General features: G+C 38.3%; 3 protein-coding genes, 1 long non-coding RNA gene and 1 pseudogene across 4 annotated transcripts; 4 read left to right on the top strand and 1 right to left on the bottom strand.

Annotated features, from left to right (window-relative positions):
* The first annotated feature begins 11,084 nt into the window (after window positions 1-11,084).
* Window positions 11,085-11,933, top strand: LOC125235624. Its single transcript, XM_048142221.1, has one exon. The coding sequence runs from the start codon at window positions 11,085-11,087 to the stop codon at window positions 11,931-11,933; it is 849 nt and encodes a 282-aa protein (XP_047998178.1).
* Window positions 11,934-30,676: 18,743 nt separating this feature from the next.
* On the top strand, window positions 30,677-38,889 carry LOC125235419 (gastrula zinc finger protein XlCGF42.1-like). The gene is made up of 5 exons (XM_048141977.1): window positions 30,677-30,913; window positions 31,044-31,999; window positions 32,531-32,684; window positions 37,043-37,189; window positions 38,685-38,889. The coding sequence occupies exons 2-5, from the start codon at window positions 31,573-31,575 to the stop codon at window positions 38,878-38,880; spliced, it is 924 nt and encodes a 307-aa protein (XP_047997934.1). The 5' UTR covers window positions 30,677-30,913; window positions 31,044-31,572; the 3' UTR covers window positions 38,881-38,889.
* Window positions 38,890-59,280: 20,391 nt separating this feature from the next.
* Window positions 59,281-83,073, top strand: LOC125235623 (annotated as a pseudogene).
* Window positions 83,074-91,486: 8,413 nt separating this feature from the next.
* On the bottom strand, window positions 91,487-95,259 carry LOC125235572. The gene is made up of 5 exons (XR_007178103.1): window positions 95,143-95,259; window positions 94,197-94,278; window positions 93,348-93,447; window positions 92,758-92,909; window positions 91,487-91,612 (listed from the first exon to the last, which is right to left on the bottom strand). It is a non-coding gene; the product is annotated as an uncharacterized LOC125235572 (long non-coding RNA).
* A 7,763-nt stretch (window positions 95,260-103,022) lies between these two features.
* On the top strand, window positions 103,023-108,365 carry LOC125235335. The gene is made up of 6 exons (XM_048141870.1): window positions 103,023-103,079; window positions 103,582-103,663; window positions 105,321-105,417; window positions 106,253-106,365; window positions 106,833-107,016; window positions 107,464-108,365. The coding sequence occupies exons 2-6, from the start codon at window positions 103,589-103,591 to the stop codon at window positions 107,574-107,576; spliced, it is 582 nt and encodes a 193-aa protein (XP_047997827.1). The 5' UTR covers window positions 103,023-103,079; window positions 103,582-103,588; the 3' UTR covers window positions 107,577-108,365.
* The last annotated feature ends 13,347 nt before the right edge of the window (window positions 108,366-121,712 follow it).

The raw sequence follows: 121,712 nt of genomic DNA, 5'->3' as shown, positions 1-121,712 counted from the left end.
GTTGTCAGTAGTCATCAACAAGGAGCCAAGCACAGACCAACCCCTATAGACATCCATTACAAGACGACTCGCGGTCGCCAGCCTTCCTAGTATTTGCACTGATATAAGCGCGGGCGCTCGCCGTGCCCGATCAGTAGCGACCAAGTAACAGACCCGAAAGCAGCGCGTGTTTTTCGCAGTAAAAAAATTGAAAAAGGGTATTTTGATGTCTTAAAGATGTCCACCTGTAGTGTGAAATGGTGTGGAAAGGTAACAAGAAGCTCAAATTTAAAAACAGACGTCATTACATTCCACATAAAAGTCATATTTATAATTTATTCAGAGCCGGCATAGGTCAACTTACATTGGCCACTTACGCGTCAGTAGAAGGACAGTCCCTTTCATCTGGCGCGACTGCCCACCGTCCTTGAAACGGCCAATCACAGCGCGCTTAACACATTCCCCGCCCGCTCCTCGCACCCCTGGCACTGGTGACTCGTATCGCGAACAAAATATACAAGAATGCTACTCTATAGGAGGTTCTCTGTGGAGCCAAGTCAGCCATTGGAAATGCAGAATCGTCCGATTCGAATCCGTGATAACCTAACCTAACCACAAAATTAAAATTTTGAAAAAACCCCCGACCGTGACATAGTGGACCGATTTTCATGAAACATGGCTAAGAACACTCCCGACTAATTCAGCTTTCAAGCAAAAAAAAACTAAATCAAAATCGGTTCATCCGTTCGGGAGCTTGTATTGCATTTTATTCCTTCCTACAACTCCCCAGTATCTCAAGGGGCGTTTTAGTTACCTTAATTCTGTAAGGTTGTCCCGCAGTCTACTTCTGTCTGTCCCATCTTCTTCTTAGAAATTTTACAACTCCTCTTTTACCTTCAAAGCTGTTCGACTCTGGAACTCTCTACCTCCGGGCATAAGACGGGCTCAATCTCTTTCTGTTTTTAAAAAATGCTTAAAGAACATTATCTATCTCTCCCTTAGTGATCGTATTGCTATTTTTACTCTGTGGTTGGTATGATTGCTGTATATTTTTGGTTTGATACTCTATATCTGGCTTGTTGTATATTGCTTTTTAAGTATGTTTATGTAAGTCTATTTATATTCTCTTATATATGTAGGTTTATTCAATTTGTGTGGTGGAAATTAGAATAATTATGATTTTTTATTTCGAAGCACCTAAGTACTCTTTTTGATTATGTTTTTTTATTTCCGCTACCCAAAGGTTGTCTGGTAGAGATCACTCTTTAGCGATAATACCGCCTGTTGTCTGCCTCTATTTATAATCATTTGTTTTGTCTCCACTGTATCTTTTGCTGAGGTGTGCCAATAAAGAGTATTCTACTCGTATCTATCTATCTAAGATGCCACAGACAGACAGGTCAAACTTATAACACCCCGTCATTTTTGCGTCGGGGGTTAAAAAGAGAAAATACGGTACCTATGCATATTCAAATACATTTATTTAATAAATACTAGCCATGACGTATGTTATCTTTAAACCCCATAGAAGTGATGGAAATATAGGTAGTAAATTTTCCTCTATTGAACTGTTTAATAGTATTTATCTCCAAAACACGTACCATTGATACAGTGCATGATTAGTATCATATGACGAGATGGCATGGTAGTTACAAGGTTATCGCTTTCCTATCGCTTGTACCACATAAGTAAATATAAATAGATATTTAAATATTATAGGACATTCTTACACAGATTGACTGAGGCCCACGGTAAGCTCAAGAAGGCTTGTGTTGTGGGTACTGTGGGTCTACATAGAAAACATCCATGACTCAGGAACAAATATCTGTGCTCATCACACAAATAAATGCCCCTACCGGGATTCGAACCCGGGACCGCGGCGCAGCAGGCAGGGTCACTACCGACTGCGCCAGACCGGACGTCTAATAAGTATTCCATAACTTTAGTCAAAATATTATGTAAACATTGATTGACTTAAGGGGCTTATTGACTGTCAGTACGTCGGACGGCAACGGTCTGTCAGTTATTCGGTGCCGTAACTTTTTACATCTAACTAAAAAACCGGCCAAGAGCGTGTCGGGCCACGCTCAGTGTAGGGTTCCGTAGTTTTCCGTATTTTTCTCAAAACTACTGAACCTATCAAGTTCAAAACAATTTTCCTAGAAAGTCTTTATAAAGTTCTACTTTTGTGATTTTTTTTCATATTTTTGAAACGTACGGTTCAAAAGTTAGAGTGGGGGGAGGGACACATTTTTTTTTCCTTTAGGAGCTATTATTTCCGAAAATATTAATATTATTCATTTTTAAATACCTTTCCAACAATATATCACACGTTGGGGTTGGAATGAAAAAAAAAACTGTCCCCACTTTACATGTAGGGGGGGTACCCTAACAAAACATTTTTTTACACTTTTTATTTTACCACTTTGTCGGCGTGATTGATAATACATATTAGTACCAAATTTCAGCTTTCTAGTGCTAACGGTTACTGAGATTATCCGCGGACGGACGGACGGACGGACGGACAGACAGACAGACATGGCGAAACTATAAGGGTTCCTAGTTGACTACGGAAGAGTTTAGAACTAAGAAGTTGCCCGCCGAGTTTCTTGCCGGTCCCATAGTGGATACCCCCCACCCAACTGAGGGGGGACTGAAATCTTCTCGAGGCTGAGGCGTAGGGTTAGAGCCGGCGTAGCTTTATTTGACGTTCATATGCGCATTGTAATATGCCTACTTGAAAAATAAATATTTCATTTTCATTTTCATTTCATTTCATTTTCATTTTCATTTACGGAACCCTAAAAAGTGTAAGTAAGCGTGTATATCAACTAGGTACAAATTATAACAAATAATGAAAAATATGACAATTAAAAAAAAACATATGCTTTCGTACGTAAACATGCTACGTTCTTGTTTTACGTATTTTCAAGGTTACTGTTCTTTCAAGCGGCTACGTATACATACAAGTATACACAGTAGTAATGATAATACGCCATTCGTGACTAATTAGGTCTAATTAGGAAAACATGCGCGTACAGTGAGCATTTTGGTTTGCAAATGCCTAGGATAGACTTCATAGGCCGCATACGTATCTTTTCCCCTCACTAGCTCGAAAACACGTGTTTTGTCCTTTAATACCAACGGGTAAAAACGCATTTTATCCACTAGTGGATAAAGTAATTTGAACTTGAATAGAGGCAAATTTTCTACTTTAAAATTGATAAAAGTGGGTTAATCTATAGTGATAAAGATGTTTTACCACCTGTGGAACTACTGGAAGCAGTGATAAACGCGTTTTTTTGCGTTGTACTTTCCTCGCTATAGTGAGGGGAAAAGTTTTGTGTTACACACGAGTGCAAATGTATTTTACTTCTCGTGTATTGAAAAACTCGCAAGCTCAGGATTCTATTCTCGAACCACTCGCTTCGCTCGTGGTTCAACTATAGAATCATTTCGCTTGCTCGTTTTTCAATTCCACACTCGGCATTAAAATACAACTTTGCACTCTTGTATAACAAATAACTATTTCTAGTTTTCTAGTTGATGTCTAACTAAATATGTACAAAGATGTCTTTCCTTGTTGACCACAGAACCACACGAAACTAGCCTCCGACTTGTGTGACTCTTTAATATCACTAAAACGAGAGGAATGAAATTACACTATACTGACGGATATTAGGTAAGTAACGACTCTTTTTGAACGTCTATGAAAGAAAATTATTGTAATTAGCACCAACTTAGTGAGTATTCAATTAAAGAAAACTGAAACTGTTAGGTCATATCTGTAAATTTCAATAGTTCACTCAGGCTTTAGTCTTATTTATTCAAAAAACAGAATCAAAACCATTAATCGGCGGCGGTCGAGGTGGTGTAGCGGTTTATCACAGCTGGAGACCCGGGTTCGATTCCCGGCTTCGCCACCAGTAGGCTTGATCGCTTTTTCTTTAGTGTATGGTATCTATTTCAGTTTACAAAACCATTAAGTTAAATTTCTCTTTCAATTCATGTAGGTATTTTAGTGTGTGTGTGGATTGAGTGAGCACCTTCCAAAAATAAAAAAAAATATGCTGATCATTTAGTAAAAGTTCTAAGACAATTGTAAAACGAATCTCTGAATTTGTAAAAAGATAAATCAAAAGATACAGTCATTAACATGTGCTCACTCAGTTCTCACAAACCACCAATGAAAACAATGAATGTATTCATTTAACATATAATATTTATATACTAACATTTAGTAAAAAATATGCCAACCTACCTCTATAAATTTTAGATCACCTAGTCACGTATTTATTTTTTTACAAATAGTTTTTTATGCTCACTCAATCCTCACACTTTTGAAAAGCCGAATTTTGATGAAAAACATAAGATTTAGACCGCTATTATATGTGTATAGTTTAGTAAAAGTGAAATGGGAATTTGTAAAATACAAAACGAACCACTAACGTGTCAGGTTTTTTTTATAATAAATTTTTGTAAGTGCTCACTCAGTCCACACGTTTTGAGAAAGTTAAAAATGTAAATATCTTAAGATTTATAGCACCACAGACACTCGAAAGTACTTCAACATTTAGTAAACATTTTTACTAAATATCCACCATCTAATATTTTATATTCGTTGTCTGGTTTTAAAGATATTCAGATATAACTTTTCTCATACAAATGTATCAAGTAGGGACACCACACTGTGTCGGCTCCTGATTTTCCCCGCTTTCCCATTGTCATATTGAGATTGGGGAGTTTCGTTCAATTTTGATAATAGTTTACCGGATTTGTAAGTGGGAGCGAGAAAAAAATAACTATTTCTCGCTCCCACTTACAAATCCGGTACGCTCATCTGTTAGCGCGATTATATTACCAGGTTCTGGTTTCTTACTAGTGAAGTATTATATTCTTTGTTTCTTACCAATTATTCATGTCCTTTTTAATGCGTGAATGTCGATATGGTTATTATCCTGACGTCGATAAAAATTACACAATACACATCATCACTAGGCCAAGAACATAACCAAAAAACAGTTTGCAGATGGAGAATTAATATGGTATTAGTTTAATATAAACTATTATCAAAATTGAACGAAACTCCCCAATCTCAATATGACAATGGGAAGGCGGGGAAAATCAGGAGCCGACACAGTGTGGTCACCCTACTTGATACATTTGTATGAGAAAAGTTATGTCTGAATATCTTTAAAACCAGACAACGAATATAAAATATTAGATGGTGGATATTTAGTAAAAAATTTTACTAAACGTTGAAGTACTTTCGAGTGTCTGTGGTGCTACAAATCTTAAGATATTTACATTTTTAACTTTCTCAAAACGTGTGGACTGAGTGAGCACTTACAAAAATTTATTATAAAAAAACCTGACACGTTAAAATTTATTATAAAAAAACCTGACACGTTAGTGGTTCGTTTTGCATTTTACAAATTCCCATTTCACTTTTACTAATCTATACACATATAATAGCGGTCTAAATCTTATGTTTTTCATCAAAATTCGGCTTTTCAAAAGTGTGAGGATTGAGTGAGCATAAGAAACTATTTGTAAAAAATTAAATACGTCACTAGGTAATCTAAAATTTATAGAGGTAGGTTGGCATATTTTTTACTAAATGTTAGTATATAAATATTATATGTTAAATGAATACATTCACTGTTTTCGTTGGTAGTTTGTGAGAACTGAGTGAGCACATGTTAATGACTGTATCTTTTGATTTATCTTTTTACAAATTCAGAGATTCGTTTTACAATTGTTTTAGAACTTTTACTAAATGATCAGCATATTTTATTTTTATTTTCGGAAGGTGCTCACTCAATCCACACGCACACGTATTTTATACTATCGTCCATGCACACAAGGTAAAATTATAAAGTGCAAAGTCCAACACCCAAAACCTGATATTGATAACAGAGAAAGAAGAAAAACTGGTCAAACCACATTCATATCAATATTCTGGGCATATTGACCGAATAATACCATTATACACATACAGACACACTCAAAAACAAACCCTAAAGATTCTGTAAGAGGACTGGTAGGACACCGTATAACAATTTCCCTAAACTGTACGTTATGTTACATATGTGCTTAGTGGCCCGGAGGTATTCCAAATGCTGACAGAGGTACAGTAGCGGAAAATAATCTATCATATTTTTTCGAACACATTTCATAAAATTTTAAAAAAGGGCTATTGCGATGTCGATGAAATTTACAATATAGGTGCGTATGAAAAAGACAATTTGGGCAACTTATAGTTATTTTTTATACAAGGGGGCAAAGTTGTATTTTAACGCCGAGTGTGGAACTTAAAAACGAGAAAGTGAAAGGATTCTATAGTTGAACCACTCGCTTCGCTCGTGGTTCGAGAATAGAATCCTGAACTTGCGAGTTTTTTAACACACGAGAAGTAAAATACATTTGCACCCGAGTGTAACACAAAACTTTTAACAAATAACCCTCACTATAGCGAGGAAACTACAACGCAAAAAAATGCGTTTATCACTGCTTCCAGTAGTTCCACAGGTGGTAAAACATCTTTATTACTAGATTCACCTACTTTTATCAATATTAAAGCAGTTAATTTGACTTTATTCAAGGTCAAATTACTTTACCCACTAGTGGATAAAATGCGTTTTTACCCGCTGGTATTAAAGGACAAAACACGTGTTTCCGAGCTAGTGAGGTAAGTGAGGGGAAAAGGTTTATTTTTAAAGGCGCGCATGCCTCGGCCGTCTACATAGCACGCTTGCCGCGTGAGGACGTCGCCTCAAGACGTGCCTCGCTCTGTGCGGAACCGCCTATCTTGATGGTTTCGAGGTACATATCTATAGTGAAATTAGTGACCTGCAAACTTGCACAGAGAAGTTATGAATGAATTTATTGATAAATTCGCCATGAAATTTTGCAGCTGTACGTTTTAGGGTCGGTTGCACCAAACCGTCTGTCTCCGTTAAAGCGTTTGTTAAATTTTATTGTATAGGAAGTTTCGTAGACGTCTGCTGCGTGACGATGACGATGTGTCTGTCAAAGGGGGTTGATGCAACTGGCCCTTACCCTTCGAAGTTACCGGTCTATACGGAGTTATATGTGTCTCTTTTGTAGAGGCTAAGGTCATGTTACGCTGGCAATACCTGCCGCTCGCATAAATAATACTCGTATGTGTATAACTATATATATCTCACGGTGCCTGACGTGTGTTTGGCAACAACCGGTGTTGCGAACGACGAACTCGCGTTTGTTGACATACTATTATCCAACCGGTATCGGTCAATGGTAAACTTGCCTTCCGTGGTACACAAAATTTCACGGTGAAAGGGAATTTTCAAAGATTGGTGGTCATTTTTGGCTGGTATAATTTTACGTAGGCACACGTCCATATTTGTGAGTTGTGATTGTGACTGATAATATTTTTGAAGTGCATGTTTCCTACATATGTCTATATTTTGTTGGTCTTTAAAAATATCATCGGGAGACATTGTAACATTCTTAACCACAACAACTAGTTAGTTTATTAGATAGCCATATACCAAGGCCCCCATAATCTGAACGCTGGGCGACAAAGGTGGAGGGTGAAAGGAGTGTACGTAGTGGAAATGAGAATGTTGAGATGGATGTGTGGAGTAACCAGATTGTGTGAAAGAGGATATGAGAAAGAAAGATGTGAGTGTTGAGATGACGAAAGATAGAGGAGAATGGAAGAGGAAGGCGTGTTGTACCGACCCCACATAACGTGGGATAAGGGTAGGAGGAAGAAGTTACCAAGCCCCCACACTACAACCATCAACAAGGAACTTCTGCTTCGAAGATGACATAAAAATGAAGATAGTCATAGTATTTTTATTCAATAACAATATACATTGTTTTTGAACATACATAGGTACACTACCGTCAAAAAGTTTAAAACCAAACACTGTCATTGTTATAAACCCTTCTAAAAATCATCAAACTAAATTTGTAATCAATAGAAAACAACGTAATATTATTATATTGATCGGCAACCCATTTGTTCTGCAAGAAGACAACGATCCCAAACACTCAGCAAAGATCTGTAGAAGCTACACAGTCAATAAAGAACGCCAAGGTGTGTTAAAAAATATGATTTGGCCACCGCAATCCCCAGACCTTAACCCGATCGAACTTTTATGGGATGAACTCGACCGTAGAGTCCGAAGACAATGTCCGACATCTGCAAAAGCTCTATGGGAGATACTGCAATACGAGTGGAAATCCATTAGCCAAGAAACGCTACACAAACTTATAGCAAGACTGCCAAGAAAAACCTTTAGCTTTTATTTCTTATTATTATCTCTTTTTAAAAATTGTTATACGCTTTATTTTGTCGGTAGGTACTGAAAAGTAATATTCTCATAGGAACTTCATGAAATGTTGATTATTTGCATACCTATATCGTGTTTGGTCTTAAACTTTTTGACGGTAGTGTACATGAAATGAGAGAAGAAAAAAAAACAACAACGAGGACTTATGAAACTACACAAACTGAATTCAATGAAAGAGACAAAAAAACAACACTTAAAACTAAACAAAACAGATAAATCAAATCAACACTTAGGACCTACGAAAATCAAACACTTCATCTACAGAATAGAAACACCCTCTCAATAATAAAAAAATAAATAAAACGTTTATTCAGAACGTAAAGCTTAACCCTATTACATATCTTCTGCCAAACCACTTTGTGGTTTGTTGGCAGACGAGGCTCCCATACACTTATCAAGCTAAAATACCTTGTGGCGACAGGTGTATTAAATATATTGGTAATAAATAATGAATATTTGAACAATAATATGTTTTAAAATGCTGTTACGCTTCGCGCGACGCAAGCGCGGCGTTAAGGTACTGCCTTATCGCTCGGGCCGCTCCGCCGCAGATCGGCGGGCGAGCGCGCTTTCGTGTGCGCTCGGAAATCCCAGCCAGTCGGCAATTTATCACTCTCGAGGCTGGACGCATGCGCTCGCGCCGCCCGAGCTAACGGTTAATGCTTACGCGCCGACTCGCTTGCATTATAATATTCGGTTTGCTTGTGCGCCGCTTTATGCTTTAAGCTTACGCTTTTAATGTGTGCTTTCTTTATGTACTTTTCCTATCTTCTGTGCTATTTCTGACTTCCTCTTTTTCTATACTGTGCTGTGCTTTGTACTCTTATTTTCTCTACTTGTGCTTGTGACTCTTGTGTGCCGTTATTTGACAATATAACTTATTAATGTGGAACTAGCTTGTTTTACTTATCTCGCTAGGCTAGTTCACCACATATCAATCAATCAATCAAAATATTCTTTATTCAAATAGGCTTACAATAAGCACTTTTAAATTGTCAACAGTGTACAATATTCATCTTATTCTAAATATCAGAGCAATTTATTGGTGCAATAAACAATATTGTTTTAAAACTACATTGATTTAATAAAATGATATCAATCTAAATTGTATAAAAAAATACTAGTATAAAAACTTCTAGAATAAATTCTAAATGTCAAAAAAATTGTATAAAAATACATTGAATTATCAATAATTATCATCATTAATAAGCTATATAATTAATGGTTTTCAACAATACTTGTATCCCACGGTGTTTCATCATTCATGTAGTCTTGTGTGCTGTAGTAGGCTTTAGAGATCAGTATACGCTTTACATAATGTTTAAATCGATTAAAAGACAGTTCAGTGATGGCATTAGGAAGTTTGTTATAAAATCTTACACAATTACCCATGAATGATTTTTTAATTTTATGGAGCCGAGTGAAGGGCACTGCAAGCTTATGCTTATTTCTAGTGTTTATATTATGTACATCACAGTTTTTCTTAAATTTACAAATGTTTTTATGTACATACATAATATTCTCATAAATATATTGACAATGCACTGTCATTATATTAATGTCCTTAAACTTATCTCTAAGTGAGTCTCTATGGTTCATTTTGTATATTGCTCGAATAGCCCTCTTCTGCAGAACAAATATGGTATTTATCTCTGAAGCACTGCCCCATAGTAAAATACCATATGACATAATGCTGTGAAAGTAACTAAAATAAACTAATCGAGCTGTTTCCACGTCTGTTAACTGACGGATCTTGCTCACTGCAAATGCTGCAGAGCTCAGTCTATTCGAGAGGGTAGCAATATGGGGACCCCACTGAAGTTTAGAATCTAAAGTTATGCCAAGAAAAACTGTACTATCTACCAGTTCCAATTCCTCATCCTTCACAACGACACTTGCTTGTTCATTTTTAGCATTACTCGTTACAAACTTAATACATTTAGTCTTTTTCTCATTTAACAATAAGTTATTAACACTAAACCAATTAACTACTTCGGAAATAGCATTGTTTACATTTTCACAAGTTTGTTGCTGACGTTTGACTTTGAAAATAAGGGAAGTATCATCTGCAAACAATACTATATCATGGTGGGTCTTTACAAGATATGGCAGGTCATTAATGTAGATAAGGAACAGGAAAGGCCCCAATATTGATCCCTGCGGTACACCCATAGAGACTAGTGACCCCGGTGAGCGCTGTCCATTCACGTCGACCCTTTGTATTCTATCGTGTAAGTAAGATTTGACTAAATTCAGTGCCGATCCTCGCACTCCATAGTAGTGCAATTTCCTGATCAGTGTTTCATGACAGACGCAATCGAAAGCCTTAGATAAATCACAGAAGATACCCAAGGCATCCTGTGACTCCTCCCAGGCATCGAAAATCTGTTTGATTAGCTCAACACCAGCGTCGGTTGTTGAGCGACCCCGTGTAAAACCAAATTGTTTATTGTGCATTAGATTATTGATGTTAAAATGTTGCAATAGCTGAAATAACACTAACTTTTCAAAAATTTTGCTACATAATTTGGTGACCTCTGTTGAATTGGACGGTTGTGTAACGGACGTTTTAAGATTTTACCGTATAACGGACATTTTTTAAATTTTGCCGTGTAACGGTTATTTTTCAATTTTAATTTATAACAAACGTTTGAGTTTTAAATTTTAACAGACATTTTTATCGTTTTATCTTTTAACAAGCATTTAGTATTGAGAACAGTTTTATGTTTTTATAGACGTTTTACAATTTTAAATATCAAAATGTCTGATACCGAGGTTGAGACACCTAGAAGGCCGGTGCAGGCCCCTGGGATGGGGGCCGGCGCTGGTGAAGCAGTGAGTCACATTAGCGTAAAACCGCCGCCGTTTTATCCGGATAAGCCGACTATGTGGTTCGCACAGCTCGACGGCCAGTTTAATTTGACCAAGATTACGAGTGACAGTACCAAGTTTTATCACGCCATATCGGTTTTGGAATACAAGTACGCGGTAGAGGTGGAGGATATTATTACCAACCCGCCGGCGAGTGATAAATATGGTACACTTAGAAGAGAGCTCATAGCTCGGTTGTCGAGTTCTAAGCAGGAGCGTTTGAAACAATTGATGTCGAAAGAGGAGCTCGGCGACAGGAAGCCGAGCCAGTTCCTGCGGCATATCCGGAGTTTAGCGGGTGCGGATTATCCGGATGACTTTATCCGGCACTTGTGGATGAGCCGGTTACCGACGGTGCTACAGAGTATTGTCGCTTATCAGGACAACTTGCCCTTGGATACGGTAGCCCAGATGGCGGACAAGGTGCATGAAGTTACACCGCCGGGACCCGGTTATCAGGTGGCTGCGGCTTCAGCATCTAGCGTTCCAGTTTCTGTAATCGACCAGTTGCACCTGAAAATCGACGCGTTGACGTCGAGGCTTGACGCGATGTCCACCTCTCGGGGCCGTCAAGGTCCGCCCCGGTCGAGGTCCCGCGGCAAGCCACGGAACCGTTCCCGGAGCCGTTCGCGGGCGGGCAAGCCCAGTGGCGACGGCCAGCGCCTATGCTGGTACCACTACAAATACGCGGATAAAGCAGATAAGTGCCTTTCCCCCTGTGCGTACTCAAAAAACTAGTTAGTCGGTCGCTCGTAGCGACCAGTGAAGGTGTTCCAGTGTCGAAGCGTTTATTTGTTACCGACGCAAAGTCGAAAGTGCAGTTTTTGGTGGACACCGGGTCCGATTTATGTGTTTACCCGGTTAGTTTTTTGCGTGCGCATCGTCGTCATTTACAAAAGACTGATTATGAACTTTATGCTGCTAATAACACTGCTATTAGTACTTATGGCTGGCTAACTTTAGCGCTTGATTTTAATTTACGCCGTATGTTTTGTTGGCGTTTTGTCATTGCTGATGTGAGCAAACCTATTATCGGAGTGGATTTTCTCTCGTTTTATAGTTTGCTTGTCGATGTTCGCTATGCTCGTCTAGTCGATGGAATAACTTTGCTCTCATCAGCCGCTGTAGATGCTTCAGCTTGCGAGTGTGCGCAAATCAAGGTCATTACTGGCAATGTGCCATTTCATGCCCTGCTTGAGGAATACCCGGACATTATTAGGCCTGCCGGTAATCCTCAAGAGCGTAAATGTAAACACCAGACGCAGCACTTTATTAAGACTACGCCAGGTGCGCCTGTGTTTTCAAGGCCACGGCGTTTGGCACCGGATCGCCTCAAAATTGCGAAACGGGAATTTGAGGATATGGTACGCTCGGGTATTGCGCGACGATCGGAGAGTCCTTGGTCGTCCCCGCTGCACTTGGTACCTAAAAAGGACAATGGCTGGCGTCCTTGTGGCGATTATCGCGCTCTTAACGCACGGACTGTTCCAGATAGGTACCCAGTGCGGCATATCGCTGATTTCTCGCATAACCTTTTTAAATGCAAGGTTTTTAGCAAGTTAGATTTAGTGCGCGCGTACAATCAGATTCCCGTCGCGCCTGAGGACGTTCCAAAGACGGCGATCACGACTCCCTTTGGACTTTTTGAATTCCCATTTATGAGTTTTGGTTTGCGCAACGCAGCGCAAACCTTTCAGCGGTTTATGGATGAAGTCCTTAGGGGTCTTGATTTCTGTTTTCCGTTCATCGATGACGTTTTAGTAGCCTCCGCTGATGACACTGAACATGTAGCTCATTTGAGAGCCGTTTTTGAGCGTTTCAATGAGCACGGTATTTTGTTAAACGCTAACAAATGTGTATTTGCGGTACCTGAAGTAGAGTTTTTAGGCTACTTGGTTTCGTCGGAGGGTACTAAGCCTATAGGAGCTAGGGTTAAGGCTATCCAGGACTTTCCTAGACCTAAGACGATTAAGGATCTGAGGCGTTTTCTAGGTGCGCTTAATTTCTACAGGCGGTTTATTACTGGCGCTGCTAAATTACAGGCTCCTCTCCATGCACTGTTAAGTGGTCCAGGGGTGAAGAGCAACAGCCCAGTGGTCTGGACTGCAGAGGCAGGGGAGGCTTTCGATGCTTGCAAGTCAAGCATCGCTAATGCCGCTCTCCTGGCTCATCCAGACCCTTCCGCTCCATTAGCGGTAGTTACAGATGCCTCAGATTTCGCGATTGGTTCCGTGATACAGCAGCAGGTCGAGGGTCATTGGCAACCGTTGGGATTCTTCTCTCGCAAATTGACACCTGCTCAGACGAGGTATAGCGCTTACGATCGCGAACTTTTAGCTATTTATGAGGCAGTGAAGTATTTTAGGCATATGATTGAGTTGAAGCCGTTTTTTATACTCACTGATCATAAACCTATAGTCTCTGCTTTTAAAAAGTCCCTCGATTCGTGTTCTCCGCGGCAATTCCGGTATCTAGATTTTATATCTCAATTTACGTCAGATATTAGGCATATATCGGGCGAGGAGAATGTTGTCGCGGACTCACTATCTCGGATTGATGCCATCACAGACGGGCTAGATTTGAAAGCTTTAGCTTTATCGCAAGCTACAGATACTGAGCTTCGTAGTTTACTTCGTGACGGTTCATCTCTGGATTTACAGGAAAAATCATTTGGATCTGACAAGCTGTTCTGTGATGTATCCCGGCCGATTCCACGTCCTTTCGTTACATCTGAGTTTCGGAAGCAGGTATTCGACGCTGTTCACGGACTCAGTCACCCTAGCGCTAGGAACACTATCAAATTAGTGACTGAGCGCTATGTGTGGCCTGGTATTAAAAAAGATTGTAGGATGTGGGCGCGTGCATGTATTCCATGCCAGCGGTCTAAAGTTTCACGCCACGTGCACGCCCCGGTGCATGATTTCAAACCCCCCACTGGTAGATTCTCGCACGTTCACGTCGACCTGGTTGGCCCTTTGCCTGTGTCGAATGGGTTCAGGTACTGTCTCACGGCTGTAGATAGGTTTACTCGTTGGCCTGAGGCAGTCCCTTTGTACGACATTACGGCGGAAAGTGTTGCGAAGGCCTTCATTTCGACGTGGGTAGCGCGTTTTGGTTGCCCGCAGAATATTACTACGGATCGAGGCAGGCAATTCGACTCCAATTTGTTCCGTCAGATAGCAACCATGACTGGATCGCGTCACTTGCAGACTACTGCGTATCATCCAGCAGCGAATGGGCTCGTGGAAAGGTTCCACCGTCATTTTAAGGCTGCCATAATGTGCCACGCAGATGAATGCTGGACTGAAACCCTTCCACTAGTGCTTTTGGGTATCCGTAGTGCATGGAAGGAAGACTTGTCTGCTTCGACCGCCGAGTTAGTTTACGGCGAGCCGCTAAGACTTCCCAGCGATTTGTTGCAACCGACGCCTGACCAGCTGACGGACTACACCGACTTCTTGTCGCGTTTGCGCCAACATATGAAAAAGTTGCAACCAACAAGAGTCGCTCGTCATGGTTCTGGCAAAGTTTTTATTTATAAGGATTTGGCAACTGCAACTCACGTCTTTGTGAGACAAGATTTTGTTCGTAGGTCGCTACAGCCACCGTATGCTGGCCCCTACAGGGTAGTTGATAGGTCGGATAAATATTTTAGAGTTGACATCGCCGGTAGGGAAGTTTCTATTTCCGTCGATAGGTTAAAACCTGCCTACATCTTGTCGGAATCGTCTAGCCCTACCAAAACGTCATCGACCGTGCCGCCCAGCTCAGTTGTCGTTCCTTCAGAACCTAAAGTGTCTCGCTCTGGTCGCCATATACGTTTCCCCGATTATTATCGACCTTAGGTTGTCGACCGTAAGGTCTCGGGGGGGCTGATGTGGCGACAGGTGTATTAAATATATTGGTAATAAATAATGAATATTTGAACAATAATATGTTTTAAAATGCTGTTACGCTTCGCGCGACGCAAGCGCGGCGTTAAGGTACTGCCTTATCGCTCGGGCCGCTCCGCCGCAGATCGGCGGGCGAGCGCGCTTTCGTGTGCGCTCGGAAATCCCAGCCAGTCGGCAATTTATCACTCTCGAGGCTGGACGCATGCGCTCGCGCCGCCCGAGCTAACGGTTAATGCTTACGCGCCGACTCGCTTGCATTATAATATTCGGTTTGCTTGTGCGCCGCTTTATGCTTTAAGCTTACGCTTTTAATGTGTGCTTTCTTTATGTACTTTTCCTATCTTCTGTGCTATTTCTGACTTCCTCTTTTTCTATACTGTGCTGTGCTTTGTACTCTTATTTTCTCTACTTGTGCTTGTGACTCTTGTGTGCCGTTATTTGACAATATAACTTATTAATGTGGAACTAGCTTGTTTTACTTATCTCGCTAGGCTAGTTCACCACAACCTCATAGTTTTTAGATATAAATATGTATAATATTTATATATATAAGTTTTTGCTATGCATACACACACACATGTACATATACGTATACGATGTATGTATGCGTAGCCAAAACCCAGCTTACCCTCTACTTTATGCGCTTTATGAGCGATTACCTATTAATCTAGCAATTATGCGTTTCAGCGTTTACCTTACACTTACAGCGTTTACTTTACAGTTCAAACTAAGATTTTCTTATCTATAATGACATGAAGTAGGGAGTTAATTCTCTTATTTAAGAATTGCCTTAAATTAAATAAGCTATATGTGGAAATATTTTTAGTTCCAGAGGTAATTTATTAAATAGATTAACCACCTGTTGTCTAGTACAGTGTTCTTCTATTTTTGACAAAGGACGGAAATTAACTTTGATATTTTTGGTCCGTTACAGTTTACGTACCCCGAGCTCCTCAACAGTTTCGAATCTCGACATATGTTTAACTAACAGGGGGGTTACCATGACGTACTAAAGACGTTCAGTTTAGGTTGAGAGAAAGGGACACAGCTATAGCAGTTACATAGCTCCGTCCCTCTCTCTCAACCTAAACTGAACGGCTTTAGCACGTCATGGTAACCCCCCAGATCCTACAGCCTAATACGAAATAGTTTACGAAAATAACAATATTATTAAACAATCCTTTATCGGTCAGAGATAATACTCGTTTTATTTATGTTGTCTCGCAATATCTAATCTTAGATAGCATTTCGCAATGTTTAAATAGTTTAGGAACGTGCTCAGTATTTATGGAATCAAAGACATGTAAATCCGTATACTTGGACAGATAAAGTCTAAGAAAAAAACGTACCTCAGAACCATAAAGAAAAATGTAGGTACGATGGCCTAATAGATGGCGTTACACCCTTGGGGGACGCTCGGCTGGCGCTAATATTAACATTTGACATTTGGACACATATCAAGCTAAGGCACTGGTCCCACCGCGAGCTAGTAAGCTACGAGCTATCGGCTATAAAAACGGACAAAAGATAGGCACTCCCGTGCCAATAAAAGAGACACGGCGATATTAATAGCTCACCGCCGGGCGAGTAACTATAAACATCGCCGTGTCTCTTTTATTTGCACGGGAGTGCTTATCTTTTGTTCGTTTTTATAGCCGATAGCGCATAGCTTACTAGCTCGCGGTGGGACCAGTGCCTAAGACTATGGGCCATATTGTCAAAACAGGTTCAAAAGTTTTAAGCCTGTATCGAGAGATGGCAGTCTATGTCTATGCACTGTGATTACACATTTTACTTTGACAGTAACTCTCTATAATACTAAAATTCGATCCTCTTTGATGGAATGCTGTAAAAACAAGTAGGAAATGACTGTTTTATTACTAAGACGTAACGATATACGGAAACGGTTTAAACTTTATTTTTAATACGTTTTTTATCGGTTTATTTAAAATCAGAAGTATGTTTATATCACTTTACAAGTATGGATATTGATTTAATTAGTACTGGCTACTCTTGAAAATTATAGTCCCTAACTTTATCCAACTGCCCTTCGACTACAAAGAATTAACGTAACCTCACTTCAGGCACACCTCGGGCACTAGCGATCAAATATATGAAAGAGGCGCGTTCCTAGCACACATTCTAAGCTCGCGCGCGAACGCGTACCATGCTTGTATGAGTGAAATATGACAGGTCGACTGTTCGCCTTTTTGACAGGCGGTAACTGTGAGGTAACCGAGAGGGGGTGGGCGGCGCTTTTAGCGGGGAGCGGGAGTGGCCATACTGTACGATAGTACTCTTTATTATACTGTGCTTCAGGTACCTATTTAGTGTTATTACAATAGTCATATTTTCATATAAACACTAGTAGAAACTTCATTAAAAAAATGCCAGACTCATTGCAAATTTCAATTTAAGACATTCTTGAAATACAAGACCGTAATAATGACGGTTCCAAAAGAAACTCATAAAGTGATAAATGATTAGCCTATCTGTGTTAAGCAAAAGGGGCTCATTTTTATCAAATGAGAGAGAGAGAGAGAGAGAGACAACACAACACAACACAAGACGTAATAGTCTGTCGGTAGATGGCGCTAGACGTCACCCCAAGACGTGTGTACATAAGGAAAGGCATGGAGAGATTTGCGATGTCCGGCGCGGCTTCCGTAGCTCAATTGGTTAAGAGCATTGCACGGATCAGCACGGATTGCAAAAAGGATGCGGGTTGAAGTCCCGCCGGAAGCGTAAATTTTTCCATTTTTTCCTTTAATATAAAAATGGAGAGAGAGAGAGTACACAAAAACATACGACAAGTCTGATAAAGCTAAAAAAATTGATTACATTACTTAACCGGTAAGTACCAATTATATTTGATAAAAGTGTCAAGGTGCAAGCTGTCATGACAATAGTGCTCACTCTCATGCCTCATATCCGTGACTGTATCAGAAGGTATTGTTTAACAATAAAGATAAGAGTAACACATGATAACAGTAGAATACGAGTATAGGTACTAATTGTTTAATAACTGTTCTTTACTGTCTTTGGGAGTTCACTGCCCAGACGCAGTTATTTGAGGAGATTTAAGTCAGGTAAAAAAAACTAAATCGAAATCGGTTCATCCGTTCGGGAGCTATGATGCCATAGACAGAGAGACACACACAGACAGACAGACAGACATGTCAAACTTATAACACCCCGTCCTTTTTGCGTCGGGGGTTAAAAAAACGTTCTAAAAAAGGTAAAATAATGTTAATTAATCGCGTTCGACCTGTATGTGACTTTAAATATGTGTACAAAACAAAGCCCGAGAACTTAGTGTTATAAGTAAAAAAAAATTGGGGGACACCTTACACAGATCAACCAAGCCCTAAACTCCGTAAAGCTTGTACTACGGGTACTAGGCGACGATATGACATACGTAAATAGATAAATACATTAATATTTCTAGTTCAAATGATAATAGTACCCATAGTTTATAACATGCACGAAGACGCGTGCTTTGGTTTTGTAGATTACGGTTAGCAACTAATACCTACATGATAATCAGATCGAACTCAACTTACGTAATAAGATAATGAAAGGTCATCCGATTGAGTATAAATCTACAACTCTAGCGCCATCTAGGTTAGTGTTATCAGAAATTTCTTGATGACTGAACACTTATCGGTCTAACTTGACATTGGTCCTAGTATCAGTAGAGCCAGGGCCGGATTAAGGGTAGAGCGAGTGGAGCGGCCGCTCTCGGCGCCAATTGGTAAAGGGGCGCCAAAATCGTAAAGAGAGGCGCAATTTTGTATGAGTCAAAGGAGCGTAAGCGTGACGATGAGAGAACTTCAAAGCACTTGGAAACCGAAGGGCATACCTGCAGTGATAAAACACCGAAATTAAGCCTAAGGAAAAAATTTCGCGCTCGCGATTTTTTTTCCTATACAGAAAAACTTTTACCAAGAGCGCCGAAACTCAAACTCGCTCTACTCTGATCGAGCGCACGGGCCGGCACTGAGTAGGGCAATATAGTATATCCCACGCTGGCAATATCTCAGATCTGTAATCGGATATAGGACCGAGAGGCACCATCTTTGATATTTGCCTTTGACATCCTTTCTATCGGATCGGATAATGTGAAAACACACGAAAGGGTGGGCTCCCTGTTAACATGTCAGTCAATTGCAAAAGACAGTGTTGCACATCCATATCTTTAATTATCTGTGTGCCCCTTAATAAGTCACAGGTCTGACTGAACAAGGGAACATATCAATGTCTCAGACCTTTAGAGGTCACTATCCCGCCAATGAGATTCACGGATAAGATTAAAACTGCTATTATGGTTAGTCGGTATATGAATGGTATATGGTAGAGAGAGAAAAATAGTCCATAAGTAGGTACTAATATTATAAATGGGAAAGTGTGTCTGTTTGTCCGCCTTTGACGGCAAAACGGAGCGACGAATTGTCGTGATTTTTTAAGTGGAGATAGTTGAAGGGATGGAGAGTGACATATGATACTTTTCGTCTCTTTCTAACGCGAGCGAAGCCGTGGACAAAAGCTATTAGTATATGAAGCTCGTCAGCATTATGCTGGAATGATGTCCCAACACACCAACATCACAGTATAATAAAGAGTACTATCGTACAGTATGGCCACTCCCGCTCCCCGCTGAAAGTGCTTCCCCACTCTCGGTTACCTCACAGTTACCGCCTGTCAAAAACGCGAACAGTCGACCTGTCATATCTCACTCATACCAGCATGGTACTCGTTCACCTACACGAGCTAATAGAATGTGTGTTTGGAACGCGCTCTTTCATTATATTTGATCGCTACCGTCCGAGATGTGCCAACACAATATCATGAGTGAAGTAACCATCAAAGATACAGTCACAAATGATAGTGTCCGCGTTCCCGAGGGGAGGTACAAATATTCGCGGAATGAAGTACAAGGAGGTAAAAAAATACAAACCCTCTTTGCTCGTTGAAAAAAAATTAAAATGTCAATTTCAAACCGTCATTAGGCTACTTTCCTCCTAGTCAAATCAGCTTCTTTTTAAGAACTCTCAAAACGATTATAAACGAACTAGCTAATATGGAATTAATATGAAATCGAATTGAGTGACGTCATGGTCAACTGATTTACTTTTTTTTATGGGATAGGAGGCAAACGAGCAGACAGGTCACCTGATGGTAAGCGATCACTGCCGCCCATGGACACCCATGTACTATATATTTCTATATGATTTATAAAATATTTATTGGAGTTAAAAATATCTTAGGTCCCTGTTCTTCTTATAATTATCTGATGCTTTATTTCGTGCATGGTATAAAATACTTTAAGTAATAGTTAGAGTCAAGGTGCCTATTTCTGTTATGCTCAACGATATGAATCGTTATGTGAAGACCACACTACGTTGGTAGGGACTTAGCGCTAACAGAATAACAGCGTTCAGAGTTCACGATGATGTAAAATGGTTACACACGAACAAACATAAACAGTCTTATTAACTTTTTGTCAACTCATATGGGAGATAGAGGTGACCTTATGTATTTATTTTATGAATAAATCTAATAGATAAAATAGTCACAAAATAGTCATAACTTAAAATTAGTAGCATCAGCAAACTTACTAGCCCTCAATTTAGGCACGTAGTTAATTAAGATCTGCAAGTTTTTCATCAACACAAAATATTTACAATGTCTTGCAAAACACTAAAGTGCAATATAAGTCTCAAGATACAGTATCTCAAGTTTATGTGTAATAAAAAGTAATTTAAACCCAAATCCCTGTAATAAAGACGATAAAACAGATTAAAAACGTACCTTAAAGATAGGAACGAAGCACACGTATAGACGCGGTCGCGATCGGCGCGACTGTAAACAGGTGACTGTAAACAAGGTCAAGCAGTGGAGGGTGATCCTCGTAATAATATGGAGATTATCAAAATTTGATAAAGGTTTCAATCGTGAGCTCTTTCAATCCTAATAGGAAAAAAAAAGTATCCTGGTTTCCCATTCCGTACCAATAATTTTGTATGGCGGTAACGGAATGGAAGGTTTGAAAAATTGGGGTGTAAAAAATACCCATGTTGAGGACTTTGAAAAAAAAATGGCCCAGTTGAGGAATGGTAGGCTAATAAAAGCCAATCTTTTTTTTTTTTAATTTATAAATGGACTTACTTTGGCGACAGACTATAGCCAAAGGCAAAGACGTGGCTTACGATGGAGTGAGCTCGCCCAGAAGATGCTTCACCCTAGATTTCAAGGTTGCCAGATTATATGAGCTCGGTAATATAGCCGCCGGCAAGGAATTCCACTACTTGGCAATGCGCATAAGAAAAGACGAAGCAAAGCGCTTCGTGCGAATTCACGGAATATCTACCAAGTAAGGATGGAAACCCTCGGGGTATTTAAGATGTTTCGTTTCGACCAATGGGGAATGGTGGTGGCAAAATAGTCAAGCCTTGAGAATGTAAGTTTCGGCCAATGGGGATTGGTGATGGCAAATATTAGCCAACTCTTGGAGAATTTAAGAAGTTTCGACCAATAGGGAGTGGTTGTGGCAAATATTAGTCAACTCTTGGAGAATTTAAGAAGTTTCGACGAATGGAAGGCGTGGGAACAATAGTTTTAGTGGCGGTCAAGGCCAAGACGTGATTTGAAACATCAAAATTTCAGGTGCCGTAGCTGAATGGCATTTCTGCGACGCGAAACGAAAACGAAACGCCGCGAAAGATAGTCTGGCTCTGTCGCGCCAATACGCAAGAGCGATAGAGATAGAAACTACGAGCGTTTCGTTTCGTGAGCGTTTGTGCCATACGGCTGCGTAGCCAGAATTGCTTCTCCATCGCTCTTGCAATCGAACGAGACAAACGAGATAAAACATGAAAACAAAAGTGGTTCAGAGTGGACTATCGTCCCTAGCGATAGCGATGTCGATTAGTGGAAGAAGGCGAAGATGTACAGTCGCGCGCAAATAGCTAAATGCACTAACGCTTATAACGATAATGTCGTTATCTCTAATCTCTAAATATCTATCTCTATCGCACTTCCGTATTGGCGCGACAGAGCTAGACTGCGTTTCAATCAGCGTCTAGCGATCAACGATTGTCATTTCGGCTAGGCCGACAAAGTAAAGGAACACTTTAGGCATGCGGTATTGGCTGTCGGACTAGATGCTTCAATGGGACGTCTGCCAAACCGTAATTATAATAGTCTGGCAATTTCATTTGGCACTGTCAGAGACCATTCACAACTCACGTCTCATAACAATGCGTAGTTTTTTAAATCGAGGATCGATACGATCAAAATGGCGCCAAGGTGTCACTTTCGATTAGGCGCCAATTTGACGGTTTGCGTAGGAATCTTGCCAAGTTTTTATAGCCAAAATATATTACTGTGCTTATGTTTAGTAGAGTCAAAGACCTCATAAATTCCTCAATGAAAGTGGTAGTGGCAGGCAGTATTTACGGAGATTTTTAGGGTTCCGTAGCCAAAATGGCAAAAACGGAACCCTTATAGTTTCGTCATGTCCGTCTGTCCGTCTGTCCGTCTGTCCGTCTGTCCGTCTGTCACAGCCGATTTACTCGGAAACTATAAGTACTACAGTGATGAAATTTGATGGGAATATGTGTTGTATGAACCGCTACAAAATTATGACACTAAATAGTAAAAAAAGAATTGGGGGTGGGGCCCCCCATACATGTAACTGAGGGATGAAAATTTTTTTTTCGATGTACATACCCGTGTGGGGTATCAATGGAAAGGTCTTTTAAAATGATATAAAGTTTTCTAAAAAACATTTTTCTTAAAGTGAACGGTTTTTGAGATATCAGCTCTCAAAGTCGTAAAAAGTATGTCCCCCCCCCTCTATTTTTATAACTACGGGGTATAAAATTCTAAAAAAAATAGAGGTGATGCATGCTAATTAACTCTTTCAACGATTTTTGGTTTGATCAAAGTATCTCTTATAGTTTTTGAGATAGGTTGATTTAACTGTAATTTTTATTTGCTGCTACGGAACCCTTTGTGCGCGAGCCCGACTCGCACTTGGCCGGTTTTTTTATTACTATTTATACTTATGTAGGTAAAAACATGGTCAACGTAAGGTATAAACATGGTAGACCCTTAAAATCAGCAGCAACAAGGATTTTGCATTTTGATGATTACAATAGTTTCCTAAGGAGCAGTATGGTTAGCACACGATTGCCGCGAGAGTATGTCGCCGCGAGATAGACTATCCGTCCTTATGTCATTAATGCAGATGGAAGAAGACGTGTCATCTATCTCGCGGCGACATACTCTCGCGGCAATCATGTGCTAGGCCTACAGGAGCCCATTCAAGATAAAATGCCAACCGAAACTTCAATAAGCAGTTTAACGTACATTCAAGTGATTTTTTTGCATTATCTATCATCCTAATATATTTTTAACCCCCGACGCAAAAACGACGGGGTGTTATAATTTTGACGTGTCTGTCTGTGTGTGTGTCTGTCTGTCTGTTTATCTGTCTGTCTGTGTGTGTTTGTCTGTGGCATCGTAGCTCCCGAACGGATGAACGGATTTCGATTTAGTTTTTTTGTTTGAAAGCTGAGTTAGTCGGGAGTGTTCTTAGGCATGTTTTATGAAAATCGGTCAAGTATGTCGCGGTCGGGGGTTTTTTCAAAATTTTAATTTTGTGGTTAGGTTATTCTCTACAAAGTTTGACTGTCATTTTGCCCAGGCCCCCTAGACAATGACCGCTAATATTTACTCCAAACGAATATTGAAATTCTGTCCGTACGCTTATCAAGCGTCACAATGGTACCAAAGTCCAGGTAGGTAAGTACCTAAGGAAAATAAAATTATTAAATGACGCGTCACCACTATCTAAACCGCGAAGTGAGTATTGTGTTGGGCGTGTGAAGGAAAATGGTTGAATATTCATAAGAATTTATAAAGGGCTACGCATATGTTTATTTTCCCCTCTCTAGCTCGGAAACACGTGTTTTGTCCTTTAATACCAGCGGGTAAAAACGCATTTTATCCACTAGTGGGTAAAGTAATTTGACCTTGAATAAAGTCAAATTAACTGCTTTAAAATTGATAAAAGTAGCTAAATCTAGTAATTAAGATGATTTACCACCCGTGGAACTACTGGAAGCAGTGATAAACGCATTTTCTTGCGATGTAGTTTCCTCGCTAGAAGTGAGGGGAAAAGTTTTGTGTTACACTCGGGTGCAAATGTATTTTACTTCTCGTGTGTTAAAAAACTCGCAAGTTCAGGATTCTATTCTCGAACCACTCGCTTCGCTCGTGGTTCAACAATAGAATCCTTTCACTTGCTCGTTTTTCAATTCCACACTCGGCGTTAAAATATAACTTTGCCCCCTTGTATAACAAATAACTATTCCTAAGTGTGATAAAAGAGAATAAAAGTCAAAGTAAGTGAAGTGCTATGCCCTAAGAGCAATTCCATACTACGTCCGATCCGAATCCGTGAAAATAAGATCCGTTATTAGCCGTAGAATTATTTGTATGGTACAGGGTACGTAGCCGAATGGCACAAACTAGAGATGGGCCGAATATTCGGTAAATATTCGGTATTCGACATATTCGGCATGTTTTCCAATGTTCGTATTCGGCAGAATAATTCGGTTACGTTGCCGAATATTAACCGAATAAACAAAGTAAATAACTAATGAAGATCTTACGTATTCCATTGGATAGGTACCTAATAAAATAACCTCCTGGGTTTCTAAGGAACTACTAAAAAGAGATTTACCTATGCATCAAAATATAAATACAAAGTTGAAAAAACCGTAGTTCAAGAGTTGAAAAGAGTTCAGAGTTGTTTTAACTATTAAGTTTTATTTATCAACTAAATCATGAAAACATAGTCGTAGTAACACGTGTAACCATTATCAATCATTTAATAGTTTTAATCTGAACATCCGCTTTAAAAATATGGCGTAACCGAATATTCGGCCGAATGTTCGGTTCGGTAAGAGCTGAACCGAATGTTCGGACGAATATTCGTATTCGGCAAAGTCCATATTCGACCCATCTCTAGCACAAACGCTTACGAAACGCTCACGAAACGAAACGCTCGTAGATATCTATCTCTATCGCTCTTGCGTATTGGCGCGACAGAGCCAGACTACCTTTCGCGGCATTTCGTTTTCGTTTCGCGTCGCAGATATGCCATTCAACTACGGTATCTGTACTGGGTGGCTAGCCGAATGGCACAATCGCTCACGAAACGCTCACGAAACGAAGCGCTAGTAGATATCTATCTCTATCGCGCTTGCGTATTGGCGCGACAGAGCCAGCGGCGTATCGCTTTCGTTTGGCGTCGGAGAAATGCCATTCGGCTACGGGGCCTGTACACACTACATTTGATCTCCGTCATCCGATTTCTTTCCGTCGGTCTTCGGATCTGGCGCGTAAACTATGTACCTAAGTATGTACAATACAAATGGTTCTACGGTGACGGATCTTATTGATCACGGATCGGATCGGACGTATACTCCCATTACGAATTGAACGGAATAAACGTACAAACTACTGTCACTGTCAAAATAACACGCACAGCTCAAGTCAGGGGTTCTCAAAGTAAGGGCCGACGGAAAACAAATAACTTGTAACCAGTTATTAACGATCACTCTATTAGGTACACACTTAAAATCGTGAACCGATCGAACACGATGACTGTAGTATATTATGTTATGATCCCATGCAAGTCAAAATAATCGGTTCAAAATTGACGAAGTTCTGTCATATCAGATACTTACAAAACCAATAATTGAATTTATAACCACCTAATTTTGCACCATCGTATTTGAAGTCGGTTTTAATTAGCTATTAAAATTCACTACCACCTAGTCTCGAAAGTTGCTGAAAAATAATATTTAGCGGCCCGCTACTTGGTCGCCCAGGTTCATTTAAAAACAGTGATACCAGAGCAATAAACAAAGTACCAGACAAAAACGGCTTCTTAATTTCAATAAATATACCAAAACGTTTTGTGTTGAAATTTGTTTTCGTTTAAACAGAGTCATTATTTGTGTAATGGAATATATAAAGATTTTTAATAAACTTGTAAAATATCGGCAATTTTAATACCTCGAATGGTGCAAATTTTTTATAGCACCGGCCACACCTTTGTTTACAATAATTCCGGCTAATTCAAAATAGGATGTGTGAAACAGCTCTAAGTAAATGTCAAGTGTAATACGAGTCAAAGTAAGTGATATTGATGTGCCTTAACAGGGTGTCATTTAACGAATACCTATTTTTACGTAGTATACGTAATCTACGTAAAAGCATTTTGATTTTGACCCATCTTTTACCTGATATGTGTTAAAATTATTAAATAGTCAATATATTAATCTAACCGGACATCAACTAAAGGTGTGGGTGGCGCCATAATTTTTGATGTTTCCAATTTTCGTTTTATAAGACCCTATTTATATTATAGGGAGTTATAAAATAAAATATATCTTTGGTGTAACTTGTAAACTAAAGTTCGATTTGTAAGTATGTTTAGATAGTTTTGGACAGGACATTAAACACATAAAATGATTAGGTAATTTGGATATCGGCCAAAACCTACACACGCGAGTTATGTGAAATTGTATTTTCAAATTAATCTTCAATTTGAAACTTGAATGAGAAACTTATTACTAAATTATTTTTTCACTCTAATCATTCTTAAATATTCATAACGAGCTTTTCCCGCGGCTTCGCTCGCGTTAGAAAGAGACAAAAAGTAGCCTATGTCACTCTCCATCCCTTCAACTACCTCCACTTAAAAATTCACGCTAATTCGTCGTTTCGTTTTGCCGTGAAAGACGGTCAAACAAACAGACACACACACTTTCCCATTTATAATATTAGTATGGATTCATAAACCTTATAAATGATAATAGGTTTTAGAAGTTAAGTCTAGTTCTAAAAGATTTTTATACTTTTCTTGAGAGTTCATGTTTGCGGAAAACAATAATTTTTATCTATTTTTAACCCTCCCAAAGCTGCCAGTCCACATTAAGACACCGTGTTGTTCATCTATTTTTAGTGTCACAAATGCCAAAATGCGTTATACAATTTATTTTTACACACACATGTGCAAACCTTGGCAGTAGTCAGGAGACTCAATTCATTACATACTCATTATTAAACAATAACAAATGCAATGTAAATAAGATCTTAATCCGTATAGTTATAAAGGTTTAATTCAATACTAAAGAAATGGTAGTTGTGTTAATAAATTATGCATTAGAAGTACACTGATTTATATCCTTAAGGCAAATGAGTAACTGCAATCACATACATACAATGTGTATAGCTAGAATTGATTGTATATTAAGTTTATTACAATATTCGCAATGGTTTGTGAGTGAGGCAGCACCTTTACTGTTCAATTCTACTGTAATGTTTATCCTCTAGCCGCCCAATGTACATTCGGATGCACATTTGGTTTCAATGGAATTTTAACTTTCATGTAAACAAATAACAAATTAGCATTTGCTTTGTTTCTAAACTCGACAAAATTTTATGTGTAGTAGGATCAAAACAAGGTTATCTAAAATTTTACGTTTCTAGTAAAAATGTTAGTGAGAGAAGAATAATTAATTAGTCAATTTTAAGTACATACCAGTGGGGGCTGGTAAAAATTTCTGCTAGGCAACACTGAGCAAAAAGAAACCTACCTTAACATTAGGTACTTTACTAGTAATCAATTTTAGGCGTGGGAATCGGCTTTTATGGACCAGCCGCTGCTGCTATATACCTATTATTACCTATGTGTACTGTATACATGATTAATGAAATACCTAAACAGTTTTAACTCACGTTTAGATTATGATTTGCAAAATTGTACTTCACGGAATACCAAAAAAAAAACTTCAATTAAAAAAATAGTAAACTCTATTTTTATAATAAAGCTAAGAGGAACAAATTTATTGAATTTTTGGCAACTTTTTTAAATAAGGTCCTTCTCTACTACATTTCTGATTAAATATATGGTCATTATTGTGCTCGAAACGTAATGACCCTTTAGGCTTCAAATGCCACAGCAATTGTATTGTTGTATATCTTTAACACTTTCGCTACCAAGAACCCGACCGTCGGGCACACCGCTCGTAGAAGCGTAGCCGATTACATGGGGAAACCCGTATGTAGCGAAAATGTCGTAGCGCCGCGTAGAGCCCGGTTTCGAAAGTGTTAATTAAGGTAAAGTGGGGGAGGATTGAAGGGTTTTTCTTGAAAGCTATACAGAACATATTTCATCTTACCCTTCAATAAAAACCCTTAAATAAAATAAATAATAAAAACCCCACCTTACCTTAATCATTTCTGACATTAACAACAAATCAAAATACAATACTTAAATCAGAAAATCAATAAATATTGGGGACACCTTACACAGATCAACTTAGCCTCAAACTAAGCAAAGCTTGTACTATGGGTGCTAAGCGACAATATACTGACTTAAATAGATAAATACATACTTATATACATTATCCATGACTCAGGAACAAATATGTGCTCATCACACAAATAAATGCCCTTACTGGAATTCGAACCCAGGACTGCAGCTCAGCAAACAGGGTCACTACCGACTGAGCCAGACTGGTCAATAAAGTAACAAAGTAAAAATACAGGTAAATACAAACAGTTGAACAAGTAGTGAGCCTTGATCTACTAACTCTTAATAAGTACTTTTCATAGCATTGAAAGTGAACTGTATACATATTGTATATAGGCAGGAAAAGTGATGCTTAACCAATTAAGGTTGCAGTTAAGAAAAAGTTATTATAATTATTTTCATTGTATTTCATCAGAAAGGAAAGCTTTTATAAACAAATATTTTATTCATTTATTTTAACAAATTGATAATTTTCACTTTTAAATATTTTTTTTTGTTATTATCTATAAATGACTACCTATACCTAATTACGTAAATTTGCTATGAATTATTAACCACAAATAAACAAACTAAAATAAATTTAATATTAAATAAGCAATCAAAAATATAAACAATAATACATATTTCAAGTTAACAATGTAGCATAACATTTTAATTTTTAACATTTTGATATTTGTAAACGAAAAAAAAATTATCGTCTAAGGAATGTTTAATCAGTAACTAGAATGAAACGGTTTTACGACGAGCCTGAACACAAAAATAAATAAAACAACACGACAGCGGGTGCTCACTACAGAGCAAAATAAATACGGAAATATTTAATCAGAAAACTATTTGACACTTACCGAATGGTCACTTTTCCACACCGCAAGCTATACTAACACCTTATTCTTACAAATAACTATTTAATCGTTAGTATGTCACTTTATTTTATTAATATTCCGAATGATTACTTAACACGATTTGAACTTTACAAAACGAGGTAAGCTACGCAAATGACAGTATTGAAATGTTTGAATGACATTCATGACAGATAAAATAATGTTGCCATGTGTAGACAGACCAAAGAATATAATACTCACTAGGAAAAGAACGCCAACTCCATACAAAAATGTGCCCCCTTCCCATCACACACACACTTACAAAACCTTTACACGTTTATAAACAGACTAATGTATAAAGTGTATATCACACGACAGGAAAAAATACTTCAGGGCTCTATAGATAGAGATAGTTTGGATTTAAAATAAAATACAAGTTTAATCCAAATACTCAAAAATGATGTGTTCCAGTCGATCTCGATCACTCGAATACTTTTGTATGTACTAACTACGTGTTAAGTAAAGTGTGTCACTGTCAACACATTTCATTGTCTATGGCACGGATCGCATCAAGCTAGGAACACACTACGCGGACGTCCGTCGTGAATCGACCGCGGACGGGAATCTGGACAATGGAAATACACATAGCCGTGCAAACTATCGGTCGACGGACGTGGACGTGGCCTTGAGCGCATGGACGTCCGTTCGAAATCTGGCTCGCTGGATGTTTTGTTCCGTGCACACTGATCGGTCGCGGTCGCGGTCGATTTACGACGGACGTCCGCGTAGTATGTTCCTAGCTTCAATGTTGGATACGGTATGATCGTGTATTACCGCTTTAAACAATGACAGTGACACATAACGTCACTAGGCTTGTGCCGTTTCGTTCGTTGATCGGAGCGCTCCGATCTCGTTCAATCGCTCCCATGAACTAGTTCGCTCTTTTAGGTCTTTTGCGCATTTAGTTCAGCCAGACCAGCGACCACTGCGGTCGGAAAGATCAGAACGAATGGGACCGAATAGTGTCAAAATTATACGAATAGTCCACAGATAGTAACATTCCGGGCCGAAAGGTTATAAGTAACCGAAGTTTAATATGAAAACTTGACTTTTTTTGTTGCTCTGCTAAGTAGCTCTCGCTCTCGGTCGGCGCAGTCACACATTCGTTCTCGATCCAAACCGCTCGCGCTCGCCGATCCTATACTGAACTAAATGAGCAAAGACCGATTTTCAGACCACGGAAAGATTCAGTTCATTTCGGTCATTGATGGGATTTTATTCCTAACAGTTCATAGTTCGTGAACGACACAAGCCTAAACGTCACTTTTCATGTATCACATCACATCACAATCACATCCTATTGTAATGTAATGTAGTAGTTTGTTATTAATGTTCTGAAAACTTTGTTTTGTGATACTTTACTGCTTAGTTTAATTAAAATTATATTACTGAGCCTCTGTAGTGGCTATGGACACTAAGGACGCTACAATATTTACGAAATGCTGTCGAACATGCATGGCCAATTTGGAAACTAACATGATTAATATTTTCACTGTTGAAAACTCTGTGAGTCCAGTGGATATCATAACAGCATGCACTTCAATTAAGGTAAATAAACTTAGGAGTTTTAATATACCTTCATTTTACCGAACTTTTATTTATCAAAGTAACTTACATAGTTTTGACTTTAAATCTACTTTGAAAGAGAATAATACTTAGTTACTTTCAATTATTTCAGATAAGTTATTCTGATGTGTTACCGAAGAGTATTTGTGATAATTGTTACAAAACTTTAATAGACTTTTATGAGTTTAAAAAACATGCAGAAGAAGTTGATTTTAAATTTCACACCAAAGAGATAGAACAAAGACAATTGAAATAAAATATGAAGAACCACAAGAATTGAATATTAAAGTTGAGCCTGACGAGCAGGAATATCAAGACATTCAGGACTCAACATATGAAGACAGCATCACTTCGGAATCTTTTCAAGAATTATCAAATGCGAAGTCGAAATCAAAAACTAAGAAATTACATAAATGTGACATTTGCAACAAAGAATTTCCAAAAAAGTCAAAACTAGAGAGACACAAACGCACACATGAAACCTTACCTACACATGCAACTTGTGCTCGCAAACTTTCAAACATCATTCAACTTATGTTAAACATTTAGTAGAACACAACCAAATAGATAAAGTAGAGACCATAGACCAAAATGAGAATCAAAGCTTTGATTGTAATATATGCCTTGCACATTTTAAGTCAATGCAATCATTATCAGGGCACATGCGTAAACATACTAACAAAGCCCGTATACTTAGCTGCGCAATATGCCGGAAAGTATTCAAGAAAACAAGTCACTTAAAAAGACATGAGCTTATCCATGAGACGAATAGGCCTTACAAGTGTTCTCTTTGTCCAAGGACATTTACTTCGGAGATTATTTATAAAGAACATGAAAATAAGCATGCAGGGGTTAAAAGCCATGTTTGTCCGTTCTGTTCAAAGGCGTCTTCACATTTATCAACACTGAATAGACATATAAAGATACATACGAAGGAGAAGTCATACTTATGTCCGTTCTGTGGAAAGAAGTTTGACTCTAGTACTAACCTTAATGAACATACAAAGAGGCATATAGGTTTGAAGTTATTTGCTTGCAGTTTGTGCCCTAAAAGGTTTGTCAGCAAAGGTAAGAATACTAAGAATTTATATATTTCTCTAGAAGTATTCCTTGAAACATAAACTTAAGAGGTATTGCAATCTTTATTCAAGTTGTAAGCAAGTTTTTGATTGCCAATTGCCAATTTTCTTTAGCTATGCCTGAAATCCAAAGTAGCTAAATTAAATATATTTATGAGTATGTCCCAGATTGGGTTCAAAATATATTTAGCATTCACAATGAGTTCTGAAAATCTTAGTTCAGATTGTTACTATACTTCTGGCCACACCAGATCTTCGGGGCGTTCAGACCTGGGGCGCGTCCTACGTCTTTCCTATACAAAATGTGAGGAGGCGTTTTTTGAATTACACTCAGGTGGCGTGGCGCGGACGCCCTTTGCGCGCCCCGAGACACGCGACGCATAAACTAAGGTAGAAAATGATAAAAAACTTATTATTAATATTTTAAAAGACACCATGTACTCCTGCAAAACCCATGCTCCACCCATGCATGACTCCGATATAACCTTGGCAAAATTAAACACCTTTCTTCTCATTCCAGGTGAACTCAAGTCCCACGGCACCACACATTCTGGCGAGCGAGCGTACACTTGCGAGCAGTGTGGCGGGTCCTTTACCAAACGCAGTTCACTGGCTAAACACATCCTGAGGCATCGGGGCATCAAACCTCACCAATGTGACGCCTGCCCTATGAAGTAAGTTTCTTTGTCCCTATATCTGTTTTGAGCTGGAGCTGAAGGGTTGAGCTGGAGCGAAAACACAAGGGTCGCTGAAGATAGGAAGGCGTGGCGCGAGCTCGTGAAGGCCCTTGCATCTCTGGGGTGCCTTAGGACTACAACATATCTGTTTTTATTTCTATAACTAAAGTCCCATGGCACCACACATTCTGGCGCGGGTGCGACCTTACAAAGATCTAAAATACGATCATGAGAAATGTGCAGTGTGGCGCTTCAGCGCAGTTCATTGGCTAAGCACATCCTGAGGCACCGAGGCATCAAGCCTTACCAATGTGATGCCTGCCCTATGAAGTAAATTTGTGTTCTAATATTTGATTGTTTTTCATAAAATTTTATCTTTAAATTTTCAGGCCTTGTTCAAAAAACCGGCCATGTTGGGCAAAAGTCAGGCTAAGAAAATTAGTGAGTATGAGTATGAATATGAATATGAATTAATACGTTTTAATATCGACTTCAGTTTTTGTGTGAAAGTTCCATATAAGCATGCTAATTATAAATTAATCCGACGTATTTTACAAGTATAATCAAACCCTGCCTGCCTGCCTGTGTGGTGACGGGTTAAGAATTTCACCACCCCCTTTCTTCCCGTGGGTGTCGTAGAAGGCGACTATGGGATATGGGTTAAATTGTGGCGTAGGCGAGAGGCTGGCAACCTGTCACTGCAATGTCACAGTTTCGTTTTCTTTCAACCCCTTATTTGCCAAGAGTGGCACTGAAACTTTAGTAGTTTCATGTGTTCTGCCTACCCCTATATGGGATACAGGCGTGATTGTATGTATGATTGTATGTATGTATAATCAAACTGTCCACTATGCAGCACTGTCACATTGTCTATCAATTTCCTATAAGTATTATTTTTTCCGTCGCTGGCGTGGCGCGCCGTCAGTGCAGCGCAAGGACGCACTGGCAGGGTCGCCATGTGAGGGGACTAAAGGACAAGCCGATTGTATGGAATATAGGTTTATTGTGTGAATATAGGTTATGGAATATAGGTGTTTTATGTTACACAATGGCTTCTTATAATATACATACGGTAAGGTGAAGCAGTCTGACTTAGGGGTTGCACTCACACAATTGGGTTCCGTAGTTTCCTGTATTTTTTTAAAAACTGTTCAACCTATCAAGTTCAAAATAATTTTCCTAGAAAGTCTTTATAAAGTTTTTACTTGCCCTTACTAGCTCTATCACTCTTGAGTATTACCACGTATTACTTACTACAAAGTTTTGTACTATGTCTGAAGTAAATGTATTTTTACTATATCATCATCCTCCTTGCGTTATCCCGGCATTTGCCACGGCTCATGGGAGCCTGGGGTCCGCCCTGACAACTAATTCCAAGATTTGGCGTAGGCACTAGTTTTACGAAAGCGACTGCCATCTGACCTTCCAACCCGAAGGGAGGGTAACTAAGCCTTATTGGATTTAGTCCGGTTTCCTCACGATGTTTTCCTTCACCGAAAAGCGAAGTTCGTACCCGCGACCTCCGGATCGAAAGTCGCACGCTCTTACCGCTAGGCCACCAGCGCTTCTTATTTTTACTATTTTCGCAGCGTATTTTTACTACCTATATATATGTTGGTAGTGGAAGACCTAGGCGAACTTTTCTTGATCAAATCTGGGAAATATTGCAAAAAGGCCAGGTCAGAAGTACTCGAAACCGACGAGCGTGTATGAGAAACGTTATGAAAGTGTGTGAAGCGAAAGTGATTTGTAAGGATCGTAGTAAATGGAAATCCGTGATCTCTGCCTACCCCTCTGGGAAACAGGCGTGATTGTATGTATGTGTATATCAATCAATCAATCAATCAAAATATTCTTTATTCAAATAGGCTTACAATAAGCACTTTTAAATTGTCAACAGTGTACAATATTCATCTTATTCTAAATATCAGAGCAATTTATTGGTGCAATAAACAATATTGTTTTAAAACTACATTGATTTAATAAAATGATATCAATCTAAATTGTATAAAAAAATACTAGTATAAAAACTTCTAGAATAAATTCTAAATGTCAAAAAAATTGTATAAAAATACATTGAATTATCAACAATTATCATCATTAATAAGCTATATAATTAATGGTTTTCAACAATACTTGTATCCCACGGTGTTTCATCATTCATGTAGTCTTGTGTGCTGTAGTAGGCTTTAGAGATCAGTATACGCTTTACATAATGTTTAAATCGATTAAAAGACAGTTCAGTGATGGCATTAGGAAGTTTGTTATAAAATCTTACACAATTACCCATGAATGATTTTTTAATTTTATGGAGCCGAGTGAAGGACACTGCAAGCTTATGCTTATTTCTAGTGTTTATATTATGTACATCACAGTTTTTCTTAAATTTACAAATGTTTTTATGTACATACATAATATTCTCATAAATATATTGACAATGCACTGTCATTATATTAATGTCCTTAAACTTATCTCTAAGTGAGTCTCTATGGTTCATTTTGTATATTGCTCGAATAGCCCTCTTCTGCAGAACAAATATGGTATTTATCTCTGAAGCACTGCCCCATAGTAAAATACCATATGACATAATGCTGTGAAAGTAACTAAAATAAACTAATCGAGCTGTTTCCACGTCTGTTAACTGACGGATCTTGCTCACTGCAAATGCTGCAGAGCTCAGTCTATTCGAGAGGGTAGCAATATGGGGACCCCACTGAAGTTTAGAATCTAAAGTTATGCCAAGAAAAACTGTACTATCCACCAGTTCCAATTCCTCATCCTTCACAACGACACTTGCTTGTTCATTTTTAGCATTACTCGTTACAAACTTAATACATTTAGTCTTTTTCTCATTTAACAATAAGTTATTAACACTAAACCAATTAACTACTTCGGAAATAGCATTGTTTACATTTTCACAAGTTTGTTGCTGACGTTTGACTTTGAAAATAAGGGAAGTATCATCTGCAAACAATACTATATCATGGTGGGTCTTTACAAGATATGGCAGGTCATTAATGTAGATAAGGAACAGGAAAGGCCCCAATATTGATCCCTGCGGTACACCCATAGAGACTAGTGACCCCGGTGAGCGCTGTCCATTCACGTCGACCCTTTGTATTCTATCGTGTAAGTAAGATTTGACTAAATTCAGTGCCGATCCTCGCACTCCATAGTAGTGCAATTTCCTGATCAGTGTTTCATGACAGACGCAATCGAAAGCCTTAGATAAATCACAGAAGATACCCAAGGCATCCTGTGACTCCTCCCAGGCATCGAAAATCTGTTTGATTAGCTCAACACCAGCGTCGGTTGTTGAGCGACCCCGTGTAAAACCAAATTGTTTATTGTGCATTAGATTATTGATGTTAAAATGTTGCAATAGCTGAAATAACACTAACTTTTCAAAAATTTTGCTGAATGTCGGTAACACTGATATCGGTCTAAAATTAGTGGGGTCGGATGTGCTACCAGATTTAAATAATGGAATGACTTTACTGTGTTTCATAAGATCAGGAAACTCACCACAATCAACACTGTTATTAAAGATAACTACCAAGTCAGGCGCTACAATTTCTATTAAAGATTTAACACCATGGACAGAGACTCCCCAGAGGTCACAAGTTTTTTTAACATTAATTGATTGAAATGCCTTAATTATATCTGAGGTACTAACATGTTCAAATACAAGGTCTCTACTACATTCTGTGACATTATCTTCTAACAATGTAACGGCAGATGCGGGTGATGAATTTAAGTGCCTAGTTGTGGAAACTGGTATATCAGTGAAGAACTTTTCAAATTCTGTTGCTACTTCTAAATTGGAATCTACAATTTTGCCATCAATTTTTAATTTCAGTTCATTTGTTCTTTGCTTTGACCGACCAGTCTCCACGTTAATTACTTTCCACGTTGCTTTAATTATATCGGAACTACTTTTAATTTTCTTGCTTAAATAATTACGTTTAGCGGTATGACAATCTAATTTAAACTGTTTCGAAAATTGTTATATATAGTGTAATTAACTATATTTTTTAATCCCCGACGCAAAAACGACGGGGTGTTATAAGTTTGACGTGTCTGTTTGTCTGTCTGTGTGTGTGTCTGTCTGTGGCATCGTAGCTCCCGAACGGATGAACCGATTTTGATTTAGTTTTTTTGTCTGAAAGCTGAGTTAGTCGGGAGTGTTCTTAGCCATGTTTCATGAAAATCGGTCCACTAGGTCGCGGTCGGGGGTTTTTTCAAAATTTTAATTTTGTGATTAGGTTATTTTTCTCTTGTTGTTTAACTTACGGTTTCTTTGTGATTTTGGAAAACAAGTTGCAGGAACTAACAATAAGCCCTTCTGACCCCAGGTTCACAAGCAAGGACCACCTGAAGCGCCACTACAGAATACACACCGGTGAAAAGCCATATCGCTGCGAGCTGTGCGACCGCGCGTTCACGCAGAGCAACGACCTCGCCAAACACAGGCGCACTCACCTCGGGAACATGCTCTACAAGTTAGTATAAATAAACGTTTTCATTTCATTTTCATTTTATTCCATATTATCACATTCATTGTCGATTACAAATTCTCGGGACCATGGGGTCCCGGGCATTTGGAAGGCATGCGTGGGGCCGAAGCCAACACGTAGAGGTCCCTTGTAAGTAGACAATTTACTCTAAAGGTCATGTGATATCAACCGGCGATTATCCTTGTATGCACTATGGTAGTGCACCAAAGGACAATCCCCGGTTAGTGTAGGACTATTGTAAGAAAAAAACGAACAACAATAAATTGGCTATTGGTTTGAAATGCTAATGGACTAGTAACACTTGGCTATGGAAAAATATTATGGCACCTGCACTAATAATATGTTAAATAACATGAAAAAAGTGGGCAGATGGTGACTCGCCAACTCACTATATGGGTCCCCGAAAATGATATTATTAGGTAGTTTTGATTTCACTCCTCAGCCTGATGACCTAAAACCGCGCGTTTATAAAGAGTCAACATACACCATCTTGCCAAAGAAAGCAATTAAATGTTGCTACAGGTTACATAGTAGGGAGAAATCATACAGCTGCGAACAGAGCGACCACATAATGTGTTGGTTACAATACAAGTATGTCGAAAGTGTAAGCCGCGTCTATGATAAATGTACCTAAAATTTTTTCTGGCACGAACGAAGTGACACTAGTGACTTCCTTCCGACATTTAGTCCATCGTTAACTTACACTACAATATGTGATTAATTATTATAATTATGTCATTAATTATTACCGTGTCACGGAATGTTAAGTTTCATGTGCTCTGCTTACCCCGTTTAGGGAATATAGGCTTGAATTCATGTGTTTATAACATTAATGTTTTATACAAATGTCACATTGAAAATAAATGGACAATAATAATAAAACGAACCATATTTTAATAGTTTACATTAACTATTTCTTACATGATTATTAATGATTTTAGAGATTATTATTAGGGGTAATTAATAACCTTATGTAAAAATTGGTTATTGTTTGAGCCGGAACCCAGACATTAAATAAAACAGGTTTAAAATATTACCATTTTTAATGGATTTTTAGTACAGTGAGAGGTTCTAGTCTAGGACACGTAACGGAGAGAGAATTTTGGTTAGAAAAGAAGGGTCGCTGGTGCCGTGCACCTTGCTTTTATAGTGACGCGAAAGGGGGAACTGTGGCGCTTCATTCTTCATTCTTATTGGTCCGGCAGGTCGAGGCGCTGGCCGCCGCTCATTGGATCAGCGGGGTGACCGTAGGTTGGCTGTCCTGGACAGTGTTGCCAGTCATGGCGTTAACAGTTATTTATCGATAAAAAGATTGTCGATGTTTTTATTTTGTCAAGCACTAACAACTTGACGTCCGTGCCAGAAAAACATCTAGTTATAATGATAAAGTACCTAATTTATTTAGCGTAACCATTACCAGGTACAGTACATACTTCACCTTATAATAGTCTCTATTATAGGACATCTATTTTGTTCCCAGATGCACCCAGTGCGCAGAAAGCTTCCGTCTAAAGACAGAACTACAGAACCACAGCGCGCGGCACTTCGCAACTCAACTGGCTTCTGTTGTCGGCAACTTGGACAAGGAGAAACCTGGACGTGTAGTCTTGCTGTCCGGGGAGAGTAGAGAAATGGATAACGTGAAGAAATGTGATGATTTTGTTGCTAAAGTTTAAATAAACGGACGAAGTTAAATCATATAGGTTCATTTTGTACCTATTTTGGTACGGAATCCTAAAAATAGTTATTTGGTCGAATCAACTTTTTGACTGACTCAAACTTGTCCGCACAACATCGTTGTAAAATTACACCCTTAAATAATGAATTCTATTGGTATTTTTCATTTTATGCTTTATAATAGAACAAAACCCTAACTGTTAGATCCAATAAACTGAAACTCCGTTTTCTAGAAGTTTGATTTCTTGGTAACTCCAGAGACATTTTGAGTAACGCCAGACACCAAAAATGTCGGTCAGAAAGTTGATTCGCCCATTTTCTTGTTTAAATTGTTGAGATGTTCATAATTTTTGTTCAGAAAGCTTTCGTCTAAAGACAGAACTACAGAACCACAACGCGCGGCACTTCGCAACTCAACTGGCTTCTGTTGTCGGCAACTTGGACAAGGAGAAACCTGGACGTGTAGTCTTGCTGTCCGGGGACAGTAGAGAAATGGATAACGTGAAGAAATGTGATGATTTTGTTGCTAAAGTTTAAATAAACGGACAAGCCTTTTGGCATTAAGTCCGCCATTTGTACATGTTTCTTTGTTTATGCAATAAAGTTTAAATAAATAAATAAATAATAAAGTCGCACCATAAGGGTTCATATTGTACCTTTTTGGTACGGAACCCTAAAAATAGTTATTTGGGCGAATCAACTTTTTGACTGACTCAAACTTGTCCGCACATTAACATCGTTGTAAAATTAAACCCTTAAATAGTGAATTTTATTGGTATTTTTCACATCATGGTGTATAATAGAACATAACCCTAACTGTTAGAGCCAATAAACTGAAACTCTGTTTTCTAGAAGTTCGATTTCATAGTAACTCCAGAGACATTTTGAGTAACGCCAGACACCAAAAATGTCGGTCAGAAAGTTGATTCGCCCATTTTATTGTATAAATTGTTGAGATGTTCATAATTTTGGTTCAGAAAGCTTCCGTCTAAAGACTGAACTACAGAACCACAGCGCGCGGCACTTCGCAACTCAACCTGGCTTCTGTTGTCGGCAACTTGGACAAGGAGAAACCTGGACGTGTAGTCTTGCTGTCCGGGGACAGCAGAGAAATGGATAACGTGGGGAAATGTGATGATTTTGTTGCTAAAGTTTAAAAATAGATATTTTCTTGTATAAGAGCATTTTCAGAATTTGGGACCCCCTAATTAACGTAAGTTGTTAACAAAAATTAACTCACTGTCAGTTTTGTGACGATAATTGGACGTACGCAGAAACGTTCCAATCCATCTGAAATTGTCATTGAAATGAAAGACTTTTGTTTTTCATACAAGGTCTAAAACTTAATGACAATTTCATGTGGATTGGAACGTTTCTGCGTAACTACGTCCAATTAAGCGTTAAATTTCCATAAAAATATTGTTTTTGTGTTAAGGTGGCTCGCTTAGGTTACCCGAAGCTCAGGCTGCGTTAGATGGCGTTAATCTTCAAATTACCAGTCTTATTTTTTTTGTGGAGTCGTACAGGCATTTATATACTTTCAATTATGCTTCGCGAATATTTAATATTAAAATTGACGTATTACAACAAACATTCAACTTCTCATTGTAACGTTAATCCCCTTAATGTAGATAAATTTACTATTTTACACTATTTCTAAGTACCACTCACACATACAAACAGTGTTTTTGTATTCCTTCTAGTCGATAATTTCACGCGGCGACAGCTTGTTTAAATAGCCTTGCGGTAAATACGTGCCATCGCATGATTTGCATGGAAGTACTGGGTTCGAATCCAGGACTTTTTCTTTTTTTTTTTTAATACTACGTCGGTGGCAAATAAGCATACGGTCCGCCTAATGGAAAGCGGTCACCGTAACCTATGGACGCCTGCAACTCAAAGAGTGTCGCATGCGCGTTGCCGCCCCATTAGAAACTTGTACACTCCCCTTTGCTGCGTGTGCACAGCAAAAAGGAGTGTACACAGCAAAAAGGAGTGTAGGTACAAGTTCAAAGGAGGGTTTGGGTTGCCGACGACTCAAAGGACAATAGACGGAACAAATTAGTTCCGTAAGTCCTCCCGTCGTCAGCACCCAACACCCTCGTTGAGCTCTGGCAGCCTTACTCACTGGCAGGAACACAACACTATGAGACACTATTTTTTGTTTTATTATTATACATAAATGTATCTGTACTCGTACAGTAGTTACTGAGCGTTTTCCACAAAAAAGATTAAAAACCTATTCTCTTACATGGTAATAATTTTTGGGTTCGTCGAACTCAGAATTTCTAACATAATTATCCTAAACTGATATTTTTAAAAATTCCAAAAAAGTATAGATAAATTTTAGTTTCTAAACTACGATTCGAATGATTTTTTTTTCTAATTGTTTATTTTCGATGGAGCAAGGGTATTCAAATCGCTTTTGAAATCTTAAATTAGTAAATGAAAATGCAATAGTTAACTGAGTAACGTAATGCTTTAAAAACTCAAGTGGACTTTTTTTATCTAAGGAGTAATTTCGATAAAATATTATATTTAGCGAGGGTATTAAAAGTTGTGTTTTATATCTCAACTTAATAAATAGAAAATCAAAATGACAATAAAAATATCAATAGGTTCTCTAAGATAAAATTGATACCTTCGGCTCTCCATTCTTGCTCGGTCAATAAAAAATACGAAATTAATATCCAAAAAAATACAAAAAGTTAATAGAATCCTGGGAATCGAACGCAACTTCACGGCGTGACAGACGACTGTACACCAACGACGCCATTACATAACACGCTGTTCCCGACGAAATTGGGCTATACATATATAATTAATTAAATATAAATAATAATGTCAAATCCATACTAATATTACAAATGGGAAAGGCTGTGTGTCTGTTTGTTTGTCCGTCTTTCACGGCAAAACCGGAGCGACAAATTGACGTGATTATTTAAGGGGATTTAGATGAAGGGATGGAGAGTGACATAGGCTACTTTTTGTCTCTTTCTTACGTGAGCGAAGCCGCGGTCAAAATCTAGTTTATTATAAATGGGAAAAGCTGGTTACTCTATAATCTGAAGTGGAAGAATTCGTTGTTTCACCAAAGATAATGTGTGTTTGTTTGTTTGTCCGTCTTTCACGGCCAAACGGAGCGACGGATTGACATGTTTTTTAAGTGGAGATAGTTGAAGGGATGGAGAGTGACATATGCTACTTTTGTCTCTTTCTAACGCAAGCGAAGCCGCGGGCAAAAGCTAGTACAGCACGGGTAGCATGGTCGCGCGATAGACGATAAAATATCAGGCCGTCCCTGTCGCACTATTAGTAAGTGCGATTATAGGGACGACCAGATGTTTTATCATTTATCGCGCGACCATAATTGCCTGCCAGCCGGCGTATTATGATTCCAATTTTATCATTTATCCACGTGGATAAAGCATCCGTCACGCTTTGGCAAGTATGTCAGTGTGAGAGTGACAGTTGTCTTATCCACGTGGACAAGTGATAAAATTGGAAGCATGATACGCCGGCTGGACCAGATTATATTGATAATAATTATTATTTGTAACCATTTAGTTAATATTGTCTTCAGTTACCGCGATAGTTACTCATGAAATAAAAACTATGAAAACGGATTAAATCGCGTATAATGAGTTTAAAATTCATCCCGATGTTTCAAACACTTTACAGCGTTCGTGGTCAACGGGTGACTGAGGAAAAATTACAATGTGCAAAAGCTACCCATATTCTTGTATACACCGTGTTTCACTTAACACTAAAAACCTGAAAACAGTTTGTTCAGAATCGAGAGTAGAATCGATTGAGCTATATCTTGATGGGGGTAATATTTTTATTTAATTACGTGCCCATTCTATTGTACTCGTAATACAACATTGTGTATATCGCATTGCTAGAGGTTGGTTACCTTTTTTCAGTATTTAGGGGTATTAATACTGGCCGGTTACTTGGATGATTATTTTTTCCGCTACTAGTTTGACGTTGTTTGTCAGTTTAATCTTAATGTTTATCATAAGTCATAACAAATTGAACTCGTACCTAATTACAACCTTGTCATTTTGAATATTGAGTTTATTTGCTTACTGCTATTACCTGTCCAATTTGAAGTTTACTGTGACAAAGCTTTAAAGTGTTTTACAGTGACATCTTTATTGGTAAACCTTATGTCGTTGCAGTAACGTACACAAATAAATAGTCTTATGGTTTATGATGGTAGTTAGCAATTATTTTATTGAGTGTAGAGCTAAAAGTCAAGTAGAGCTGTACAGAAAATTAAAAATTCAATCAAAAAAAAAGTAACGATCAGATTAAAAGATGAATACTCTAGATGAGTTTAAAAAAATAAAAATCAGTTGGGGTGTCTGAGGTTTTGAGTGGTACCGGAAACACCGTGTATAACCATTTAGTTGTTGAAGAAAAACATTCACACAACAATAACATAGGTCAACCAGCTCAGTAAATGCAATACTTTACTAATACTATGCCCACACTATGACCTATGTATAATGTATTATACCAGACGTGTAATATTTTATTTTATCAACAAAGGCATAATAAAGGATTGTATTGTATTTTTGTATGAAAATAAAAAATAGGAAAGCAATATAGTAATAGTCAAATATTCCATTAAAAAAATAAAAAATACTTAATAAATCCATAAAAGTTCAAATGATTAAAAAAAACTTCGGATTCGAACCCACGATCTTCTGCATCATAGTCAGTCGTTTGACCGAGACGCCATTTCGATTTACATTAGCAGTGTCGAAATACACGATATGTATCTTTGTTGACAAAATGCGTCATTATTTCTGAGTCTGCTTGAGTTAACTAAACCAATATCTTTAAATAATTACTTGTCAAGAGCCAAATGTCACTGATGACAATGTCAACTAAAAATGCGCGAAATATGACGGCTCTGTGTCTGTACACAAAATTTGGCACGCACATTTACGTAAAATTAATAAAAAATTCACAAGGATTTGTCCATGATTTCTGTATAAAACAATGTATTTCATTCACTACCGCGACGACGGATAATGTATAGTAGATGTATGCGCATATTTTTATTTAGTTGTAGTGTGCGGTGACTAAATAAATGGTAGATGTTTTTTGTATGGAAAGCGAGCCACCTTACAATGTAAAATAAATTAATAGTTTAAAAAACACTATAAAACACGCTTTTATAAATGCACGTAAAAGCCAAAAATAAATTATGGATCGTTCAAGTTGTCTCTATTTGTGAGCTGAAGTTTAAAAACTATGTGCTTTTAATTATAATATTTGATTGTAAAAGCGTGGGGCGCTGGAACAGGAAAGACTTTTTGTATAACTTGCTGATAAATCAAATTATGCTATGCTACGGGAAGGAGGTTACACAGATTGACGCGCTAACTGGAGTTGCAGCATGACTAGTAGGTTCTACATTAAACAGTCAAATCAATTAAAAGTCAGTGTTCAAAGTAGGTACCAGTTTGTCGAACTCAGACAAAATATGCGCTAGTAGCGAGGAGAGTCGACAGTCACCGACACTTAGAACGCCGCTTTTTTCCGGTAATCAAAGTACAAAAGGGGAAAGTGTCTACAGTGACAGGATGCAGAGTTCTTGTTCGTGGACGAGATATCTTTGGTTCTTTTTGGTAAACCTTAGGCGGCATATGTAAACGTTATGTTCTTATGCAACTTCATTCGCCAGGAAGTTCGGATTAGTATTTGTTTACAAGAAAGTCTTTCCTGTTCCAGCGCCCCACGCTTTTACAATCAAATATTATAATTAAAAGCACATAGTTTTTAAACTTCAGCTCACAAATAGAGACAACTTGAACGATCCATAATTTATTTTTGGCTTTTACGTGCATTTATAAAAGCGTGTTTTATAGTGTTTTTTAAACTATTAATTTATTTTATACTTTTTAGTCATTAATAATGAAATACTTTTAACATTTATACATAGATTTATTTCAAGTAGGCGGATTTTACATGCCATTTGTGGCTTAACGTGTACTTATTGCTAATTGCTACTTAATAATAACCAGCGGCTACCTTCTTATTACGGTATTATCATAAAAATGTTTATACCTACCTAGTAAGTTATCCGTAAAAGATAGACCCCTTTATTTGCTCTTAAGGGTCACAGGAAAACCATTACCCAACTTATTTTAAATACAACGTTGATCTTTTTTTTTTATGGGGGCCTCGCCCCCGAGCCCCTTTGTTTGCTCTAAAAGGTCACAAGAAAACGCTATCCCAACTTATTTTAAATACTACGATAATCTTTCTTTTATGCGGGGGCTTCGCCCCCGAGCCCCCTTTGTTTGCTCTTAAAGGTCACAAGAAAACGCTAACCCAACTTATCTTAAATACTACGTTGATCTTTCTTTCATGCGGGGGCTTCACCCCCGAGCCCCCCTTTGTTTGCTCTGAAAGGTCACAAGAAAACGCTATCCCAACTTATTTTAAATACTACGTTAATCTTTCTTTTATGCGGGGGCTTCGCCCCCGAGCCCCCCTTTGTTTGCTCTTAAAGGTCACAAAAAAACGCTAACCCAACTTATCTTAAATACTACGTTGATCTTTCTTTCATGCGGGGGCTTCACCCCCGAGCCCCCTTTGTTTGCTCTGAAAGGTCACAAGAAAACGCTATCCCAACTTATTTTAAATACTACGTTAATCTTTCTTTTATGCGGGGGCTTCGCCCCCGAGCCCCCCTTTGTTTGCTCTTAAAGGTCACAAAAAACGCTAACCCAACTTATCTTAAATACTACGTTGATCTTTCTTTCATGCGGGGGCTTCGCCCCCGAGCCCCCCTTTGTTTGCTCTTAAAGGTCACAAGAAAACGCTAACCCAACTTATCTTAAATACTACGTTGATCTTTCTTTCATGCGGGGGCTTCGCCCCCGAGCCCCCCCTTTGTTTGCTCTTAAAGGTCACAAGAAAACGCTAAACCAATTTATTCTAAATACTACGTTGATCTTTCTTTCATGCGGGGGCTTCGCCCCCGAGCCCCCTTTGTTTGCTCTTAAAGGTCACAAGAAAACCTTAACCCAACTTATTTTAAATACAACGTTGATCTTTCTTTTATGCGGGGGCTTCGCCCCCGAGCCCCCCTTTGTTTGCTCTGAAATGTCACAAGAAAACGCTATCCCAACTTATTTTAAATACTACGTTAATCTTTCTTTTATGCGGGGGCTTCGCCCCCGAGCCCCCTTTGTTTGCTCTGAAAGGTCACAAGAAAACGCTATCCCAACTTATTTTAAATACTTCGTTAATCGTTCTTTTATGCGGGGGCTTCGCCCCCGAGCCCCCCTTTGTTTGCTCTTAAAGGTCACAAGAAAACGCTAACCCAACTTATCTTAAATACTACGTTGATCTTTCTTTCATGCGGGGGGCTTCGCCCCCCGAGCCCCCCTTTGTTTGCTCTTAAAGGTCACAAGAAAACGCTAAACCAATTTATTCCAAATACTACGTTGATCTTTCTTTCATGCGGGGGGCTTCGCCCCCGAGCCCCCCTTTGTTTGCTCTTAAAGGTCACAAGAAAACCTTAACCCAACTTATTTTAAATACAACGTTGATCTTTCTTTTATGCGGGGGCTTCGCCCCCGAGCCCCCTTTGTTTGCTCTGAAAGGTCACAAGAAAACGCTATCCCAACTTATTTTAAATACTACGTTAATCTTTCTTTTATGCGGGGGGCTTCGCCCCCCGAGCCCCCCTTTGTTTGCTCTTAAAGGTCACAAGAAAACGCTAACCCAACTTATCTTAAATACTACGTTGATCTTTCTTTCATGCGGGGGGCTTCGCCCCCCGAGCCCCCCTTTGTTTGCTCTTAAAGGTCACAAGAAAACGCTAACCCAACTTATCTTAAATAGTACGTTGATCTTTCTTTCATGCGGGGGGCTTCGCCCCCAGAGCCCCCCTTTGTTTGCTCTTAAAGGTCACAAGAAAACGCTAACCCAACTTATCTTAAATACTACGTTGATCTTTCTTTCATGCGGGGGCTTCGCCCCCGAGCCCCCTTTGTTTGCTCTTAAAGGTCACAAGAAAACGCTAACCCAACTTATCTTAAATAGTACGTTGATCTTTCTTTCATGCGGGGGGCTTCGCCCCCAGAGCCCCCCTTTGTTTGCTCTGAAAGGTCACAAGAAAACGCTAACCCAATTTATCTTAAATACTACGTTGATCTTTCTTTCATGCGGGGGCTTCGCCCCCCGAGCCCCCCTTTGTTTGCTCTTAAAGGTCACAAGAAAAAACGCTAACCCAACTTATTCTAAATACTTCGTTGATCTTTCTTTCATGCGAGGGGCTTCGCCCCCCGAGGCCCACTTTTCTTTACTCTTAAGGATCACAAGAAAACCTTAACCCAACTTATTTTAAATACAACGTTGATCTTTCTTTTATGCGGGGGGCCTCGCCCCCCGAGCCCCCCTTTGTTTGCTCTGAAAGGTCACAAGAAAACGCTATCCCAACTTATTTTAAATACTACGTTAATCTTTCTTTTATGCGGGGGGCTTCGCCCCCCGAGCCCCCCTTTGTTTGCTCTTAAAGGTCACAAGAAAACGCTAACCCAACTTATATTGAATACTACTTTGATCTTTCTTTCATGCGGGGGCTTCGCCCCCCGAGCCCCCCTTTGTTTGCTCTTAAAGGTCACAAGAAAACGCTAACCCAACTTATATTAAATACTACGTTGATCTTTCTTTCATGCGGGGGCTTCGCCCCCCGAGCCCCCTTTGTTTGCTCTTAAAGGTCACAAGAAAACGCTAACCCAACTTATATTAAATACTACGTTGATCTTTCTTTCATGCAGGGGGCTTCGCCCCCCGAGCCCCCCTTTGTTTGCTCTTAAAGGTCACAAGAAAACCTTAACCCCACTTATTTTAATTACAACGTTGATCTTTCTTTTATGCGGGGGCTTCGCCCCCCGAGCCCCCCTTTGTTTGCTCTGAAATGTCACAAGAAAACGCTATCCCAACTTATTTTAAATACTACGTTAATCTTTCTTTTATGCGGGGGGCTTCGCCCCCCGAGCCCCCCTTTGTTTGCTCTTAAAGGTCACAAGAAAACGCTAAACCAATTTATTCTAAATACTACGTTGATCTTTCTTTCATGCGGGGGGCTTCGCCCCCCGAGCCCCCTTTGTTTGCTGTTTGCTCTTAAAGGTCACAAGAAAACCTTAACCCAACTTATTTTAAATACAACGTTGATCTTCCTTTTATGCGGGGGCTTCGCCCCCGAGCCCCCTTTGTTTGCTCTGAAATGTCACAAAAAAACGCTAACCCAACTTATTTTAAATACTACGTTAATCTTTCTTTTATGCGGGGGGCTTCGCCCCCCGAGCCCCCCTTTGTTTGCTCTTAAAGGTCACAAGAAAACGCTAACCCAACTGATCTTAAATACTACGTTGATCTTTCTTTCATGCGGGGGCTTCGCCCCCGAGCCCCCTTTGTTTGCTCCTAAAGGTCACAAGAAAACGCTAACCCAACTGATCTTAAATACTACGTTGATCTTTCTTTCATGCGGGGGCTTCGCCCCCGAGCCCCCTTTGTTTGCTCTTAAAGGTCAGAAGAAAACGCTAACCCAACTTATTCTAAATACTACGTTGATCTTTCTTTCATGCTTCCCCCTCGAGCCCCCCCCTTTTTCTGTTCTTATCTTCCGGCACCATCATCAGGCCTTGAAACCTAATCGTAGTCAAAGTTCATTACAAGACTTTTCTAAGAAGCCCAAAAACAGCTATGATACGATGTTCCATCATATAGTTCCAGTTCATATCTTCCGGCTCCATCATCAGACCTTGAAACCTAATCGTAGTCAAAGTTCATTACAAGACTTTTCTAAGAAGCCCAAAAACAGCTATGACACGATGTTCCATCATGAAGTTCCAGCTCATAACTTCCGGCTCCATCATCAGACCTTGAAACCTAATTGTAGTCAAAGTTCATTACAAGACTTTCCTAAGAAGCCCAAAAACAGCTATGATACGATGTTCCATCATGTAGTTCCAGTTCATATCTTCCGGCTCCATCATCAGACCTTGAAACCTAATCGTAGTCAAAGTTCATTACAAGACTTTTCTAAGAAGCCCAAAAACAGCTATGATACGATGTTCCATCATGTAGTTCCAGTTCATATCTTCCGGCTCCATCATCAGACCTTGAAACCTAATCGTAGTCAAAGTTCATTACAAGACTTTTCTAAGAAACCCAAAAACAGCTATGATACGATGTTCCATCATGTAGTTCCAGTTCATATCTTTCGGCTTCATCATCAGACCTTGAAACCTAATTGTAGTCAAAGTTCATTACAAGACTTTTCTACGAAACCCAAAAACGGCTATGATACGATGTTCCATCATGTAGTTCCAGTTCATATCTTCCGACTCCATCATCAGATCAGCTCAACAGTACCATATTATTGTATTGTCATCGGAACTACATATAGCTGCCAATTTTCATTACGCTACGATCCTTGGAAGATGGTTAAATTAGCCTCCGCAGATTCCATTACATAGTTAGTTACATACACGACGACCTAATAAAAGCGTGTTAAAAAGTAAATTTTTAGACAGATTTTATGCTTAATTGTCGTCACAAAACTGACAGCGAGTTAATTTTTGTTAACAACTTACGCTAATTGGGGTGTCCCAAATTCTGAGAATGCCCATAAATTGTTGATATAATAGATGGTTATATTGTTCATCAGAAAATATCACAAACTGCGATAGTTAAAAAAACAAATTTTGCTATTTGTTTTCGAAGAATCATGAGAACCTTTACCAGTTGGTGAGGTGGAAAATATCTTTCATTAGGTTACTTTGCAGCAAGGATGTTATATAAGATTTTCAATTTTCATACTAAAAATCGTACCTAATTTTTTTAGCGCCATCTATTAAATACTATCATAACTACACTGATGGTATTGACGTGATATCATGATATTAAAATAAAGAAGCATGTCATTTGTTTATTTTATTTTATTTGACGACGGGTGGCGCAGTCGGTAGTGACCTTGCCTGCTGCGCCGCGGTCCCGGGTTCGAATCCCGGTAAGGGCATTTATTTGTGTGATGAGCACAGATATTTGTTCCTGAGTCATGGATGTTTTCTATGTATATAAATATTTATATATTATGTATATCGTTGTCTGAGTACCCATAACGGCCACAACACAAGCCTTCTTGAGCTTACCGTGGGCCTCAGTCAATCTGTGTAAGAATGTCTTATAATATTTATTTATTTATTACAAGATCTTACAGAAACATACAAGTGAAGAATGTAACATAAAGAAATATACGTATCTAGTACAAAATAGATTAAGATGTTTCCTTGAACATAATAAAAAATAAAAACACGCAAGAATATTTGGGGAAAATATTTCGGCCACTTCCAGGCTGCGAAACAGCGCCATCTAGGTTTAAGCCTAAAAGGCCCATACATTTCAGGGGTACGCTTTTTTGTATGGACTTTGGTTGTCCCTGTATTATTATAATATGGTCCTTGCTTTCTAGTAAGAAGGTATCTTATTATTCCAATAACAAAAATGGTTCAAAAATACGTTGTCGACTGAGCATTTCTTTTTTTTGCCACTTTTATGAAATGTGATGTTCTTGAAAACAATTATGCTATTTCTGCTCAGAATCACTAGCTTTTTCAATCCCTAGAAAACGTTTTTTCTTATTTTGTTACCATTTTCCGTACATGTTGTGTGGGGTAACAAAAGAGGAAAGTAACAAAAATGTATGGAAATTCTGGGACACTTTTTGTCTCCCAGTGAGATTGAAAGTACTCGTGATTCTGAATACAATTGACCTAAAATTCCCTAAAAAAATCAAAATAAATAAAATGGCAAAAAAAAAGAAATGCTCGACTAAAAAAAGATAGTAGATAGAAGCAATTGTGAAATCCAATTTTTTAGAACCATAGTGACACTATACAAAATTGATTTTGCTTGAAAATTAACCTGTGACTGACGTAAGCACTAGTTTTTAAGAAATTTGTTATAGATATAATAGTTAAGGTGGCTCGCTTTCCATACAAAAAACATCTACCATTTATTTAGTCACTGCACACTACAACTAAATAAAAATATGCGCATACATCTACTATACATTATCCGTCGTCGCGGTAGTGAATGAAATACATTGTTTCATACAGAAATCATGGACAAATCCATGTGAATTTTTTATTAATTTTACGTAAATGTGCGTGCCAAATTTTGTGTACAGACACAGAGCCGTCATATTTCGCGCATTTTTAGTTGACATTGTCATCAGTGACATTTGGCGCTTGACAAGTAATTATTTAAAGATATTGGTTTAGTTAACTCAAGCAGACTCAGAAATAATGACGCATTTTGTCAACAAAGATACATATCGTGTATTTCGACACTGCTAATGTAAATCGAAATGGCGTCTCGGTCAAACGACCGACTATGATGCAGAAGATCGTGGGTTCGAGTCCGAAGTTTTTTTTAATCATTTGAACTTTTATGGATTTATTAAGTATTTTTTATTTTTTTAATGGAATATTTGACTATTACTATATTGCTTTCCTATTTTTTATTTTCATACAAAAATACAATACAATCCTTTATTATGCCTTTGTTGATAAAATAAAATATTACACGTCTGGTATAATACATTATACATAGGTCATAGTGTGGGCATAGTATTAGTAAAGTATTGCATTTACTGAGCTGGTTGACCTATGTTATTGTTGTGTGAATGTTTTTCTTCAACAACTAAATGGTTATATACAAGAATATGGGTAGCTTTTGCACATTGTAATTTTTCCTCAGTCACCCGTTGACCACGAACGCTGTAAAGTGTTTGAAACATCGGGATGAATTTTAAACTCACTATACGCGATTTAATCCGTTTTCATAGTTTTTATTTCATGAGTAACTATCGCGGTAACTGAAGACAATATTAACTAAATGGTTACAAATAATAATTATCATCAATATAATCTGGTCCAGGCAGGCAATTATGGTCGCGCGATAAATGATAAAACATCTGGCCGTCCCTATAATCGCACTTACTAATAGTGCGACAGGGACGGCCTGATATTTTATCGTCTATCGCGCGACCATGCTACCCGTGCTGTACTAGCTTTTGCCCGCGGCTTCGCTTGCGTTAGAAAGAGACAAAAGTAGCATATGTCACTCTCCATCCCTTCAACTATCTCCACTTAAAAAACATGTCAATCCGTCGCTCCGTTTGGCCGTGAAAGACGGACAAACAAACAAACACACATTATCTTTGGTGAAACAACGAATTCTTCCACTTCAGATTATAGAGTAACCAGCTTTTCCCATTTATAATAAACTAGCTTTTGACCGCGGCTTCGCTCGCGTAAGAAAGAGACAAAAAGTAGCCTATGTCACTCTCCATCCCTTCAACTAAATCCCCTTAAATAATCACGTCAATTCGTCGCTCCGGTTTTGCCGTGAAAGACGGACAAACAAACAGACACACACCCTTTCCCATTTGTAATATTAGTATGGATTTGACATTATTATTTATATTTAAATAATTATATATGTATAGCCCAATTTCGTCGGTAACAGCGTGTTATGTAATGGCGTCGTTTGTGAATAGTCGTCTGTCACGCCGTGAAGGTGCGTTCGATTCCCAGGATTCTATAAACTTTTTGTATTTTTTTGGATATAAATTTCGTATTTTTTATTGACCGAGCAAGAATGGAGAGCCGAAGGTATCAATTTTATCTTAGAGAACATATTGATTTTTTTATTGTCATTTCGATTTTCTATTTATTAAGTTGAGATATAAAACACAACTTTTAATACCCTCGCTAAATATAATATTTTATCGAAATTACTCCTTAGATAAAAAAAGTCCACTTGAGTTTTTAAAGCATTACGTTACTCAGTTAACTATAGCATTTTCATTTACTAATTTAAGATTTCAAAAGCGATTTGAATACCCTTGCTCCATCGAAAATAAACAATTAGAAAAAAAAATCATTCGAATCGTAGTTTAGAAACTAAAATTTATCTATACTTTTTTGGAATTTTTAAAAATATCAGATTAGGATAATTATGTTAGAAATTCTGAGTTCGACGAACCCAAAAATTATTACCATGTAAGAGAATAGGTTTTTAATCTTTTTGTGGAAAACGCTCAGTAACTACTGTACGAGTACATATACATTTATGTATAATAATAAAACAAAAAATAGTGTCTCATAGTGTTGTGTTCCTGCCGGTGAGTAAGGCTGCCAGAGCTCAACGAGGGTGTGGGGTGCTGACGACGGGAGGACTTACGGAACTAATTTGTTCCGTCTATTGTCCTTTGAGTCGTCGGCAACCCAAACCCTCCTTTGAACTTGTACACTCCTTTTTGCTGTGCACACGCAGCAAAGGGGAGTGTACAAGTTTCTAATGGGGCGGCAACGCGCATGCGACACTCTTTGAGTTGCAGGCGTCCATAGGTTACGGTGACCGCTTTCCATCAGGTGGACCCTATGCTTGTTTGCCACCGACGTAGTATTAAAAAAAAAAAAAAAAAAAAAACAGAAAAAGTCCTGGATTCGAACCCAGTACTTCCATGCAAATCATGCGATGGCACGTATTTACCGCAAGGCTATTTAAACAAGCTGTCGCCGCGTGAAATTATCGACTAGAAGGAATACAAAAACACTGTTTGTATGTGTGAGTGGTACTTAAAAATAGTGTAAAATAGTAAATTTATCTACATTAAGGGCATTAACGTTACAATGAGAAGTTGAATGTTTGTTGTAATACGTCAATCTTAATATTAAATGTTCGCGAAGCATAATTGAAAGTATATACATGCCTGTACGACTCCACAAAAAAAATAAGACCGGTAATTTGCAGATTAACGCCATCTAACGCAGCCTGAGCTTCGGGTAACCTAAGCGAGCCACCTTAAGTTAAAATAAATATAACTTCATATAGTTTTTATAAAAGATGTAATAAAACTCGGTTACCTTTATTCAGGTTTTTTTATACTTAGTCCCAAAAGCGAACAAGCGATGAGTTTTTTTGGCTAATTGTTACCAGTTTTGAATACCACACCTTTTTTTGCGCCGTAATCAATAAGGCCGTTTTTGGAAATTTTTGATGGGCTCTAGCGTTTCTAAAAGTAAGAATATCAAAAAAATCAAAACGGTCCGACACAGATAAAAATAATAATAATCAGTGTTGAAAAAATCATTGCTCTATCTTCAAAAACTAGGGAGGAAATAGTCGAGAGCGTTTGTATGGAGAATTGACCCCTCCTGTATCGTCTTAAACGAGAGAAGTCATTTTTATGTGAATAGTATGACATGTACAGACTTAATTCTGTAAATAATGAGGTTGTGTTCAACTCATAAAGTTCGCCGCACGATTCCTTTCTCATAAAGCGCTCGTGATATTCACAACTAAAGCGCTTGGAGTGTATTGTGGAATGGGAATTTCTGAAGTGATTTCATTCCAGTAGCTTTTTACACTCTGTCGTCTGTCACATACACACACCCACACACACACACACACACACACATGTGCAGGTACCTACACTCTTTCTATAGGTCCCTACTCTGTCACAGTCACATACACATTGAGGTAAAACTACCTACTCATAATCTTTTACCACTTAAGTACTTTGTAATCCATCGATTGTATGCAATTTAGCGATTTCACAGACATCTTTATAAGTCAACATACCAAAAATATATATACTGACCCCTATTCTTATAGAACTTGAAGGCGACTGATCGAATTTAAGTGCTTGAACAGTGAAACTGCGGAAAGTGTCAGCGACCGCGCATTCGCGGCCCATTCAGTGGTGACAACCTTCGCGCGGCGGAATAGAACTCAACGTCGGCTGTTTGCGAGCGGCGGTTTGTTAATCTAAGTAGGTATTAATTCAGAAAGGCGGCATTTTGTGAACATCAAAGCAGTGAGCCTTCTAGTACTTGTACTGTTTTATACCTATATCAGAATATACGGATGGTACAGTGTATTTGGATACGCTAGTACCCAGTGCCAGCGTTTACCCTCTCCCTGCAGACCAAAGACATATGTAACTCCGTATAGACAGCTACAGTCTAAGAAAAAAAACCGGCCAAGATCGTGTCGAGCCACGCTCAGTGTAGGGTTCCGTAGTTTTCCGTATTTTTCTCAAAAACTACTGAACCTATCAAGTTCAAAATAATTTTCCTAGAAAGTCTTTATAAATTTCTACTCTTGTGATTTTTTTTCATATTTTTAAACATATGGTTCAAAAGTTAGAGGGGGGGGGGGACGCACTTTTTTTTCCTTTAGGAGCGATTATTTCCGAAAATAATAATATTATCAAAAAACGATTTTAGTAAACCCTTATTCATTTTTAAATATCTATCCAACAATATATCACACGTTGGGGTTGGAATGAAAAAAAATATCAGCCCCCACTTTACATGTAGGGGAGGGTACCCTAATAAAACATTTTTTTTCCATTTTTATTTTTGCACTTTGTTGGCGTGATTAATATACATATTGGTACCAAATTTCAGCTATCTAGTGCTTACGGTTACTGAGATTATCCGCGGACGGACGGACGGACGGACAGACAGACATGGCGAAACTATAAGGGTTCCTAGTTGACTACGGAACCCTAAAAACGTACCTCAGAACCATATAGGAAAAGGTACGGTGGCCTAGATGGCGTTACACCTTTGGGGGACGCTCGGCTAAATGGCACTAATATTAATATTTGTCATTTTAACACATATCAAGCTAAGAATATTCTTAGACTCTTAGCATATGAGCCAAACTGTCAAAACTGAGGTTTAAAAGTTTTAAGCCTGTGTCGAGAGATGGCAGTCTGTCGTGCGCTGTGATTACACATTTTAATTTGACAGTAACTCTCTATAATACTTGATTCTCTTTGCTGCAGACGAATGCGTCTACGAACACTTCCCATCGAGCGCTCAATGTGTTAAATGGTGTGTAAATAAAGGCGTATGGGGTAGAAAGCTCCTTACGTTGTGGGCGTTTATAAAATATACGGCCAGTCTCCATCCTTACTTATTCCGCGAATTCGCACGAAGCGCTTTGCTTCTTCATTTCTTATGCGCACTGCCAAGGAGTGGAATTCCTTGCCGGCGGCTATATTTCCGAGCTCATATAACCCGGCAACCTTCAAGGGTGAACAGTCCTCTGGGCGAGCTCACTCCATCGTAGGCCACGTAGGCAAAGGCCTTTGGTAAGTCTGTGGCCAAGAGTAAGCCCATTTATAATAATAATAATTAAAAGACCGGCCAAGAGTGTGTCGGGCCACGCTCAGTGTAGGGTTCCGTAGCTTTCCGTATTTTTCTCAAAAACTACTAAACCTATCAAGTTCAAAACAACTTTCCTAGAAAGTTTTTATAAAGTTCTGCTTTTGTGATTTTTTTTAAACATATGGTTCAAAAGTTAGAGAGGGGGACACACTTTTTTTTCCTTTAGGAGCTATTATTTCCGAAAATATTAATATTATAAAAAAACGATTAAAGTAAAATTCATTTTTAAATACCTATCCAACAATATATCACACATTGGGGTTGGAATGAAAAAAAAAATCAGTCCCCACTTTACATGTAGGGGGGGGGGTACCCTAACAAAACATTTTTTCCCACTTTTTATTTTACCAATTTGTCGGCGTGATTGATATACATATTGGTACCAAATTTCAGCTTTCTAGTCCTAACAGTTACTGAGTTTATCTGCGGACGGACGGACGGACAGACAGACATGGCGAAACTATAAGGGTTCCTAGTTGACTACAGAACCCTAAAAACGTAATAACATAATGTAAAAGTACTAGTGCTCGACAGTGATCTCGATTGGAAGCGTACGTTCGTATCCTACCGACTGCGCCATGTTAAGTTACATAGTTTAGTCGAGCCACAGTAAATAAAGGTAACAGTTACCGCTCGTCAAAAACGCGAACAGTCGATCTGATATATTTCACTCATACAAGCATAGTACGCGTTCACCTACACGAGCTTAGACTGTGTGCTAGGAACGCGCCTCTTTCATATATTTGATCGCCAGTGTCCGAGGTGTGGTCTAGCTGAGACTGATTTATTGTATGCGAATGTTATGTTACCCACATAATGTCCAATTACACAAGTACCTACATACCTAGGTTCCTAGCAGTAGAGGCCACTATAAACTTTAAGTTACTGTAAATAATTGTGATAGAAGAGGTGTCATCTATTGGGAAAATCTTAATATTTAGCTACATCCATCCATACTAATATTATAAGTGAAAAAATGTGTGTGTCTGTTTGTTCGTCCGTCTTTCTTAGCAAAACGGAGCGACGAATTAACGTGATTTTTAAAATGGAGATATTTGAAGGGATGGAGAGTGACATAGGCTACTTTTGTATCTTTCTAACGCGAGCGAAGACGCGGGCAAAAGCTAGTATATTATAAATCTAATGCTAATTTGTAGTCAATAAGGTTTAGTACTTTCGACATAGGTACGGTACAAGGAAAGTACAGTACAAAAGAGCTCAAGGCCCGACAATAGTAATGGGACGCGAACGAGGATCCCGTCTAAGCCGAGAAGGACTGAGAATATTGGAATGCTGCGACAGAAGCGACTTCGTGTACAGAGTGGAAAAAAATGGGTGTCTAATAGGGATATTTATACGTTATAACTGGCTTGTTACGCAACTAATCGTATCAAAATCAAAATCAAAATAATTTATTCAGCTAATAGGCCACAGGGGCACTTTTACACGGCACATGTACATATTTAGAAAATATTTAAAATTGAGTTGAAATTACAATTGATACTATTATATACTAATTCTAAGTTCTAACTAAAGTTAACAATTAATTAGAGATGTAGAAGGTCTCTAAATGTCGAATTACAACCAAGAACTACACTAAATAATAATAATACACTAAATACAACTACACTAAATAGTAATAATGATGACATATGTATATAGCTGTAATATTGTTGACAACGTATGCTTAATATTAATAAAGATGAATATGAATATGAATAAATATAAAAAGTACAAATACAAAAAAAAAAGTCTAAAATTACTTTAGAGGTGCAAATGACTCTAAATGTCACAACTAAAGATAAAATGTATATTAACTTAATCTAATTCTCCTTAGAGATGTATGTCAAAATCATATATTTAATATATTCACTAAAAGAAAGGAAACAAGCGACAACCAAACAAAATGTCCTAATTTAATAAAAATTAGAATTAAAGTTACTAAGTTATAACAGCCCCAGAAAGCTTAAACAGACCGGTCTTCACAGACGTATTTGAGGACATATCTAATATGTACCTCTAGTATCGTTTCGTAACGTGTTCCGATTAGTAGTCACTAAAGTTACCCAATTACTAAAGTTATTGACAGAGTCATAAGATATGATAAGCTAAGTTATACTACTATTTAAATATATGCATCTCGCTCACATTGATACGTTATTAGTAGTAGATATCATTCATCATTATAGAAAATAAGTACATAATCTATGTTTAAAACGCCCTCGTATCTCTTCAACAAGCTCTCTTGTATCAAGCTACGCGAACGCCGTAACTGTGGGTTTCAACTGTTAACGCCGCGTCATGCTTCTGCAGCTTTTCGAGGAAGTTATCGCTATTCTGCCTCCCGCTGCTGGAATAATGTGCCACCGCCTTTGAGGAACCTATGTACTTATTTTCTATAATGATGAATGATATCTACTAATAATAACGTATCAATGTGAGCGAGATGCATATATTTAAATAGTAGTATAACTTAGCTTATCATATTTTATGACTCTATCATCTGACAGCATTATAATTATGTTAAATACATATTATATCAGACTGTTCCGATAATTAAGTACCTACCTATTTGAATTTTGTAAACCGATTAAAAAGACCTGTCTCAGTTTTTTTTTACTTTTTCCTAATTATAAAACACTAGCTTTTGCCCGCGACTTCGCTCGCGTTAGAAAGAGATAAAATGTAGCCTATGTCACTCTCCATCCGTTCAACTATCTCCATTTAAAAACTCACTACAATTCGTCGCTCCGTTTTGCCGTGAAGGACGGACAAACAAACAGACACACACACTTTCCCATTTATAATATTAGTATGGGTGATCAACGAAGTCTCTAATTGTAACACCTTGTATGACAACTTCAGCACTTCTTTCTTGTGTCAGTTATAATGGTTTTTTAACTCTTGATCAAACACCAACATTAACTATTAAATAGGTATGTAGATAAAATATCATAAAAAGTCCATTGCATAACACAAAATTAAATCCATTGATTTTATAAAAACCTCCCTGAATTTATTCATAACCGACAAGTCCATTCTCTTCTAATATTCTATGCAGGGCGGGCGGGCCTCCGACCGCCCTCTTATCAGTACGCCACCGTCCGCCCGCCCAACCGCACGCGGTGAGTTTCTACCATTTCTACTATTTTTACTACTACTATACTACTATTACTACCATCTACTTACGCTACTAGAGCGTTCAAGTCTGTGCGTTCGATTTTTAAACAGATTTCCGTTTTGTGCGATGTTATTTGATTTTATTAAAGATTTGAGCTTTAAGATTCGTCTATGGAACCTTTTAGTTCTGATATTAAACAGTATTGATGAAACTCATTATTGTTGATTGTAATTAAGATAGTTTATGTGTGGTAATAGCTTAGTGACTATATTAAAGTAGGTGAAATTATTAAACAGGCATAATGGGCAATGATAGTGCCTTGGAAGCAAATGTTCTGGGTTTGAATTCGGTAAGGACATTTATTTGAGTGACAAACATAATACATAATATTTGTGCATGGGTTTTTTTATGTATTTATGAATTTTATATTATCTTCGGTTACCGCGATAGTTACTCACGAAATAAAACTATGGAAAGCGTAAAATGAATTTACAAATAAATTTAAATTCAATTTAAAAAATAAATTCAATTAAAATTAATTAAGTAAATAGTAAATTCATTATACGCGATTTAATCCGTTTCCATAGTTTTATTTCATATTTATCAATTGTTTGTGTAACATGTCTCCCAATATTCATATCTATTTAATTATTGAAACGAATGTTGTCATAAATTATAACAACCGTATATTTAAATTAGTTGGTCAAGTACCTATTACCAAAGACCTATTATAACTTCGTATAGACAGATAAAGTCTAAGAAAAAAACGTACCCCAAAACCATACAGAAAAGGGTACGGTGAGCTAGATGGCGATACACCTTTGGGGTACGCTCGGCTAGATGGCGCTAATATTAATATTTGACATTTTAAAACATATCAAGCTAAGAATATGGGCCAAATTGTCAAAACTGAGGTTCAAAAGTTGTAAGCCTGTGTCGAGAGATGGCAGCCTATGCACTGTGATTACACATTTTACTTTGACAGTAACTCTCTTTATTACTCGATCCTCTTTGCTATTACTTATGCGGCGGATTTCTCGTAAAAAAGAAAACGTGTGCGTATCGGGCCACGCTCAGTGTAGGGTTCCATCGTAGCTTCCCGTTCGTAAGTGTCTCCACTTATGGGTTTAAAACAATTCCACCATTTAAAAGCTCATACCCGTCCCTGACCCCACCAATTTCAAGAACAATCTTAACGCGAAATTACCCAAAGTACCTACAATCTTGTAGATTCTGACTTATTTAATAGGCTAGTCTCCTACTAGTCAAATCAGCTTCTTTTTAAGAACTGTCAAAACGATTTGCTAATAGTACATTAAATTACGATACAAGTGCGTAAAAAAGGAAGTTGAAAAAGGAAGTAAAACATGACCGAAGGGAGTGTTTTAAATCGACACGAGTTACGAATTTCCTTTTCGCACGTGTATCGTACGACGTTTTTCAGTACAGATGGCCCTCCGTAAAAAAAGTTTACGACCGATACAAGTGCGTAAAAAAGGAAGTTCGAAACGAGTGGCAGTGTTTTAAATAATGAACCACTTCTCGCACTAGTGCGTAAAAAAAACACCATCTGTACTGAAAAATATTTTATTTTAAGTATAGGAAACTAGCCTATTCTATTTTAGATTATTACCTATTTATTTATAGGCAGATACAGTTAATTTTTGACCATTTTGAGCTTTTGACTGTTACTTTGAGTGTTACGGGAAACACAGCGATTTGACAGCTTTATTTTAGGGGGCCCGGTTTCTTTTAGTAGTTTTCCGAGGTGTGCGTGACTCGACGTCTTTATTGATAGGAAGCACGGAAGGTGAGACGTTGAATAGGTAACGTCCGCTTCTTCGCACATAAAAGTAAATGATAGATGCGTATAGTCACCGGCATACATAAGTGATGATTTCTGTACCTTGTCGCTTTTAATCGTGTCAATTTCGTATGACATTTAAAACACCACGTTAATGTGACAAGGTAGGTATCTTATTGTAGGTGAGAAAATCACCGTGTTTTTTTTTTGCCGTAAATTGGACAGGTTCATTATCAGGAACCAGTGTAAAATACACCGTGCATTTAGTTTTTGTTTTTACGTTAAATTGGACACGTCGTTAAGGCCTCATTATCAGGAAGTGAAAGGATTCTATAGTTGCACGATTGCATTTAGTTAAATTCGCAAAAAAACCCGCTCCGTGACGCTAATTTTCAGTAAGGACCAGGGTGGCTAGCCGAATGGCACAATCGCTCACGAAACGCTCACGAAACGAAGCGCTAGTAGATATCTATCTCTATCGCGCTTGCGTATTGGCGCGACAGAGCCAGCGGCGTATCGCTTTCGTTTGGCGTCGGAGAAATGCCATTCGGCTACGGGGCCAGGCCCCGTAGCCGAATGGCATTTCTCCGACGCCAAACGAAAACGAAACGTAGTCCGGCTCTGTCGCGCCAATACGCAAGAGCGATAGGGATAGATATCTACTAGCGTTTCGTTTCGTGAGCGTTTGTGCCATTCGGCTACGCACCCAGGAGTTGGACTAGGTGGCACTCAGTAAATGGACTATATGTATACAAATTGTTAATGAAAACTGAATACTAAATAAACCAAAGTTAGCTTAAATCTTAGTGTTTGAGTGTAATGTATGTAAATGTAAATATGTGTGAGTGTGCACGATTGCCTAAGTGTTGCATTTTTGCTTAGCCAGTATGAATTTACGAAGGTGAATTTTAAAAGTGGATATGGTTTTAGAATTGCGTACTGGTGGTGGCAAATCGTTCCAACACTTTGTGGCAGCGAAACGGAAGCTGCCACGGAGCGGTGTGGAGGAACTGTGAGTCGTATTCACTGCTTCCAGTACTTCCACAGGTGGTAAATCATCTTTATTACTAGATTCACCTACTTTTATCAATTTTATAGCAGTTAATTTGACTTTATTCAAGGTCAAATTACTTTACTCACTAGTGGATAAAATGCGTTTTTACCCGCTGGTATTAAAGGACAAAACACGTGTTTCCGAGCTAGTGAGGGGAAAAATATTTTTTATCATTTTCATACATAATAAATTAATTAATCAGTGTGAGAGACCCTTAAAAATAACATTCAAGTTAATGTCAAGTGATTGACGGCATAATGTCAAAACAAATAACATTAGGAAGTGGTAAAATGGTCATTTATTTATAAACAACATAAAAATAATATAATAAACACCTAAATTAAAACTTACAATAAAACTTATAAATAAAATATTTGGCCCAGGTCTTGCTCGTTGGGTAAGGTGCCCAGAAGGCTGGCCGCATTGCCCCGCTGGATAGCAATGCTGATCCGCTGAGCAAGGTATTGACCAGCCCTCTGGTCACCAGAAGCGTCTATAAGGCGCTTAGATAGCTCCTTGTAGAGGCAACGCGCACTTGGCCCCCACGGCCCCATGGTTTCAACCCCAAACGCCGCAAATATGTAACTACTGCCGAGGGTGACATACTTGCGACGCTTGAGGTCTTCAGCCAATGATGCAGCCACCCCAGCACCAACTTTGGTGCCTGGAACATGGGACGGCGCCAGGGTATCTACACAAGTAGCATCCCAGACAAGCGGCCGACCCATACTCCAAGGCACCAGCGTCATTCCGTCAGGCCTCTTGCCGTCAACCCTGGCCAGTCCATTGGGTTCGAGGACGGCCGGCACTTTTGCACTAACAAGGGCCCTCCGGATGACATCGTTGAGGCTGGCGTGGCGAGGAATTCTCCCAGCACTTCGGCTGCATGAAAGGCCGTGGTGGCCAAGATTATCCACCATAACTCCGCACTGACACCGATGGGGCATATTTGTTGATGCCCCTATTCTGAGGCAGGTAGCCAACCGGAATGTGGTATTGTCCAGCAATGTACCTATTGTGATGGATGGTAGTGTCTGCAGCCACAGACCCGACTCCCATTCCGCAGTAGCGAGGAGGCGAGCCCGATCTGTCGAATCAAGAGCCGTCTCTAGGAGGCGGTCCCTTGTTAGACGACAGAGAGGTTCGTCCCATTGCCTCTGCGAACATGGGTTGACAGGCGGGTCTGTGTTGGGGCATGTTAGCTGCCAAACATTCTTGGCCTCGGTACAGTGCGCAGCCTCCAGGACCCCAATGGAAGGGGCTAAAATTTTCCCGATGAGGATTTGAGCACCGTGTACCGAAGCCAAGAAAGCAGGCAGCGCCATACTAGAAATTTTTCGGATGCCCAAGCCGCCCAACCTGATGGGTAGGCTAGCCTGGGTCCATGTTATTTCGCCAAAGGATATATTGAAGATGGTGGTGAGAGTTTCCAAAACTAAGCTATCCAAATTTGAGATCAAAGAAGGGTGTTTCCAGAGGTGTGAACCACGGAGGATGTATGTAAATTTTGGTACAAATAAACAGTGTTTTATGATGCAATATGCCGAATGTATGTTAATTTGAGCCAGACGATGTGTAGATGCTTTAAAATTTTCGATTTTTGTGTCTATGAAATTATTAAATGATTGGTCCATGATGGGGCAACCAAGGAGGTGAAGCGTTTCTTTGTTAATAGTTTTTATTCCAGGAGCTACTTGTTCGAACTGTTCAAATACTTGCTCTTTGTTTGGACAAGTCTCTGAAACAAAGAGTTCGCATTTCGAAAAGTTGAGGGATAAGCCAATGTTTTTTAATGTTTCTAAATCATCAAGAACTGAAATTGCTTCACCACCGAGGGTGCCGTCATCTAGGTACCATATGTTCAATTTAGAATTTAGATTTTTAATTATGGGATGAATGGCGAGACTGAATATTGCTGGACCGAGAGGGTCGCCTTGTTGACAACCTACGGAAGAAAACAAAGGGTCAGTTTGGTAGAACAATTTAGAGGGGGAACTGTAGCACTGCCAGAGAAAGTTATAAGTAGATGGAATTTTATCCTTTATTTGTGTCAACAAGGCGCACCTGTCTACTGAATTAAAAGCATTGGAGACATCCACCTTCAGAATAACATCTCCTGCTTGGCGCTCTACATATGTCCGTACAGCGTGGACAGCAGCTTACTTTACAGTGGTAAAATGTGTCACACACGTATGCAGTAATTTTTTTAATAACTCGATAACCGTAAGAGTTATTAATGGTTGATCTAATGAAACTTCCCTTTAAGTTAACGGAATTCAATAAAAACACGGTGTATTGGTACTTATTAGATGGACATAATAAGTACATCTAGGTACTCAGTATACTCACAACTCTCATTTCAGTCCCTATCTTTATACTAAGTTACAACTCTCATTTCAGTCCCTATTTTTCAGAAAATAAGTACACCTAAGTTAAATTTATTATACATGAAGAGATCGAGCGATAAAGCTTGTTTTACCTTTAAGTTGTTGGACAGTTGTTTTTTTGAGCAAGCAACAGTATTTGTATTGTATTGTATTGTATACCAAAGACCTCGACTCCCTATGGCGAGCTAAGTTCACAGTGATTGTGATAAAAATAAGATAAGATAAGAATAATTTATTTTTCAAGTAGGCATATTACACTGTGCTTATGAACGTCAAATAAAGCTAAGTAGACGTTTTATTAAAGTAAACGTCATATTTAATAATTGACCCCTGACGCAAAAACGACGGGGTGTTATAAGTTTGATGTGTCTGTCTGTCTGTTTGTGTGTGTGTCTGTCTGTGGCATCGTAACTCCCGAACCGAAGAACCGTTTTAAATTAAGATTTTATTTCTGGGAAAGCTGAATTAGTCGGGAGTGCCATGTTTAATGAAAATTGGTCAACTATGTCGCGGTGGGAAGTTTTTTTTAATTGTGTGGTTAGGTTAGTTTGACGTAACCCTTTCGCAATCAGTGAAATCAAAATCGTTGTCAATTTATCTTGGACTGGCTCTGCCCAGATAATTCTATCAATCATACACAACCATCTCAGCCAAATTCATTACAAGAGCGGGGGGGTCCCATCAATAGGGGGGAGCCGGGATAGGGGGAGGGAGGTGATATTCTGATTAAACAGACGGCACGAACGCGATACGGCCGTGTAAATGATGATTTAGGTGAGTAAGTTAGTATAACCTGGTAACTTTATTGTATAGGAAAATAATACAGTACAAGAGTTTTCAATGATTCATTTTTTTATTATTAATCCTCTTTATTAATTTTAATTCTTAGGCTAGGTTTTATAATATGATTATAAAAGTAAAATACAAAACCACATACAAAACAATACAAAATATATAAACACATTATAAAAAACCTAACCTAGGGTGCTGTAACTAAATCTCCGCTCACCTTACTTATTTACTTACTTGACTAACCAACAGTATAGCTAACCCCCCTTTAAATATACCCCGTAAATTTGGCCTTGTGATCGTCTAGCGTAAATAAGTAGAACCCTTCGATGTGAACCGCGATAACCTAGATCCTTTAATGAGTATCAGCTGTATTTTTGACTAATTTTTAAATTTTTATTTTTTTATATTTTGAGGAAGAATAAAGATTATTGTAGCATAATAATATAGTGTTATAGAAGATTTACCTTGAAAAACTAGTTAGCAACACTAAGTGTCCCGCAGCCACACCGAAAAATCAGAAATTGCTACCACAATTATTAATTTCACTCAAATAAATTAAGTAATAAGAGTTTTTATAAATTACCAGTTTTACCACATATTTTAAGATAGTAAACACCACATTTAAAGTCCATTAAAACCATATAAATACACGCCTATCAATTATACTTCAAAACCAATCGTAAAACAGCCCTAATTTCATAGAAATAGTGTGTGACGCTACCCTAATCCTATTGTTTTCCCTACTCTAACATATCTGAAACACAGACCCTCACTTACCATAGATCTTGTGTTCAGAATATGTATAAGTGTATCCCTACTAGAACTGTACAGTTCAGCCAGCGAAGCTGAGATAGGCAACCTATAGGCTTGTGTCGGTCAGATCCCCCCCTCTGCTCTTGCCCGCGGGCTAGGGTAGCAGAGAGTAGATCGCCCTATCCGTGTATATATCCAGTATTCTAGGACACACCAGTACCAGCCACATGGGAGACCCAGCTGCGATCAAACTTTACTTAGATATGGATCAATCACAACCGAAATCCCCAGCGACCAACGCCAGCATGGACCAGAGCACCGAGTAAATAAATATATATATATATAGGACCCCAGCCTCAAATACTGCCGACTTCAGTGAGCAAGGATTACTCCTAATGTCTTTCGTCAATCGTGAAAGTCCTCACTTCCATCTAACAGTTGGACTCTTTGAGACCGGTGAGAAAGTACGCCTTTTGTAAGTAAATAAAGACGCCCAAGCCCTCCACTTGGAACAAAAAGACCCCTAAACGCCTTATGTTTAACACCGCGAGGTATAAAGCGCTTAGCCGGACAACAGTCTGTCACAAACAATGATCTGGCTTATAACTTTCACAAAATAACCCCATAGAAAATTACTCAATTCAATTTTACTGACCAACTAAACAAACGAGTGAAGTTTCCTTTACGTGCTATAATCTAAGCTTAGTTTTGCAAGAATTACTCCCTACAAAACCAAACACAGACTTATCTCCAAGCACCAGCCATACATCGACCCAGTCTTTGTATTGCTTAACGGTACTCATGAAACAAAGCACAGAAAACTTCACTATACACAACAATTTAAATGTAACACTACACTATAAATAGAACACTAAATTAACCCCACAACTGACGGTAAAGCAATTCCACCACAGGTCCAAGTTCAACTGTACGACGATATTGTCCCCGCACAATCGAACAAAGACACAATTTCAAAGTTTACAATCACTTAGAATAATTTCCAAGTAAAAACAAACAGAGAAATAATAGCAGGACAACTTCACTCACCAGTATAACACACGAAAGCCAGAGACACTGTTAGTCTTGTGGATATTGTAAGAATGACACGCGTCGGCTCGCTCCGACCCTTTTATATATTCAAAGAGTGACAGGCGACAAAAAGGGCGACTGGCGACAAAAGGGGCGACTGGCGACAAAAGGGGCGACTGGCGACAACTATGGCGACAAAAGGGGCGACTGGCGACAAATATGGCGACAAAAGGGGCGACTGGCGACAAATATGGCGACAAAAGGGGCGACTGGCGACAAAATGGGCGACTGGCGACAAATATGGCGACAAAAGGGGCGACTGGCGACAAAATGGGCGACTGGCGACAAATATGGCGACAAAAGGGGCGACTGGCGACAAAAGGGGCGACTGGCGACAAATATGGCGACAAAAGGGGCGACTGGCGACAAATATGGCGACAAAAGGGGCGACTGGCGACAAAAGGGGCGACTGGCGACAAATATGGCGACAAAAGGGGCGACTGGCGACAAAAGGGGCGACTGGCGACAAATAACAATGGATAGCCGCTAAATTACACTCATAAGTAAAAGGTCATAACTGTTTTGTTTACTAAGTCGTACGCCTTAGGCATTAATGTCCAAGACAGCTCAGCACGTACGTTTTTGCTTCTCAATAGTAACATCTGCATGACTGCACGTGTTCCAAAGTGATATAGGAATAATTTTATTGATACCTAGTTAAGCGACGAAGAGTTATGTATTGCGGTTAGTATAGGTATGCAGATATTTTTTTTTTTGTTAAAGGGTTTTAGTTAGATTTGTAGATCAAATACGCAGTAAAATATCATTTTTGTTTCTAAATGCTACATTAAACACATCCAGAAAGTATACTACTAATCATTATCAACTTTCATGACCTGTGATTGAAATCAAGACATAATATTGGAACGCTACTCAGTTGACAACTGTCAGTGTCAGTATTTCATCCATGTGAACGTAGTTTGTTGATAAATATGTTTTTCCAACCTGTTTTGCATCGAATAACAGTGAATTTTATGAGTGAAAACGTGACTATACATGTGATAAAGCTTCAAATATATTATTTGTCAAAATATCCAATGAAATCCCAAAGAAAATATGCACCAAGAAAGTTGGTCAAGGAAAAGTTGATTCGCCGTAAGTTTTATATGTAATAACGAGTCCATTTCCTCGTCATAGACGCTTGTTCTGTTACAGTGCCGCCAGCAGCCGGGGCAGGGCCCAAGCTGCCGGTGGTTAGGACTGCAGAGAGAGGAACCGTCGGACTATCCGCGCCGTGTCCAAGATCACCGCCTTCTGCATCTGACCCTTATTAGAGTCTTATTATTAATAATTTTTCCTCAGTCACCCGTTGACCACGAACGCTGTAAAGAGTTCGAAACGTCGGGATGTATTTTAAATTCATTATGCGCGATTTAATCCGTTTCCATAGTTTTATTTTATTATTAATTATTATTATTTGTATCTCCGTTTGAAACTCTCTTCGAGCCCGATCATTTATAATAAGGCGTGTGTGAGGATATAGATCCAACACGTAGAGGCCGTTTGGAGAGCTTTGATGTCATGTAGAACGCCTGCTGGAACCCATTCACAGGTACAGATACCCGTGAACCGGTTTCAACAGGAATTGGAAGCTATTGTAGATAATATGGATAGAACACTTTAAGTTCTCGCGCTTTGTACACATATTTAAAGTCACACACAGGTCTAACGTCTAACGCGATTAATTAACATTATTTTTACCTTTTTTCCCAACGTTTCGGCCAGGATGCAGTGCAATTAACCTGGCCGAAACGTTGATAAAAAAGGAAAAAATGTTAATTAATCGCGTTCGACCTGTGTGTGACTTTATATGGATAGAGTATTGGTCTATGGTTTAAGCTTGGGTGGAAAAAAGACTGGGATATTGCAAAGAAATCGGACACCTGCCATAACATTGTTCACAAGTTATCAAGGCAGGTGGTGACTCGCTACTCGATAGATGGGCACCTGATTTGCCATCATAAAGACGGCCAGGCGCAAGACACAGACAAACAGAACGTCAAACTTATAACACCTCGTCGTTTTTGCGTCGGGGGTTAAAAATACTAAATCGTCTCTTTATTAAATGTGCGCATTATCTATGGAAACTATCGAGTATATTATAACTGCAACTGCCTATAAAGGTTACCATACCAAGCTAACATTTAAAGGTCGGTTGCACGGACGGGCAGAGTGAAGGCTTAATAAATTTATAAAAGTACTAGCTTTCGTCCGCGGCTTCGCTCGCGTTAAATTCGAAAATCTCCCCTTTTAGGGAAGTGGGGGCATTCGCACGGCTTTAGGCTTTCCTAAAGGTAAGAAGGCTATTATTTCCCTAAAGGTAAAAACAAGTAATAACTGAGTGTTACAAAAATTCCATATAGTATACGTTTTCGTATTTTATGTACTCAATTTAGACAAGAAACAATTCGTAATGTCCTTATTTTTAACCCCAGACGCAAAAACGACGGGTCGTTATAAGTTTTACGTGTCTGTCTGTCTGTCTGTTTGTTTGTCTGCATCGTAGCTCCCGAACGGATGAACCGATTTCGATTTAGTTTTTTTTATTTCAAAGCTGTGTTAGTCGGGAATGTTCTTAGCCATGTTTCATGAAAATCGGTCCACTAGGTCGCGGTCGGGGGGTTTTTCAAAATTTTAATGTTGTGGTTATATATATTTTTAATAGCTTAAGCTGTGAAATTACAAAATAAAGTAATAAAAGAAAGATTTCCGAAAAGTATTCATATGATAGAAAGAGATAAATGATTATTAGTGGCTTTCAACTTTATACACCGTGGACATGAAAAACCCGAAAAAAATTAACCACGCATTTTTGATGTAAAAACAAGCAAACAATATTACGTATGACTTTTGTAATTTTTGGAAAAAAGAAAACGCTGCATATCTAACGTTTATGTATAAGGGTGTAAATCTATAGTATCAAGGTCGTATCATAAAAAATCTTGAAATAAACGTTCAAAATGTCGCCGGCAAATAATATTTTACCGGTCCACGAGTCCATCGACCCAAGGACGAGTCTTCGTAAATCCAATCCGGTTGAAAGCATTCTCTGCCCAACAGTGGCGGGGCGTGAAAATGGTCGTTGGGAAAGCCGGAGGGGTTTTTGGAATCTGTTTTGTATGGACTTCTACAGATACTAGAGAATTTTAGGGAACCCGTTGGGAATCGAGTTGTATCGACGCTCCGCCACTGCTGCCCAATAAACCTGGGAAAGTTTGCCCGAAGTATTGATTCGCTTTAGTTATTTAATGGTATGAAGGGACGGTATTACAACGTGTATTTTTAATGTCAGATACATATACACCCTGTTTTTATTTAATTCCGTTAACTTTAAGGGAAGGTTCTTTAGATCAAATACAATCAATTTCTCTAAGAAACTAACGTCTTAACTCTTACGGTTATCGAGTTATTAAAAAAATTAAGATAATTACTGAACACGTGTGTGACAGCCTTTACCAATTCCTGATGTTATTTGTTTTGACACGTGCCGTCAATCACTTGACAGTGACACTAACTTGAATGTCATTCTTAAGGGTCTCTCATACTAATAAATTCATTTATTATGTATGGAATGATATTTTTTTTTGCGAATTTATCTAAAAGTTATATACAGGGTGGTGGGGAACGTAGCTACGTGTCGAATTTAACGGAAAACAAAAAAAAACAAGGTGTATACTTTCATATGACGATGTGACGTGTAAATTATACTTTATGAATAAATGATTGATTGATTGATTGGTAGAACAACAAAGATTGAGTCTTGGAACCCTTAGAACTGGCTTACGTGTGTTATTTACTGGTCCGTCTCAATACAAATTTTACATGGCGCAGTCGGTAGGACACGAACCTACGCTCCCAAACGGATTCTGATTTCAAATCATATCAGATTTTAACTAATGAATGAATGTTAAAAATGAATGAATGAATGTTTATTCACAATAACATACAGGGTGGGGCCTGTAACAAAACAAAAAATCAAACTGTAGGCTACACTCCTTAAACTGACCAACATTTGTTCAGTGACTTTTAAAAATTATGAAGTCTTTAAATTTTTAATTTTTCATACAAAACAAATATTAGCTTCAATGTACGCCATTATTGTTGTCATTGACGTTGTCTGTCACACTTTAGACTTAACAGAATTCGCAATACATTACCTCTTAGAAAAAACTTTCAAGGGTGATAAAATTCAAAATACAAGTTATTTTTAAAAGTCGCTGAACAAATGTTGATCAGTATAAGGAGAATAGCCTACAGTTAAATTTTTTGCTTTTGTTACAGGCCCCACTCTGTATATGGTGCAATACTGTTTTAAAACAACAAACAACATAGTTTAAGACTGAGATTCGCCTTAGACTATGTTTCCCTACGGGTTTTGTAGAGGATAACTACGAGCTACGCCGCGAAATACTCAAATACTGTTTTGTTTAGTACATGAGAAGTAGTATAGTAATAGGTACCTATAATTATGTACTACCGAAGCAAATATCATACTTTTCCCATATAAAAAAAAATCGTGTCTAACTCAAACGATGATTAAATAGGTAGGTATACGAAACAACGAAAAATCAAGGTTTATACACCGTGTTTCCGGTAACACTCAAAACCTCAGACACCCCAACTGATTTTTATTTTTTTAAACTCATCTAGAGTATTCATCTTTTAATCTGATGGTTACTTTTTTTTTAATTGAATTTTAAATTTTTTGTACAGCTCTACTTGACTTTTATCTCTACACTCAATAAAATAATTGCTAACTTCCACCATAAACCACAAAACTATTTATTTGTGTACGTTACTGCAACGACATAAGGTTTACCAATAGACAGCTAAGATGTCACTGTAAAACACTTTAAAGCTCACAGTAAACTTCAAATTGGACAGGTAATCGCAGTAAGCAAATTTAAACCCAATGTTTAAAATGACAAGGTTGTAATTAGGTACGAGTTCAATTTGTTATGACATGATTAAATATTAAGATTAAACTTACAAACAACGTCAAACTCGTAGCGAAAAAATAATCGTCCAAGTAACCAGCCAGTATTAATACCCCTAAATACTGAAAAAGGTAAACAACCTCTAGCAATGCGACATACACAATGTTGTCTTACGAGTACAATAGAATAGGCACGTAAAAAATAACTAATAATACAAATTTAAATAAAAATATTACCCCCATCAAGATATAGCTGAATCGATTCTACTCTCGATTCTGAACAAACTGTTTTCAGGTTTTTAGTGTTAAGTGAAACACGGTATATATGTTCAAAATATCGGAATACGCCTCTATTAGTTCTACCAAAGCGATAAAAAGTGTGTTCCGATATTTTGAGCACTTCGTCCGCTCCGATATATATGATAATTGTACCTACGCAGGGCGAAAATACGTATTCAAGGTCATGACTTACGGACGTGACGAAATTCGGAAAAGTCGGGAATTGAACATCCTTGAAAATGTACCGTACAAAGAGGATCGAGTATACATACGGAGTTACATATCGTCACTACTTTAAAAAAACTTGTATCTTCGTCTGTCAATGAAAAGAAAATTGTACTAAGTATGTATGGAATGCATATAGACTTACTGCGTTTTAACTTTGAGGAACAGCGTGAGATACGAGATGTTTTAAAAGTAGTGACGATATGTCTTTGGTACCGTATAAGTATAACTTGGAAAATCGACGGTATATTAACACTTTACGCGGCGCTACGACATTACGGGGAAACCCATAATCTACGCTTCTACGAGCGGTGTGCCCGACAGTCGGGTTCTTGGTAGCGAAAGTGTTAAAACATTCGAAGAAAATATTAAGGACAAAGGCATAATAAGGGCGAAGGTCTTGTGATGAAATGGGAAACGAAAATATTGTTAGATCAAGAACGATAAAAGCCAAGGAACGCAAGGAAGGACACACGTATAAAAGGTAAAGAAAACACGGAAACACGGCCACGCGGGGTTTTTTTTTTTTGGTTATGTTACTTAGTTTTTAAGTTTTATGTTATTATAATCTTTTCAATGTCTTTTATACAGTACCAAAGAGGATCGAGTATTATAGAGAGTTACTGTCAAAATAAAATGTGTAATCACAGTGCATAGACTGCCATCTCTCGACTCAAGCTTAAAACGACTTTTGAACCTCAGTTTTGACAATTTGACCCATATTCTTAGTTGATATGTGTTAAAATGTCAAATATTAATATTAACGCCATCTAGCCGAGCGTTCCCCAAAGGTGTAACGCCATCTAGGCCACCGTACCTTTTTCTCTAGGGCTTTGAGGTACGTTTTTAGGGTTCCGTAGTCAACTAGGAACCCTTATAGTTTCGCCATGTCTGTCTGTCCGTCCGTCCGTCCGTCCGTCCTTCCGTCCGTCCGTCCGTCCGTCCGTCCGTCCGTCCGTCCGTCCGCGGATAATCTCAGTAACCGTTAGCACTAGAAAGCTGAAATTTGGTACCAATATGTATTTCAATTACGCCGACAAAGTGCAAAAATAAAAAAATGGAAAGAAATGTTTTATTAGGGTACCCCCCCTACATGTAAAGTGGGGGCTGATATTTTTTTTCATTCCAACCCCAACGTGTGATATATTGTTGGATAGGTATTTAAAAATGAATAAGGGTTTGCTAAGATAGTTTTTTGATAATATTAGTATTTTCGGAAATAATCGCTCCTAAAGGATAAAAAAGTGCGTCCCCACCCCTCTAACTTTTGAACCGTATGTTTAAAAAATATGAAAAAAATCACAAAAGTAGAACTTTATAAAGACTTTCTAGGAAAATTGTTTTGAACTTGATAGGTTCAGTAGTTTTTGATAAAAATACGGAAAACTACGGAACCCTACACTGAGCGTGGCCCGACACGCTCTTGGCCGGTTTTTTCTTAGACTTTATCCGTCTATACGGATTGTCTTTGACAGTACACAAAATGTACTAAATATTTATGTAATAAATAATTTACCTACTGAATTTATACGAAAAGTTAATCATTCTCCTTGCGTTATCCCGGCATTTGCCACGGCTCATGGGAGCCTGGGGTCCAAAAGTTAATATCTGAATATATTTGCCATAATACATTTGCTGAAAAAGTGCATGGCGAATTTATAAATGAATTCATTAATAATTTCTCCATCACTTTTGCAGCTGATAGTACCTACTTACTACAACCCCCACAAAATTAAACCAAACCAAAAATTTAACTAGTTTACACAAAAACACAGATTTTAATTTGCTCAAGTTATGCTTTACGTCCTGTTTAAGAAACTATGCGCTATGAAAGTCAGTTTAATCTCAATATGTTTACTTGCTATGGATAAATAGTTATTTGTTATACAAGAGTGCGAAGTTGTATTTTAACGCCGAGTGTGGAATTGAAAAACGAGCAAGCGAAAGGATTCTATAGTTGAACCACGAGCGAAGTGAGTGGTTCTAGAATAGAATCCTGAGTTGCGAGTACCAAATTTTTCAATACACGAGAAGTAAAATATATTTTGCAGTCAGCTTGTGTAACATAAAACTTTCCCCTCACTATAGCGAGGACAGTACAACGCAAAAAACGCGTTTATCACTGCTTCCAGTAGTTCCACAGGTGGTAAAACATCTTCATCACTAGATTAACCCACTTTTATCAATTTTAAAGCAGAAAATTTGCCTCTATTCAAGGTCAAATTACTTTATCCACTAGTGGATAAAATGCGTTTTTACCCGCTGGTATTAAAGGACAAAACACGTCTTTCCGAGCTAGTGAGGGGAAAATTAAATTATGTAGTCCCCAACTTGTTCACGACATGTTGGAACTTAAGACTCCACTAATTGAGTTGGCAAGTCAGGCTTCGGCGTCGCTCTTTGATCTTGGTTTACAGACCACTTTCTAACACAAGCCTGTAGATGGGCCATTTTTTTCAAAGTTGTCCACCCCACTTTTTTTGGATTTGGAAATTTTTATGTGGTTTCCACTCAGAATCGCAAGCTCTTTCAATTCTAATAGGAGAAAAAAAGTGTCCCAAGATTTTTTCCAATTCCGTTACCATTTTTTCATACATTTTATATGGCGGTAACGGAATGGAAGGTTTAAAAATTGGGACAATTTTTTTCTCCTATCAGGATCGAAAGACTAGAAAACTATTAAAAACTAAGTGCATGGTCGTAGAAAAAGTATTGTATGCAACGGTGTTTAACTGAGTCAAAATATTCTCGTGGCGTCTTTGTTAACAATTTTCGACTTTGCCCCAAATAACCCAAAATAACCCACACTACTCGTCTTTTTTGACCTCCTTTAAACGCCGGTTGCATAAAATACTATAATGGGCCAAGGCGCGTTGATTTTCTGCGATTCCCAAATCTCAGTTTTTTGTCTACGTTACCGTTCTTACTCCTTACTTTGGTAATGTCGGAAAGGGCTGGAAATACTCGTACTAGTGGTTCTGTGACATACTTAAAAGGGTTTTAGGACTTTTAGGACGCCATTCAATATTAATATTGAACTTAAGTTTTATTTTACTATTTGTGTTTTTATGGTTAAATAGTTAGGTAACTGATTGTACGGAGTCTGTTACATGTATTCTGCTTTTTGCTTGATTGAGTTGGCCGCAAGTCCCCAGTGTACTCGGAAGTAGTTAGAAATTCAGAGAAACGTACGGACTCCTTGGTATATAGTTTTGTAGTGTAGTGTTGCATTATGTGTATCAGTACAAGTATAAGTAGAGGTCCTAAGTAGCGAATGTGTAGGGCATTTATTTGCTTTTTTGCATCTTTCTTGTCACATTAACGATGTCACTTCTTTATTACTTAATTATATGTAATTATAATGACCGGTGTGGTGACGGGCTAAGAATTTCACCACCCGCTTTCGGTGGGTATCGTAGAAGTCGACAGTGGGATATTGGGTTCAATTGTGGTGTAGGGTGCATTGGGGAAATTTCGAAGTACAGAAATGCTCGGGTAATTCCGAAAGGGGAGTCTTGATATGATAGATACAATGGTGATTTTTATGTAACTTCCGAAATTAGGCGACTTTCGAAATCACTCCAATGCAGTGTGATAATTCAGTTTTTTAACTCCTTAAATGGTGAGTGGCACTAAATCTTGAGCAGTTTCATGTTCTTTGCTAAAGCTTTGGAAAAGGCGTGACTTTATGTATGTATGTATTTATAACGAATAATTCTTCATAAAGCATGTAAATCAAAAAGGCAAAAGCGATAACCTAAAAATGTCCCTGACGTCTATCAAGGGAGAATCCAGGGCTCAATAAAAATTCCCTTTGGAAGCAATTTGGCCGTGACAGCAGGCGTTCCACTCGCCTGCCGAACTCGCTTAGTTGAACCAGCCGGCGTAGCTCGAATGACAATCAGCTGGCCTTGTCGAAATGACAATCAGTGAGCTTAGCCGAAATGACAATGACAATCAACCGGCCTAGCCGAGATGACAATCAACCGGCCTAGCCGAGATGACAATCGTTGACGCTAGAGGCCGATCGAAACGCAGTCTGGCTCTGTCACACCAATACAGAAGAGAATAGAATAGAATAGAATCCGTTTTATTCGTAAACAATATTTATGAATGACATAGAAGAATAGAGTGCCACGAAATGGCCTCACCTCAGCATATTGCTGGCGACTTCCAGCGCTGGTCTTCCGGTGAGAACATTAAGTGAGAAAAATCACGGAAGGTAACAGACAAAAATAAAGAAACACGAAGAGCGATACAGATCTACGATAACAGTATTGTAATATCACTTCTACAATATATTAGTTAAGTTTTGCTGAAAAAAAGGAGTGTAAGTTTTGTACTTAGCATAGGTTAGGTACCTAACTTACAAACTTTTTGTTACCGGTGGCTCTGGCTCAACTCCCATCGCATATGCTCGGTAAGAGATCGGAATATCCGTGTCAGCCCAGCCTCCCGAATACCCGGATTATCCGGCCAAGGTCGAACGGGACAGAACCAATCAACCGGACGTCTGTACGGATCGAGATAACAGATACACACAGACTACAGAGTATAACTAAAGTCGGTAATTTTGCTGAAGTGTGCAGTCCGCTGTTAATGTAATCTACAAGTATTACCAGTGGAAATTGTTTGATAATTGTCTCTCGATCTCGTTAGGTATCTTAAACAGCAATAAATAGATAAATACAACTTGAAGTTGCAGAACATTCTCAAAATTTCCGTAAACTGGAAAGTTTCTCCTCCTAAGGCCCAGCCATACAAACTGCCACCGAAATTTCAACTTATTATTTAAATAATACGATTGTTACTATTTAAATCTAACACATTCATTACTTATTTTCATGACTCAGGTTAACTGGAAGAGATCTTTATAAGGGTTTAGTTCGCCTTTGTACTCCCTTGTCTTCCTTATATTTAATTTTGATGTCTTGTATATTTTACGTTGGTGGTACAATAAAGAGTTTACTTACTTACTTATAGTGCAGAGAAAAGGGTTTTATTTCTTTTCAAAATGGAACGAAACTAAACAACTGAAACTCTGTTCCAATTTAATATACTTAATTGAAATTTAATCGAAATGAATAAGTACTACATGTAGGTCCTTGAGCCTTAGGAGGCTATCGACATTGGAGTTGTCAAATGACTAGCATTTCATGCTAGCGGCGACCGTAAGAATAATTTACCTAATTCAATGCCATAAGATTACACAGAATAGCCTCCACAATAGCCTACCAGCCGAGCACATAGTGAATAGTGGGGTGGGCCACCCCAGTGCAGGAAAATGGAAATAAAATGTCCCGCTTCGAGTAATTAAATCGATACGGAACGACCCAGCCTCCCTCCGAAACACGGATAACCGGTCAAGGCCGATAGGAACATAGGTATCTGGTATTGGCGAAGAGGGTTCAAGGCCGGTTCAAATATTTTTTTGTTGGATTGCGTTCCAAGATTTAAAGCTAACACTTTATGTTCTGTCTTCGAAATAGCGATGAATATCTGTGAGTGCTTTATTATTATATGGATATTTTCCGTTACATTTTGCATATGAGAATTGTGTATTTAACAGTGCCGGCCGTTATTGGCTGAGACGCCTGAGACAACGAAGAAACGAAACGTTATATTTTTCTCTATTACACTATTGGGGAATTCCACGAGAATGTCGCTTAAGACATGCAATTTTTCTAATACTTCTGAAGACGCTAAGAAAGTGAAGTTGTGTCTGAAAACCTTTCATGACTGCGTTAACCAATTGTCAGTATTTTCTCGAGCTTTACAGATTTGATTGATATAGCTGCCATACAAGGGAAAAGCATGTCGTAAGCGACTTTCTCGTGGAATGCCCCTAATATGGAAATGTGATAGAGAGACACGCATTAGGTATTCTCGACTCTTAATATCAATATCTCAAAAATTCAAAATGTTCCTAATTAATTCCAGAGATGGCGCGCTTCGTGACAATAACTCCTGACATGCGCGACGGCGTACTTCAGCACCTGCGCGAGAGTTTCTTCGCTGATGAGCCCCTGAATAAGGCCGTAGGGCTTTGCCAGAGAGGGCAGCCTCATGCTGCTCTTGAGAGGCTCTGTGTTGCCACCATCGCTGATGGACTGTCAGTGGCTGCTGTGGATGGTGATACGGTAAGTTAAACCTAAAACAAAATGAGCTCCTTAACAAGCCTATGGGGCTTTGCCAGAGGGTCCGGTCCCATAATGCACTTGAGAGGTTGTGTGTTGCTACTATCGCTAACTGATGGTCTTTCGGTTGCTGCTGTGGATAAGGCCGTGGATCATTGTCAGAGAGAGCAGCCTCACGCAGCGCTTGAGTCCCGAGAATTTAGTGGCCCCAGAAACTATCAATACTAGGTGTACATTCGAACCTGAGCAAGTGCGATATTTTATGCCCCCTTTTCAGGAGAGCTATGAATTGGGTCCTGAATATAACAAGTTGGTAAGAGTCCGTCAAGTCCAAATACGAGTATAAATAGTGAAAATATAAAATTGGCTACTGGGTGGTTTCTGCGTCCGTCATTTCTTACAGAGTAGGAAAGAGAGAGAGCAGCCTCACGCAGCGCTTGAGTCCCGAGAATTTAGTGGCCCCAGAAACTATCAATACTAGGTGTACATTCGAACCTGAGCAAGTGCGATATTTTATGCCCCCTTTTCAGGAGAGCTATGAATTGGGTCCTGAATATAACAAGTTGGTAAGAGTCCGTCAAGTCCAAATACGAGTATAAATAGTGAAAATATAAAATTGGTGGGTGGTTTCTGCGTCCGTTTTTGGACTCAGTATATATGCTTGTTCATAAAAACAGTATTTTTTACTGTAAGGCGGTGCAACTATGAAAACTATTACTGTAGTTCTGTAGTTTACTGAATAAAACTTGGATTATTTTTTAAATTAACTAAATAACCGTTTATAGTGGGTTGCTGCAGCAATGACTTATAGCATGGTAGCATTTCCAGCTATTCGGAAAAGGTCCAATAGTACTTTACTATGTATCTTTAGTTTCTTACTGAATGACATATATATTTCCTGTCTTCCAGGTGTTAGGCGTGGCCTTAAACGGCATTTTATGACCAGGAGACATCGAGCAGTCCATCGACTTGATCCAGCAGTCATCAGACGAGAAATACAACAAGATCTTCACGATCCTGTACAATGTGAGCCACGAGCTGAACCTCTTCGAGACCTTCCAAGTTGACAGGTATTTAATACCGATGATGATAAAGTATAAGGGGTCCTCGTAATGGTAATTGAACGGGACTAAATGTTACTGACCTTAATTAAAGTGTGATTAATTAGTATACATCAAAGTGTCAATAGAGTAATCGAAGACCCGATACTAACCTTTTTCTTACGATCATTCCCTTTGAACTGATTATGGTCATCAGTGGAGGATCCGCCACCACTAATTCATCGCATTTCTGATGACGGAAAAGTTGGTTAGATGAAGTCTCGTTCCTTTCCCCCTACTCCTCCTTACCTCCTTCTATCCTTCCAAATCTAAGAAAAAACAAAATCTAAGGCGTCACATTTTTGTCAATTACTTTTTAAATTTTATCTTTATAGTTATTGATGTATAATATTGTAGGTATAATCAGTAGCTAAATGTCTAATCGTGATTGGTGGCCATCAGCAATCATGATACTGCGGAACACCGCGTTTTTGGCAAAGAGCTAACAAGCTCTTTGCCAAAAAATGTACTTAGTCCCTTTTTTAGGGTTCCGTAGTCAACTAGGAACCCTTATAGTTTCGCTATGTCTGTCTGTCCGTCCGTCCGTCCGTCCGCGGATAATCTCAGTAACCGTAAGCACTAGAAAGTTGAAATTTGGTACCAATATGTATATCACGTCACTACAATGACAGTACAAATTCAAGCCTCCAAAACATCAATACCACTTCGAAGAGGGGTGCGCCAAGGTGACGTTATATCTCCAAAGCTTTTCACAAATGCTCTAGAAGATGTATTTAAACACTGTAGCTGGGACGGCATGGGCATAAAAATAGATGGAACGTATTTAAACCACCTACGTTTTGCTGACGACATCGTTCTACTTGCAGAGACACCTGAAGATCTCGAACAAATGCTTAATGATCTAAGCCAGACATCGATGCAAGTTGGTCTAAAAATGAATATGGAGAAAACGAAGTGGATGAGCACTGCTAAAAACGCAACCATAACATTAGAAGGCAAAACGATGGAGAGAGTAAGCGAGTACATATATTTGGGCCAAAAAATAACGCTTGAAGGTGACCCCCTGGATGCTGAAATTAGTAGGCGCATTCAATTGGGATGGGGCGCATTTGGCAAGCTGGGCGATGTTTTCAAGTCCAAAATTCCACAGTCACTGAAAACCAGAGTCTACAACCAATGTGTCCTCCCAGTAATGACCTATGCGTGCGAGACATGGACGCTAACCGCTGGACGAATTCGCCAATTAAGAGTGGCCCAAAGAGCTATGGAGCGCGCGATGCTCGGAATTTCATTGCGAGACAGAATCCGAAATGAGGAGATTCGCCAACGCACGAAAGTTACCGACATCGCGAAGAGGATTGCGCAACTAAAGTGGGAATGGGCCGGTCATATTTGTCGAAGAGTTGACGACCGATGGGGCCGGATAGTATTGCTGTGGAGACCTAGACTGGGAAGCCGAGGTGAAGGGAAACCACGAGCCAGATGGTCGGACGACATCAGAAAGACGGCAGGGCCGACCTGGCACAGAACCGCCGCTTATAGAACAGAATGGAAATCCATGAAAGAGGCATATGTTCAGCAGTGGACGCAAATATGCTGAGAAGAAAGAAGAAGAGAAGATGTATATCAATCACGCCAACAAAGTGCAAAAATAAAAAATCGAAAAAAATGTTTTATTATCCCCCTACATGTAAAGTGGGGGCTAATATTTTTTTCATTCCAACCCCAACGTGTGATATATTGTTGGATAGGTATTTAAAAATTAATAAGGGTTTACTAAGATTGTTTTTTGATAATATTAATATTTTCGGAAATAATCGCTCCTAAAGGAAAAAAAGTGCGTCGCCCACTCTAACTTTTGAATCCTATGTTTAAGAAATATGAAAAAAATCACAAAAGTAGAACTTTATAAAGACTTTCTAGGAAAATTGTTTTGAACTCCTGGATAGGTTCAGTAGTTTTTGAGAAAAATACGAAAAACTACGGAACCCTACACTGAGCGTGGCCCGACACGCTCTTGGCCGGTTTTTTTATTATGGACTGATCGGCGATTGTCCTTAGTCACACCACTCACACCTGATGGAAAGTGAATATAGTCTGTCCATTTCACAATGTAAGCAATAGCAAAACTACGTATAGTCACATCTCGGACACTGGCGATCAAATATATGAAAGAGACGCGTTCCTATTGGTTTTCAATTCTTATAGGTACCTATTTAACACAGAAACATACGTTTACAGGATCCTGGAGTGCCGCATTGTGTCCGTGTCTGAGCAGGCAAGAGGACAAGGTTTAGCCAAGGAACTGATGAGGAGGAGCATTGAGATAGCCAAGGATAATGGGTTCAAGGTATTTTCTACCACATTTTAGATTTTTAATTTATTTGCCAAACTGGCGAAAATATAACGTAAGCTAAGCAGACCATTCTTTACCGCCGTAGTTTTATATAAAATGAGTGTATTTCCTTAATCAATTATACAACAGTGTCAACAGTTTAAAAGTATCATAAACACTAAATACTTGCTAGGTATTACTAAATGTTAGTAATCTCACAAAAAACTGTCATCCCAAACATTAATTCAATTGGACTTTCAGCTAATTTGATAAAAGCAACTTTGAGAAAGCGGACTGGATCCGTCCAATATTAATTTTTTCGTTGAAAATCTTTCTATATAGAGAACGATTTGACTCGATTTGTTTGTTACCACAGATTTACCCCTTCTTTTGAGTTTTAAAGTTTGTACTCATATATTGAATTAACTGGTTTAGGTTTATTCGTTAATACATAGACTTAATTATTTGATATGTAAACATAGAAATATATACATTAAAGACTAATAAAATACTATAAAATAAGTAATAGAAATATATACAAGAATACTAAACTAAACTAAAGAGAGAATAAAACTATGTACTAACTTAAAATTAACTTATAAATAAAAAATACTGCCTGTCGTTACTATATGTTATGGTGCCCAGAAGGCTGGCAGCGTTACCTCTGGATAGCCAGACTTAATCTCTGGCCGAAGTAGCTGCCAGCTCTCAGCTTTGAGTTTTTGTTTTATTTCAATCGTCCCTGTTAACTCTTCCAGCTGTTCAAAGTGGACGCAACCGGCGCCTTCTCCCAGCGCATCTGCCAGAGCTTAGGCTTCGCACGCTCCGGCGGGTCCCGTACGCGGAGTATTGCGACGCCAGCGGAGCGCCCGTGTTCGACGTGCCGCCGCCACACGACTCTCTGTGCATCATGGTTTTGGAGATACTCTGAATAAAGGTTGGCCGGAAAAACATTTGACCTAGGTAAAACCTATGTCTGCCCAGGCCGAACGACAAACGCCGCAGAAAAGCAGTCTGGCTCTGTCGCCCCAATAGATTGCATTTCTGCGCCAAACGACGAAATGCAATCTATCTCTATCGATCTTGCGTATTGGCGCGACATAGCCAGACTGCATTTATTTCTGCTTCGTTTGGCTACGGGGCTTGACGCAATTTCGCTTCTCTTGTTGGATTGTGCGCTGTAAAACAGTTGCCATTTTTTGGCCTCTCTTTATTTGGGAACGCAAAAGTCTTGTAAATCGATAGACGAAATTTCGTTACCAGAGTGCGTAGACAAGTTGCAATCGTTCTCATTTCTTAGCGTATCATAGTTATCTCCATGTCGCTTCTCTGTATTTAGTTTCAGCACGACAGACACCATAGTGTTTAACTCGCTATGCAGCGTTAAAAATGGCGTCTTATCTACCCACTATGGTTCTCTGTCTTGCTACAGATTAACAACTTTAAAATTCAAAATGTCTCAATGTTAGGTCAAACGTTTTGGGGGTTAAGCATGGATAATTTTAGTTTAACAAAATTAGCAGGTTTAAGTTAGAAGGGCATCGAAAGTAGATTTAAATAGTGCCTGAATTTCCGATAAATTCTTATAAATTGAGCACCTTCCAACATTTTATAATAACATTGGGCAAAACAGAGATAAGATGCATTTCAACATTTAATACGAAAATGGCACCTGTTTATTGATAATAATGTTATCTGCTAAGTTGATATTGGTATGAAAACTCAGCGTGGTCTGAATATATTTGTAATAACAACTTCTAAACTCGAGTGCAATTTACATTATAAAATTACATTGCGGACTATTAAGGTACCTGCTCATGACCCTAAATAGCATTTTAAATAGCTTTGCGTTTGTTCTATCATGTAAGTAATATTGTGAATTCAAATCTATTGTACGTAATGGAAAGGCAACGATATTGCAAACAATTTCATCGGGCCGATTCGAACTAATATTACGGAGAAAAATTGGCTCTACGTGCGATAAGAATCGGATGTAAGTAATCGGAGTTAATATTTGACTTTCTTAAAGTTTGAATGGTGCCGGTTATCTTGCGTTGTTACTTTTACAGCAACTTGATTCCACATAGTTGTGCACTACTAATGAGTTCACATCGGCGTTTAATGTGTGCATATTTTCTAGTTCGGCCCATCGGCCAATTTTTTGCTATCAAGTGATGAAGGTGAAAAAAAAAGTGCTTACTTTCCTTAAATTCTCAAGGCTGATTTTTATATATGTGTTAGAGCACGTTGTTAGAAATTGGTTATCATCAATGCCAGACCGTTTCCGCCGGATGGTTGGGTCCATCCGATTGGTCTGGCTGCTTACAAACAGTCTGGTTACAGGTCCCTGATGCGTATCATATACCAAAATCAGGCTTTATGGCCGGCGGAAACGGTCTGGCATTGATGATAACCAATTTCTAACAACGTGCTCTAACACATATATAAAAATCAGCCTTGAGAATTTAAGGAAAGTAAGCACTTTTTTTTTCACCTTCATCACTTGATAGCAAAAAATTGGCCGATGGGCCGAACTAGAAAATATGCACACATTAACCGCCGATATGAACTCTACATTGTCCCAAAGTTTCATCCTTGAGAATTTGAGGAAGGTCTGGCGGGCCTGGGCTCTGGGTCTATAATGAAAATCATTATTATTTATTTGAAACCATGTTGAATATTTGAATTTGATGTTTTGTAGGTAATGACTTGTTTTTCATATTGTATTAATATATTTTGTGTTGTGAAACCGCTCAAAAATAAACTGTCTTTATAATATAATAATTTATGAGCTATATGAGTGTTTCATTAAATAATAAATAATTGTTTATGTAATAAGTTATAATCCAGAAGGAAAATATTAAGGAGCATTTATATACAATTAATATTCAATATTTTCTTGATTGATTTTTCAATGAAGTAACTATATTTTTGAAAAGGTATTGCTGTAATAAAATTTAATATTAATTTGATTATTTTTTGCTGAATAGTATTTATATTATAAAATAATATTTGTGTGCGATGAGAGACACTAGGAATGACCAAAAAGATGGGACTATTTAACTTCTCGTTTGTAGGTAATAGGTAACTTTAGGTGGCCGGGAAATTAGAGATTGCCAGACCAGTTAAAGTATAGGAGACCGGCAAGCTCTTTGTCGAGGTATGTAGGTATAGTGTTTCTCAAAATAACATGAATAATACTCAGAAAAAATGTAATTATTCACTTGGACTCATTTTTGGGACCTTTTATGGTTCAGATATTTTAAAATTTCTAAATACCTATAACGGCGATGTAAGTAGGTTAATTATGTTGTAATAAATCAATGTCCTCGCATCCCTGAGGTACCATTTGCTATGCAGCAAATATTTTAGTTGCAAAACTTTGGGACAAATTATAATCAATGTGTTGGTTACACTATATTGTGAAGATAAGGGTAAAAATTTTTTTTATAAAAGTATAGAAACTTGTTTTTGGAGCTTTTTGAAATATATTAAGAATCAGTAAAAGCCCAGTAGCGTTCACATGACATTTATTTAAAATCATTAATAAATAAAATAATCTTGACTAGACCAAAGTGGCAATAGTTTTAGCTTCGTATGAGCTTTAATAGTTATTTGTTATACAAGGGGGCAAAGTTGTATTTTAACGCCGAGTGTGGAATTGAAAAACGAGCAAGTGAAAGGATTCTATAGTTGAACCACGAGCGAAGCGAGTGGTTCGAGAATAGAATCCTGAACTTGCGAGTTTTTTAACACACGAGAAGTAAAATACATTTGCACCCGAGTGTAACACAAAACTTTTCCCCTCACTGTAGCGAGAAAACTACAACGCAAAAAATGCGTTTATCACTGCTTCCAGTAGTTCCACAGGTGGTAAATCATCTTTATTACTAGATTCACCTACTTTTATCAATTTTAAAGCAGTTAATTTGACTTTATTCAAGGTCAAATTACTTTACCCACTAGTGGATAAAATGCGTTTTTACCCGCTGGTATTAAAGGACAAAACACGTGTTTCCGAGCTAGTGAGGGGAAAAGTTTTTGCAAGGTAGTTTTGCAAATCAAAATGTAACCAGCAACCGCCTACTTCCCTGCCTCGACAATAATGTTATTAGGTTATTGTTATTACTAGTCAGTATTATCTAACCTTAGGTACTCGTGTGTCCTTGCACAATTATTTGTACAGTCAATAAATTGGAACCCTGGGCCACTGTAGAACTATGTCATAGTGACGTTATAAATCAGATTGTAAGAAACATCTTACTGTTTGTTATTTTGACATGGTTGTAGAGTGGCCTAGGGTTCCAATTGGTTGACTGTACATTTTCTTTTTATTGACGGTTTAGTTTAAAAATAAATATTTTGGTGTAACATGTTATTTTTATTGGCAAAAAACAATACAGCTTAGCAAAAAAAGAGAAGAAATTAAAAAGTGGAAACATCGTAGTATCTCGATTACTCAAATACTAACACATGTTGATGGCAATGATGACATTGATGACACTGAAATATATTGATGACAATGATGACATTGATGACACTAAAATAATTTAATGACAATGATGACATTGAAGACACTGAAATATATTGGTGACAATGACGACATTGATGATACTGAAATATATTGATGACAATGATGACATTGATAACACTGAAATATATTGATGACAATGATAACATTGATAACACTGAAATATATTGATGACAATGATGACATTGATGATACTGAAATATATTGATGACAATGATGACATTGATAACACTGAAATATATTGATGACAATGATGACATTGATGATACTGAAATATATTGATGACATTGATGATACTGAAATATATTGATGACAATGATGACATTGATGACACTGAAATTGCTACCTTTTAATTTCGACTCTGTTTTGCCGCACTGTAAAATTTGTGAATACATTTTATTGTGATTAAGCTTTTGCCTCTACATTATATTTACTATAAAATTGTTATTAATTTAATAGTTTAAAAAAATCTTTACAATATACAAAATTCTTTTGTAGTCTATTTACACTTCTGTAAACAGTAGATATTAAATGTAGAAAAATATATGAATGGTATAGAAATGTTATTTAATCGTTATGTATCCTATATAGGCTCTATCCTTAAAGATATTTATCAGTGTTAGATGAAAAACTAGTGAAATAAATTCAAGTTGTTAAAGTTGTATCCAAAAGTATACAAAATAAATTTTAAGACACATTTTGTCTTTTATTCCACGTTTGAACACGTATTAAATATGGAACTATATTCTTGCCAATTAATCTTTATTAAAACGTTGTAAACATGCTTTGGTCGATATAAGGGAAAAAATAATAAGGTAATAAGCGTAAAAGAGAAAGAAAGCAATATCTTTATAGACCTTTTATTTTGCTAAAGTTCATTAGTTACTAATTTAAATCTAAGTAGGTACATTTAAAAATAATAAATAATATGACTAGTCTGTCTTCTTGAATAGTCTATCCAAGTTTCCTAAATCAATAGCATGAAATTACGCCGGGAAACTACGGCGAAAATCGTCTTAGAAAACCTATACTATAAATAAGTAAATGCATTCAGGCGCTACTTAGAACTTATGTAATAATAAAATTATTGGACTATCTTAGTGCGGTTTCACATTTTCCGATCCGATATCGGAAGTAAAACCGTTATCCATACATTTAAGCCGCCATCTTTGATTTTTACTATTAAAATCCTTCCGACATCCGATATCGGATCAGATAGATTTTTAGTTTTTTTTTTTGGCTTTGGTTTTTACAGTTATGCTGTTTAACTTATTTAAATAATATTGGACTATTCTTACTTTGATCAACGAATGTAATTTTACATTAGAAAAGAAATTCCTACGCCTTGTTTCCTCTTCGTCAATGAGCAGGATATGGTCAGTAAACATGGCGTCCTCGACCATCTTTTTGTATGTGTAGCACACCAGAGCGAGGAACAGCGTATGGAGAGCTGGAAACAAATATCAAATATGATAGTCTGTATCTTCAGTAGGTATAGTTTTTAATAAAAATTCATGGTCGAAGCCTTCTAAATTTTTTTCTAACATTTTATTAGGAAAAAAATAAAAAGGGTCAGAAACGTCTTGTAATGCACTGCCAAAAATGGACAGGATATTTCAGTGATAAAAATGACGGTTAAAAAACGTTAATTTTGTTTAATATTGATATATCCCATCCATATTACATCTAGAGCTAATACCTATTTGACATACATTTGAAGTGTTTTCAAATATTTTTTAATAGTTTGCTCACTCCGCTATGGTGGCGATTGTACCTTAACTTCAATAAATAATTCCTTAAACTTATCAACTTAAGGAGGAGGGCAGCCTTTTAGTCACAGAACGTAGGGTATTAAGAAAGATTCTGGGTTCCGTTAAAAGAGACGATGGCAGTTGGATGATCCGCAAAAATACCGGTATAATAAGTGAAACCAAAGCACATCGTCTCCGTTGGCTAGGTCACCTTGAGAGATTGGGAAAAGATCGGGCAGTCAAAAGGGCCTACTTTGGAAGATCGATTGGACGCCGTCCTGCTGGACACCTAAAATATTATATCATTGGGCGGATAGAGTGGAGGTAGGCCTCCGTGAGCTCGGCGTCGGTGAAAGCTGGCGCGATAACGCTCAAGAACGAACAAAGTGGCGTGCTCTTGTGTTGGAGGCCAAAACTGAGGAGGAGGATACTGAATAGATTTCCAAATGAATTGATAGACTCATTAGAAAGTCGAACCTGTAGCCAAGCTCGTTATATACTGAAATAAAAAACCGGTCAAGTGCGAGTCGGACTCGCGCACCGAGGGTTCCGTACAAACCTGCAAGGTTTACAAAGTTCGTTCATTACGACAATCGAGTCATAATATATATTTTGTAATGTAACTAAAAATTTAAGGTTTTCGGAATTTTTCCTTTATGTGTGCTATAAAACGTTGCTTCATGCCAAATTTCAAGATTCTAGGTCGACTGGAAGTACCCTTTAGGTTTTGATTCCCTTGCGAGTACTTGCGAGTTTCAAAATATGCAGCTTAAATTGCTGTTTCTTTTGATTGCGTTGACATAGAAGTTTGATTTTGTTACAGCTTAAAGGTATTATAGACCTGAGTATTTGGTATGAATTTCAATTTAATACCTCTACGCGTTTATGAGGAAATGGGTAGTAAGGTTAAAATTATTAAAAAAAAATATATTATGTGATGTAACTAAAAATTTATGGTTTTCGTAATTTTTCCTTTATCTATGCTATAAGACGTTGCTTCGTACCAAATTTCAAGATTCTGAGTTCACGGGAAGCACCCTGTAGGTTTTGATTCCCTTGCAAGTGTCGAAAATTTACGGCATAAACGGCGTTATCTTTTGATTGCGTTGGCTTAGAAGTTTGATTTTTTCACAGCTTCAAGGGACAGTAGACCTGAGTAATTGATATAAATTTCAGCTTCATACCTCCACGCGTTCCTGAGAAAAAGGGTCTTGACAGACGGACGGACGGACAGACGGACAACAAAGTGATCCTATAAGGGTTCCGTTTTTTCCTTTTGAGGTACGGAACCCTAAAAACACTTATTAAAAACGAAAAAACTTAATACTTAATATATAAATAAAATAAATAACAATTCACCTACTATTACCTAGACTCCTTAACTCAAATAATCTTTTCAGTTTAAGATTAGCAGTTAAGTCAGAATAGAATAGAAAACGTTTATTTGGTGAAAATATACAAGTAAAACAACAATAGCCTCATAAATGCATAGTTCATAAATGCATGTACGTTTATTAGAAATAAACAAATGAAAAAAAAAAATTTTAACTAAGGTAACGGCGGCTATCAACGCGGGTATCGAAATCGACGTCCATTACCGCCACATTTGCAAATACGCATTTTATAGGCAAACCGACCAATTTCTTAAAAAAAGTTACTCACACAAAGGAAGCCTGTTTAGTTTACTACCGCACATATAGGCGATAGAGAGTGTGAATGAAAGAAGACGCTCGCTATTTGACAGTTTTTGCCACGGGGCCGCGAGAAGAGGTTGTGTCATACTGACGTGTGACGCTAAACCTAAGTGAACTCCAATCTCATTTAGTAGTTTACGTAATATATATGGCAAACAGGTGAAAGTTATGCATTTCAAATTATTGTTTATAGTTTTCTACATGACTTCTGAGTACTTTTTACGTATTGTTTAGCCTGGAAATGTGTTTAAAGTGGAAATTAAAAGATAGCGGTGAAAGGCGCCATTTCGTGAGTAGATTCTATTACTGTGGTATACCACAGTAATAGTTAAAGTAGTGATATTAGTTCTTTTTGCTTTATTTTAAGTATATGTGATCAGTTATATAATGTCTTACAGTTGTTTCAATCTTGATCTATTCACGCTATCAAAGAACTATTTACGCGGTATGAAAATTATTCAACAAAACCTTAATTTTAAGCAAAAACTTCATGACTGATTTCGTAGTTTCTATGAAAACCGTTAATTTGTCAATTTTTTTAAACATTGACATAAAGTCTGATGCTTACTTACCAGTTATGTAAACTTGGTTTTAATATAAGGTTGCAATATTTTATTTTGATTTGTAATGAAAATACATCTGTATGACTTTGTTTTTATGGGTCGGAATTAGATTTTATAATACTCCAATTTATGCCTATTACCGATGGTACGATCAGATAACCCTCGGTAATAGAATATATAAGAATCTATTACCGATCCATGCAATATTTGTTTGGGTCGGTAATGGGTTCCTATAGAAGTATCTATTACCGAGCGACATATTAGTCTTGTATCAAAATATGACATTTAGTGTACCGTAAGTACAGATTTCTTAGGTGAAACTGAGTCTTCTGTAGGTATTCATAAAGGAGGATAGTATAGGTATATGTATTTGTCATAATTTGTATATTCAACCGTCGGTATTAAGCTCCGAATTTTGAGATGGGTTTCTATTTACCGATGGCAGAAAAACACTGTCATTCATACCCTCGGTAATGAAATCTCAATTCGCGTTAATAGAACTGCAGCCTGTTCATTACCACGGTAATAGAAAATTTAGGTATGTTGGCTTCAATAATCATTTTATGACATATAATAAACTAAAATGATCCTAAAACTCTTCAAAACTAATAGTTCAATAAATACTCTTCCATAAAAAAAATATTTGTGGTCGTTAATGAGCTTTGATACCCTTAATTTTTTGGTATCTTTTGAAATCTTCCTTAAGTACCACGTTAATAGGCGCCATTACCTTAATTTTGGGTTATCGCGCCGGCCAAGTAAATAAGTAATAAACTCAGTAAGTAAGTAATCAACTCATCACAACCTAAGAGCCCCCACAGACCAAGCTCCGGGTTTTCCTTCATGATAATCTGGACCATAGACGCAAAGAAGGCGAGTAGCGTAACCACACAGCCGTAGATCAGATACGCTCTCACTTGTCTCGCTTACGCTGAAATAAAAAAGACGAATTAAATTATGAATAAGTTTTTTTGCAAAAAAAAAACATTTTTGGCACAGGCTTTTATCGCCGACTGTACCTTTCTTTCAACAGTCATCTACTTCTCTCCAAGACGTTTCTAAAAAACCCTTACTCGATGGGGATACAACGTTTCATAACAAAGTTCCTATAACCACCTTTTTGCTCCATCATCAGATCAGCTCCATGATACCATAATATTGCATTGTCACGTGATTTGCATATGTATGCAAAATTTCAACTCAATCGGAAACCGGGAAGTGTGTCAAATTTAGCTTCTACGTTTTGACGCACACTAACATACTAACAAGGCAAGTTGAATAAGAGCTTGTAAAAAACATCCGACGTAGTGATTTCTATCAAACATGGCTAAGAACTCTCCCGATTATGTTAGTTTTCAAACAAAAAAAAACTAAATCTAAATAGGTTCCGTTCGGGAGGTACGATGCCACAGACAGACACACACAGACGGTGGTTAAAAACAGAGTTAGTGCAAGGTCTGAGTGCACGCTAGGGTGGAGCTAAAAAACACTTTTCTGGAATTAGCAAACCTAATATTTATCAATCAATGCCCCTTAGTCTATGAAGCCTTTGTGCAAATTTTCAGATTTTTAAATCAACATCTTCTGCCTCCGCAATAAGTTTGAAATTTTGAAAATCTCCTATACAAACCTGAAAATTCAACTTTTAGATAAATTTTTTTTTCGGCAGTATTATGTTCAGTATACATTATGTATCAATAACATATACTAAACATAATCTGCCGAAATTTTTTTTAATCTGAAAGTTGAATTTTTAGGTTTGTATGAGATTTTCAAAATTTCAACCCTAATGCGGAGGCAGAAGATGTTGATTTAAAAAGCCGAAAATTTGCACAAAGGCTTCATAGACTAAGGGGCATTGATTGATAACTATTAGGTTTGCTAATTCCAGAAAAGTGTTTTTTCGCTCCACCCTAGTGCACGCTCATATTAGGCGTGCAGCAGGGCGGGGCGTGCGGCGGCGTGCAAGTCAAACATACAAGTGTCCTGAGTCGACGCTGCATAGGGCCACCGCCCGCTGCACGCCCTGCCGAACACTCACACTAAGGCTTCCTACACATAGTTCTTGTCACTTACATTATCAAGTCCACAGCACAGCACGATGGAAAAGGCGAAGGTGATAACAGAAAACAGCTAGCATAAGGGAAGGAGGTACTCGAAAGGAATCCAATAGTCGTGTACCATTTCTTCCGTAACATCCCCTAGGCTTCACTTGAAGCGGACACCGCCTGTAAAACGAACAATGAATTTCTTGAAGGCCTTCTACCACTTCTAAGTTCTAACCCGCCACAAGCGACGTCCGTCTATATCAGATGTTTTTAAAATGTTCAGGTACTATTGTCTAGACAGCATAATCACTTACGCTTTGCAAGCGTGTCGTATTCGTAAGGAACGAGAAAGAGTTGTAACTCCTTACACCAGTAAATGCAAGTTATTTGTAGTGATATCTAGCGTCAACCAATTACGCGTCAACTAGCGTAAATTATCAGTATTGCTTGTCAATAGATGTCGCGACGAACAAAAAGTCTAATGCTCAACAGATTTTAAATAATAATACAATAGTATTAATCAGTACTCTGTTTTCAATTTCGCTTGAAATTCTCCTCCTTCTGCTTGAAATATAAGTTATAAACTAAGTTACACATAGTCAAATAAAATCTACTCACCTACTTTCATACCGCCATAACCAAAGTCGCCGAATGAAAGTACTATAATGGCTATAATTCCCATGAAACTGAAGTAGCCCAGGCTCACCAAATTAGCTATCTGGGGACAAAAGAAGAAATTCCTATAATTTTTGACCAACTGTGTTTTTGACCCCCGACGCAAAAACGACGGGGTGTTATAAGTTGAACGTGTCTGTCTATTTGTTTGAGGTTGTGTGTCTGTCTTGTGTTTTTGACCCCCGAATGACGCGGTGTTATAAGTTTGACGTGTCTATCTGTCTGTTTGTGTGTGTGTGTTTGTCTGTGGCATCGTAGCTCCCGAACGGATGAAGCGATTTACATTTAGTTTTTTTTTGTTTGAAGTCGGGGTTGTTCTTAGCTCATGTTTTGTAAAAATCGGTCCATTATGTCGGGGGTTTTTCAAAATTTTAATTTTGTGGTTAGGTTAGGTTAGGCCTGTTTTAGTGTCCCATTGCTCCTTTTTTCCTCCTCTCAACCCTATCGCTTGCACTTTCCCACCAATTAGGAGAAAAAATCCATGTCATCGTCACACCACCACTGGCAGAGAATGCCTTAAGGCATTAAGTTCGCCATTTGTACCTTATGTCGTGCAATAAAGGTTAAATAAATAAATAAATCTCCATTTCGGTCAGTCTGCACCCCGACCAACGCCATCTATGGTAGTCCGTGGATCCCACTCGTAACCACTTTGGCCCACTTTCCAGGATGCATGCGGCAGGCGTGTCCCACTTAAGCTTAGCGGTCTTGACACCTACTTAACTACTTCTTATAAAATGTTTAAAATTTTGCAATGACCCTGTGAAATTGTCAATTAGATTAATAGCTTACCGCATTTATAATAGCTAGAATAAAGCAGGCTGTCCTAGCTGGAATGCAGTATAAGAGTTTACCCTTGAAACACATCTTGGACCTGAAAAGAAAAGAATAATTTTGAAACTTTAGTCAAATAGGTCTTTAGGATTCATTGTGCTTTGCCTACTCTAAAAGAAACGAATTCCAGTACGATTAATTAATTAGAGATTTAAATTTTTAATGCACAAAGCAGCCGGTATACATTCTGAATACACAGATTATAACAGGCCTATTGCATCTATAACAGATGATTCAAGCAGCATCCTTGTGACACTTACGTTCCTGGCTGTATAGCCCAATTCGAGAGAGCATCCCTTGTCCGCACACACGGCAGGTGTATGCTCCCCAAGATGGGCGGATTTGCTGATTGTGCGTTTAATATCTAATAAATAAAATGTAACTATAGGGATGACGACTACATAGAAAAATGGCATTCTGTTTAGTCCGTCAGTTAGATCGTCCAAAAATACTGAACACATATTTCTTTGCTTTTTCTAATTAATGAAAAAATACAAAGATATATAGCATCAAAGTTCCGGAGTGGGGGCTTGTGACGTCACTTCTAAGTAAAAATTGTACCTAGGCGTGACGTCACGCGAAACTTCAATGCACTGTACCGTCGTCATAAAATTCTTTGATAATCCACCAGACCTGAGGGACTAATTAGTTTTTTTAGTCGGTTCAGCCTATAAACATATTTTCATCAGAATCTGTCAAGAACCACTTGTTACACATAACATTTGATTGTTTATTATAAATCAAACGATAATGCAGTACTTTTAATGCTTCTAAATAATTATCTATCCACATTATAAACTTGATTTTCGTACAATGTGTCTCTGTCTAGGTATGTATCAAATATTATTGTTATTAAAATTACAACCGCCGAACCTAATCTTAAAATAAACAAAACATCACTTACCTACGAAACTTTAAGACACAAACACTTGAAAATTAAAAGCCTCAACACACCTGCCTGCTTCCAAATCCAAAATTCAACTAAGCCTGTCTACTGACTTCCACAAAATATATCCACCCGGCTTGCCGCCACTATAGCGACTGGCCAGACGTAAATACCGCTGCCAAAAACACTGATAAAGAAAAATTGCAACGACAAACTTATCTTGAACAGTGGGCAAAAACTGTAACTAAATCACCCCGGTACATTTAACAAGCAGAAGCGCTGTCTGGACGCCTTTTGCGCCCGCAAAGTTAAATTGGTAGATTGTTGAATAGGTATTTCCAGATAGCATGTCTGTGTTTTTGCTAGGTTTCCAGTGATGTAATATGACTAATATGTAAACAAACGAACGCATTGATAATCTAAATACCTAGATAATTTTATTAAGGCATTATCTACGTGCCTAAACCAAATTGGTATTCAAATTCATTCTCATTTAAAATTAATACCTACTTAGGAACTTCATTTTTGTCAGAAAAGTACGGTACTTAAGAATTTGTAACTAAACATCAGCATTGACCTTTAATGACGAAATACAACTTGCAAAAAAGTCAATTCATCAAATTTTAATTCTTGGTAACAAAATAGGAAGAAAAACAAATGTAAATCATTTTTCCTTAATTTTTGTACAAACTTTTTGGGAACTGCTGAAATAAGGGTTTATTGGTGAAACCCGATAAGTTGAGCAATCTGGTTTTTAAAACTCGAACAATGAGCAATTTACACAAACTTCTTATTTCAACGAAAAATTATCTCGATTTATCGGGTTTAGCAGTAAACCCTCATAATATTGTATGTTGTAGGTATACTTAATCTTTGACAAAAATCTGGCTTAATTTTATTCAGTCTATATCCGTTTTTGAGATATAAGGAACATCTTGCATCTTCTCAACACACAAAAACATACACAAGACAATTAATTATTCGCCGCGATGCTTAATTATTTTTTCTACTCCCGTGTTGTTATTCGTCATTTACAGTGTCGTGCATAGATCGTTAAAACCCTACATAAAAGATGTCCGTCCCCGCCCGGCGCCCCGCGCGCCCACGCATACGATATATAGCTCTTAAAGTATTGTTAGGTAGCCTTTAAGGGATATAGCGTGGGTTCGCGGGGCGCCGGGGGCTTCGCCTCAAATTGCCACTCCACTCGTCCTTTTTGACCTCACTTAAACGCCAGTTGCATAAAATACTATAAGCACCGTGTTTTTTTTTAATTATTAAGGGAATGTTTCTTGAGCCAAAACACAATTCAAATCTCTAAGAGATTAGTCCCAGTAGTACCTTAACTCATACTGTTATTATGCTATTTAAAAAAAAGATCCCGACGAATCTACTCCTCCTTTTCTGAAGTCGGTTAAAAATAAAGACTGAACAAGCGTATCGCACTTCACTACTTCCTAATGTTATTTATAGACAGTGCGAAATTCAAAATTTGTATGGATGATAAAGATGTTAGACATTTTCAGTATATTTTAAACCCCCTTTGTCACGCTTTTTTGACCCCTCCCCTTTGTCACGCTTTTTTGACCCCTCCCCTTTGTCACGCTTTTTTGTATCCCATTTATTTTTTGTATCCCAAGGCACATATCAGCAGTTCTCAAAAAGTTTGTACATAGCCACGTCAGCAAATTTTAATTGATCCTATTTTGTTACCAACATTTAGTGATATAAGTCTACTTTCGTAACATAGAGGTATATACAAGATAATTGTTATAATTGAGAAAATATAGATACTAGAGAACCTTAACGACCAAATAAAAGTTACTAAAATCTCAATTCATGAAATAAATCTTGGTAACAAAAAAAATATTAATTTTTGTACAAACTTTTCGAGAACGACAATTATCAAGGCCAGTGAGTCCTACTTTTTTTACTGATAACATTTGCCTTATTTTAACATGTGCCGTCAGATACTTTACTTGTTTTAGTCGAAAATCAATACATAAAAATGAGATCAACAAGAGATTTTTCGAAACGGTCTCCAGGATCTAAAATAATTGACGTCACAAATGTCAATTCTAACCGATCTCCAGGATCTTAAATTAATTATTCATGACATGATGTCTGTCCTCTCGCAACATCCTAAAATTATTTCGACATATTTTGCAAAGTAGGATATTGAGGTTGCATAATATTATCTTATCGGGACGTAAGATAATGCAGTTACATTTTTCAGTGTTTTTTCCGCACCAGTTTGTAACTGTTTGATGTAAAATATTTTTTCCCCTTACTAGCTCGGAAACACGTGTTTTGTCCTTTAATACCAGCGGGTAAAAACGCATTTTATCCACTAGTGGGTAAAGTAATTTGACCTTGAATAAAGTCAAATTAACTGCTTTAAAATTGATAAAAGTAGGTGAATCTAGTAATAAAGATGATTTACCACCTGTGGAACTACTGGAAGCAGTGATAAACATATTTTTTGCGTTGTAGTTTCCTCGCTATAGTGATGGGAAAAGTTTTGTGTTACACTCGGGTGCAAATGTATTTTACTTCTCGTGTGTTAAAAAACTCGCAAGTTCAGGATTCTATTCTCGAAACACTCGCTTCGCTCGTGGTTCAACTATAGAATCCTTTCACTTGCTCGTTTTTCAATTCCACACTCGGTGTAATGGCATATTATGATATTAGCCACTTTCCGTGTTTAGCAGTAACACAATGGTTTACTGCGACATAACGCATATTGCTTGGTCAGCGACAACCCAAACATGTATATATATAGACACAGCTTTATACAATAAAGGGGATTGATTGGATTCATTACTTTACCTACTACTTGTATACATTATTTGAATACACCTCATACCGCGAAGCTGCTCCTCCTCATCCATAATAACCTATTTTTCCCCTCACTAGCTCGGAAACACGTGTTTTGTGCTTCAATACCAGCGGGTAAAAACGCATTTTATCCACTGGTGGGTAAAGTAATTTGACCTTGAATAAAGTCAAATTAACTGCTTTAAAATTGATAAAAGTAAATCTAGTAATAAAGATGATTTACCACCCGTAGAACTACTGAAAGCAGTAATAAACGCATGTTTTCGTTGTAGTTTCCTCGCTATAGTGAGGGGAAAAGTTTTGTGTTACACTCGGGTGCAAATGTATTTTACTTCTCGTGTGTTAAAAAACTCGCAAGTTCAGGATTCTATTCTCGAACCACTCGCTTCGCTCGTGGTTCAACTATAGAATCCTTTCACTTGCTCGTTTTTCAATTCCACTCTCGGCGTTAAAATACAACTTTGCCCCCTTGTATAACAAATAACTATTGTTATTACATCGGCGTTAAAATACATCTTTACCCCCTTGTATAACAAATAACTATTCTTTTACACAGATTGACTGAGTCCCAGGATCGCGACTGCGGGCAGATATTACGCGCTAGGCCAGACCGGTAGTCAAATGTTTGAATATAGGCACTTTTGGCACTGACAGAACAAATCCATAACTTGAGATCTGCTTCAAATTTAATAATAAATTCAGGCTTAAATATTTTTCCTCGAGTTAACGACATCTTTTTTTAAAACATCTATTTTTAGAAGGGATATTATTAAACGCACAGCAAAAAAATAATCGCCTATCAATTTATCGTCATCAATAATATACTTCTGTACATCAAATTAATTACTTCACTGCAAATAAACTAAATGATTAACAAAACTAGTAATGCAGATTATTCCAAAATACACATCAGCACGACATTACTTTTTTCCTCTAATGCAAGACAATTAAATTCCTTTAGGAACAAAAATACAACAATCTTATCAAAAATACTAATTGCGCAGCAATTTACCCGTCTTCATAGCAAATTATTTAATTCGAAGAGCATACATCCTTTTTTCTTATTTTTTAAGTATTCACGTTCAGCTAATTTAATAATTATTATAGCTACAATATCTTAATTCATTGCATTATTTCTAAGGAGCAGAATTGTCACCGTCACGAAAACAAACTTTTGCTAGAAAATTGGGTTAGGTTAGGTTAGAACTGCGACCCTCACGGAAACAAACTTTTGTAAGAAAAGTGGGTTAGGTTAGGTTAGAACTGCGACCCTCACGGAAACAAACTTTTGTGAGAAAAGTGGGTTAGGTTAGGTTAGAACTGCGACCCTCACGGAAACAAACTTTTGTGAGAAAAGTGGGTTAGGTTAGGTTAGAACTGCGACTCCCTTGGGTCTCTGACGACGAGATTATGAGGGTAGACATCCGCCTGAGGGGAGGTAAAAGCTCCTGGGCCTGACGGGGTACCTGGAAAAGTCCTACCTATCATGCTAAAGCATCTCGGAAACCGAATTAGGGAACTTTTTGATGACTGCCTGAAGGAGGGCCTGTTTCCGAGAGGCTGGAAAGAGAGTAGGTTGTGCCTCCTCAGGAAAGATAGCCGCCCGCCGGACAGTCCCTCCGGATATCGGCCAATAATAGTGCTCCTTGACGAGGTAGGGAAGATGTTGGAGCGTATCCTTGCTGGCCGCATTCTCCAACATCTTAAGAACACCGGCCCGGACGTCAGTGACAGGCAATTCGGGTTCCGGGCGGGGCTGTCCACAATGGACGCACTTTCCTGTCTTAGGAAATTTAGTGAGGATGCAGCGGGGAGAGGGCAGGGTGTCGTAGCGTTATCACTCGACATCGCCAACGCCTTCGGCACCCTCTCATATACGTAATCAAGGAGGCACTTCGGTACCACCACCTGAGGACAATCGTGGAGCACTACCTATCTGAGAGAGTAGTGCTCTACGAAACAAGAGAAGGTCGAGCAGAACGAGAAATGGCCTGCGGTGTTCCACAGGTGTCAGTCTTAGGACCACTCCTGTGGAACATCGGATATGATTGGGTGATAAAGGGGCGCTGCTTCCCGCATGTCCACCATATGTTACGCGGACGACACAATGGTGGCTGTGCGGGGAAGAGAATTGGAGGAGACACTGAGGAGGGCGGCGGTTGGCACAGAACTGACGGTCGGCCGCATTCGCCTGCTTGGGTTAAAGGTGGCCCTCTCGAAGACGGAAGCGGTAGTTTTCGGGGGAAAGGATGGCGCCTGCCCGCCGGCTTGACGATTCAGGTGGGGGAATCTGTCCAGGTCAGGGCCAATATCAAATATCTTGGCCTGGTCCTGGACAGAAAATGGGAATTCAGGGAACATTTCACCCGACTTGCTCCACGAATTGTGGGCGTGGCTTCCGCCCTAGGCAGGCTGCTACCCAACGTGGGAGGACCAGGAGCCCCATGCCGCCGCCTTTTTGCGGGGGTGGTAAGAAGTATGGCCCTATACGAGGCCCCGATTTGGGCGGACCGGCTGTCGAGCGGAAACAAATCCCTGCTCCGGCGGCCGCAAAAGTGGTGGCCTTAAGAATAATTAGGGCCTACTCGACGGTATCCCATGCGGCGGCGTGTCTCCTCGCCTGCACTCCTCCATGGGAGCTCGACGCCCAGGTCCAGGCGGAGAGGTATACGATGAGGGTGGAGGCCAGAGCTAGAGGACAACGCTTGGACCCAGAAGTGGCAGAGCGGGCAGACCGAGAGGCCAAGGTCAGGCTCCGAGAGCTATGGGAGGCCAGTCTGGAGGACAGTCTGGAGGACAGTCCGTATGGAACACACACCATAGGGGCAGTCCTCCCATATATGGAGGATTGGCTGAAGAGGAAGCACGGGGCCCTGTCATATAGGGCAACGCAGGTGATGACCGGTCACGGCTGCTTCGGTCATTACCTGCACAAGATAAAGAGGGAATTGGGGCCCCAGTGTCACCAGTGCGGCGACCCTGACGACTCGGCCCAACACACGCTAGAGGTGTGCAGCCACTGGGAGCAAGAGCGCCGCGCTCTCACCGCAGCAATAGGAACGACGGACCTATCGCTGCACAGCGTCGTTGCAGCCATGCTCCGTAGCGAGAGGAACTGGAAAGCGGTCATCTCCTTCTGTGAGGACATCATCTCGCAGAAGAAGACAGAGGAGCGAGAACGCGAAAATGCGGCCTATGCGCCTTCGCATCGGCAAAGACGTAGAGGAAGTAGACGCGCGCAGTTCGCAATAAACGGCGCCCTCCTCAATAGGGCCAGTGGGTTGGGGCCCACATTGCACGGCCTTACACGACTGGGGGGAGAATCAGAAGCGTCCCTGATTGTCCCCTTCCTTGGTGCGGGTTTTCTGGCCTAACGTCGGGAAAGACGGGGGACATTGCGGAAGAATGAATGTGCGAGCCCGTAATGTCCCCATACAACATCTTAGAGGGTGCGACGCCGGAGTGGGGTTTTTTTTTTTTTTATACTACGTCGGTGGCAAACAAGTATACGGCCCGCCTGATGTAAAGCGGTCACCGTAACCTATGGACGCCTGCAACTCAAACAGTGTCACATGCGCGTTGCCACCCCATTAGAAACTTGTACATTCCCTTTTGCTGTGTTAAGTACACAGTAAAAAGGAGTGTACAAGTTCTAAGGAGGGTTCGGGTTGCCGACGACTCAAAGGACAATAAACGGAACAAGTTAGTTCCGTAAGTCCTCCCGTCATCAGCACACCGCACCCTCGTTGAGCTCTGGCAGCCTTACTCACCGACAGGAACACAACACTATGAGTAGGGTCTAGTGCTATTTGGCTGCGGTCTTCTGTAAGGCGGAGGTACTACCCCAGTTGGGCTCTGCTCTAGATTCGAGCGAGACAATATCCGCTGTGCTGTGCCCTACCACACAAAGCGGAATATCATTCGCTATGCCCTACCTCGTATATTATATTGGGTTATAGTATATTGGGTTTAGTGGGTATTCTCTTTCCCTCCCTCTCGCCAGGAGAGGGAGCTGAATGAGTGAGTCCCACATACCCTCCCCATCATGGCCTTCCCCACGGGCGGGGAGAAATGCGTAAAAACATTCCCCACTCCGTCAACAAAAAAAAAAGGTTAGAACTGCGACCCTCACGGAAACAAACTTTTGTGAGAAAAGTGGGTTAGGTTCGGTTAGAACTGTAACCCTCACGGAATAAAAGTTTTGTGATAAAAGTGGGTAAGGTTAGGTTAGAACTTGCTCGATCCGCCAATCGCGTCATCTTGCGTAGGGATGGACTATCACTCGTTGAACCGTAAAAGCTGTTTAATGCAGTTAAAAAAGCCGTTCTTCTTCTCTGTGCGCTTGCGCTTTAAATTTTATGTTTTTTTGCTGGTCACTTTATGTTGTAATTAATAAAAAAATTGATTGCAATTAGAAAAAAATGCTGTGTCATTTAGATTAAACTGCTGTATATTATGTAAAAATAGAAGCTACATTTAAAAAAAAAAAGCGTTGCTAGGTATACTGTGCGTTAGTAATTATTAGCGATGCAATCATGAAAAAGCTTTACTAAAAGTTAAAATAGATGCACGCCACGAATAATATTGTAGTGTATTTAGTAATATTTTGAGTTGCAAATTTTGCTGTTCAATTAGTATTTTTGATATGAATTTGGACTATATTTGCGTAAAAAAAGTTATTTTTTTGATTTTCGTTTAAATACCACCCTTTTTAGAAACGTTGAAGGTCTACTATATTCTGTATGGTGTATAAGTAATATAAGTATTAAGTAATAAGGAAAGTCCGTGTTCCATTTTGTTTGTTTACTCAGAATTCCCAGAAACCCCCACGCGACCACTCAGGCGATCGGGAAATACCTTAGTGTTTACAATTTAAGAATTCACAAACTTATCTTTGCGGGCAGTGGCGACGCTTATGCAGCGCTGTTCCATGTTAAATGTACAGCGGTAGTTTAGTTCGGGATTTGACCACCTGAAGAATTAAATTTGTGAATTTTTATTAGTGTTTTGGCGTACTTTATAAATGTAGTAGACCTTAGGTCTCACTAGTCATTCGTTTTAGTGGACTGATCGAATGTTGTATTTTTTCTACGCGACGTGTTCATAACTTTAAATAGGTAATATTTTTTTCAAAACTAGTGGAAATAGTTTTTTAAAGTGAGTTAATAGATAGGTACGTGTCTATTTCGTCGTTCGAGCTAGAAAGAAAACAACAGCTAAAATTGAAATATGCTAAACTAGAAATTAGCCTTTTCGATAAGACTTTAAAAATAAAATGCGAAACAACTTAGGCAACAGAAACAGTCTGGCTAAAAAGAGTAGAATTAAAAATGTGACAACATCGTACAGTGTAGTGTCGTCTCGTTTTCTCACACATGCGCGGATCCAGGGGGGGGTCATGGGGGTTATGACCCCCCCCTGGAGCCTAAGTTGGCCATACAAATAGACCACGTGACCCCCCCTGGAGCCCCGGGCCTTTACCACGTGACCCCCCCCCCTGGGCACGAAGCTGGATCCGCGCTTGTTCTCACACATGTTGATTTGAAAGGGACGACACAGTGATGTTGCCACATTTTAATTTCTACTTTTCTAAGTCACTATAATGAATGCATTTTGCAGATTCAAGATGTGCTACAAGGGAAAATTACTTCACTGCATCCCAATTGAGTTGGTCTGCCTCACACTGGGCATTTTTAATGCGGTAAGATTTAATATACACCTTAGTAATACATCTACACAGTCAAATAATACAATAAGACATTTATTCTGCAAGTAAGCCGCGAGGGCACTTTAAATAAAATAAATTACATGAAAAATACTTACGTAAATAAACTGGAACCGGGACAATTTCAACTAATTTAAATATATTATTTTACACTACTACTACTACTAGAGACACTAGAGTACCATATATGTCCATGCACTGAACACGCGTGCCTTATGTGACTAGTGGACACGTGTCGAAATTATTATAAAACATGGAAAATATTTCGATTACTTGAAATTGCTTCCCATTCGAAATTGTCCCCGTGCACCTTATACGGAGAAATAGCTATGGAAGTCTCGGGGCAAATCTCGACTGGGTAACTAATCCAATTTTTCCATTATAACACTATGATGTTGAATTCTACATGTATCCACTGAACACGCCTACCATATACAACCGGTGGACATTCTATTTAATAATGCAAACATTGTAAAACATGGAAAAAATTGACCAGTTACATTTGCTCCCCAGTCGAGATTTGCCCCGCTGTACCTTACAGTGAATTAACTTAGCCCAACGCCTCAGGAAGGCTCATTTTATAGGCTTACATAATAAATGATATAATGTGTATACAAGCCTGTAGTTTTCTAATAAGATACCAAATTGACGATATTAATTATTCCTTTTTTTAATTAAGTACTTATTTCTATTTTTTTACTGTACAATTATTTCGAATTTCGACGGACATGTTACAATTACTGATTAAATTATATATAAGTATGGTACCTTGATGTTTTAATAGTATCATCAGCTTGCTGGTATTACTAATTAAGCTTTAATTCCAAATTTAAATATAATATTATAATTATGTACTAGTACTAGTTCTAATCTTAGGCTAATGTTCAACACAATTTTTTTGTTATGAATAAATGAATGAAATGAAATGAATGAAATATACGATTGCATTCTCCAGCTGTGCACACATACTCGTTTCAGATAAACATTATCAACTGAACCTGATCTTGAACTTTTTTGCGCCATTGAGCGAAATCCAAGGCCGCTTACATTTAGGCACCGGACATATGCCTACTGTAGATTACGTTATTCGTACCTAATTGCAATTTTTAGGGATTTTAATAGTATACGACGATTTATTTCATAATATACACAAATGCAAAGTTCGCAGATGCCAGGAAGCGTATGAATACGTTATTTGAAAGTGTAAAAGTTTCTTTGACAGACACCACACATAGGTATTTATAAATATAACCTCCTCCGTCCTCGTCCTGGGGCCCATTTCTCGAAAGGTACAAGCCTTGTATTACAAGTGTGTTTCCATGACAACCCATACGATTTGACAGTTCGCGCACTTGTAATACAAGGCTTGTACCTTTCGAGAAACGGGCCACTGGTTGGCAACATCTGTTTATAGGATGTCTGGGATCTATACAATATATATCTGAAGTCAGAATGAGGTGCGCTATTTTTGCAAACGAACATCCCCTTGGAGCCTCGTCTATGTAGGTACTTGTACATATTCCAAAATTTATTTGTAAACTTTTATCGAGTAAGAAAAGGTTCCTTATTGACGATATTTTAGCGATAGTTTAGCTTAGCATTCAAAAGGTTAAATGATATGTTTATTTTACAGATCGTTAATTTGTTGCTCTTGGTGCGATATGCCTTCATATGGTTCATGGTATTGGCCATGGCAGACCCAAGATCATTGACATTCAGTAATTTATTCGGTGAGTATTATGTCCTGTGAGATTTTTCTGGATTGTGTACTTTACTCGTATGTATTATCATACGAGTAAGAAGATAGAAACAGAATTGGCTAGTTTCCTATAATAAAAATAAATTATTTTATGCAGTGCACGAAATAAAACACCACATAATTAAAAGAAAAACATGGACACTATTTATGTTTAAACATAATTTATATTTAATAAGTCAAAGAGAAAGATATAAAGTAAATGAATTGACCGTGAAGTCACTCTTCAGTATTTCATAGTAATTCCATATTAGCAAATCGTTTTGACAGTTCTTAAAAAGGAGCTGATTTGACTAGTAGGAAACTAGCCTATTGTGTAAATATTGTTTACCTTCGTTTGGTTGGCTGAGTTAGAACGACAAGGGCCCATTTCTCAAAACTGCAAGTTACAAGTTAGAAGCGGAAGTCTCTTTCCAACTTGTCATATTAGACATTAACAACCACTTGTAAATTGTAACTTGTAGAATCGAGAAATGGGCCCCAGTCCCAAACAATGTTCCTGTTTCCTATTTTCCCGATAAGACTTCTTCTTCCTACCTTTATCCCACGTTGTGTGGGGTCGGTACACCTTGTCTTCCTCTTCCATTCTCCTCTATCATTTGTCATCTCAGTACTCACTTGTTTCTTTCTCATATCCCACATACAAGCCGATTCCCACAGGTTTGCCTAAAATTGATTACTAGTAAAGTACCTAATATTAAGGTAGGTTTCCTTTTGCTCAGTGTTACCTAGCAGAAATTTTCACCAGCCGCCACTGGTAGATATCCAATTTTGAAGGGATCGCCAGTAACTTCGTTTTTACTCTACAGGTAGTCACTTCTACCGAGGTTGGATTCCTGAGGTGTTCCTATACGTCATAGTGCCATTCGTTGTGCTTTTCAACTTTATTTTCTCCATTCTGCTGTGCAATGGAATATGTCAAGTGAGTAATTTAACTGACCCTCTAGCACAACTGGCCTTGTCGCGCGCGAGTCTATAGTTCCATACTTGGAGTCGCGCTTGATGTATGGACTCGCACGAGACATGGCAAGTTGTGCTAAAGGGTCTGGTATATTCTATCAATATAAGATTGATATCAACTTGTGAAAGATATAGAACATCCTCATGTGAAAATATCAGAAAATGTTCATGAAAAAATTATTATGCAAGTCTATAATTTAATCAGAAAGATATCGGATGTTGTAATTACTTATCAGTAAGTTATTTTGTAGCGAAAAAACAAATGATTCTGAGTCGGATTCGGATAATTGCCACAGAACTTAAAAACAATAGGCACTAACTGAGGATGTATTGGAACTTAGATATTTTGGATTGTCTTATGGTGGTAGAAACGGGTGAATGTGTTAATGCTACACTTGCATGCATTATTTATTTCTTTTGTTTTTTCAGCGTAAACCAAGGCAGGTGAAAGCCTACTTCTTGTACGGAGTGGGTATCACGGCGTTAGCGACCCTAGTGTCTGCGATATTACTCAGCTGTGACAGCGAACAACTAGGTCTACATCGGTATACAGACCTGGGGGCAGATGTCGAGTTCAGAATAGCCCAGGGACTCTGGCTCCTGTTTGGATGTGGTAAGAAACTAAATAGTCTCTTTAGATGTAGTTTCATTGATATACCAGTTTGGTTAAAGTCAAGTACTTGTCTGCAATACTTTTTAGATGGGACGGTAGACCGACCCAGGAGAGTGCAGATAGCTTTTGGTGGTTTGGATCTGGCGAGTGACAGAAGTAGTATCACTGGTATTCCAGCTGAACCGTCACGTGAAAGCCTCCTTGTAAGGCATGGGAAAGAATATAACATTGATATGAATATGATGCGTATAGTACCTTAGGGGACCCTGGGCCCTGGGATGCCGGATACCACTTAATCCAATGAAAACGAAATGGCAATAGTGTTGGTTTAGTTGTAATCGTGATGTGGATGATTCATTCCCGCATTTCACACTTGCTTTGTTTCGTCAGCGCCTTTGAGGGATTGTTGAGAGTTAATTTATATACTTATTGATATTTTATTTTCAGTCCTTCACGCGCTGTTCCTCGTACTAGTTCACCTTACTCACAAGAAGCTTAAAGAAGACAAATCATTCGACCATGTTCCTCTACAGGAATTCAGCAATGAGAAAAAAAATTAGTTACATAAAAGTTTAAATCAGGAGAGGTACACATCTGCGTCCCTGTCGGTCGATTGGTGAATGAAAGAAGTGCGAGAAAGATGAAAGGATTTGTTTAGGTTTTTTTGTTTTAGCCGCTAAATTGACAATCCGATCGGTGGTCGTGTGTGGCCAAAGTGTTCCGTCCTTTAGAGTATAGAATATGTAGGTATGTACTAAATATTATAAATGAGACTTGTAAAATACTTGTGAAAATCTTAGAAACATATTATCTGGCTTTACTATTTTACTTTTTGTTTAGGGTTGGAGACAAATAAAAAAAATGGAATGTGATTTTTTTAGTACTTAAATTGATAATCGAGTTTTGCATTTATTTAGTCCAGTTACTAAACTTACTAATGATATTATATGATTGGATGTAAAAAAATACTGAAATAAGCTATTTTTATAATATCTAAATGTTGTAATAAGTTTATTTATTTAAAATTCTGAAAAATTAGTCCTGACATTTGGTGTGTAAATAAATTATGAAGTTTGTATGAATAAAGGCTAGTGATTTGTATGGTCGAAATAAAATTATATATATACTCTTTTGTACTATTAAAATGTTATATAAAATTAATATAGGACATAGAGTTTTATTCAATAAGGTTACCCAATTGAGATTGTATCTTGTATCTTGTCTACCTGGTAGGTAAGTACTATTAGTTTTTGCCAATTGTGCTTTAGGTATTATGCTATTTGGTTTATGTCAATTTATGTAAGAGGGTTGGGAAATAGCGATATTATAATTAAAAATAAAACAAGTTATGAGTTTTTTTTTGTTCTCAGATATATTTTTTACGTACCTATACAAAACTTCATGTGTAAAAAATACATAAAAGTATGAATTAAATATAAAAATTACATAAAACTATAAATTAAATATACAGTAGGTATTGTTAATCCTATGACTAGCCATCTTATCGAAATAAATGCATTCTTCTATAAGTACAGTATAAGTACATAGAGTACTCGAAATATTATCTAAGCCCCCCTTTGTTTGCTCTTAAAGGTCACAAGAAAACGCTAACCCAACTTATCTTAAATACTACGTTGATCTTTCTTTCATGCGGGGGCTTCGCCCCCCGAGCCCCCCTTTGTTTGCTCTTAAAGGTCACAAGAAAACGCTAACCCAACTTATCTTAAATACTACGTTGATCTTTCTTTCATGCGGGGGGCTTCGCCCCCAGAGCCCCCCTTTGTTTGCTGTTTGCTCTTAAAGGTCACAAGGAAACCTTAACCCAACTTATTTTAAATACAACGTTGATCTTTCTTTTATGCGGGGGGCTTCGCCCCCCGAGCCCCCCTTTGTTTGCTATGAAGTGTCACAAGAAAACGCTAACCCAACTGATCTTAAATACTACGTTGATCTTTCTTTCATGCGGGGGGCTTAGCCCCCGAGCCCCCTTTGTTTGCTCTTAAAGGTCACAAGAAAACGCTAACCCAACTGATCTTAAATACTACGTTGATCTTTCTTTCATGCGGGGGCTTCGCCCCCGAGCCCCCTTTGTTTGCTCTTAAAGGTCAGAAGAAAACGCTAACCCAACTTATTCTAAATACTACGTTGATCTTTCTTTCATGCTTCCGCCCCTCGAGCCCCCCCCCCCCTTTTTCTGTTCTTATCTTCCGGCACCATCATCAGGCCTTGAAACCTAATCGTAGTCATAGTTCATTACAAGACTTTTCTAAGAAGCCCAAAAACAGCTATGATACGATGTTCCATCATGTAGTTCCAGTTCATATCTTTCGGCTTCATCATCAGACCTTGAAACCTAATTGTAGTCAAAGTTCATTACAAGACTTTTCTAAGGAACCCAAAAACGGCTATGATACGATGTTCCATCATGTAGTTCCAGTTCATATCTTCCGGCTCCATCATCAGACCTTGAAACCTAATCGTAGTCAAAGTTCATTACAAGACTTTTCTAAGAAACCCAAAAACAGCTATGATACGATGTTCCATCATGTAGTTCCAGTTCATATCTTTCGGCTTCATCATCAGACCTTGAAACCTAATTGTAGTCAAAGTTCATTACAAGACTTTTCTAAGAAACCCAAAAACGGCTATGATACGATGTTCCATCATGTAGTTCCAGTTCATATCTTCCGGCTCCATCATCAGACCTTGAAACCTAATCGTAGTCAAAGTTCATTACAAGACTTTTCTAAGAAACCCAAAAACAGCTATGATACGATGTTCCATCATGTAGTTCCAGTTCATATCTTTCGGCTTCATCATCAGACCTTGAAACCTAATTGTAGTCAAAGTTCATTACAAGACTTTTCTAAGAAACCCAAAAACGGCTATGATACGATGTTCCATCATGTAGTTCCAGTTCATATCTTCCGACTCCATCATCAGATCAGCTCAACAGTACCATATTATTGTATTGTCATCGGAACTACATATAGCTGCCAATTTTCATTACGCTACGATCCTTGGAAGATGGTTAAATTAGCCTCCGCAGATTCCATTACATAGTTACATACACGACGACCTAATAAAAGCGTGTTAATAATAAAAATGAGAAAAGGTTACTCCATCTCAAGTTTAATAAATTACCTATGCGACTTTTCAATACAAAAAGTTGTAGAGGATACGGCGGGGGATTTTTATTTCGACTAAATTTTTTGAAAAGCAAATTAATGAATGTCACTTGAAATTCTTCCAGGATTTGGTCGTGCTTTTGATATTTGACAGTTGTTCTTTGACATCCTATTTCTATGTTGTTGATTCAATTTTAAATTTGCTTTTAATAATGCACAGAGAACCTTCTATAGAGTAGCAATCTTGTATATTTTGTTCGCGATACGAGTCACCAGTGTTTGGGGTGCGAGGAGCGGGCGGGGAATGTGTTAAGCGCGCTGTGATTGGCCGTTTCAAGGACGGCGGGCAGTCGCGCCAGATGAAAAGGGACAGAAGTATGACTGTCCCTCTACTGACGCGTAAGTGGCCAATGTAAGTTGACCTATGCCGGCTCTGAATAAATTATAAATATGACTTATTTGTGGAATGTAATGCCGTCTGTTTTTAAATTTGAGCTTCTTGTTACCTTTCCACACCATTTCACACTACAGGTGGACATCTTTAAGGCATCAAAATACCCTTTTCCAATTTTTTAGTGCGAAAAACACGCGCTGCTTTCGGGTCTGTTACTTGGTCGATACTGATCGGGCACGGCGAGCGCCCGCGCTTATATCAGTGCAAATACTAGGAAGGCTGGCGACCGCGAGTCGTCTTGTAATAGATGTCTATAGGGGTTGGTCTGTGTAATAATGTGGATATTGTAAACTGACGTGCCAATAAAGTCTCAAAGGAGATACTTCATGGGGCGGCAAAGACAACTAGCACGGGATGCTCTCTCAAACACCCAAGAAAAATATTATATAAAATTAATAAATTATTTCCTTTGTCCACAGTCCTTGAAGTGCTGTTCCTCGTGTTGGTGCATCGAACGCATTTTCAAATTCTCAACGACGACAAACCCCCTTCTATACCCCTACAAGAAGTCACCAGCAGTACCATCCCGCTGCCAACAGCGCCATCTCTGCGATTGTTAGAAGACGATGAATTTCAAATCGACGGATTCGGCTCAATTTTGGTGATAAACTCTGAAGAGACTGGTACCAGTAAAGTGGACAAGGACAGAACGAAAATACACAACTCGATGGAAGAGAACTGAACTAGTTTACTGGAATATAAGGACAGAATTATGATGAAAATACATAACTTTAAGATCATATAAAAGCCAATGGTGGCAAATTTGCCTTCTGTGGTAATTTACCATATCTTATGGTGCTACTTACCCTATAGATGGGTACTGATAACGTCATTTACGCTTGGAAAGCGTATCGTAGCTAGCTGAGACAGGGATGTCACTCTTTTGTCACAGTATAATAAAGAGTACTATCGTACAATATGGCCATTCCCGCTCCCCGCTGAAAGTGTCGCCCACCCCATCTCGGTTACCTCACAGTTACCGCCTGTCAAAAACGTGACCAGTCGACCTGTCATATTTCACTCATACAAGCATAGTACGCGTTCACCTACACGAGCTTAGACTGTGTGCTAGGAACGTGCCTCTTTCATATATTTGATCGCCAGTGTCCGAGGTGTGGTATGCTTCTGTGGTGGCGCGACAGAGCCAGAATGTTTAGTGATTCTATACAAAGTTTAAAATGCCGAATACTCGAGAAACGGCTATAATTCTTGAAGTAAATTAGTAGTTTTTTTTTTCTTTTTTAACTGCATGTAATCACTTGCTAAATTGTAATCATTAGGTATACTTAATTATAGTTTGTAATATATTTTAGCTAGGTAGTAGTGTAAAAGCCTCGAACTGCTTGAATGTTGCTGCACGCCTGTTATTGGTGCATAAATATTATGGGTGTCCTCTATTGTCACATTATATTCTTTGCATTGTTTATGTACTGTTGGTGTGTCGTTTATAATAAAATAAAATAAAATAAAATAAAATAAAATAAAATAAAATAAAATAAAATGCGTTATGATCGCCGCGTAGCATCAACGACTGTCACTTTGGCTAGGGCGGCTGAGTTAATTTTATTCGATGTAACGTTTGGTTTTGGAATGAAATTGTGTTTCCAAAACTAGCCACTTGGAGCGCTGTTTAAAATCACGTTTCAAGATGAGACTACCGAAACGTTCACGTTTCGTCATTTTTTGATGAAATGTAGACTAGATGTAATGAGCTAAATATAATAGAAATATTTATATGTGTGCTAGTACTGCTAGTATCTTTGAGATTAAAAACTAAGCGCGTGACGAGCTAGACATTGCATGAAAACGTAGGTACGGATCTTGAATGAATGAAATAAAATCGTTACTAAGTACAGACAGACGGACACACGGACAGACAGACAGATATAACATAAGTTTAAGGATTCTGTTATTACGATTTTGAAAAAAACCGTAATAACGCTGAAAGTGGAACAAAGCTGAGAACTATATTGTTCAAATTATGAATATTATGATAAATGATAGAAACTTCTGATTGTGATATATTTTTATTCAAATATATATATAAATATGTTTTTAATATTGGTCAGGTTGCTAATTAAGCACGAATTTTGTAATTTTTTATTGTAATATTTAGGTCCACACCTGAATCCTCAATAAAACATATTTATAGTAAATATTATGTGTTTTATTTACTCTCATTTATATGGATAAATTATAGAGAAGTCGAATATTGTAATCACAGTGCATATGCCATCTATTATAAAAAACCTCAGTGTTTTCCAATAAATTCCAAGTGACACTATGTTTTGTACAAAATATGCATAGATAATAAACGTTTACTAACGTTAGGTCACAGATCACCTCAACTAATAGACGAAGCATTAAAGACAGGGCGGGTTGCATCAAATCGTCTGTCACCGTTAAAGCGTTCGTTAAATTTTTTGTACAAAATATCCATAGTAATCCATAGTCGTGCTACGTGACGATGATGTGTCTGATCACCTTGGTTGATGAAATCATTAAAAAGTCACCAGACGTATATTATATTCTACCCTACTTGTAGATGAGAAATTGCGAGTGCAACCGCCTGATTCAGTTATGTTAACGTTTCAAACGTTTTCAAGTACCTAATGTAATTTGGGATTGTTTAATAAAAAAATGTTTAAGGTCAGAATCTTAAGGCGGTGGTAAGAGCGTGAGACATTCAATCCGGAAATCGCGGGTCCCGTCGTATCAATGAATTTTTTGGAAGTTATGTGAGAAATGTCATTTGAAATTATGTTAGTCGATTTTCGGTGAAGGAAAATATCGTGAGGAAATCGGATTAATCGTAATAAGGCCTAATTTCCCTTCGGGTTGGTCATGCCAGTCGCTTTCGCAAAACTAGTACCTACGCCAAATCTTAGGATTAGTTGTCCAAGCGGACCCCAGGCTCTCATATGCCGTGGCGAATGCCGGGATAACGCATTCGACTATACCTTTGGTTGATATATTAATATTTGCTGGCGTTAATATTTAATACCCATTTGAAAATTTTAGCACATTTATGAATCAAATTGTCAAACCTGAGGTTCAAAACTTTTAAGAGGGCATTCAACGAAAACGTCGTAATAATGTAAAATTGATAGTTTTAGTCGGCAAAATGCTACACTTTCCGTCATCTAAAAGACTTATTAAGTTCAGGATTCGATTAGGACATCTTCTTAACTTACATGTTGTGAGACTGGATTTTTAAAAACTAACTCACTTAATTAATTATGATTTTTTTTTCTGGTGCATGTTTAGGAAAACCCGCGAAAAGTGCTGACTTAGTCCGTCTAATTTGTAAAATTTGGATAGTTTTGAATGCTTCAAGTGGTAAATTTGTATTATGTATATCCTGTACTACAATCTTCTGAGACTACTTCTTTGTTATAAGGCTTTAGAATAGAGTAAATGAGGATATGATGAATCCAATTTGTTTCAGAAATCACCTCAGAATAAGTGTCAATTTCTTCGAAAACTTACGTGTTTTTGAAGTAGTTTTAATATAAAAATAATCTGCAACGCTTACTCAAACAGATTTTATGCAAAAGTTTTCTATTAATTGCAATTTAATATTTTTGACGATTTTTTAAAAATGCCTCCTTATTACCGGTTACGCGCGCTTGCGATGTCAGTACCGCGGCAGAGCTTGTAGAGGCAGGACGTATGTTAGTCCGCTCCGCACGCGGCTCGACGATCGCGAAGTTATTTTGTCATTGTGTGCGGCACCCGCCGTGTCCAAAACCGCACTTGTGTGCGTGTTTGGCTGTACTGTTGCATGTATACTGCGACCGAAAACTTTGATCCTTGGGTTGACGACTTTGGTAACTAACTAATTAACTTGACTAATATTTTTAGTAAGTATTATTTATTATTGAATATCATTTTAGGTTACTGACTCGTCTCAACAAAATCTTTGACAATAGATGGTACTCAGGATCTGATGATGAAGTCAGATGGTAGTCATGAGTTCTCATCAACCAAATCTTGAAACCATTTCGTGTTTGGGCTCGTTTGATTCACCTCAACAAGATCTTTGACAAGAGGTGATGGTACCCAGGATCTGATGATGAAGCCGGAAGGTAGTCATGAGTTCTCATCAATCAGGTCTTGAAACCATTTCGTGTTTGGGCTCGTTTGATTCACCTCAACAAGATCTTTGACAAGAGGTGATGGTACCCAGGATCTGATGATGAAGCCGGAAGGTAGTCATGAGTTCTCATCAACCAGGTCTTGAAACCATTTCGTGTTTGGGCTCGTTTGGTTCGTCTCGACAAGATCTTTGACAAAAGATGGTACCCAGGATCTGATGATGAAGCTGGAAGGTAGTCAAGAGAATTCATCAACCAGGTCTTGAAACCACTCCGTGTTTGGGCTCGTTTGGTTGATCTCAACAAGATCTTTGACAAGAGGTGATGGTACCCAGGATCTGATGATGAAGCCGGAAGGTAGTCATGAGTTCTCATCAACCAGGTCTTGAAACCATTTCGTGTTTGGGCTCGTTTGGTTCGTCTCAACAAGATCTTTGACAAGAGATGGTACCCAGGATCTGATGGTGAAGCCGGAAGGTAGTCAAGAGTATTCAACAACCAGGTCTTGAAACTCTTCTGTGTTTGGGCTCGTTTGATTCGTCTCAACAAGATCTTTGACAAGAGATGGTACCCAGGATCTGATGATGAAGCTGGAAGGTAGTCAAGAGTATTCCACGACCAGGTCTTAAAACCACTTCGTGTTTGGGTTCGTTTGATTCGTCTCAACAAGATCTTTGACAAGAGATGGTAATCACTCTTTTATACTCTGGCGCATCCACTGTCTCAGTGTGTCAACAGTCAACTAAAGCAGGTAGGCGTAGCGTAGAGTTGTATTTCCTTACAAAAAACTAATACATAGATGTGGACCTTCCTGTGCTCCATGCAATTAAAACAACATAATATTTAAAAACCGGCCGAGAGCGTGTCGGGTCACGCTCAGTGCCTACACTGAGCGTGGCCCGACACGCTCTCGGCCGGTTTTTAAAGCCGCGTTGGTAAATAGCCGCTCGGCTCTTCCGTAGTTTTCCATATTTTTCAAAAACTACAGAACCTATCAAGTTCAAAACAGTTTTCCTAGAAAGTTTATAAAGTTCTACTTTTGTGATTTTTAAATATTTTTTTTAAATATAATTATGGTTAAAAAGTTAGAGGGGGGGACACACTGTTTTTTCCTTTAGGAGCGATTATTCCCGAAAATATTAATATAATCAAAAAACTATTTCAGTAATTCATTTTTAAATACCTATCCAACAATAAATCATACGTTAGAGTTGAAATGAAAAAAAAAATCACTCCCTACTTTACGTGTAGGGGGTACTCTAATAAAACATTTTTTCCACTTTTTATTTTTGCACTTTGTCGGCGTGACTGATATACATATTGGTACCAAATTTCAGCTCTCTAGTTCTAACGGTCACTGAGACTATCCGCGGACGGACGGACGGACGGAGGGACAGACAGACAGACATGGCGAAACTATAAGGGTTCCTAGTTGACTACGAAACCCTAAAAACACATTTTAAATATAAAAAAAACTACTTAAAATTAAAGAAAACCGATCTTAGTTCCATTATATATATGTACCTAGAAAACATCATCATCTTCCTTGCGTTATCCCGGCATTTGCCACGGCTCATGGGAGCCTGCGGTCCACTTTGACAACTAATCCCAAGATTTGGCGTAGGCACTAGTTTTTACGAAAGCGACTGCCATCTGACCTTTCAACCCAAAGGGTAAACTAGACCTTATTAGAATAAGTCCGGTTTCCTCACGATGTTTTCCTTCACCGAAAAGAACCTAGAAAACATATCATATACAAAATGAAATAAAACTAAGAAAACGGATTATATTCATTATACGCGATATAATCTGATTCCATAAATTTATTTCATGACTAACTATCGCGGTGACAGAAGACAATATTATATACACAATTTATTATATTATAAAAGTTTTTTAATTTATTTCTTCCAAGGCTACACACGTTTTAATAAAAAAAACTGTGATAAGTTTAATAATTAAACTAAAAGGTCAAGTATTTATGCACGAAATCATGTATGCAAATATGTAATATATATGGTGGTGTTCTTACGCAAGTATCAATAATGGTTAGTCCGCAACGCTACTGACGGCGTGGCGGTACCGACCATGAATGCTATCCCTTTCGCTCTAGCCGCACGTAAGGTTGGTTCGAAGAGGATCGCACGCTATGTCTGTACCGCAGGCTACAATCGTTATGCTTCTGGTTATAGTGTGCGTCTGCACACAGGCGCACGCACGCGCCGCCGGCGTCGAAATTCGAGCAAGCAGATTTTTTGAAAGCGCTCTTAATCGTGTGTGAAAATATGGCAGTCTAAGATGCACTGTGAGTACAGTACAGATGCATAATCGTTTTCCTTCATATTTTTCCGGAAACGTTCGTCTTTGTAATGCAACTTCAATCCACGTCAGTATGTAGTATGTACATATCAAGTAATTTATTTGCTTTCATGTAGTACATTGGATCTTATACAATAAAAAGACTGGGCTAGGCTAGAAGTATAGGTTCTCTAATGAGCATAATTGTGTTTAGCGCCACCTCTCGACGAATTCGCGAACTAATTAGCACAGCTTGCTTGAGGTCTTTTATAATGTTAACCAAATTCAACATTTTTTATTTTATTTTAAAGTAGGTGTTTTATGTAAAATTTCGTAGCTATAAATTTTAACACCCTTATTCATAAACGTACACTAAAGTATCCAGCCGATAAAGTTCGTTTGTCCCTTTCTATCACACCAATACGTCGGAAAGGGACAAACGAAATTTATCGACTTGATAACTTTAGTGTACGTTTATGAATAACGGGGTAAGTAAGTATGGTCAACATCAGAAAGGGTGAGTAAAACAATCTGAAAGGTTCTAAGTTTTACTTAAAGATTTTTTTAATCTAATCCAAATTTGGTTATGGTAGCTGAAAAAATATACATGTATAACCACAGAATATATAATAGTACAAGTAGTATAACGCAAGTTTCTAGCGGGAAATTACTAAATAAATACTCGTATTATTTAGTAAATACATTATCTATTGTTGTATTTTGCCTTGGACCTTGTAGTACCTATAGGTACTCTTGTATATGCGAACTAAAGCCAAGCGATAAAAGGTAGCTGAATAATGTCAAATTGTACGACAACGAGAGACGTGAGCCGACTGCGCGAATGAGTCGCGCTTTCTTACGACAGAAATCGCTTGACAAATATATCGGGTGCCCCTGCCCGGTAATTAATGGACAACCTTTTAACCACCAAGAGGGCACCTTACAGAAAATCGACATTAAGGTTTAGTAAAAGTCGCCTGGTTTTCGAGATTTTCACACTTTTTAAAATTTTAGGTAGTAGAAAGGGGTGTGAAATTCTTAACCCGTCACCACACAGGCCAGGCTTATTTACCAAGAGTGGCCCTGAAGCTTTAGTAGTTGCATGTGCGCTGCCTACCCCTTTATGGGATACAGGCGTGATTGTATGTTGTTGTATGTATGTTGTATAAGGTGCCCTCTTAGTGGTCAAAAGGTTGTCCATTATTTATTTTATTTATTTAACCTTTATTGCACAACATAAAGTACAAATGGCGAACTTAATGCCTTAAGGCATTCTCTACCAGTCAACCATTGGACCAAACAGAAACTTACAATTGGTGCGGAAAATAAAACAGAAATTTAAATAGATATAAGTCACTATCTAAATACTATTATGCATCATCAATATACATACATATATAAATACAACCATATACATACATAAACTAACTAAAATATATAATATACATATATGAGGAGTGTCTTTTCAATAGGGCTTATTTCCATTTTTTCTTTTTTTTAAACTATGAATGCAGTTTTTTTTAGTATAGAAAATTACGTGTTGTTTTGAGATTAAAGCTCGAAAAGTCTCGTCCCTGATCTTTAAAAAAAAGAGTAACATCAAAGTTTAGAACACATTTTGAAAAATGTGTAATGATTATTTATGTGGATAAACCAATGTACCTATGTAGTACAACAACATTGATATCAACTAATTTAATACAAAATCCAAAAATTAAATAAAACTATTTTAAAATAATAACGTTTACGCTACGAGGCCACAACAAAAGGGCTTAATTCCCAAAAGTTCGCATCAAAAGTGCTTAATTCTCAAAAACATATGGTAATTAAATATTTATTTAGGTACACATGTTACGTTTGATGTAATCATAGCATTAACGTTAACTTACAATACATATTACAATTTTGCAAATTAAATATTAATTTCAAAATCAATACCGTGGAATTATGTTTTTCTCGATTTCCCAAAAAAAGGTCAAAGTGGAAATAAGCCCTTTTGAAAAGACACTCCTCATATATAGTACCCATTTAGTACATATATATAGTTTATACTACGCCGGTGGCAAACAAGTATACGGTCCGCCTGATGGAAAGCGGTCACCATAACCTATGGACGCCTGCAACTCAAACAGTGTCACATGCGCGTTGCCACCCATTAGAAACTTGTACATTCCCTTTTGCTGTGTTAAGTAAGTACACAGCAAAAAGGAGTGTACAAGTTCCAAGGAGGGTTCGGGTTGCCGACATATATATAGTATCCATTAATATTCATTAAAGTGTGAAAATCTCGAAAACCAGGCGACTCTTACTAAACCTTAAAGTCGATTTTCTGAACCAGTATAAGGTGTCCTCTTGGTGGTTAAAAGGTTGTCCATTAATATCCATTGAAATTTTAAAACGTGTGAAAATCTCGAAAATCAGGCGACTTTTCCTAAACCGTAAAGTCGATTTTCTGGACCAGTATAAGGTGCCCTCTTGGTGGTTAAAAGGTTGTCCATTAATTACCGGGCACCCTGTATAATATCAAATCGTACGAGAGCAGCGAACGTGTGCAGGCAGCGAAGGGAGCCGACCGCGCGAATGATGAGTTCGCGCGGCGAATCCCGCGTGACATCGTCCATCGACACCCCTCCTCCCTCCCACCCCGCCCGCAGCGGCGCGCGGTGTCTCCGCCCGCCTGTGTATCGTCCTTCAATTTCTTTACATATCGAAACTTATTACTGAAGAAGAAGGTTCAAAATTCAATGAATACAGATGTATAGATATTTATGTAGGTGACCGTACGATAAAAAGTATAATTCATACACTTAATTGTAAAAATGTAATGTATACGGATTAATGAATTTAATATAGATAGGTAATTATTGATATATGGCAAAACGAAGGAAATTATTTACACCTCCGCAAATAAGTATCTAATGATAATTTTTAATTTACCATGTTACTTCACGTACAGGTACTTATTTTAAAAACCCTAAAAATGTCTATTGAGTTTCTGCCACAGACCACCATGTGGTTTCTGCATATTCTGCGCTGTGCATAGAATTTGCAGAGACATTGCAGAGAGCGCACGCGGACACCGGTGCGGCGCCAGTGGACGCGTCTGTGTGGGTGAGCTGGGTATGCATACAACTACAACTGCTGTAGGCACCGCCCCCCTCAGTAGATCGATGCGATAACATCGATTTAAATTTCCGTAGCCTCGTGGCGCCCACCATACAAATTTTTTGCTAGGGAATTTTGATTCTTATTGTACTTGAGATTGAATTCAATTTCAGTTATTCGAAAAATTTTAGAAACAAAAGAAATTATATTTTATTTGTTTACATGAGAGTTAAAATTCCATTGAAACCATTATGTACTTTAAAAAGTACATACGGCGCCACGAGGCTTAAGCACCTGCACTTCCGAAGGCGCTTAAGTCATTCTTGGTAATAAAAAAAAACCACAACGTTCTATGAACATTGGTCAAGTGCGAGTCGGTTTTCGACTTTTCCATACAAAGAACTCATGAGCGCCTGAACGACTATGATGGCAAAGTTAACGTTTCGCACTTTCAAGACTTTTCGTATATATCTCGGAAACGATAAGAGATAGAGCAAAATGGACTTCAGATTTGGGCTTTCGGTGGCACAAATTCTATGTTTTCGTCAACAGACACCTTTTTTGGACCGATTTGAATAAAATTTTGCTCAGTCAATTTATAAACGGTCTTAAGCGCCTCCTTTTTAGTAGGAACTTAAGTCATTTTGTACAAATGAAAAAAAATTTGAACAAGTTCTAAAAAGAAAAAGACAGAAATGAATTTCTTTATACCTGTCCAACGCGCATACACAATTTTAAGACGTTTAGTAACTACTTGCAGCGGCAGTGAGTGAAATTCGTAATCTGAGTTTTTTCTCTTAAGTCCGACTTACGCTTGACTGTAGATTTCTAATAGGTTTTCCTGTAATCTATAGGGAGAGGGCTATCTCGTGTATTTTTTTGAAAATTTTACGCTAAGTAGTTTCGGAGATAAGGGGGGGGGAATGGTAATTTTTTGCTTATTTTCTTAAATTACTTCTAAATTACCAAAATCAAAAATATAAAAAAAATATATTTCAGATGCTGACAAAATGCTCTTTCATTTGATATGTAACACAATATAGTTTTAATAACTTTGATTTTTAATTTTCAATTTTACCCCCCAAAAGTGACCCTTATGATTAAATTTCTTTTAATTAAATTACATGTCCGTCTTTGGGCCACAGGTTTACATACGTGTGCCAAATTTCAAGTAAATCGGTCCAGTAGTTTCGGAGAAATCGGCTGTGACAGAGGGACAGACAGACACGCGAGTGATCCTATAAGGGTTCCGTTTTTCCTCTTTGAGGTACGGAACCCTAAAAATAGTAGTATGTACATACTTCTTGTACCGATGCTACTGAAATAGCATGACACGCTAGTGTGTTTCCATGAAAATACGATGGAAAAACATAACCGCACTACATGTGGACTTATTTTACTTACACAGTAATTCTCTATACATAATACTGCCGGCGTATTATGCTTCCAATTTTATCACTTATCCACGTGGATAAAGCATCCGTCACGCTTCGGCAAGCATATCAGTTTGAGAGTGACAGATGTGGATAAGTGATAAAATTGGAAGCATGATACGCCGGCAGAATACAGATCTTTATTGGTAAAAAACATGTTTTACAGGTATATATTATACAC

This window comes from Leguminivora glycinivorella, chromosome 17 (genome assembly GCF_023078275.1).
Source record: "Leguminivora glycinivorella isolate SPB_JAAS2020 chromosome 17, LegGlyc_1.1, whole genome shotgun sequence".
Taxonomy (NCBI): Eukaryota; Metazoa; Arthropoda; class Insecta; order Lepidoptera; family Tortricidae; genus Leguminivora; species Leguminivora glycinivorella.
Note: the sequence above shows the minus strand (reverse complement) of the source record. Positions and strands in the feature narration are given on the sequence as shown.

Coding starts and splice junctions, on each gene's coding strand:
- LOC125235419 (XM_048141977.1), top strand. CDS start 31,573: ATGCAATCATTATCAGGGCACATGCGTAAACATACTAACAAAGCCCGT. Junction 32,685..37,042: donor TGTGACGCCTGCCCTATGAA/GTAAGTTTCTTT, acceptor TTCTGACCCCAG/GTTCACAAGCAAGGACCACC. Junction 37,190..38,684: donor CTCGGGAACATGCTCTACAA/GTTAGTATAAAT, acceptor TTTTGTTCCCAG/ATGCACCCAGTGCGCAGAAA.
- LOC125235335 (XM_048141870.1), top strand. CDS start 103,589: ATGTGCTACAAGGGAAAATTACTTCACTGCATCCCAATTGAGTTGGTC. Junction 103,664..105,320: donor CACTGGGCATTTTTAATGCG/GTAAGATTTAAT, acceptor TTTATTTTACAG/ATCGTTAATTTGTTGCTCTT. Junction 106,366..106,832: donor TGTGCAATGGAATATGTCAA/GTGAGTAATTTA, acceptor TTGTTTTTTCAG/CGTAAACCAAGGCAGGTGAA.
- LOC125235624 (XM_048142221.1), top strand. CDS start 11,085: ATGTCTGATACCGAGGTTGAGACACCTAGAAGGCCGGTGCAGGCCCCT.